Here is a 105989-nt window from a genome sequence, read left to right as displayed (position 1 = left end):
TACACTTTGCAGTGTCACCCATAGGATTTCTCAAGAGCGGTTATGAAGCTCAGCGTGGGTGGCACCGGCCGTCGCCATCTTGGCAGTGTATCTTGACTGCCATCCAATTCAAAAATGGGCCAAGAGTGGGCATGTGGGTGGAGCTGAGGCAGATGGGTGACACCTAGACAGACTATCTCGTCAAAGTGTCCACGCCCCCTAATTATGCAAAACTTTAAGCCTTGATTTAATTAACACGTCACATAGAAATTCTTCCATCGGACAGTTTTTATGAATCGAGAAATTAGCAATTGAGGCTAAAACAGTTTATGTAAAGACATTTATTTCTGATTTAAAGTTGGACATTTCAACATGGAGGTCATGGACTGACTCGCTTTAGGAGCCTGCCTCAAGTGGCCATTTAAGGAACTGCAATTTAGTTCATTTGAGCCGATGGCTGGTTGCCACCTGTTTGTAGGGCATCAGGTGTTTTCAGTGACAAGGATCGAGCGTCAGCTTTATATGTTTGGCTTGTAAACAAAATGACTTGCAGACAGTTGCTTTTTCACCAGTTGTCTGAACACACATTTAGCTTTATGCAGTCAAAAAGGTGCAAAAATAGCCATGTATGGTGGAGGTATGGTGGAGGTGGAGGTGTTTAAACCCACCGTAGTTTCTCACATCCACTCAGCTGGCCAGTTACCGCAAAAAGTAGGTGTGATCAGGTCAGATCATCATTCATTTCTCCAGGGGTACTGTACAACGGTGAGTGTATTTTCTGACTCAACATGATGTCAGTGTCCACAACATTTAATAAATATATACTAAAGACTCCTGAGACGTGATCCCCGTTTTCTCCGCCCACCCTACAGATGAGTTTGGACGTTTTGTTTGTTTTCTAAATCACCCTTTTGGCCTTGCAGAGCGCAAGCGGCTTGACACCAGCATCACCTCATGTGTCAACCAGACAGAGAGTAATCCTGGCTAAACACCGTGTGCGTGACACGGCCGATTACCCTCCCCTCTGACACTCCGAAGGCCTGCTCGGAGATAAAGGTCTCACCTCAGTGCCCAGCCTCACACTCTTGTTTGCAAACTGCACAGCTGGTCGAACTCCCAGAGGCCTCTCCAAGCAGACTGCCTATAAATCCCAGAGGGGCCGTGCCTGCACTCGCACTGCAAATTTCCCCCGACATCACCAGCATCCTCTCTGCCCCCGAACACACACACAACTTGTGTCCTGTTTTTAGCAGCACCTAAATGATCCGCTGTAAACCCAAGGGTGTGTTTTTTCAACTTGTGCGTGCCGCCGTGATGAAGGAGCAGAGACCTTATTAATCCCCTGCCTCCGCCTCACAGACACACACACAACACCCACCGTCACCATCAGCAGCTCAATACGTCTCGATCATTGATTTTCTGTATGCCCTGTACAGCCGTTTGTCTTTTAACACAAAGGAATCGCCTGTCACAGCACCATAACGCCACCGCGTGCGTCTGTGGGAGTGGATTGTCTCAGCTTATTTAAGTGGAGCACAATACAACCCATATACATAAACAACAATGTGGCCTGTCCACCTGCTTGATATTAGATGTTTAAAGTCGATTTATAATGTCTGAATTCTGTATTACTATCTTGCACACACAGTGAGATGAAGAACAGTGCACAGTTCAAGACAAGTACTTTAAAACAAAAACAAATCACCTCCCCAAATGCCATGTGACTTAGCATCATAGGCACTTTGAGCAAAATACCACATTTACTCTTAGTGGATTCAGAAATCTGACTGAATTCATGCATAAATATAGTTTGTCTTTATAGAAATACAGTCATTTTAGTTAGATATATTAAAAATTACTGGGACAGCTGGGATAGGCTCCAGCACCCCCCGCGACCCTCCACAGGAACAATCGGTTACAGAAGATGAATGAAAAATTACTGGACATGAACAAGGCATTTTGTAAAAATCATTTAAAAAAAAAAAATAGATAAGAATATTGTCACGTGACTGTTTGCTTTTGTAAGTTGCTCAGATACCAACTATTGATGAGTCAAATTGTCAAATGTAGAGCAATAGTGGAGTTGTACGGTATCTATTTGACTCCCATTGCATTGTTTGTAAGTTGTGTTTTGATGTTTTGCTCAGTTTCTTACTATAACAGATTACTGGATGTACAAAAATATGTATATTTAGTTTTTTTTTTTAACAAACAAATCTGAATAATTCCTTGTAAATAATATTAAATAGGTTTTAGTTTAACTTGTGAAGAGATTTACATAAACTAACAGCATTAAGCATCAGTTTGAGGGTTTTATTTGTTATTAAAGTACCTTGCTTACATTTGTATATTCAACTTCCAGCCATGTCACTAAGGAAACATGTAATTTCTAGTTTTCTTCCCCTATAATCACTGAACATCTAAATATCACCATGCATACAAATAAACTTCTTGTGACATTAAACCGCAATTTAAACTGAGCCTCTGACTCTAATGTATTTTAAGGGTGGGGGAAAGTGGAAGCATGTTTCCACTCGAGTGCTTTGATTTGTTGCCTAAACACCATTTTATTCACGTCTGGATGAGGCGATGGGCTTTTTAATGCCGGTATAAAGAACCTCATATTTCAGAGCGGTCACACCCCACAGATATGTTGACTTTAGTAATGAAAGGTACGGCTGGAGGGCCCTCGAGACCACTGAATAGGCAGAGATGAGGGGTGCGGTATCTCATACTGAGTGAGGGGAGACAGATGTAAAATAATTTCAGAAAAGAAAGACAAGCTTCTGTCCGCCTCTTTATCGCCTCCTCAAACCTACCAAGATAAACGGTTGTGTTTGAGAGGCTGACAGTGATTTAGTTTGAGTTTGTAAGGTGATGATGATGAATACAGGATTCAGGTTACGGCACAAGGAAAGACGTCTGCAAATATTTAGTTTCAACAGTTTTAATATAGATTTTTTTTCCCCTTCCAGTCAGGGTGAAGGAAAAAATCTTGAAAGGGATAGTTAAAGAAGTTGAAATGAATGTTTGAGAGGAAAAGGCAGAGAACAATCAAAGAGGGTCACAGTTTCTCAAGAGAGCGGCGAATGTGATTAGTTTAAATTAGTTTAAATTAATTTAAGTTTAAAGTCTACAACATGTATATTGTTGGTGGTTGTCAAGAAATCTCAGTCTGATCTAAAGTACAAACAGTATGCAATGTTTGTAGCATATTTCTAGTTTCTAGTCTAAAACACTATATTCCATCCACTACAGAAAAAAACAAACAAATTACACAGTATGTACCTCTTTCTGAAAATGAAGATGTATTTGGAGAATTTAAAAGGATCTTAAGGGAACATGTGCACATATCTTTTGTGCAAAAATGTGTGGTTTCCCTCGCACAGGATACACAGCGAGCAGAAAGAAAGGAAAGCTTGTCCAAATATAATAAAACATCATCATAAACTCCTCACAGTACTTCGGCAGTACAGTCTACTGCTCAGCTGTTGATTCAGCTGCCTACTATGTCCCCAATAACTGCCAATTTACTAAATAGTTTACTAAATATCTACTGCTGATTCTCTGCAGCAGCTCTTGTGGAAGCAGTTTTTTTGGCTTTTTTTGTGGATGTGCAAAATATATATACAGATGAAGTGGATAATGGTGAAGGACAGGGAGAGAGTATTGGATGCTTTTTAGTTTTTCAGACTAAAGAATCTTCCAGGTTTTTTGAATGTAATCACATTTGCTGATGAAGTGTACATTGAGTTTCCGTTTCAGTTATTTAAATCAGTATTAAGAGAATATTTTCTCCTCCCAGCAGGAGACGCTGTGCCGGACAGACAATGGCTCTCTCCTGGAGTCTGCTGCTGGCGTTCCTGTTCGCCACCCTGGCTCTGTCACACAGCGCTGAGCCAGGAGGCCCTCATGGCAAGAGGAGACAGGCACACACCTCAGCAGGTGGCAGCAATGCCCTGCAGTACCCAATGCAAGCTCTACAGAGCCACGGTTACAGCAGGGACCGCGGAGGGCATGGGAGCCAGGGGGCCCGTGCCGGAAAAGGTGGAGCCGGGCTGCTCTCCCACAGGCCCCTGCACCCACTGAACCGGCCCGAGGACGATGGGGCGGGTCTGGAGGGTATGAGCCCAGTGAGAGTGGAGATGGGTCCTGGCAGAGACAGAGACAGAGTTCGTGTGAATATGAAGAGTCCGTCTCATGCTCGTGAAAACCACCTTCAGGGGTCGCGCAAGGGGAGAGGGCACGGACACCATTCAGAGCACAGGAGACATGGGAGCCGACGTGACAAAGGCCGGCACAGAAAAGGTGAGGTTACCACTGATCCTCATACAGCAGATCTTTCTAACTAATTATGGTACAGTGGTTTAGAAGCTATGGCTCTTTTTTCACAGAAGAGATTTTAGATTTTTGTTTTAGCAGAACATTTACAGGTGCAAGTAATGAAATAAACGGCTGCTTCAGTTTCAGGAGTCTGATATTGTGCGTGCTGGCTCATTATCACACTGGTGTGGCTTAACATGGTTGATGTTATGACATTGCTAGTAAAAGTGTCAAAACATTTGGGATGAGAAATCAATCCCAGAGATCAATTTTAATTAAAGGTCAATTCATCCAAATCACAACAGACATGCGTGTATACTCTCACTGGTACCTGTCCAGTGAGAGATATTAAGATCATATGTGCTGAGTTCAGACACTGTATGACAGGTTAATATAAACAACCAATTTCTCATTTACAATGCTGATCTTATTTGCCTTTTGGCTTTTATTTACCCATCATGTGCAACAAAAAACAACCAGAGTACAAACTGAAATATACCTATAAAAGAGGTCAACAAAATATAACTATACTCAGTTTTACATCTATAATATCACATGTAAAACAAAACAAACTGATCTAACAACTTTTCACACGAAGAGACTTAAACACTGCCTGATCAGACCAAATGAAACACAAAGGAAGGGGCAGACAAACAAACATGAAAACTGAGTAGAAAGTAAACCTAACTAAACTTTAATTCCCTCCATACCATGTCAGAACATAGTACACCCTGACTGAGCCGTCCTCACAGGAAATCCAGGTAACTCAAAACAAAGAAATACAGATAAATGCAACAAGTCAAAACTTGCCACTAACATTTTACTGTCAGTGTGTTCACCCATATAACACTATGTGGTTAAAAAGCTAATGAAAACCAACTGTTGTGTTAGATGACTTGAAGTTAAGGGTGACTGAAGATAAACCACCTGATGGTAAATGGTTTGTCCATCACACAGACCTTTGGTGAATTCAGTTTTGTTTGAGGTTGTCGCAGATGTCTGGAGATTGTTCAGAGTAACTCAGGCCTCGTGTCTGGAAAGTTATAAGTTGTGTTTTCTTAAAATAATGTGTCATATTTGGTGCTGTTAAGGCTGCAGCTGAATCTCCAGAGACGTACGTCTGAAGATCTGGATAAAATAAAACCGAACCCAGAGTTTGAGATGATAAATAGTAAATCTTAGTATTGGAAATTTGAAAAACAGAAATGCATAAATCAATGTGATTTAACAGCCTGGAGTCAGCCAGCAGTGTATAAGGAACACCCAAGTCATGGTGCATGCTATCAGTGTACATTTTGTGGTTTCGATGTGATTTTGCATTCAGTTTAATTTCAGTAAAGAAAGCCAAACCAACTTGTACATCATTTAAATGTATGAAATCACATGCAGCAAGCTTGAAATTTATTGAACAGCAGGTAAAATGTACCAGCAGTAGTTTGCTATTTATATACACAAAGCATTCTATCAGTCAGTCTATTCTTTAAGTCACATTTAATGATGACATTTGTGACTGATTTTAGATTTAATTAACAAAGGTTTACCGGCGTGTCAATTGTTTTACTTACTAAAACAAACAAATAAAAGCAAACTGAGTCGAGAACAGAGTGCTGCGGCCATAAAAGTACTTGGACAATATTTGCTCTGTCTCCGTCCAGGTTTTCCTCCAGAGCCTGAGCTGATCTCTGCGATGAAGGACAGAGGTCTGTTCGAGGATCCTCCCTCCTCCTCCTCCTCCTATTTTGCCACCTCCCCCTCCCTCAGCATGACCCCACCCAGTGAACCTCCCTCCCCCATCTTCAGCGTCTTTGGCTCCGGCTCCTCCATGGTTACCACGGTGATGAACGAGCATCCCCCAACGCTGCCCCCGGCCTCCACCAAACCCCAGGTAACCCTGACCAAACTCGAGTGCTTATTAAAGGCTGCCTCTGTTGTGCCTCAGTGTGAATCCAGTGTGCAGGGGGGAAATAGAGTGAAAATGGGCCCCATTACTGCCGTTATGCTGCCGCAAACCTCATAGCTCATCTTAGGAATGGCACTCTCTACAGTGTGAACCTGAAAGTGCTACTCGCGAACAATGTCCTCCAGCAGGCCAGACTCGCTGGCTCTTGGACACAGTGTGTATGATAGATATGACCGTATTCTGTATAATAAAAATTACACCTCTGGGACCAAAATCACACAGTTCAGAGTCCAGCAGCGCATTTTCTGTAACTACCTTCCTGTTCCTTTATTACAAACCATGTCAGGACTAAATCTATGTGAGCGTAGAGGGTCTTTATTTTCGTGTCCGACTGTGGGCACATGTTATGAGAAATCCGCAGGGGTGCATGAGGCACCCCCCTCCACCTGTCATATCCACACAGCATGGTGCCAGAACAGCATCTATAAGAAGAAAGGAATCATACATGTTTTCTTGAGAATCTTGGAACCGTTACAAATGAGGTGTCATTATATGCTGAATGAATCCCAACGTCAGGAATTATTTTACATTTGGACATACAGCTCGTATGGATAAGTGGGAAATATCCACCACAGGATGACCAGCACCGTTTGACTGACAGTTTCTGGTGGTGTTACAACACCTACAGTGTGTAGTGTACATGTATTGTCTCGTAGTGGTTTTAAACATAGAAAAAAAAAAAAAAATTGTGGAACTGTTAAATACAAATACATAGTTTCACTGGATAGTTTCACTGAAATTATCCAAAAAACAAAGGCGAAGCAAGGGCAGCTGTCGTCTCTTGGGGCTTCTTGAAGACATCCACGCAGAGTCTTATAAGGACACCAACGTACACATTTTTAGACAGATGGAAAGAGTATTAAAGAAGCCATCTGTTTAAAACACACTCTTAACATCTATCCCCTAAAGGTTTCACCTCCATCCACACAGGACCCGATTAATGGGCCATTAGATTACAAGTCATTGGAAAAGGAAACAGGATCAAAAGGGATTCCTCCAATTACATGTTTGTGGTTGTTACCCGACCCTAGTTAAGTGAGTTTCAGGTGGACACCAACCACAGATGTTTTTAAGAAAAAATCCCTAACTCCCGTCCAGTCATTTAGAACCGAAGAAGCTACTTGGATAGGAGGTGAAACATCTTCAATAGAGCCAACAAGTTCAGTTGCCCTTATTTTCAGTTTTCTTTTTGAATGTACTATGACCCTGGATGACTGAGAACCTTCCCACCTGTCCCGTTAATGTGGTGGGTGCACACATTAAGGATACATCAACCCAGACACTCATGGATAAAATATTAACCTTTATTGTACGTGCTCTTGGCTTCACTGTTTTATTACTTTTATAACTTCTCTTTCCCTTCTTTCGTACCGGTTTGCTAAACGGAACATTTGGTGACCTCTCTCATCAATGTGCCATTGAAAAACTATTCAACAAAGCAACAAACTGCAGCAACCAACCACCACCACTACTCACACCTGGCTATTAGGAAGCCATTTGACGTCATGTAGTCCACCAACAGGCAGATGCTCTACTCTCCATGAAGTTGGAACAAGCAGTACACATTCTGTGTGCTCTTGCAGGCACAATATTAAGAGTACATGCGCAACGGTTTTGGTTCTTATCACCAAAGTAAATGGAAAAAGTGAGAAGCCGAGGGTGGGTGAATGAGCTGACAAAACTGTAACACAGTAGACACAGAAAGTGAGTCAATCCCGACGGACCTCCATGTTAAAACTGCTGATTTTACAGCAGAAATCAACAAGTTAACAGCCTGGTCTACCATTACATGTAGTCCATAGTTCCACCCTAACTAACACATTCACATGTTTGTCAGCCAGTTTCTATAACAACCCTCACGAGTGTTTTCTGCTCTTGTCCCCATAAGATTTTTCCATTTACAGAATATATTACTGGTACTTTTAAACTGGCTGCTAGTGATTTGTAAGGGAATCTGCTGCGTTGCAACATCTGTAAATAAGGTCTGATCAATTTAAGGCACCAAAAACCCATTTGATTCAGGGAAAGTAACGACTTTACACATTTATAAAAATCCAAAACATTGACATTTTGTAGGTGACTGGAGGCAAATCATTATCTGTTTCATCAAAATCTTTGTTCAGTTTACACACACAACCCTCGTGCTGTTACAAAGTTTAATGATTAATGTCTACAGACTGTCAGTGTGCTTGGCATTCAGAGGTTCAGAGACCCCAAGAGATGGTGCACATATGTATACATTGTGCAAACAGTTAACTATTATTGGACTACAGAAGAAAAAAAAACTGAAAGCCTTTCCTGAACTGTGATTTAACGGCACGGCACGGGCAAGGCTTCTTAATTAATGTTCGATCTCCTGTTGATGGTTTAATGAGCAGCCAAGCAGAAGCAGGTAGCCCCCTGCAATTAATCTAATTGATATTACCATAGGCTCATTTCCTGTGGGTGAAGGGAATCAAGTATGGATCCGTTTCCATGACGAGCTGTTTTATTTATTTATTTTTTGACAGATGAAGTATTCCTCAAGAGACATCTCAAAGTCCTGCCAACTTAATTAAACGCCATAACATTTCTATTCTGTTTCCCCTGTGTTTGGAAAGTGGCAGTAGCCGTGTTTTCATGGTTTTTATTACATAAAGTTATGGCTGAGCAATCCACCAAGGAGTTTGGTTTTATAGCAGCGCCGTCAAACACTCATCAGAATGACAAGATTTTACTGAGGTTCACTAGAATATTTTGATTCATTACATCTTCATGTTAATATGAAGTTTCTTTAAATGCATCATTGCAACACTATCTTGACACAAAGCTGTTATTTTTATAGCATCTATCACTATACTTTTTAACCTCTGATGTTATTTTAAATGCACAGAGTCCAACTTTTTATATTTCTTTATAACGCCATAAAGTCTAAAGCCATATTAGATGCTTCAGAGTGCAGTTTCCAATATCCCATATATTATGAAAGTGTTGGCGAGGGAACAGCATCTTGTGTGATTTATCCATTCTTTACAGAGTTGACTTTGGCAAAACAACAAGCTTTCAGGTCAATTCATAGAGCATATGGAACAGGACATGGTGATAGTCTGGCATCTACACAGTGAGTAAAGGTGGTGAAATTGTCACAGGTGTTGCAAAGGAAGGGAAAACCCAAGTTTAAGACACAGTCAGGAGAGGCAGGATAAGCAACTCAAAGTCAATTTAACGATGACTTACAAAAATAAAGAACTTAAATGTGCTGCAGAGGTAAACAGGTCGAATCTAAAACACAAATCCAACAAAAGGTGAAATCCAATTCAAAGCAAAAACCAAAGTACACAGTACACATCATGGAAAACAGGCAGGAACAACTGGACAAGAAGCAGGTTACTGAACAGACAACTTGACAAAGGAGGACAGGGGAAAGACAGGGCTATGTATACACACTCAAGGGCTGATGGGTTAATGAGACACGGGTGAAACTAATGAGACAAAAGACACAAGGCGAGACAGGTGAGCGCAATCACAGGGGCGGGAAAAGGCAAAGACAGGAAGTGAATGTAACTCATTCATTCATCTTCTGTAACCGCTTGTCCTCTGGAGGGTCGCGGGGGGTGCTGGAGCCTATCCCAGCTGTCATTGGGTGAGAGGCGGGGTACACCCTGGACCTAACACAGAGAGACAACCACACTCACACCTACGGGCAATTCAGAATCACCAGTTAACCTAACGAGCATGTCTTTGGATGGTGGGAAGAAGCCGAAGTACCCGGAGAGAACGCTCGCAGACACAGGGAGAACATGCAAACTCCACACAGAAAGGCCCAGTTGGCCTGGATTCAAACCCGGAACCTTGTTGCTATGAGGCATCAGTGCATGCAACTCAAATGCAACAAAATAGGAAAAAGGAAACCAAAGTGGATAACAAACAAAGTACCAAAACACAATATCATGACATAAACACTACAAATATATATCCAACAAATCTCCTTCTTCTATTAAAATTTAGTGTCTTAACTTTTAATTATCTCAACTTTACCAAACTTTGACCTCAACTTTACTCTCTTTTTTTTTTTAAAGTTTAAAAAGTTATTTTTTTTCTCACTCAGACCTCAGTCAAACCAAAATCTATAACACAGATTTCTGGCTTGCTGTGCTAAAATGAATACGTAAGGGAAAATTACTTTTACAGACATTACAAAATACTTTGAAAGGTAGGCTGTAAATTAAGAAATTATTCTAAGCACCTTTCACTTTGAAGTTTCCACAAACATAGCGGCTGATTTGCCGTTAAATCTCTAATCGCACATACAGTGCCGGATCAATAAAACACGCACTCGGCGCTGTTGATCCCCTGAAGGCAGCAGTAGGGGCCTGCTGGCCTCACTCACTGGTTGCGGTTAATGAAGTGTTAGTTTCGATCTATACGTTGGTAAACTGTGTATACATTAACAACACAAATGCTGCTTGATATATTTGTATGCCGGTCAGTGTGAGCAGCCACGCTCTCCGTTACCAATCGATTGGTTTTCTTAAAGCTCTGCTGCTATCTCTGTTTTCTCTGTGAGGGCATTTTATGAATCGATGGAGCATCACGGTTGCTGGTCGCAACACAAGTCCAGTGTGTTTCATTAAGAACACCCTGAATGTGTTAACCTATGAAACACAGCGAGCAAATAAAGCTACGCTCATCTGCCGCTGCTGGGGTTTAACTAAACTAAACTAACTCATACCATTTGATAAATAAAGTTTTAGATTTAGAGTTCTTGTATGTGAGTTAAAAGGTATTGATATCTTTTCACTTCAGTATTATTATATGATATTGGTGTAGACATAGAAAGGTGAAGCTTCAAGTGATGGTGTTTCTTTTTCAGAAGTCTGGACGGGGAAAAGGTCAAGGAGAGGTGATGCCAACGTTGGACATGGCGCTCTTCGATTGGACCGACTACGAGGACATGAAACCCGCGGACACCTGGCCCTCTTCCAGGAAGAAAGGTTAGCAGTGTGACTACTATAAAAAGATTTTGACGAGAGGTGAGCAGGTTCGGTGAGAATGACAAACAGCTAACTCAAACTGGCTGTCACAGTTTTTACAAAGAGGAGGACCCAGAAGGCAGGACACACAGGAGACCAGACGGGGGTAAATGATGAAAGTTCAGCGATTGATGCTGAAGTTCACGGTTAACGAGAACAAATGGTACTGCAGTGTGAAGGCAGGTTCAGTCCACTATCTCCAACAAAAGGGTGGGGAAAAACTGGATTAAATACAGAGTCCAACAAAAAGATGGCCCTGCAGATAAAATCAGTGATTAGATCAATCTAAAAAACTACAGAAAGAAGATGAAAACACACGGGCTGGAACAGAGGATGAGCACTGGAAAGATACATGGGAAACCAGTAAGTGAACATGACTAGAAACATGGGAGTATACATCTGAGGGAGACTGGACTCTCCAGTATTTTTGAGTCAACAAGACCTGAGCTAGTGTTTAAAGTATATTGCTATTATACATTTTGATGTAATCCCCATTGTAGTGTCTTAGATGAAAGGTCAGGGGATCCCATCTCAATCACTAAAGTCACATGGATGCATCATCTGACCACCAAGTTGCTGTAGAGATAGTTCACTGATTAAATTAAATCTCTCCCCCGCTGCAGGCGCTGTAAAGTGACTTTCTGTCATCACTTGAATTTATCTCCAACTATCTGCGGCTGATTTCAAGGCAACACAGTGCAGAAGTCGTTTAAATATTTCAGTTTGCACCAATGTGGTCAACAGATTGACTGACCCACTCATTTTGGCGTCCGTAACGGCACAGAGAAACAGTTAAAGCCCATTTGTGCTGAGTCTTTGTGCAGGAGGCTGAGTGTCATCGGCTGCTTTACTACTGCTCAACCTTATTGAATTGTGAATGAGGAATGAGTTGTGAGAAGTGTTTGACCATGGCTTTGCACAACTATAAAGGACAACAGGAAAAAAAAGCCCATTTATTTGTGTTCAGTTCAGATGCTGTGTATTGATCAGAAGGCTTTAGTATCACGGTTTAATTTCTTGCTCTTGCCGCAGACAAGAGGCGGAGTAAGAACCTCAGCAGCGGGAATGTGACTGCAGATGCTGATGCAATCGAGCCATGTGACCACCACCTGGACTGTCTCCCAGGTCAGCACAAACACGAATTATGCATGTCACTCTGGACCATAGTGCAGCTCCACGATGGCGAACAAATGAAAGATTGATTCCACATATACTGTATATATGAGCTGCTCTTCTTACCGACAGCTTCTACAAATCCATTAATTCTCCAAAGATCCTTCGCCCGTTGCCGTGCTTGTTTTCACCCTTAGGTGTAAAGTTGTATTTCTCTGCAGATAATACCACATATTATATATATGTGTGTACCAATATTACTTGTGTGTGTGTGTTTTTTTTTGTTTTTTTTTTGAAAAATGTTTCTTTTATGCAAGGTTCTTGTTGCGACCTGAGGCAACACGAGTGTAAAGCTCACAACAGAGGCCTCAACAACAAATGCTACGACGACTGCATGTGTGAGGAAGGTGAGCGAAGAGGTTACGCTCTAATAAAACTAGTGAGAGCTCAGGTTTTCGTGCGCAGGTGTGCGCTTAGGCCATTTCTGCTTATACTGTTACTGTTTATAATTAAGATTTTAAAAGTCACTGATCCCTGAGTGGCTACAATCAAGCGATGCCTGACTGGATAATTGGTAAACAGAAAAGGTCCCAGTGTTATGGAATATTGATTTTCACAAATTAGTTTGGAGGTTAGAAATGTTTATTTTCATTTGGATCAGATATGACTCCAGGGTTCATTTACATAAATACCCACAGACTTTCACAGAGTAGATTTATACCTTTTTAAGTACTGTAGCACTGTTGATTTTGCTCTTCAAATGATGTAAAGGGGAATTACCGTGTTTTATAACCTGGACCTTATTTCTGGCATAAAATACGATCGTTTACTCACCTATATAACTTTGGTGTCATTTGGAGTCGTTCGGACGATATTTAGATGGGAGTGACTGGGGCACCGAAACGCAGCCCCTAAATAACGCATTATCTGCTGCGAAACTCGTTCATTTCACCAATATCTTGTTATGATACGCTAGTGCTATTTCCTGTTGAGTCCGGAGTTACCTGTTATCTATTCGTGGACGTGCAGCGGTTTGTTGTTCTTTGGCCAGCTGTTCCTCTCTCTGCCTCCACATCCTCCTTTCAACGAGCTCCTCATCCGTATACTCTGACTCAAAACGGTAAGGACGTCCATCATAAACAAAGTCGTTGTCCACAACCTCAGAACCGGAAAAATATTCAGCCATGTTGCAAAAAACTAGCAGTAGCAAATTACAGGTAAACAAGCTGACCGACACGGGTGCGCGTGGCGCTCAGAGATGACATCATTCAGGTCAGAGGTTAGAAGGTCAATCTACAGACCCTGGATGATGATAACAGGTAACTCCGGACTCAACGGGGAATAGCACTAGCGTATCATAACAAAATATTGGTGAAATGAACAAGTTTCGCGGCAGATAATGCGTTATTTAGAGGCTGCGTTTCGGTGCCCCAGTCACTCCCATCTAAATATCGTCCGAACGACTCCAAATGACACCAAAGTGATATGGGTGAGTAAACGATCGTATTTTATGCCAGAAATAAGGTCCAGGTTGTAAAAAACGGTAATTCCCCTTTAACTAATATTAAACTACCGCTCCCGGTCATTATAAGACTCGAAGTTGATGTGATTCCTTCGCTTTTCCAGATAACATGTCATACATGATCTTTCAGGGTTTCGTTGTTATGCTAAATTCCATCGGAAGCGGCGTGTGACCAGGAGGAGGGGACGCTGCGTGGTGCCAGAGTCGGTCAGCAGTGAGCAAGGAGGCTTCATCACTATATGAGGAGGAGGATTAGGAGGAGGAGGTGAAGGACACAATGAAGCATGAACCCATGACTGATCGGACACAGAGGACAGGACAGCAACTTGACACGTCTAACGAACCGAGAACTTAAAGGTGACGACTTGCTGTTTTTTTTTTGTTTTTTTTGTTTTTTTTTAGATTATCCCCACATGCAAAAACAAGTGATCAGTTACAGCAGAATAACAAGTTACTAAACTGGAAATACTGTTTGAATGTTTCATTGTGGGATAAGCCATCAACAGCAACCCAGCAAATCGCCATCTTTAAGGAATTAATTTAACAGATAAAATCAGTTTTAATTCAGATCTGTTTATAGCATCACTACAGGAAGAAGGGCTTTCCAAAAATTCGCTCCTGCTTTTAAGAGATGTGTTTTTAGTTACTTTTAATCGGTTGAAAAGATTCACTCAGACACATCACACAGTGCAGGCTGCATACATCACAGAGATTAAGTTTTATTTTATTTTTTTACCACCACTACAGTTGCTGTTGACATGGTTGTATTTTGACACAAATACCGTTTTTGTGAATTTTGAAAAACCCTTCTTCAAATGTCCCAGAGTCTGTTCTGCGCCTGACTGTCTCCGTCCTGCTGAACCGTCAAAAGCTACTAATAATTTTTAATACTGGTTTGATGTCTTTGGAGTCCCAGATCAGTGGTTTTTACTTCTTCAAGGCCATTCAGATCCAGTTAAGTAAGTTTGCTCTCACAGAAAATATAAAAAGAAAAAGAAACAAAAAGAATATTTGGTGTGTTTCATTTAGTTTCATGGCGTCCACCCTGAGTTGGTTCTCCAAACAAGTGCTAAAAATTATTTGTAGATGCAGGTCTGCTGCCCTGTACTGTAAATATGAATGTGTTTCAGTTGCCAACGACATTTTTTTTTATTGACCCGACTCTTCAAATGTTCTTAATGGTAGTGTGATAAACAAAGATGCTTGTTCGACCTTCATTTTACATGTCCTAATATATGTTTTATTTATTCAGTACTTAAACTTGTTTGTCTATACGGTGTGTTTTTCTGCCTTTTCTGTTTTCCTGATTAAATACTTACTAAGATAAACGCTGACTTTCATCTTTCATATGTGTGTTCATCATTATGTATCACCAGACGATTTTATACACGGACAAAAGATCCTGTTGTAATACATTTACAATACTTTGGTGATGAGGAAACCTGCAGAGTTTTTACATGTAGCGGGGGGAAAAAGCCAGCTCCATGAGGGAAGATCATTGTCTTTAGTCTCTTTTGTTAGAGCTGACTGAATGAGCTCCTGCCTGTCAGAGCCTTGGATAATATAATAATCTTTTCACTAACAAGACCACACCTCGGCAGGTACAAAGAAGTATATTTTGACCAGGTTAAGAGGTGGGAAAGGCAGAGAATGGGCCGATGGGATGAGAGGGGACGGAGGGATAGGATGAAGAAAGATGTAGAGATGTAGAGACTGATGGTGGTCTTCTGATGTTCAGATGGGGGAACCCAGGGGGTGAAATTCAGGGTGGGGGCATATCTCTGGAGGCTTCGGCTCCGTGTCCCCCCGGTTCCTGCAGTTAAATCGTAAAGAAGAAGAAAGAAGAGAGACGATTGGGGGGACATAACTTCATAAAATAATACAACCAGAGCAGTGGCTGAAAAGAAATCGACAATAAAGGAAGAAATTCAATTAAAGGTCTCATTCTTTCATTCAAAATCTCAGCTAAACTGACAATATAGAGGGAGGCATTGTCAGTTAAATGTAATTAAAGTATAATTTATTTAAGTCTATTTGTAAGGACTGGTAGCACCTAACCAAAATGAACAACCTTGCTCTCTAAGAATAAAAGACTTATTTAAAAATACACCAGATCAGTGAGACCAATTTAAACCAATGTAAACTTTCACTTCCACCAAACCTAAACTGTGTTTTATTCATTCATTGCTTGTTCCTGTGAAGGGTAGGCTGGAACCTATCCTAGCTGTCATCGGCCGGGTTTTGTAAAGCATCTTGAGACGATTTGTATTGTTATTGACGCTATATAAATAAAATTGAAAATTGAAAATTGAAATTGAAATCGGGAGAGAGGAGGTGTACACCCTGGACAGGTCGCCAGTCTATCGCAGGACTAACACAGAGAGGCAGACAACCATTCACACTCACATGCACACCTACGGCCAATTTAGAATCACCAATTAACCTAAGGAGCATGTCTTTGGATGAATACCCTGATAGAAACCACGCGGACACAGGGAGAACATGCAAACTCCACATAGAAAGGCCCAGTTGGCCCATGGATTCAAACCTGGGACCTTCTCGCTGTGAGGCATCAGTGCTAACCACCTCGCCACTTTCCCGTCCAACTGTGTTTTAAAATTAGTGTAATTAACAGCCTCGTAACAATGAGTAAGTCATACTCTTGTTATTGAACCTTTACTAAAAATCCTAAATACTAAATTTGATTAAACAGAAATCAGTCACAAGCGACGCAGCATTCTAGGAGGCCTCTTCATTGAACGTGCCATCCCCTGCAACATTAGAAACTGCAGATATGTCACACTTTGATGAGGTTTCCCGCTAAGGAACGGGCACGAGAACAAGCTCGTGCCAACAGTAAATACCTTTTAACCAACATCATGCAGTCAGTGTTGAATTTATAAATCATTAAAACGGTACAATTAGCCTTTCTGCAGCAGAGGCAGCTGTCATATTGATCAGTTTATGCTGTTTCATTAGATTTTTATTGATCAAGCATCAATGGAAGCAGCGTGTTAGTGATTCAACCAACCAAAGTGTAGTTAATTGTGAATATTTTACACGCGGTTATCGGGTCTGGGCCTCTCTTCAGAAGGTCATAGTGTAAACCTGGCTGCCATGCAATTATCAATGGATTTAATATGGAGAAAGTTCTGGAATACAAATGTACTGTATAATCATTTATAGATCCCCCCCCCCCCCCCTCGCTTTTGTTATTAATCAATAGATAATTTCCCCTATTTTGGCCACTGACAGTCAGAAAACAATATAGAGTGTAGATATAAAAATATATAGATGCAAACGAGGAAATTGTGCTTTTTAATGTAAACTCTTAATATGAAAAGTAACTTTGTAATATATTTAAGCAAAATACCTTGTGGATCCATAAAATCTGTCTAAGTCTATGTCTGAAGAAAAATTGCTTTATTTTACTCTAAAATGTGGTGCACTAGAAGTAAAAAGTGGTATTTTACTGCAGCTCAACATTGAGCTACAAATAAAACGTGAATGTGATCACTTCCTATTACTGGCCCAGAGCATTAAGCTGCCTGGGAACAGCAGTGGAGAGTTTGGATGAGTCTTTAATGCCTTGCCTCCTCTCTCCTTTATTATCTTATATTAGCTGTAGGATGTCTTTGAGAAAGTTAAATGCTACTACAGAAGAATGACGCTCAGAGCACTGGTGTTTCAGATTTTGTCACGTGAACACAGTCATTTCTTGAAAATGAGGATTTTTTTAGGGCAGTAATGAGACATCATCTATCTGCCCATAATAAAGCAATCCGGCAACTGCCCTGAACTGTCTGAACCTTTTAACGCAACGCTTACGACACATTAGAGCAAGTGTGAGCAATAACGTTCGGCGCGGCTGTGATCAGAACACACGAGGCCAGTGAAAATCTATCCGTATCAATATTTGATTAGACCGAGAAAGTAACACTCATTTTTCTTTCCTACGCAGTCGAACCGCGATTGTGCCGCCCTGATTTACGGCCACAGAATAAAAGCAGCAGTGATGTATTTTTAATACTTACCTCTGACAGAGTGCTCTGGTGGAGTGCCCTGTTGAAACCTGGCCAACAGCCAACGACGTGATAGATTACCCACAACCACATCCCGGCAGGGCTGCAGCTGCAACAAAGGCACTACTTTCTACCTTTCTTAAGGCTTTCTTGAAGTAATTAATTACAAAAGTTGCTATCTTACGCCAGCTTTTCCCAATCAAGGTGTTCTCAGACGGACACAGGTACAGCAGCGAGAAGAATTTACACATGAGTAAACAAAGCTGCAGGAAGTTGTGAAGTTTGTCTGGAGCTTCAGAAACAACAAAACAGCATAAATCATTTAATGGGAAGCACTGACAACAAATAAACCTAAATGAAGTGTAGAAATGTAAATATGCATTTGCAAAGTCTATCACTGCACATCGGAATGTAAAAAGAAATATATTTTTTTTATTGTGATTGTAATTGAAAGAGTTTTACAGCCAATTCAAACCACACGTCTCGCATTTGTGACACTGTAATCTTGTTTCACATTACACATTTAGGTCAGAAAGCACACACGCTTCAATCAGGGATTGTCACAGGGGTCAGAGGTCACGCTGGAGAGAGCAGGAGCCATCTGCCATGCTTGATGGAGACAACGGAGCTTCACCTTTGAGGCAAAGCAGGACAAAAATCACCAAGAGTGCATCTTACATTAGCATTTTAAAAGTTCGGCTGCTGCTCACGTCCAGAGTGATTTACAATGAGTTTAGAGGTTAAACAAGTTCAGGGATCATTTCGGAGAAGCTACAGAGAGGAAGGCAAATGTCAACCAGTGAACGCAGAGGTGGCAAATTATTTCAGGGTTGCTGTGGTCATTTCAACAACTGAGACACCAAAGATTTATTATGGATTTATGGATCCCTTTAACTGAGAGATAATGTGCAGCTTTTATCTGCATCCCATTGTCTGCATCAGTGAACAGTTTGCTCCTTTACAACAAAGAGTAGGCCAAAGTTCCTAAAGTAATATCTGTAGTCTCACTTCCTGTTTCCCTTTCTCTGCGGCTGAATTTTTTTTATTTCTTCCTTTTTCCCACGCTTTCAAAATCACTTTGTTCTCAATTTCTACATCACCTGTCTCATTCAGTGATCAGCTGATTCGGCGTTTTTGCAGAAAAGATTCTAACTTGGTCTGCTGCTCCAACACCACCACCACGTCAGTCTTCCTTCATCGTCTGGGATTAAGCGCCACGAAACCATTGTTGAACGACGCTTATATTTCCATAGTAAATTCTGCACCCCCACTTGTGCTTAGCGAAGAGAAGATGGCTTAAAAGCCGTCTGTCTGTGGACATTCATAGTCATCCAGCTCATGGTATATCCACAAACATAGCTCAGAGGAAGGCAGCTGGGCTTATTTGAGGTTCCTATGAAATGCAAAATGTTTAACCACTCAACCAAGTAGCCTGAACAAGCCACTCAGAATTGAGGAAGCCACTTGGGTGAGCGGTGAAACGTCAGAAATCAATTGGTTTAGCTTTGTTTTTGCAATCAAATGTCATTGTTTGATCTTTGTGGCTTCATTTGTTCACATAACAGGTTGAATCTCATGGTGTTTCTAGAGAGATAAGCCAGTTTTCAGTATTATATCTTATATTTCCTTTTTGCATCTTATTAAAACTTTTTTTTCCACGCATTTGCAACTGGAGTGTGCGGCTATGTTGTGAAATCTGCACATGGCTACCTGTTGCAGAAACTGTCCACACACACATGCCAGTCCCCTAAAATCTGTACAGTGTGACATACGTTCAAATTAAAATGCTATTTTAAAATTCTGCTGCTGAAAGTGGAAAGTTACTCTGGATCCGGAGAGCAGGATGGGTGACGTCCAGTTTAAACGTCAGTCCTGGTCAGGTACAGGTAACTGACACAAGTATGATGAAAAACCTGAACCCTGATTTGCACACACAGACTGAGAGTGGCCTGTCAGAGATGTGACGGGGGAAGACGTCTTGTGTCAAATATTTGCATATTCATAGATTTTTAGATGACATTTTAAGAATTTCTGCTCAGGTAGTTGACGTTTTTTAATCAGACTCAAGTCAAGCAAAACTTATTATTCAAAGCAGAGCATTTTATCTCCAGACCTGACTGCTTCAATCGTTTTGTGAGGCTCAGTATACAGTGATACCATGTGTAGCATATGTGTGTACTCATATTGTACTTTATATACGACTACAGCTGCTGGTGATTTTTTATTCTCTGTTTCAGTATTGATGGATTTATGAGGTCGGTCCATCCAGAGTGAGATATACACTGATCAGCCACAACTGACAGGAGACATCAATATCATTGACCATCTTGTGACAATACAATGTTCTGCTGGGAAACTTTTGGACCTGGCATTCATGTGGCTGTTACTAAAGTGAAGTTTATGCTTCTGCTGGGACACCTATGCACGTGGCCAACGCCCGTGCGAGCCGTTTGTACTTGTTCGCTCGTCAGTCTGGCTCGCTCTCTAACAAACACTCGTCGGCTCTGTGTGTTTTTTGCTAGTCTGGTTAATTTTTGTTTCCACTTCCTGCTTCACTTTCAACAATGGTGACTGAAACTTTTGCCGAAATTTCGTCAAAGTCGAGCTATACAAATGTTCGTGTCTCCGAACCTCCTCAGTTGACCTTTCCTCAATATGTTCCAGTTTTGTTGATCCAAAACAATCGATTTGAAAATTGTGGAGATGGAGAGGCAGCCAGAAATACTAAAGTGGAAACACACTACTACCAAGTGAACCAATCACAGCTGTTGCAGTCTGCGTTGCCGCGAAACACATTTACATTTCTGGGGAGGCGCACATCAGGCTACAGCGTTAGGGTCTGTGCAGGGTCTGGGCTGTCGCCGTAGCTACGGTGTCAAACTGACACAGAAGCCTAAACCGCCAATTAGACATGTACCACCCACCTAGACCAGAACAGACACCCCCACCCCATAGCAATGACACTCCTTGATGGCAGCAGCCATCCCCAGCAGGATGCAGCCTGACACAGACACACACACAAAAATGGTTTAGGAACAACTAAAAAAGCATGAAGAACAGCACAAGGTGTTGACCTGGCCTCCAGATTCACTAGATCCCAAACTGATCAAGTATCTGTGGGATGATTCACAGAGGCCCCTCCCCTCAACCCATAGGACACAAAGACCCCCACTAACAACATTCTGTTACCAGACACCACAGTACACCCTCAGAAGACCCATGTCCATTCTCTGATGTGTCACAACTGTTTTGGAGGCACAAGGGAGACCTACACAATATTAGGATATATTAGATATATAACATATTAGTCATAATGTTATGGCTAATCGGTGTATAAGCTATACATATGGATTGGACTGAAATTTTCTTTCATTGGCCTAGTTTGATAATCCGCTGACTCCCCATCTTGGAACACTGTGTCATTCAGATTTATTGTGTTGAAATAAAATGGTTAAAAACTACTTGTGTGCGTTGATACCAACCATAATCTCATTCCTTACCACAAACCTTAATGAACTGTAAAAGGTTCTGCAATATTTCCATTTCTGCCAACATTTTATTTTGCACACTACTTTCATTTCTAAAATTCTTCAGCCAAATAATCAGCAGCTGTTAGCATGCTAACTGCATTATTCTAACTGCTACACAGGTGTATGGTCGCCATGGAGCTTGTGTGGAAACATATTTATGAGTCAACTTCAGAATATTAACTGATCCAGACAAATTGATTGCATAGGTTTAAAGAAACTGAATATAAACGTACTTGATCATGTGTTGCACGACATGTTCTTTTGTTGAGTACATCTATTTATCTATTAAAATAAATTGTTAAATTTCCAATCTGTCAACTGAGGACGCACACAGACAGTTTCTAAATATTCAAACACACATGCTACATTCCTGATCCTTCATAGTGAAGCCCTGAAGGGCAGTGAAGCTCAGCTGTGACCAGTGTTGATCCTCATGTGGTTCCTGTCTGTGTGTGAGCCACTGGAGGCCTCAGGTAGAGGGAGTGGGAGGGTGAGGGGAGGGGAGGGGAGGCTGGAAGTCACATGGGTGGCAGTCAGGCTGCTGTCACATGGCTTGTGTTTGCAGGTTGAGCTAAAGGGAGGAGGGGTTTCTGCAGAGAAGTTTGTGTAAGAGAAAAGCTGCCGCTTTTTCTTCATGTAGCCTTTCAACAAGTTGCAACACTGAATCAGATCAAGGAAGAGCTGCTCTGTCCACACAGACTAGAATGGAAATCCCTGCCATAAATCTAAAGGTGAGACTGCTGTTTACTTTTAATCTTTGGGCATGTGGGTTTTAGAGCAAAGACTGGTGTTAAATGAGTTGTTGATGTCAGCTTTGTTTCTCAGTTCTCGTTGGTAATTCCTCTGTGAGGCAACTACCTTCCTCTTCAAACCCAAATCACAGTGACACTCTGTGTTTTGGTTTCAAGTAAGAAAAGTTTAAAGGTTTTAGGAGATACAGCCTCTAAAGTATGTTAAAATTACATTTGAGACCAAAGACAACACAAAGTAAATTACATTATGAATGGAGAGAAATGCAAACATAGTGATAAATCTGTTCATCAAATAGGACACAAAGATAGACCTGTGCATAGACGGTCAAAGATAAAAAAAACTCATAAGCAGTGAATTTGCCCCTTCACACGGAAAATGTAGACAGGACAACTGAAATAATGTCATATCTTGTAATGTTTAGTCAAAAATTGGACGGAAAACTTTAAAGATCAGAAAATCTGAATCATGATGACGAGTTGATGATGTGAAAAGTTAAGAGCTCTCACACTGTGACTTTGTCCGGGGTGGACTGTGCAGCCAGCTCTCTGATGCAGCTGATCACATGTGTCTTTTGTAGTTTTTAACGTCTGTGAGCTCACATAGATTCATCTGATTATTTCCCATATTGCCAATTAAACAGTTTATTGATTTCTTTTCATTTACTTTGTAGAACGTCAGAAAATAATGAAATAAGTCCATGTGATCTTAGATTACAGTTATATAAAATAGGAAAAACTCCACACTTCTGCCTTTCATTAGTATATGCTTATGATAGTATATGATTTTCTTAATTGTAGGAAGTTTATTTTGTGACTAATCACTCTAAATCTAGACTAAACTGAAATGATAAATAAATGTCTAAAACTCTTGTCTCTTCTCCTGCACTCTAGGCCATAGTAGTGGTGCACTGGCTGCTTACAGTATGGTGAGTGTGCACACTTTTTGTTTTCCCCACAAACCTGAGGAATTTCTCTCCTCTTTTGGCTCCCGTACTCACGCTCGCCCTCTTGATTCAGGATTACTCTTTCACCTCCACGTCTCATAAGCTGTGCGATCAAACATAACCCCTGGAGTGTGTGTAAGAATTTTCCTTCCGTCTTTCCTTTTAGGGGATGCATGTTCCCGTTGTTGCCCGCGTCCTTTGCATGGGGGAACGTTAGTGTTTTAGCCATTGGAGTCTGGGCGATTGCACAGAGGGACTCCATAGATGCCGTGCTCATGGTGAGTCTTTGCCCACTTTTCTTCTCTTCGTGTAGTCTTATAACGTCATGTGACACTTACAGGAGTGTGGCGGCTGTACGGGCGCAGAGCTGCGTAGTCCTTCTAACCTATTTATCCGTGGAATCTAGGACAATGTGTGGCCGTCCCTTTGAGATGGATAGCCGTACAGCACAGTAGCTGTGGCTTTAAGCCAGATTTCAGCTAAACCAGGAGCCGGTTTCACTGAAATCTTTGAAAAATATCTCAGACAGAGCTTCATCTTGTGTTTCCATGAATCTAATAGTAGTCTAGCTGTTATTTTAAACCTAAAACATCATCTTACCCTAACTCTACACTCAGGTTTCCACAGACAAACATGTGACTCATAAATTGCAGTTTTCTGATGTTGCTGTGGAGCGACAGAAGGAAAAGAGGACAATAATCAGATTTAACTGTACTACAGCAAGGACATCATTAGTTGTGTTATCCCATCTTTCAAAGGTAACCATCCTCAGCTTCACTGAGACTTTAGCAGAACTATTGAGCCCTGCCCTAGAATCACAACTCTGCTGCAAGTCTGCACTGAATGCAGGTTTCAGGCTGATGGAAGATTATTGTACTGTTAAGAGGTGTACAAACAAGAAGAGACCTGCACTGCTGTGGTGACCAGAGACCATGGAATGTAAATAAAATTCGAGAAGAAACTTGAAGTCCCAAACTGAACTAATGTCAGCTTTGAAGTGACTTGATTGAGGCGACGACCCACTGGACTGACTGACACGGTTGACTGACACAAGGTGCAAACACATAGTTCCCCAAACGCTTACCACAAGGAAATGCCTTCCACGACATTGGTTCCTGCCACTAAATTCCCCATGCTGATATCGGGCTTAGAGGCATTGCTGGCTGTATTTTCCTTTCAAGCAGAGAGAGGTGACGCCAAGAAGAGTTGGCCCCATCCATACACCAGCAATATTCTTATGTTCTGCTCATTTTGCGGTAGGAAACAGTAGAGCTGGGTTTAAAAAATCGTTTTTCTGATTCAATCAATGCTCATTTGAAACATCCTGATTCAGATAATAACTGTTTTTGCATGACCAGTCTCGTGAGACAGGACAATGAGATTAGTCCATATGTGAGGGAGATCCAAAACACCAGCTGCTACGACAGAAGCTACTATTCTTTTAAAACCTGATTAGGCTTTAAACACGATGACAGAGAAGAGCTGGACGAAACCAAAGCCATATGCAAGATGAGAAACTAGAAGTAAAATATTGTCGAAATACCACAAACCAATGATTTTGTGAAAATGTCTATTTTATAACCAAGCAAAATAGTTTTGAAACTGAAATTTTTATACACAAAGGTTACCTGGGCAACCCCTTCCACATGTGATTAGCTCGTCGGCCATCACTTTGTAGTTGACAGCTGGTTGCTAGAGGACGTTCCTTTCTTAGATTTATCCTTTGGGCGTAAGAGGGTTTTGAGTGTTGAGATGCACCTCGATAGAAAACTAGCTGTCCAGGCTCCTGCTCAGTGACAGTTTTGACACTGATGGATTCACTGTCGCTTGAGTTGTGCAGCCCTTTACCTTCATGCCATTCAGTGTCACGGTCGCTCATGTCCAGCGTCTGTCAGACAGGAGGCCTGTGGACTGAAAAAGCTGAAAAAGTAATTAGTAAGCAGGATCCTTTGACATTGGCCTCTATCGTCAAAGTCAAATCCATCAGTCAGAGCTAGGGAAGAAAGACGTCCACCTCTTACACAATGTGTCCTCCTGTATCCTGTCGTGTTCATTCTTGGCGTCACTTTCACAAGCACCCGCAGTGAGTTTAGAGTTTTCAAGTGTCGACCAATCACACATTTGAGTGAGGAGGTTTAGTTTTGTATCACAGTATGGATGTTGACTGTGCTGCAAAAGGCAAAGATTCTATATGGATTGCTTATCCTGACAGCAGCTGAGGCCGGAGGCATCATGTTTTTGGGTTGTCTTTCTGTTTGTATCACGCTGCAGTCAGATTTGGCACAAACATCCACTTGGACTCAAAGTTGAACAGATTCAATTTTGGTGGCTGAAGTTCACTGATTCAGACCTCGCATACGACCCATCCTCGTGAGCGAGATATTTTAGAAATGCCGCGATGGAAACTCCTCAGATTTGGAACAAACATTCACTTGGACTCAAGGAAGAGGTGGCTAGAATTTGGTGGTCAGATGTCAAAGGTCAAATACACTTTGACCTAAAGAAAAACAAGTATTTTTTTGGCCATTACTCTACATACCATCTTATGCATAATAATTACTACCACATTTGACACAAATGTCTTGATGACAAGTGATGTTATTTCATATCAACAAAGTCAGCTTCACCGTGACATCACAATGTTCTGCAGCATCATCTTGTATTCAGTTCCTTTAAAGTCTCCACTACATATATTACATGAATCTGGACAGACATGGATGAACAGCAAACTGCAACTTCTGCGGTTGGTGGAGATATACTATAAGGTGATATTTCAGGTTTCTCTTCTTGTTTTTTCCTCCACTGTCTGCATTTTTCACCAGGATGCTGACACCACAATTTTCCATTGTGCATACTGTTAGATTTGTATCTCCTTTCCTCGACTCAAACAGCTTTCTTCTGCAATGGAATGACGAAGAAATCTTAGTTAAAATCAAAGTTATTTGCAGTGAATTTAATATAATATAATATAATATAATATAAATGTCACAGTCTCACCTCAGAGTAAATAAAGACGGTTAGCCAACAGCATGTGCATACATACTTACCCTCCTGTACATACAGTATATACAATATATTTACATCATCATTAAGTGTAAATTAGTCACAAAGGGCAAGTAAAGGAAAGGAACAAAGAGATAAAATAAAATATGGTGGGGAATCTTTCCCTGTGGCACCACGACAGGTCACTTCAGTTCATGATCTCACTTAAATTTAAAAACCTTGTCTATAACGTTTGTTCATTAAGATGCTATCTTCTCTTTTGTCCGGTCCCTGCAGTTTCTGATGGGGATGAGTCTGACAATACTGACCGACATCATCCATTTTTCGATCTTTTATCCGGCGGACGACATTTCAGTTGCAGTGGCTCGCTTCAGTGAGGGAATGGCCATCCTCAACCTGCTACTCAAGCCTGTCACCTGCTTCTTTGTCTACCAGATGTACCGCGAACGAGGAGGAGAATACAACGTCAACTTTGGTAAGCGCCAGCGGATGAGTCGGGTTCGTCAGACCTGTGTGGATGTCGTCATGTGACAGCTTTACCGTGAAAACTGATTAATGCAGTGAAAATCATACAGGAGTATCCTAATTCCATTTTGACAAGCAGATACTACTCTTTACATAACATCACACATCCAGTCAGTACGCAGTCTGGTACGATTTCAGGAGGAGTGAAAATTTAAAAAATATATATCTAAGGCTCTCTACAGAAATGATCTCCAGTCTGTGTGTGACCAAAGCTTAAGGTGCGGCGTGAAAGAGCATGTGTCCAGGAGCGTTCTCACATCCTCCCTGTGTTGTTTTATGCTCTTTGTCATGAAAGGCCTGCCAAGCGCTGCACAAACTGGGTAGACTCTCTGCTAAACCACTGGCAGATGATTCCACAGTCAAACTAATTAGTTCCAGTCACAAGACTTAAAATGAAGTGAAATATCCGAGCTGGGGAAAAAACCCTTTTCCCAATGAGTTGTTTATAACATGCGTGTGGCATCCTGGCTTCCAATTTCCATTGCACTGAGGATCATAAAAACCCGTGCCTGCTGAAAAAATGTATGATCTGTCGTGGCTGGCCAGAAGCAAAAATAGGACAGGAGTGATGAAAAGAAAGGGAGAAGGAGCCGGTAGTGACAGCCACGAAAAGAAATTTGATGTTGGTATTGACTGCTGAGTTAATAGCTTTTTCTTAGTGGACAAACAAGTGATAAGCGTACCGACTGGTCACGAGACAGTCAAAATGTTTTGATCAGCTGTGTGTGGCCATCGATTTGAAGACTTGAGCTCGAGCTGCTGAGAGCTTTTCCATTAGAAATCCCACTGAGCTATGACGCGTGCTAGACAATCAAATCCTTGTAAATGTTACCCATTTCTTCATCTGTATTGATTAACCAGTTGTCGTTGTATTGTCATGTCATTTGTCATTTAATAGTAGGAGTGAGAAAGGTTCCGTTCAGGGATGTTGAGATTTTCTTCCCTAAACCTCAATAATAAGTAGAACAATGAATATAATCCAGGAAGTAGAATAATGCTTTTATTTATCCATTTTTTTTATTATTAAATGTAATATTACCTGCTGAAATGGTCATTTATCACATTACATAGAGACGTAATGAAATGTCTCCTGCTTTGCAACCCAAAACTTCAGTTGACAAAACACATCTCCTGACTGTTTGGAGGATAATTGAATATTGATGAATCTGCTCTCTCTGTGGTTTTACTATAGTGCCTCATTCACGCAGCAGGCGCATCCATTAGACTGTGTAGTGACTGATGAAAGCAGCGAATGTTAGCTTCAGACAATGTGTGTTTTAATTGCTGTCTGATTGCGTAGCTCGCATTGAAATGGGATCCCTGCTGCACCGAGCTCTCTGGGAACCGGATAATAAGGTGCATGTGAGCGAATTGCTGTTGGAGCTATTCAGGACTCCCTCTATTCTGATTGACGGCCCTCTTACGGGGGTTTGAATTACTCAGAGTTTGTGTCTTAGGTTCTACTTTTATGTCGCTTAATACAATAAAGGCTGCATGTGCCAGCGATCACTCATTTGCTTTCAGTCTAAACCACTCAACTTCTTCTCACTGCTTAGCAACAGTAACTAGGCGCATCAGATCTGTTGAGGCAAGGCAGCTTTATTTATGGAGCACATTTCAAACACAGAGGGAAGATATATCTTTTAAATAAGCAACAAAACGGCATTGCAACAACATTCAAAAACAATAGGCAGTAATAAGCTTTGGATTTCTCCACATGTTGAACCTGGTGTGTACGGCACAGTAAGAACGATAGTTCAGTTTTAGGGCTGTGCCTTTTTAGCCTTTAGCCTTTCCAAAACGAACTCCAAAATATTAGCAAATGGATAAGGAGTAGCATACTAATAGCTAACTTGCTACTGTCAAAGTCTCGCAGCTAATGTTTACCAGTGGATTCTGCATCAAAAATATCCCCATCCCTTGTACACTGCAGAAGCAAACCTGGAAGAGCAATTAAGAGAAATTTTCATTCAAGTGAGTGGACGCCATGTTTGAGTTTTAGTATCTGGTTCCTGTAATACATCTATGGCCACTATCTAGAGCAGTCAAATGCTATTTAAGAGTTACTGTAGATTGCCTTTAGCTAATTGCATTATTTTGAGGGCTCAGACAGACAAAGCACTACTCATGAGCATGCTCTCAGCACTACTCATGAGCTGCTAAGAGTTTAGGCTAATGTTAGCAGCTGTGGTATTGGGTTTTAAAGTTTAACCCTAGCCAGGGTTATCTAAGGTAAAGTCTAATGCACTGTTTCAGATTACAAATAATAAAATACAGTACTTTTGAATGAACACTGAATTTTGAGGCTGGGTCCTCGTGACCTTTATGTTAAAATTCCAACTTTGCAGCAGGTTTGACAACTATAGGGGCTGATTCTATTTTTATACAAATCACCCATTTAAATTATGTCAGTGTTTAAGATCAAGGATAAGGCTGCTTTGAGTGACAGGTCGGTGCAGTCGCAGTTTCAAAACCACTCAGGATTTCTCCATCTTAGAGTCTGTGGTGGAGATAGACTTCTCAACAAACCTGTGTAGCTAACCAGGTAAAATCTTCCACCTGAACTGTGCCACCATGTTTAACTGGGCAAGTATAGCAACAGTAACTTAGAAGGGACGTGGCTTTGCAAAAAACCTCATGTTCCTGTGTATTTGTCAAAACCTACATTTCCCTGTTCTTTCCCTGCGTGTCATCATTTCTAACCTCTGTCTTATTGCACTTTCCTGTCATGTTTTTTGTTTGTGGACACTTGTGTTGTCTCGTGTTTTTCCTGTCATGATTTGATCATTTGTCTCTTCTCTTCTCTTCTCCACTGCTGACCTTTGACCTCTCAGACTTAGAGACCTCTGTGGACAGTCGATGCACTACGGACAGTGCTGACAGTGCCTTTACAATTGGCCGCCGTTATTGACTCCCGGCTTCTTCCCTTTTTTTTTTTTTACCATTTCTCTCCTCCAATCATCTTCTTCCGTCCCCTTCCACGCAGGAAGTAAGAACACCAAACAGGCTGCGAGAAAAACAAAAGAAATTTCCATATTTTTTTCTTGTCGTCTCTTTCTAATGTTGTGTTGTCCATTTCATTGTAATTATTTGTCTGTCTTTTCATGTGTCTGTTCTCATCTTCGTCAGTCGTGATTACCCTCCCATGCCTGCCTGCACAGCTGTGTTTTATCAGTACAATGCGTTTTTTTTTGTTTGTTTTTTACATGTTCTATTGTATTTTATGTGTTCATATGTTTCTCCAAAGTTCCACATCTACTGTATGTTTTATTCAAATCTCCGGTCTCCAGACACCTCATTTGTGTTTGTGCATTCGGTTTGCATATATTTATGCCAGAGCTGCATGATGGGGCACATTCTAAAATCAGCCCAATTAAAGTCAACATAATGTTGACTCATTATAAAACAATGAATGTGACCTGGTTGTACGAACAGGTTTGTTGAGCTTAACACGATACCGCCTTACTTCTGTCACATATACCAATATTTTTTTATTTTTGTTTTTTTAAACTCTGCAGTGAAAGTAAATGTTTGATTAGCATTTAAAGGGGAACTACTGTCTTTTTACAACCTGGACCTTATTTCTGGTATAAGAGACGATCGTTTACTCACCCATATAACTTTGGTGTAATATTTAGTCATTCGGGAGATAATTAGATCAGCATATATCCATATAGTGGGAGTGACTGGGGCACCAAAACGCAGCCTCTAAATAACGTATTATCTGCCGCGAAACTCGGAAATTTCACCAATATTTTGTTATCGTATGCTAGTGCTATTCCCCGTTGAGTCCGGAGTTACCTGTTATCATCATCCGGGGTCTGTAGATTGACCTACAGACCCGGGATGATGTTTTCTGACCTGGATGATGTCATCTCAGAGCGCCGCGCACACCCGCGATGGTCGGCTTGTTTACCTGTAATTTGCTACTGCTAGTTTTTTGCAAGATGGCTGATGTCATCTCTGAGCGCCGCGCACACCAGGGATGGTCGGCTTGTTTACCTGTAATTTGCTACTGCTAGTTTTTTGCAAGATGGCTGAATATTTTTCAGATTCTGAGGTTGTGGACGAACCATTTTATGCCAGAAATAAGGTCCAGGTTGGAAACAGCAGTACCTCTTTAAGAGGGGCGAATAATGAGGTAATGGAAGAAGGGGTACATTTTAGAAAACGTAGCACACATATATTCCTCAGTATAACGTCCTACATTCATACACCAGCTCTGTGGTAAGAGTCTTGTCAGGGTCTTGTCAGGATTTTGTCAGTGGTCTCCTGTATGGCAGCAACGTCTAACTTTCCAGAATGGGTGTCATCTTCCAGGCTTTCTAACAAGGTTGCACCATCCATTAGTGTTGCAACATGTCCACAGACTTTCATAATGTGATAAGCCCTTGAAACCGACGTCGCAGTAGACTGCACGGAGGCATATGTAGTCAACCTGCTTGCAATATTTAAACAACTTTCTGCATAATCACTCAAAATATCTGAACTGCACATACATATAATAGCTGTATAGCTCATTTCTGGCTCAGACCACAAATTTATCAGTCAGCCCTCAATCATCTGCTTGTTTGTCACAGTCACATCACTCTGGGCCACCAGAGGTAAGAGTGTGCAGGGATTCCAAACTTTCAAAAACACACCATTGGTATTCTAGCCACTTTGCAGTGAGGGCTATTTGTTTTTGAGCTTCACATGAAGTAAAATATGATTTTTCAGAGACCTTTGCCCAAGTTGAATTAATTATCAAGCATGTTTACATGAGATATACTTCACTCAGGAATGTGAATGCCCTGGAGTCTGGGTTATTTGTATGACTCCTCACAGAAGGCAGTCTCAGACCACTGATGCTGTGGTCAGATTTCCTTTAAAACAGGCACGGCTTGAGTATCTAATCAAAAAAATCTTTAGGGATCTAATGTCCGCACTGCTTAAAGAAGATTTTTGAATAAATGTGTCTCAATCCAACATTTTTCAGAGGCAGCCTGTGCTTTACCAAGACATTTTCCACCAGTACAGTCTATATTTATCTGGAGGCAGCCAGATGGTGGAGCCAAGATAATAAATTTGCCCAACATGTATTTGTGTGAAACAAAAAGTTTGAGCATGTTGCTTCTAAGAATCTCTTTCACAAACAATCAACAATAGCCCAGGCTCCGCGGTACAATTAAGACGTTTCGCATAGCAGGCGTTCAGCGTGCTGAAGACTTTTGGCTTGTCTCTGCAGGTTTCCCTTCTGTATCACGAAACAGAGACGCCTATCAATCCATTGACCATCCCGATGAGTCCTCCAACGCAGCGAATCCCTTCAACCAGGGCCACGACAGCAAACCAGGTGTCCGCACATACTGAGCGGAGCAGACATTGAACAACGGACCGTTTTCCTTCCACTTTTTTATGCAGTAGTACAGTGCTTGGGGACAAATTTGTGTTGACCCCTGTGTTTTGTAATGCTGGTTCTCTTCAGAGTCCAGAAATGAAATCTAGTTTTTATTTTGGTAAACGATTATGTGTTTGGGTTTTAAAGCAAAATGTGGTTTAATTAAGTTCATATTTTGTTCAAATTTTGTTTTGCTAGCTGGCACATAACTGCTGAATAAATACGGAGGAAAACAGTTCTTCCACTCCGATGCTGTGTTGCTGTTAATACCATGTACTATTGTTTTGTTGACAGATGTTGAATGGAACTGTTAAGTTGTTTTACTTCGGACCCAGTGAGTCACTGTCAGAAATGTGGCACTTAAAGACATTAAGAGTTGTCTGTCTTGCTTTGTGCTTTGTAAATTATTACATTCCCCTTGTATGCAGTATGTGGTGAATATAATGACTATTTTCCAATTATTTGGTACAGCAGTGCTGAAAATACTGAACTGTTTGGAACAAATGAATTTAATGTACAATGTTGTGCCTTGGAAGCTATTTTGTGCCTCTGTACTTTTTCAACTAATGTGAGTTGTGAAATGTTTCACCTGAGTTGAGGAGAGTGATGATAATGTTGGAAGCCTTTCTTCTCATAACTGAGCAAAATGCAGGGCAGCGCAAAGAAGCCACAACAGCACTTGGTCAAGTCCATATTAAAGGACCAGTGTGTAGAATTTAGTGCCATCTTGTGGTGAGGTTGCAACCAACAAAATACCTTTTCCTTGTTGGAGAATCTATTGTACTGTGGTCACCATTTCAACGTAAATCGTAAAGGGTCCTCTTAAGTCAGTAGTTATGTTTACAATGACAATATTTTGTCAGTTTTAATCATTCTGATCAGTATCACAAAGTGTTTCTGCTCATTTTGGAGACTCAGATCTGCTGGAAATATAAAGTTTTTCAAGACAAGTCCACATTTTGAATACAACTATAAACATTTATTCTGGCTTATTCAACTTTTCAAACTTTGTTTTACTACCTCCATGTTTCCGTCCCTGCTGGAAACTCGTAACATCTCCTGATGTCCTTCTGACACGGGACAAACATGCAGAACAAATGGTTTTATTCCAATCAGACCACATGTTTACATGGGTGCTAATGTTTTCCTATTAAATCGATTATGAAATGTTTACAACATGCCTCTGATTCAGGTTGAAAATTAATTCCTTCTGATCAGACCAGTCTGTTACAACTGAGATGAAAACATGAGACACTTTTATTCTGATTGGACTATTGTTACAATTATTAGTGTCCATGTAAGTGAAGGGTCTTTGGTTTGTCTGTTGTGGGCTATGTAGAAACATGCCAAGACATCAAGGACTGATCTAAGCTAACAACACAACATCACAATCATTTATCCTGTAGTTACAGGTGATTACATGCTAATGAACACATCATTTTGAAAACCATATTCTAGTTCTGTGAATGTATCCCCCTAAATCTTACACACTGGACCTTTAAGAATTATCTTATCACAAGATAAAGACTGATTTTTGTAATGATCACGTAGTTTACTCTGTATAAAAAAAACAATGTTACTTTCATAATTCTGATAGTTAATTGTCATTTATATAGACTGTCGTGAACACATTTATAAAGTAATATCTGTTTTCAGTGTAACATCGGTAGATTACAGACCTGTGCAGCCTGTGAAACCTGTTGAACTGTAAGAATAAGGACAGGTAGGTATGGCACTTTTGTCACATCGCAAATGCTAAGTGAAGAATTTTAAATCTCAAGGCATTCACGCTATCTTTAGCGCTCAGTGAAAATTGTGCAACCGTTCATTGAGCATTTCTTGAAATGTGCACTCTCAGTTTTAGTGTGCAAATGACAAAACCATGATAGCAATCAGAGCACGAGGAAAGTCAAGTTTCAGTATTTTTTTTTTTACTGTCAGTTCTCTTTTGAAAGTGTTACAAGTTCCTGTTTTCAGAATGGAGATGTGGTAACTCTGCTGGTCGCATTATGAATATGTGAGACAATCCTGGCTGTTGCAGCTTGATGCACACAGATCATAAGATGCACCTTATTAGATTACATGCTGGACATATGCGAATTTAATGTATGAACATGACTTAGCCTACCCAGGGATCCTGTAAGAACTCCATACCTAATTGCTGCAATGTGAATGCACACCTTCATACGCTGGCACAATGTCACCATCATGCTCAAAAGTTCAAAATGTGCAGCTGCAGTTTTATGCACTGTTTATGCACAATGTCTCTGTCTGCAGTGCACAGAAGTTTGTGATTCAGTAAAGACTTGCATACAGTTCATTATTGAGTTCATAATATACACTCTTTTTTTTTTTGCTTTTATTTGTACCATAAAAATACTGCGAAAAAAAATCACGTAGAGTTTAAACAGCTGTTACTTCTTTCGTTTAAAGGTTCGTTTCAGTTTTCATATGCTAAGTTTTTATCTTAAGAATAAAGAATAATGTTAAACCGCGAGTGTTGTTTTCTATTTGCATGTCACTCACATCCCATGCAGCATCTTGAGTCCTGCCCAAAGAAATGTTTTTTTTTTTCTCACATTTTTCTCTCGCACACCTCTGTTGTTTATCCCGCCAGACAACACATTTATCTTCATGCTTGTACTAAACCCCTATTCTGCACTCCGCTGTGCTTTTTTTCCGGAGCCATTTCACCTTCAATTTTAGCCTATTTTCTGGTGATATAGAACACACTACAAAATGTACTTGACTTAAAATTACACAGGGATGAAATATTAAATATAATAGCCTGAAACTGAAATATTTATTCCCTGCTGCCTCTCACATTAAAAATAAAATCAAACTAATTAGAGAGATATTCACCTGGAATGTAAAACACCTGATTTTCATATTTCACCCACAGCTTAGGTTGAAACCTAAGCACTCCTTCATGAATTACTTGAAGTTTCGCAGTATAAGCACACACATGGTGAGCCTGCAGTCAAGGTTTCTGTCCCTGAAGGCTTTTGTTATCGTGAGGTTGTATCTTTTCTTGGTTTAAATGCCCTACTGTCCTCGAATGTGTAGGCGTTGGAGCTGTAAGCCCTTTAGAGAACGCTTGAATGGAAATTCTATGACTGTCATTTTTCACACATCCACATCCACACAGACAGTGACATATTGGCTGCATATTCAACACCTCGGTACAACTGTAAGTTTAGTGACCTAAAAATCAACCATAGACAAAGCATGTTTGGAATGCCTAAAAAAACATCTGTAAGCAAAAATGTGGCTCATGAGTGAAAATCTGTCAACGGGTGATAAGCAATATTTTAAACTCAGTCATGTTTATTTAAATAAATGCTTATTAATGTAATTATTTGGAGGGAATAAACAGGCGGCGACCTCCAGGGCAGAAAATAAAGCCAACACGTAAGTGCCAAATACTGCAGTTCCTTGAATGACCACTTGAGGCTGGATTTAAGACCAAGCGGTGCAGCTTGGCAACAAGAAAGGAAGGCAACTGCTTATTAGGGCCCGTGGGCAAGTAGAGGGGCCCCCCTAGGGCTGACACTTTTAAACAGCAGTGGCAATGTGTTAAATATTCGATGACAGAAGGAGACCCCCCTCAGTATTGATGTTCTTGGAGCATGGGGCCCACTCGACTTCACAGAAGCAAAATACAATAAATAAAATGGAGTAGAATAAAGGAGAATAAAAAAGATGAAAAAGATAAAAGAGATTCATTCATCTTCTGTAACCGCTTGTCCCGTGAAGAGTCACGGGGGGGCTGGAGCCTATCCCAGCTGTCATCGGGTGAGAGGTGGGGTACACCCTGGACAGGTCTCCACTCCAGTCTATCGCGGAAAGATATTCACACTCACATGCACACCTACGGCCAGTTAAGAATCACCAATTACTCTAAAGAGCATGTCTTTGGACAGTGGGAGGAACCCGGAGTACCCAGAGAGAACCCACACAGACACAGAGAGAACATGCAAACTCCACACAGAAAGGCCCAGACGGCCCATGGATTAGAACCTGGAACCTTCTTGCTGTGAGGCATTAGTGCTAACCACCACGCCACTGTGCCGCCCAGATAAAAGAGATATGTGGCAAAATTAGATAAATAAAAACAGAATAGAGTGAGATTGTCCATGTGTGTAATGTATGTGTGTGTGTATGTGTGTATGTATGGCAGTTCAGCAGTTCAGTAGCCTGATGGCTTGTGGGTAGAAACTGTCCCTGAACCTGCTGTCCTTACATGTCATGTGCATCACTCTTTAAAGTAGTTGAGTTTGACGTACGGCCCACAGTATTTCTGTGTGTTTCTGTCTCGGTATCTGTTTCAACTGGACAACTTCAACTTCCTGGTTCCTCCCCGATCCGCCTTCCATCTTCACCCACTGGTCCGGTTCTCAACTTCCTGGTTTCGCCATAATCTCATCCATTCCACCAATCCGAAGACTGTCTCCATCAGGCAAAGTGGTTTAAAAGCAACAATATACTGACATTTGAGGCAGCTGTGTGTAGAGAGAGAGAGAGAACAGCTTGCCTCGGGGTCAGAGAAAAGTGTTGTTAGTTGTTTATTTAGATTCAGGCTTTTGAGCTATTTTTTTGTTAGAAAGATTAGGATTATCGGTTGTCCCAATTTGGAGCAGTGGATAGATTTGAGTTCTGTTCTGATTTCACATTACTGCATACACTTAGGAGAATTGTGTCTAGTAACACTATGTTTAAGGGCGATACTTCCATCTGTTTTCTGTTTTGGCTTGTTTTTGAGAGATGTGTTGTATTTAAACTTCAGCAAAGTTCTTCCTTTGTACTTGTTTTAATTTCTTTTGAGTAGCATCCATTGCCCACTTCTATTCCTCTTTGTTTATGTGTTTTGTTTTGTCTTTGAATCATTGTACATTAAACAATAACCAGCCAACGGAACCTGTTTCACACCTGGTCCATTTATGTTACATCCCTTTACCCCTACCGAGTGGGGTCGTAAGATGGATATGTTGCCAACAGAGTGTCATGGTTCAGGTTTTTTGATTCCTGTGTTCATGTTATGAGTTTCGTTCATGTTTCATGTTTTTCAGTTTCCTGTTTTATTTTGTTAAGTTCTTGGTTTCCTGTCTCGTGTCCCTTCCTGTATCTTCCCGCCTTTGTGATTGTCTTCACCGTCTTGATTGGTTTCACCTGTTTCTCGTCACCTTCCTGTCCAGTGATTTCCCACCTTTGTAATTGTCTTCCCTGCCCTGATTGTTTTCACCTGTGTCTCCTCTGCCCTTGTGTGTGTGTGTGTGTGTGTGTGTGTGTGTGTGTGTATATAGTCCTGCTTTTCCCTTTGTCCTCTGTTGTGTCATACTGTTTTCCACCGTTCCCCTGTGTTTCCTAGCTCTGGTCTTGTTATGTTACATTCTTGTCTTTTTAAAAAGTTTTTATTTTTATTTTTGGTTCTCGCTTGTGTTTCCTTTTTGTTTAATTAAATTCAGTTTATGCCTACTCCTGCCTCGTTGTATAGTGTCCAGTATTTAGGTCCTACCTCTCCCTGAAAAACCGCGACATGGAGCCCAATTCACAATGAAAATAAGTTATCCCTCTGAGTGACAAAAGAATAAGAAAGAGGACGAGGAGAACAGAAAGCAACAGCTCATGGATTAAATGTCTTGGTTTAAAGCTGAAGTTTGAGGGGAGAGTAGGATGCGTGTGATCCTCTCCCTTTAACTTTTCTTTTGTTACACAGCTGTTACCTTTTTTGATGGTGTAATACTTAAGGTGTGATCAAACTACAGGTGAAGGGCTGGTGATATAAAGCTGCAAAGTGACAGCCATTCCTTGTTGCTGTATGCTGGGGTTCATGCGCTCCAACAAACAAAAACTGTAGTTATTCATCACTCGGAGAATGGCTTCCAAAGTGAATCAATCCTCAAAGTTACCTCTAAGTTAAAATGCCAAACTTCTCTTCATAGAGACCAAAATTTGGACCAATATTTGAGTGACTTGTAGGTCAGCTGTCACTGCAGAGTTTATACGTCTGCGGGACGTCGTAACCTACGCACGCAGCCTACGCATGCAGCCTACGTCTGTGCAAGCTATTTATAGTTGTACGCTCGTCAGTCTGGGTTGCTCTGTAAAAATACCACCCAAACGCTAGTCGGCACTGTGTCTTTTTTGCCAGTCGGGTTCATTTTGCTTCTACTTCCTGCTTCGCTTTCAACAATTCGGACTGAAACTTTTGCTGAAACTTTTGCCAAAACTGTGCCGAAGACGAGTCATACGAGCGTTTGTATCTACGAACCTTCTCAGTTAACTTTCCTCGATGTGTTCCATCTTTATTGATCCAAAACAACGGAGATGGAGAGGCAGCCGGAGATACAATAAAGCGGAAATATGCTACTACCAAGCGAACCAATCACAGCTCTTGCGGTCTGCATCGCCGCGGCATGTAGTTACACTTCTGGGGAGGTGCACATCAGTTATGGCGCTAGGGTCTGTACAGGCTCTGCATATGGGTCTGCGCTGTCGCCGTAGCTTCTGCTTCAACTTAATATAGAAGTCTAAACTGCCTATCACTCTGTGAGGTGAGGTGGAGTCAGGCACTGCCAAGATGGCGACAGCCCATATTACTCACGCTGAGCTTCAAAGCTAGTCTTCTGTAGTCCAGTCTGGGGTTCATCCATCTTTTCATAGAGTCAGTAGTAAAAACAAGTTTTGGATGCACACCAGATGAGAAAAACATCCAGCATGTGATCCGCAGAGCATACAGTACACTTCAGTGCACTGTTTCCAGTAGTAAATGAGAAATCAATATTTACATGGTGTTTCATTTTCAAGGAAATTACGGTTGTCCCTGTAATTGGTAATGTAACACATAATCCCAACTTTCCAGGATATTAATCGGAAATGATTAATTTACCGGATCTTGGAAATTATTGGAGTTACCGAATCTGTTCTGCGGTAATGAGAAATGGGGCAAACAGCTTTTCCAAGTGTTGAATCATCCACTGTTTTAAAAGGGACAAAGTTGTTCTTTTTCTTCTTTGTCTACCCCGTAAATGAGTTGGCCAAGCCCCAAAGCGCAATCAGACGAAACCACAGCCAGTTTGAGCTGATGTGTTCTGATCCACAGTAACTGTAGGTCAGCCAGTGAGATGTCAGCCAACTGAAGAATCACACCGCACAGTTTATGTGGTTCATTCATTTTCTGCGTGTGGTAAACAGTTTAAGTTCAAGTGTATTTATCTTCATGATTATTTGTAGAAAATCTTTTATATAGCCTGAGTGCCGCTGTGGACTGTGGAGGACTTAATTAGTAGGTAACCAGTGTTAATGATTCCTTTGTGTTGAGCTCCTGAGCAGAGTGGGAGGCTGTGGCTGTACAAAGGATGGAGGAGGAGGATGGAGGGGAAGGTGCACAGACGGAGGTGTGGGGGAGGGAGGGCACGGCCGGCAGCTCAACAAGCTGTTGATTAATAAGTAGCTGCCGGGCGGCCTCTCCTGAGCCCTGCATGCATGCAGGTTTGACACATCCTCGGGCTCACACCTGTGATTCCTCCGAGTCAAGGACACGCTCACTCGCTGCCACTGTGGGTTCGATGCAATAAAAGGAACTCAATTTGTCAGCTCTGTTATTGCATTAGTGACAATCCCCAGAGAGGTTTTGAAAGAATGAAGGCGTGGGCTTCAGGACCGCAGACTAAGACACAATAAGAAATGTTTTATTTTCAACATTTTGACGTGACCAATATTTCTGAAATTAAATTGGCAGACTTATTTTTAAGGGAATTCTTGTTAATTCTTGAGAAAAGCTTTTGCACCTTCATCATTACACACGGACCAAGTGATTTGGCTTTTGGTGCAGATAAACAGAGGCTCACATAGCATTTCTGAAAGTGCTCTGCTCTTAAGCTCTTCAAATTTCAAATGAAAATGATTACCTTCCTCTCATGGTTTTTAGTGCATTTTTCTATTTCTCCACAACCGTAAAATCTACTTTTCCTGACTAAGCCCAGACTCCCAAAAATATCTTTGCAAATATAAACACCTTTAATGTAAATGAATAAATCCAAAGAAAAATGCGAATGGTGAGTTTTATCCCAGACATAGCTCCAGAAGTAGCGGGAGAAGATACAAGTAAAACTATGACCCTCGGAGTGGCTGGGGTCACGCTGAAGCCCTTGGCTCTGACTCCTGGGTTAATTATACAGCACGGGGGCAGTGAGAGATAAAGAATATTGACACGCTGTGGCCTACATGTCTCTAATTGAGTGTAGGTGAAGAGGAGGAAGAATATCTGATCTGGATGGGGAGATCTCTGAGATGAAAGTGACAAAGCAACACTCTATCTATCTTGAACATCTAACTTAACGCGCTCCCTGCTGTCCAGAGCCGCCAACAGAAAGAAAACCCACTGGAAACAGTCTTGCTCCTCTGAGATTAAAAAAAAAGTGTTCACATGTGAAATTGATTAGGGTATGACATTTTTATGCCTCGAGCACCTCATGTCCCCTTGGAGGGCATTCGCAACCCTTGACCTTTCCACACTGCAGACTCATGCATCTGTCACCAGCGATAACGGCACCAAAATTGATTCCAATTACCCTCCGGTCCACTGCAGCCACCAGAGAAGGGGGTCAACAAATCCCTCGCCATTAGGCAAGAAACTGATTGGTTTTATTAGTTGGAAACGCAATGAAACAAACACTGTTAAAAAAAAAAACAATAACAAAAAGAAAACAAGCAGTCCTTGTCTCTTGGGGGTATTCTTGGAATGAGGTTAAGAAAAGCTGGACTTTTGGAGTGTGAAACGGCCTGACTTCAGTTAACCTGCAAATCCATTCTGCGAAGGCAAAGCTCATCAGTCTGGATAAAACAATCAGGGAATCTGCGTGTGCACCGTTTGAATACAGATCACATCAACTTAGTTAAGAAGACATAGATTTAAAGATGAATGATCACACCGATGGAAATTAAAAAGAGCAAGTAAAGTCGCACACAAAACAAACAGGGAAATTAAAAATGCTTGGTCTTTGCACCCTTTGAGCTAAGTTAAACTTAAAGGTGAAGTTATAATCAAACCTAATTTCTTTGGCAGATACAAAACAAAACTCTACCTCGTCAAAAATGTCCACAAGGTTGTGAGCACCACAAGAGGGCGCTGTTCATTTCTTACTTTTCTCATGAACACGATAAGCATGACTCTATTTGGCGACAGCATTCATCTGTTTTTGGCAGTACACTGTTGTCTGTGTTGACATGACTGTGCTTAAGCACTTGTGGCAACGCGTTTTTTGTTTTGTCAAACAGCGACGTTGGTGTAATTCTTCTCGCTGCCAGGTGGGGGAGACAAACATCCTGCACTATAGCTTTACTAAAATGTCAAACTATTCCTTTAAATGTGTCATGTGGCCACTGGTTGTGATCATTTGTTTGGTTTGTTGCATTGACTTTTGATCAGTTTGACCCATTATCTATTATACTTCCATTTAGTTTTGGTTCAACATACCTACATCATATTCAGGTGTAATTAAAACAGAACATGAAAAATAAATTCATCTTCAACCGGCAAAATCATTAGACACAGAGGTTGAATTTGTGTGATTCTGCACGCAGCATAATTAAGACTTCAACTGTATTTTTTATCCTCATTAAATGATCATCTGTGGTTTTATATTTAATCTGCTCTATTTGCTCTAATTGTGTTCATCTTAAAGTCATTTTATTTCTCCAGTGACCCATTTTCATAGAGATCATTAAACTTTTATCCGTCTTATCTTTCTGTTCTATCTTTAATGTTTTATTATTTTTTTCTCAATTACAGGATGATTAGGATTTGAGGGTTTAAAAAATTAGGCCGTGGAGGTTTGAGTGTTTCATCTGTGGTCGTCTTTGCTGGTGTCTGCCTTAAAATGAATGAAACAACTGCGCGTCCCAGCCGTTAAAGAAACGAGAGCCATCTATTTGCAAGCACATCCAAATGTGGTGTGAACGATTCTCAAAAATAAATGTTATCGTAGGAGAGAATAACCTTCGGAGTTAACCTCCCCTCCTCGCTCACACAGTAGGTGCATGGCCACTGCAGAAACTCAGAGAGAGAGAGAGAGAGAGAGAGAGAGAGAGAGAGAGAATAATGAACGGTGAACATGAGCCGGGTAGTTCGATGAGTGCAGATGATGAATGACCGCGGGGAGGGAGTACAGGACCAGAGCACAGGCACAGCCATTTGTTACTCTGCTGTCACAAATGTATTTTTAATGAATCTGCACCTCTGACTCCTCTGCAAAGCAGGACTGTTCCTTAAGGCCGGCGTGACCCCAATATTTCCCGTGAAGCGGTGGCTCTGAACAAACCCACTTTAGAACTGGCTGTGTAATGTAAATAACCTTCCCCTTCTCTTTCCTGAAGCCATCAGTCTCGCTCCTCTTTATTATTATTATTATTCTTACCACTGCCAAAAATAGGGGCCATCCTTGTTTCTGTGCATGTAGCAGGTGGGGAGGTTTCACCTTGAATTACTCCTGTGTGCTAAGCTCTGCGTTCCTCAAAGATACTGTGTTTCTTGGAAGGATAAAACGTCCTACAAAAATTCTTTCCGCTCTGCAACACAATTTTTTTTTAATGCATTTAAAATTCAAATTCTTCCGGTGATAAATGGCAACATCTCCTGTCCCTTACTTACTTGTTATTTCCTGTCGGTATTAACATGGTAGTTGTTGAAAATACCAGTATGATTAATTGAGATCAATATATAGAAGGAGAAAGAAGGAGAAAGAAGGAGTTTCCTGCTGCATGCCTTTCCTGCAGAACCTTAAAACACCTTAAAGCACGCTGCATGACACTGATGTGTGATGAAGTCGAGAGGCAAACCAAAAGGAATATATTTCACACAGCGGTACGTATCGCCGAGGTTGGCCGGGATATTGAGGATGATCGTGGCGTCTAAAAACCTGGCAGGAGTTGGAGGTTAAGGCCCGGCCGGTAAATTCACACACCTCTGCAATCCCAGCTCCCCTTACTTTTTGCATGTAGATGTAGAAACTGTAGCTGAAAAAATTCTTGCAGGCACGATTCGGACACACACACACTGACTCATTTTAGGAGACACTGATGCATGAGATGACACAAATGACACACATCAACATGTGACCTCTGCTGACACCAATAGTGACACACACATCATAGGATTTTCCATCTGCGCTGTCACACCGGTCCAACAATCTTCAAGGGAATCGGACCCGGGCAGTAATCCATCATCAGCCTCCGTGCAGCCTCCAAAAAAATGTTTTATGCAAAGAATAGATACTGAAAACTATTTGCAGAGTGATAATTCACCCTCTAAGCATACTTATAATTTTAACAGTCAAAACACAAACAGAGCAACAACAGTCAATTCGGAGACGTCAGACATTATTCACCGTCTTCTCTCCTTAAGGCGGACCATGGTTCTTTAATAACACCAACATAATTCTGACGTGGACTCCGTGGACACCCAGCCTCTGACAGCTGTGAGTCTTTGGCCTCCATGTATACCCACTTAGTGTCAATCCACTCGCTCACCTTGGAGCTGCTGACAGCTCCCTGCTGCTGGGAAAACGTTAGCTACTGCAGGTGGACAGCCAAGGAAGTCACACGCCATCCCGGGATCCTTACGGCTGAATTAAGGCACGTTTACGAAGGCATGTCATTGCTGCTGGATGTCTCCGTGGGAACCCTCTGCCTGCCTGGACGATTGGCCTTGACGGAGCTCTCCCCCGACTCGAGCATCAGCGGGCGGCTGTTCTTGTCTCTGTCTTGGTCCGTGACACAAGTCTTGTTGTTGCTGTCAACGAAAATAAATGAGGAGATTCAGTCCAAAACACGACACGTGTAAAGCGCAGCAGCAGTAGAGGTTAATATTTTAATGCTACTAAACCAGCGTCCCATTGGTGCATGTGACATTTACGGGAATCGTTATGTGAAATGTTGATGACTGGCTGGTTTTTGTTCTTTACATAAGAATAGCCAGCCAATATAGATTTATGATTGCAGTGCTGACAAGATGTGTCCCTAAAGAACATAAAGTGCTAAACAAACTGTGGATTTAAATATTTTATGTCCTCTCCCTTCACTCTACGAATAAAAAGAGTCAACAAACACTCAGACCTTTTATTATCTTCAAGCCAGAAAAAAAAACCAGACTATTTTTTTCGAACCCAAATTGTCAAACAAATCAAATCTTTTATTCTTGTGAGTTTTTGCTTAACATGCAGAAAAACCACAGTTGAGCACCTGTCTTGATTCTCCTTTGCTATTGTGCTGTCTTCATAAATTTTCAGCATCGTCTCTGTGCGGTCGTCAAGGTGCTCCTTAGGCTCCTGAAACCTGGAAGATACATTTTGAAAGACGGTTGTCAACAAATATCAGACAAGGAAACAAGTTTTCTGTTTTTAATCAGGTGAGAAATGTACTGTACATACTTCTTGAAATGTACTGAAGATGACAGTACACTCCTACATTTTTCAATATGCCCAAAACGTCACATCTTAGAAGACTGTAAAATGCTCCCCGCCTTTCCACAATCACCAACAGGACTGAACCAAACCAGCAGTAATGACTGCATAGCAAATTATTCTCAGGGGCGACAGAGTTAGGAATGGATGTCATGAAAGATGTTTGACAAGGCAGAAAAATAAATCCTCAAGTGGGGAGACGATAATGATCTATGCGTGAAGCCAGGCTGTATTGATTCACTTACATTGTACTGGCAGGATATTTCAAAATAAAGATTGTGCGCCAGGCTGTTTGTGGACTTGTTTTGCTGCAGATTAATGCAAACTTTACCTAGTGAGTTATTAACTGCAGCAGAGCGGTGTAACCGAGTTCAGATAAACTGAGTTAAGATAGACTACGTATTCGCGGTAATGAAGACACATGCTAGAGCAATAATGGGGCTCTCTGATGTGCCACCTTTGGCTGGATGTCATCTTTAAAAGGAAAACGAGGCAGCTTTAAAAGTCGGAAAAAAAGCTGTAAAATCGATAAAAAGGCTACAATTGCACACAAGACAAATGGTGCTGTCATGTTCTTTAACCACCCCAACGCTATACACACACCAGAGGCCTTATGAAGAGGTACTTCACAGCAAAGATATTTTAGAGGCAACGAGAGCTTCTGTTTCCTTCCAGTCAGTGTCATCACTCAGCCAGTACGGCCGCAAGACGGATTAAACGCTGGTGATACATTCTCTGAATACAATACCTGGGCTCCAGTCTCTCTTTGACTTTGGCGATGGACAGGATGTAGGGGCTGATCTGTCTGGTGATGGTGGTTAAGTAAGAGTTCTCCTGCTTCAGCTGCATCAGGTCATGAAGCTGGGCTATAGAGAACAAAACATATATATATATATATATATTAATGAATTAATCAAGAAATCAACCACAAAAGTGTTTTTTTTTTTGCTGTTGAAAACAAACCTTCATAGATCTCCTGCTCGTTAGTGACCCTCTGAAAAGTCTCCTCCCAGATCTGTGAAGAAAATGTGCAAAATAAGCTGATTCTCAAGAATATTACAAGAACTGGAGTCAGTTGACTCTGGGGATATATTGACATTTCTTCTCTTTTTCCTCTGTTTGCATCCCTAGTTGTCTAAATGTATAACATTGGGGGGAGAAGTAGCTTGTTATTATGCAGCTACAGCAACCACTCAAGTACAAATGTTGGCTTTTTTTTTTTTTTTTTGCCAGAAGAGCGTGCCAGAGGTAGGTACATTCTAAAGGTCAGGTATCATCTGACGCACCTCTTCAAACATGACTCTCATAGTTTCCACAGTGGAGTACTGGGTGGCTATCTGACTGTCGATGTGCAGCGATCTGTCCAGGATCTCTCCCATTTTATCCGTGTTGATGATGGAGTGGTGCTTCGTCAGATCTCTGTGCAGCTCCTGGACCTGGTCCTTCAGGTTCTGAATCTCTGTCTGGAGAGTCTGTATACAAGGTATAAGACACATTCTTCAAGACGTGTGTTCGATGTCTTTAAAAACAGCACAGAGCTGATGGGTGTACGGATGCCAGGTGAAGTGCATCTGAGCATGAAAACCTTGCTGCTTACTAGACAAGTTGAAAGTGAGCTCCTGGAGGAATTTATGTTGCTTTAGTTTGAAGGCTCTTTGTCTGTTATTGTGGTTCTTCCCGGGAAGAAAAGTTGCCGTAGCAATTTTAACTAGTTTGCATCAAAATGTAGGTGGTTTTTAAAAACTAATTCTACTTCTATAGTTCAGTTGATCCCAACTATTCTACTGACTATGAATGCCCACTGATGGTGCTCTGAAAACAAGGAATTAAGCACTTTGACTTGTCCATTGCAATCGTAATTCATTGTTCAGATGTTGTATGAGCATGAGGTATTTCAGAAACCCAAGTGTAAATCAACAACATCACAGGTCACACACACAGACACGCTCACCCTGTAAGTGTTCTCATAGTTGAGGCAGTGCTGGGTGAAGGGCGTTTCCCTGCCCTCAGCCAGGAGGACCTTGGTGCAGATGTTGCGGTGGGATGTGGGCCTTCGCCCAAACGCGGAGCCCAGGGGCATCTCACTGAGAGACGGGGAGCGGCAAGACATGGAGAGGGGGGACTGGAGCCTGAAGGGAGGGAATAAAGATCATGACAGCACGTGCTTCTAACATTTACACATCCCATGTTGTAAGGAATATGTATTTAGATACTTAATTTATGTTATAAAATCTATTTAACTCACTATTTTGTCAAGGCCATCAGAGCCAAAGTGTGGAGATGACATTAATTACCAATCACCTAAAAAATACTTCTAGTTTACCTCTGTGCCTTAAACCAGATGAGGCTCAAATCTTTAATATTTAAATAAAATAAGCTCCATTATTTATCACACTGGTCAATAACATCACTAGTCTAATTTAGTGGAATGACAGAAATAAATGAGTAGGTTAGCACTCTCTGTGCAGAGGACACTGACGCTGAAAACAGCCTTACTGCTACACCACAAATTCTGTAAATTAGTGCACACGTTTTACTTCATACCGTCTGACTTTTACGACTTCTTAGCAGCTGTTAAATTCTCACTCGTTATAAAGCGTCTGAAGTAAATGAACAAATCAACACTAACATGTCACCCCCGTCACTTTCTGCAAGAGTGTGAAAGCCTGTAAGTACAACACATGGTCACACAGCTGGATAAATCTGCATTTATTCAGATTCGGGTGGGGCCGCCGTCCTGGCTTCACACCTAACACAGCATAACTGTCAGAAAGCTACTCTTCTGCAGCTGAAGTGTGAATGCATCCTTCTCATGTTTTCCACACAAACGTTGTCATCTGAGCATCCATGCTGTGTCCCAACCACGGCCATTTTAAGACTCTGACAGTCCTAGATCTGCAGCATCAGTCGCATTAAAGATTAAACCTGTACCACTTTGCTTATCTCTTATGAATTTATGATAAAAAGGCCCATTTGCTTGTCCCCCAGTGCCTGTCTGTTTTGAGTCCCGCATTAATGTCTGCGGAGGAGAAGCTTTTAGACCATAATTAAGCGCGATGTATCAGAGACAAAAGCACATTCAGTCGAGCTGAGGAACAGGCTACACCATGTGGCTGGTATTCTGCACTAAGGAGAAGCCTATTTCCTCTGCCATCTGTCATATGAAGTATGAAGGGGAGTTTAAAAATTGTTGAGCAGAGCAACTTGTGCAACAACTGTCATCGTACAGTATCAAAGGCTCCAGTGGAAACTGACTTAAGGGCGTAGAAAGCCTCAGTTCATCAAACAAATTCAACAACTGTAAGGTATCCAGCTGGAGAAGATGAATGTTGTCTGACATTACACTATATGAGTCAAAAAAAAAAAAAAAAAAAAAGCAAAGTAAAAATGGATTTAAATTTACCTGAGATCTGGTTGGCTGCTTTCTTTCCCAGAGCCGATGTCCCCGCAAACCTTTCTAAAACATATATCCTTCTCCCTGAGCCATACACATGCCATCCTCTGCACATCCAGCCTCTGTCCTCCCTGCAGTGACGCCAATTAAACACTAAAGCAGTGACATCAGCGGCCTGGAACAAAACAGCCCGACCGTTCCCGTGTGCCAACTTCCAGATGAATCGCAGAGAGTTCTGTGAAATTACGATAAAAATAGTGCCAGCCGGCCGGCCACCAGACCCTGCCCACTTTGCATCTTTCACTGGCAAGTTGGAAGGGAGGCTTGTCAGCATGTTGGCATTAGTGGGTGAGCTTAAGGACCTGTGAACAGTTGGGAGAGACTGATGTGGAAAAATATTGGTCAGGGGAGTCTGTGTAGGTGGAAGGGGACGTGAGGTTCAGAAAGAACAAACTCTCTTTGTTCTAAGGGGCAGTGGTGCGTGCTCAGATATGTGTTGTATTTACTGTTGATTTAACATAATAACCAATGAATGAAACAAAACTGAAAAAAAAAAAAAAAAAAAAATCTCTCCAGGAACTGTGAGCACATGAAACCACTCATCCATCCATCTCCTGAATGTTATCTGGCCACAGCAGCAGCACCAGACCTTTCTAAAACGGGACGGACGGCCTCCTTTCCAGCCCCTGTGCAACAAGGTGAATGACGTAAACGTATCAGTGTAAAGAGCTTCTAGACCAACAGGCAGGATAACTGCCATAGTGGGACTCAGCGTGGCGCCTCCTCTCCTATCACTGCAGTCCATCTGTACTTGTAAACCAGTTGGGGATTTTGAGTTTGGATGCTTCGCAAGTGTGAAATTTTCCACCCAGGCTTTTATTTATTTATTTATTTTTTGCTTTCTTGGAAGAATCCAAAACATGTCATGGAGATATTAACTAAAACCTTAGAGGGAGGGATTATTTAGCATTAGGCAGCAGGCAGGGAGAGTGATGCGAAGGTCAGTGATCTTACCTTGTTGCGACACTTGTGGAACCAGCGACAGAGGGAGGGTAGCGCTGTCCTATCTGCAGCAGAGGCTCAAGACAGCGGGCAAACTCACTTCTATACTCTGTGTTGATCTAACAGAAGGCGGAGATGAAGTCATTCAGTATTTTACAGATTAAACAATAATAGAACCAAATGTACAAAAACTAAAAAGATTACATGAAGTAATATACTTAAAAGCATCGCCCACACACACAAAGACATACTGTTAGGACAGTAGCAATTGTCTGTGGTCCCGTGAAAAAGAAAGGGTCCCTCCAGATGGCTGCCTTTGGGCGTATTCTATCTATCCTATGACAGATTTTTCTAATTTGGACTGTGGGGATGGCACACGCACGTCATTGCCTGGTGGCCGCCCCAGAACCTACAGGATCCCCACCGCCCATGCCCCCTCCACAAACACGCATCAATATGCTGTCAGATCAAGTTACATGCAAAAAGTGTAGCATTGTGTTAACACATTGTTTTATATCTTCAGACAAAACCAGTGACAGAAAAGTGCCTTTTCTCACAGAGAGCAGTCACATATACATATATTTTTGCAATAAATCACACGTTGCTGCATCTGTTTGTTTTCCTCAAAGGTTTTATACGATTGAAAATGATGTATAGTTGCAGATTTCAATCACCAGATCTAAGACAGAAATGTCTTTGGCAGAGACTTCAAGATTTGTCAAGTCTATAACACTGAGCCCTGAAACTTGTCCAAGATACGTTATGATCTTTGTTTCTTCCAGGTTCATCGCCTATCTGCATGTTTCTGACTTTCTTTACTAACTGAAATATAGCGATACATTATTATGCAGCCAGTAGGTTACTAAAAACCAGTGTTGCAGGCAGCGACAACATAGATTTGTGCTGGAAAATCACTGCAGTAATGACTTCCTCGCCGCAATAAACTTAACACAAGATTTATGTCAAAACTTCGTCTGGTGTTTGAATGAAGTGGCCTTTGAGGACCTAGACTTTTTGAAATTATTTTGTCAAACTAAAAATGAAAATATAATTATTTTTGAGACTGCTGTGTCATTTTTGAAAATGCTTCATAGCTATGGTTCAAGTTTTTCTTTGCCAGACTGTAGTTTTGTCTTATATGTTTTGTCTTGGTTGCTGTTGTAATATCTAACTATGTAATGTGTAGATTCTGTAATGGATCTCATTATATTTCATTTTATTTAAGCTCTCTCCTCTGTGCTTTGATGTGGTTTTATTCACCAGGGATTGCAGATGAAAACTAACTCGCCCTGATAAATGCACAAATAAAAAGCCCATTAGAAGTCAAGTGAAACTGCACCAGGGACACGTGAAACAACTAATCAGTACATTGCAGTGGACTGCATTCTTAATGTAACCTTTTCCAGCTCTGCACGAAAGGCCGCTCCTGCACTCACTTTGCTGCTCTGCACTGGTCTCAGTCGATGAGGGAGCTTTACAATCCTCTTCAGCCTCTCCATGAGTTGCTGTGTAAGCAAGAACATCCGGGCGTGATTCAGTGACTTGTTTCACCTCTCTGAGACATTATGGACAGCCTCAGTTTAAAAAACAATTCAGCCCAGCCAGTACTGCAACACTTCTCTTGCCAAGAAAACATTGTGAGGAATAAACTGAGCTCACAATACATAGCAGAGATGTTAAACTGTATATATCAAAATACATAATCACTTATTAAGATTAATATTTGCATGTCCGCTGTGTTTTTGTCCAGTTTACTACCTTCTTGTTGTGACTGACTTCATACAGTATTTCTCCTCCCGCACACGCTGCTTCACTGTTCATTAATATTTAATCGAATACTCACAAAATGCAGTAAAAATAATGATAGTTTATGTTTCTCCAGTTGCTGCTGTACTCACATAACCCATATCCAAAAACTCAAACTTGTTAGCCGAGCTGAGGAAGGCCGAACAGGTGACAAGGTGGACCTAAAAAAACAAAATGTAAAGTGATATTATTTAACAGCCGGACTTCTCCCTTTCCTGACTGTTTATTTGGTACATAAACTAAAATGTGCCTCAGTAGGGACCATATAAGTGCTGAGGTGTGATTTTGGATGCAAGATTTTTACTTGTAATTGAATATTTTTCCATTGCTGTATTTGCACTCATAGTTCTAGTAAGTAAAGGATGTGAGTACCTCTTCTCAAGGTATTATTGACTAGGAATGTGTCAGCAGCAGCAGTTTTGACACTAATGTGTTATTTATTATTATTATTTTTTTTTTTTTACCTGGAGGGTTGGCAGGAGGGAAGTAAGGTGTGACAGTTGCTCCTTCAGTGCTTTCTCCTTCTCCTCATGTTGACTGCAAACACACTAATATGTAAGACTACACCTTCACATTCATGTCTGCCACAATACACAGAGGATGTAGCTCAGGAGGTGCTACCGCAAACAACACACTCCATATTTCCAGAGGCTAATCTATCTGTCTTCTCTCGTAACAAACACACAGGCACAGACGCGGGACCGGACACACAAATCCCGACATAAATAGCCTTTAACACCCTTCCGGGAACCCAGCCATTGGACGGCTTCCAGGCAATGGAGAGCGAGGCAGGGAGAGATGGAGGACTCTGGCCACGAAAAAATCTCATTAAAGATCCCCACAGAGTGCAACCAGATACACCCGCTCACTCACATACACTAAATTGTTCTCATTCGATCGCGCACACGTACACATTGAGCTGAAGAGCAAAAGTGCCTGTAAAGGGTTGTCATTCGAAAAAAAAATTTCACCTAGATTGGGAATTGCACATTGGAAGTGAGAGGGTACAGTTTCTCACAGAAATTATCTTACCGTATCCTCAAATAGAGATCGATCATTAGTCTTCTGTGAATTTCTTGATGTGCAGTATTTGGAACTACGGGATCACAATAAATCTAACCTTGTTGATTCCTGTAGATATGTTTTTTGTTTTTTTAAATAATTTTAGCCCCTAGATGCTTTCTTGATGCTAAATTAATGATTTGGGAAGCTGTTCTTGCTTATTCTGTAATTGCAAAGTCATTTTTAAATATTTATGACTTTATAGTCTTTTTATTCTGCACAAGCAAGCAGCTACAAGATCAGTAAGAATGTGGCAACTGTAGCGCTACAATTGTTAGGCGTATATATGGAGATGATAAAGGCCTGATGCAACAACAGGCACAAGTTGCTCATTTTTTAGTAGACCCATAAGTTGGTCCTAAATCTGCTCCGTGCTCATGCAAAACAGAGGAAATCGACACACAGCTTCCATGTTTTATAGCAGCAGTTGCTGTTGTTGATATCATGGTCTTGAGTAAGTCTATAATTTACATATTGTTTATTTGTATACTGGTACATTTAGCTGGCTTCATTTTTGTTGATTGGATCCAGGCACAAGTTGCAAACACTGGCTTGAAAACTGTAATCCCACTGATGTGGCTTTAATTCTGCACCATGCTTTGTTAAAATGAAAATCACCAAAGAAAATGTGTTTGGCGCAGGCACAGATTATTCCAGAGCAAACAGAGCACTGCTATTCATCACCCTGAGTACAATGCAGCACGATACAATGGAAAAAGGCTGCAAGTTGACAGCAGGATAACAGCATACAATTCAGTAAATATTGCCACACAAACTTTGTGCATTATCATATAAGACCTGTAAATCTTTATATATTGTATTTTACCTCTGAGCCGCTTTCAGCAGAATCTTCTTTCTCTCTGCTAGTTTTTCCTGTCAAATGAGAGCAGAGAAAAAAAAAACAGCCTCTTTTATTCACACCACTACTGTGAAAATGGCCTTGAGCTCTTTAATGCCTAATGAATTTTCAAGACTATGGATTAAAAAATAGGTGTAAATTCCACAGTGTGGTGTCTGGTCTCATGGATTGTTCTGTATGCAAACAGAATAGACTCTTCTCTCAGAGTTAGGTTAACAGAGACATCCAGTGGCCGTGTTGTGCTAATGGAATCAGGTGGACGGCACACGACTTTAAGATAAAAACAGAGAGTTTGATCCCAGCCTGGCATAAAAAGGCCAAATAAATTACTTAAAGAAATGGAATTACATTAATCACTTACCGCACTAAGTAGGGTAACTGTGACTATTAAAAATAGAAATACATAGGCGACTGGTCTTGTTTGAAGTTGTTTCATCACTCATCAAAGTAGCTTCTTTGGTTCTAAAAGACTGGCAGTGAGGTCAGGTTTTCATTTCAAAGCATCTTCGGCTGGTGCTCACCTGAAACTCAATTTACTACAAGACACCTGATTTAAACTCCAGGAGTCTTTTTTGCTTTGTGTAATATATATCATGACCTGGATAACTTAGGACACTCAACGACAGCATATTTAAATGCACATCACATGTAGGTGAAAGGCTGCTGGACTCATGTAGCTGCTAGGAGTGACATCGGCACATTGACTGAAGCACTGATGTGTTTTAATAGACGATGTTTTGATCCAAGTTGGGTCTGTGTCAGGTAAGCAGGTTTGAAACCATGTCGAGCGTGTTAAAATGCCAAGAAGAGGAGGGGACGTGAACGCTTCCACTTTAAAGGGAGAGTTTTAACATCCTCACACTTGACTACACCTGTGATCATACAGCCTGTTGGTATGCCGGAGTGTGGCTTTTAAATATTCCAGCTGGGACTGCAATTTTGCCCATTTAAATAAATTTGCATTTGTGCAACCAGATTTTTTCACTGAACGGTTAGGGGGGGATAAACAACATTTTAGGAACATGTATTACATCAGCATTGTTATATAACCTGCAAACTGTTGAAAAGACTGCAGATTGCACTCTCCTCTTCCTCCACGTTCAGACACACTTCTCCTACCATGGCTCTCAGCAGAAGGATTGCCTCTCCAGTTGAAGTTTGCAGCTCCTTCACCACCTACAGAGGGAAGAGAAGGCTCAGTTATAATTTAAAAAAAAAAAAAAAAAAGGCTACTGTAGGCTTCTAAACATGTATTCATTTGTCACAAATGCTTTATAAGAACTTTTTTGCAGAGAAAGTTGAAATGTAATCATCTTATATACTCACTAAAGCTCATTATGATTAGAGTTATGATGCAGTGCCCAGTCCTTGCATCGACTTCAACACAGCGCCCAGAGCAGAACATTCACCCTTATTTTTGTGAATATGTGCTCATGTATTTGACAATTTATAAAAAAATTAAAAAAATAAATGATTGCAATGAGCTAAACTAGTTTTTAGCACACATTCACCTCGTCTTGTGTCATCCCCACTGCTGAGTGCTTGAATTATTTATAATGGCATGTTTGAGTGTCATAAATATGTAGATGAACAGGCAGGAGTCTCTCACCAGGACAGCCTGGTCCAACATCTCACACCCCTGTGCGTAAGCTGTTTCAATATCAATGCAGTGGGTCCGACTCTCCCTGTGGAAAAAAAAAAATAATAATAAAAATTGAAGAGAAGAGATGAGAAGAGAAGAGAAGAGAAGAGAAGAGAAGAGAAGAGAAGAGAAGAGAAGAGATGAGAAGAGAAGAGAAGAGAAGAGAAGAGCTTCTAACAATCATATATGCTGTGTAGTGGGTTGACTCACACTTGCATGTCTCTGAAGCATTTGATGCAAAGCATAGACTTATTCTCTGTTGAGAAAAGGATGTAGGGCTCCTCGTGGAGAGCTGTGAAGACACAGACGCCTTTTAACATAAACCCACAGGAGTGTCAGAGTTAGTGTTACAAAGTAAATGAATGAGAATATGATTAACTTGTGGCCGTTAATATTCACGCAGAGAACAGGAGGGACTGCAGTTATTATGAGCAACATGCTTCTACACTGGTGTGACAAGGCTCCTTGTTGGCCTGTAATTCTTCTGGGGTAAATTACAGGTGGCACTCACAGCATTTTCTGTGTTTGGCTTTGGTGCGTTTGGCCAGAGATACAATCTCATGGTGGGAAAACATTCTGGCCTTGTGTGTCAGCTCCCTGCATGCGGCACACAGTGGCTGGCTGCAAGTGTTGCAGTAGTACATCATCCCTGCGTCCTGTACAAATAAAAAGGCAACAACAAATGTCATTGGTCATTATTCAAAGAAACAAGGGGCCACAATTGAACAAAGTGCTTCAGTTTCTGTAGAATATTAAAATTCAGACTGTGGTGAAAAGAAAGGTACTGTTGCAGTGTTTGATTTGAATACTGTGATTATTTAATGTATTGCACCACTCATACCCAGATAGATTTTTTTTTCAAAGATAAGAATTTATGCCACCAGAATAACCGGAAAGATTCTTAAATCACACTTAATGTATGCATGAAAGATAAAATAATACAGAATAAATTATAAACTGTTTCTTGCACACAATAATGAAGCAATCTGGTCCACAAAAGCTCCATTGCTGTTTTACTTTTTTTGTCTGTTATGTAGTGTGTTGTATTACGTGTGCACCCTGCAGAAATGATGTTTTCTGATACATTACTTTTGTCACTTTGTACCTTTTTGTTACTTTCCTGGTCACAGTTGGCACACTGCACTGTCTCATCGGTGTCTGCATTGTTGTCGACAAGGAACTTCAGGAGGCGGTCCTCCGGTGGGAGGGCATTATTGCCTTTTACTATGGAAGGGTATCTGTGGCAAAGAGACAATCCGACAGCCTGAGTGGTTTGTTGAAGAAATTTTCAACAAATTAGTTGATGGATGCATAAACTATGAAGGAAGTTAAAATTACATAAAGAACAGTGATCATCATTACATTATTATTATATTACATTGTTGCATACTATGATGTTTTTTCTTTTGATGAGGAAGGACGACTATTTAAAAAAATGAAACGCAACACTTAGAACAAAGTAAATAAATAAATAAAGCTAGTAGGGAAATCATTTTTTATTATTTTTGTAGTAAGTAAAATTATTTTGCCTTACAGAAACTGGTTTTGGTTTTCACATGAAGAATTTAAACAAAAAGCAGAAGTCAACAACTTAAGCATTACTGTTAAATAATAAAGCGTCTACTACACGACTGTTGGATTGTATAGGACTGTTGTGGTTTTTTTTACAAAGGGTCCAAATACATTTTACTTTAAATGCTTTAGAACTATTTGAATTAAAAACTTTTAAAGAAATAAGACACAAAATAACATTGAAGAGAAAAACATAAAAATAGAATTATAAACAGTCAAACAAATATTTATTTATACTTTTTATACTAGAAGTTACATTTGTCTGCGGCAGAAAATCCTGAACATTTTGGTGCTGTACTGCAGGAAGCCTGAAGGGGGCAGCAGTGATATCCTGACCACCATCGAAGAAGAACGACGCGGAAGAGGCTTACACGAAGGAGCAAGCGTGCTGTGCGTCTCGTCGGTCTGTCATCTGGAAAGTTCTGGCATATCGTTGAACTCAAAAAACGACAGCGCATGTAAACACTTCGTCGGCGGAGGTGACACCAATAAACGTTAAAAAATGTCTGTTATTTCCGAGGAAAATGTTCGAGGTGGGAGTGTTTTCAAGGATATCAGCGCCGACGACGAAGACTGGCAGCCCACCGAGATCGAGAGCCTCTGTATGAACTGCTACCAGAACGGTACCACACGACTGCTTCTGACTAAAATACCCTTCTTTAAAGAAGTCATCGTCAGTTCTTTCAGCTGCGCTAAGTGCGGTTGGTCAAATACTGAAATCCAGTCTGCAGGTCGTATTCAAGAACAAGGAGTTTGTTACACGCTGCGAGTGAAATCTAAACAGGACTTGAACCGGGAGGTTGTCAAAGCAGACAGTGCAACCACCAGAATACCTGAGCTGGATTTCGAAATCCCTCCCTACACCCAGAAAGGCTCGCTTTCTACCGTTGAGGGCCTTTTAGACCGAGCAGTCGCAGGGCTGGAGCAAGACCAAGCTGCCCGGCGAGCAGCTGATCCAGAGGTGGCTGACAAAATAGACGAATTCATCCAGAAGCTGAGGAAGTCAAAAGAGGTTGAGGATGAATTCACGCTGGTGATTGACGATCCATCTGGGAACAGTTTTGTGGAAAATCCTGTGGCCCCTCAAAAGGATGAGGCTCTCACCGTGACCCGATTCAAGCGGACGGTCCAGCAGGATATGCAGCTGGGAATAAGGGCCGATGACGACCTGGAGGAGGAACCAGCGGGTAACGACCTGGAGACGATGAGAAATGAGGTCTTGGTCTTCAACACAAATTGCCCAGAGTGCAACGCGCCAGCCTCGACCAACATGAAGCTCGTCCAGATCCCTCACTTCAAGGAGGTCATCATCATGGCCACTAACTGTGACAGCTGTGGCCACCGGACCAACGAGGTGAAATCAGGTGGAGCCACTGAGGAACTCGGCACCAAGATCACCCTGCATGTCACCGACCCTTCAGATATGACCCGAGACGTGCTCAAGTCAGAGACGTGCTCCATCGCCATTCCAGAGCTGGAGTTCGAGGTAGGGATGGGAGCTCTGTCTGGGAAGTTCACCACTCTGGAGGGCCTGATGACCGACATCAAAGACCTGACTGTCTCCAAAAACCCCTTTATCTGCGGTGACAGCGGCATCACAGATCGGGTGCAGAAGCTTAAAGAGTTTGGAGAGAAGCTAGATAAAATTATCGCAGCAGAAATGGATGCCCACATCGTCCTGGATGACCCTGCAGGGAACAGCTACTTGCAGAATGTATACGCTCCTGATCCGGATCCTGAGATGACCGTTGAGAAGTACACCCGCTCCTTTGAGCAGAATGAAGATCTCGGCCTGAATGGCATGAAGACTGAAGGATATCAAGACGAAAACGGAACTGCCAGTAGCAGCTGAAAGGACTAAATGAGTCAATAAATGCCTTACCACAAGCCCAGTGTAATTATATTGCTCCCTGTGTTCTGCCCTTTTCATATATTTTAAGTTAAAAACTGGGTGAATGGTTGTTTCCATCCATATATTAATCAGTCAGATGAATTCTAAGTTGTTCAAATGTACAGTGAAATATACATAAAAGCATATAGGTAACTTGATTTGCATAATAACAAACAGTAGATGCAGCTGTTATTAAAGACAAATCCTTCAACTCTGTTCATTGCATTCTTGTAAGATCCCAGAAGATGGCGCTGTTATCTCTGATTAAAATTTTTTTTTTTTCTAACAGTGGACCATGCGCTGTGTGACGAATTAATCTTTTTATACAACTGTATGCATGCCATCCAAGTAGTGTTCTCTCATTTGATAGTTCGGCTCTGCTCTTTAATTTGGCAGATGTTGAAAGACAGAACCTAAAGTTTGCAGGTGTATTTAGATTTAAATGCCAGTTTTCTTCGTTAGTCTCAGTGCTAGCCACATTTTACTGTGCTATAGTTTGAATTTAGTTTTGATGGCTTAGATTATTCTAACATGTTGGCACTTTGTGTGGCTTTACAGGTTTGTCAGTGTGGTGATATCTTGGTCTAATTAAATATTTCCTTTGCCAAAGTTTGTTAATAAATTGTAAGAGTGGAAGATTCTCTGTATAAATAAAATGCATAATTTACCAGAGCCAAAGTTGGTACGTTCACATTCTTTAATCAGTCCAAAATTCAAAGATATTTAATGACTTATGGCAAGAACAACAGGAATTCAGTATTTTAATTTGTTTAAAGTAGGATTTTCTGTCAGTTAACTAATTAAATTTAAAATAATGGAAAACCAATATTTAATATCAGGTCAGTGTTTTCTTTACATTTCCCTGCCTCATTTAAATATTGCACTGTGTGCCTTGTTTTGGTTCAGCTGCACTGGCTCGACTGGTCCTCCACTCTGCTGTGCATGTTTTATCTAGTTTTCATAGCAACAGGGATCTATTGTGTTCTACTAATAGCAGAGTAGTGAATTCCTAGATTACATGGTTCTTGAGTGAGCAGCTGTTAGCAGGCTGCTGATGGAAATAGTAGCTGAAAGGCAGCAAGCTCTTGTTTCCTGAGCCTGCAGAGCAGAGCACAGTGGCTCTGTGCCCACTCAGTAATCAGAATAGAAAAGCAATGATTGTCAAGGTTTTTCCCCATTAATTCTCAGTTCTGCATGCCACAAATAAAAGAAAGCACTGTGCTGGTATTACTGCTGATAAAGGTGGATGTTGGCTCACGTTTTTCTAGGAATGTTTATTATTTTAATCAAACCAGAACACTTGGTTTGTAGAATAATGTAAGAAGAAGCTGAAACATTATTAAGATGTTGATGTAGATGAGACTTTAAATGGTTTAGGCCTTAAAGCAGTTATCAGAATAAAACTTTATCTAAGTAACCATATATGAGCAGGAGACTAAAGCAGTGACCTTCCAACTCATTAGCACCATTTTAGATTCATCTGCAAGCAAGATGAATGAAAAATCTGGGCCATCTTCAGTCTACCACAATAGAATAAGACTCACATAATCAGCTTTAAGTAAAGGACCCTTTCTATACAACCCTGCTTTGATCAGGAAAAGTTATTACTGCCACCTTGAACTGTGACTGTACATCATGAGTCATTCCTTAATAAGGGATGAAATGGATTGGTATCATGTGACGGCTTTTGATTGCCCTAAGCTGCTGGCATCGCAGTCAAATGCCAGTATGCTTTGTTTGCTGTGTGACCGGTCTTAACAGACCTCGCAGCCCCTGTGAGTGTTGAGGCCAAGGGCTAAATAAGAGACTGGGGTGACCCATCAGCTGCTCCAGCCATTCACACCCTTCTCACGCCGGGCCAGCAGTGGGTCGCGGACTTGATGCTCTCTGAAACCAATGGGATTCTTCTCAAATCTCCTGCACGCAACAAACCAGTCTGCTAATCAAGTTACATGGAACAAATCCCTTGTTGCTGTCCAAAACTGGCGGCTGTGGGGAATCCTGAGTCTTAACATTAAACGTTTGAATCTCAAGGGGGTTTCAGGGAGAAAATTCGTATTTTATAATAGGGATTCACACAGGTTTATCTTATTCAAACTGTTTGGGTTCACCTATTCACTAAAGATATCAATGAAATTCTTAACTACATAGTATCACTAGATGTAATCATGATGAAAGCAAAAGTGAGGCTGTAATTTAAACTGAGGGAGTCCATAGCCTATCGATATCAGCAGTGCTCAACCTTGGTGTCCGTGTTTTCATTTTGTGTGAACCTTCATGTCTTTGGACCAAAGGTTTGACTTAAAAGCTTCGATATCCTAGCAAGGTAGGCATTAGCATGTTGAACATTAAGTTCTACTTTAGAAATCCGATGTCCACAGCATGCATTATGCCTGATCATCTTCAAAATGCTATCTCTTACCCACAGAGGGGGCAATTGAGGCGACTGTCATTAGTCCGACCTCGCAGGCAGCGGGCACAGAAGATATGGTAGCAGTCCAATAAACACGGTGACTGGTACTGCTCATGGCACATGTGACACACCAGTGGGTGGACGTTAGCGCAGTCCACATTACACAGGTCACCCAAGTTGGTGAAGATTCCTCCTGCCATCTGAGAACAGGGAACATGAATAACAATAGTATGTTGCTGAGATGAGAGTTTTTTTAAAGGCCACACCAACACAAAAGAAAGTTGGTATGTGCTGCTATTGTATTGAATTACAGTCCATACATCTCTGTTATTTTAAGAGAGGCTAATCCGGCTAATATGAAACTCTTTTGAGTCACATATTAATCGCAGTAAACAGTAGATAGATTTTTCTCTTACCTCGTCAGACTTCTAAGAAATTCCTGGAGATACTCCGACAATGCACCATCCACAGATCATAAATATATACGCTCTAATGCACTGTCAACACCCACGTTATATCCAGCTAACAAACCCTAGTGTAAATGTAGCAGACTGGTCTGTGGAAAGCACAGAGAGCCACTGTCTTACCTTTCAGTGGTGCTATCAGCTACCCCCAGCAGGAATGAGAGCAATGCAGAAACTCTTCAATAGTAGGCCGATGGGGTCCGTCCACCAGGCAGCTGACAGCACCCACCTCATGCCAGCCCCCAAGTGTTGCCAGAGTGCAAAAGGGGCATTTAATATTGCAGCCCCATACAGATTGCAAATACAGTTGTTCTATTTCTAAAGCCACAGTGTTGCTGCTCCTTGGTGAATGAGTTGGAAAATATAGGACTGAAAACAACTGAGTCTGCTGCAACAGGGAACACAACCCTGTTATAACATTAACAACATTAGATAACTTACTATAATAATTTATATGTTGTTTAACAGGAAGTGTACTGGAAAGAACTACAGTATGATGGCTATTAATTGTAGGGGAAACCTTTTTTTCAGATGTTTAAGAGACAAAAGACATAAGACATGTTTATTAATCCCACGTATGGGAAATTACCATGTCACAGTAGCACGGAATTTGGCAAAATATATATACAAAAACAATAACAACATACAAATAGAAACATAAAGACATTCTGTATATACAGCATGGTGACAGAAAAAACTTTACTTTATAATTGCTAAAACTATAAGATGGTGAGGTAGTGGTTCGTGCAAAATAAGGCAGTGCAAAAAAGCAGATTTATTTATGCAAAAATCACAGTAAAAACCACAACGAAGCCAAGTCTAACGTGTGGGTTATTGTTGACTCAGGCTGGTGTTGTACAGCCTGATGGCAGTTGCAATGAAAGACCTGCGGCAGCGTTCCTTCTTGCAGCGTGGATGCAGCAGTCTGCTGCACAATAACCAATTAACCCAAATAATTAATTATTCCTTTATTTGAGAAACGTTACAGCTACATACTGTATGGGTTGAACTGTATGCTCAGTTTACATCATTTTTATTATTACTTGACTGATTACCTGACTTTATGATGATTAGTTACCAACTCAGGTTTTTCCAGGACTTTCAGTCACATCTCATGAACTTCATCAGCTTTATTTTTTTGGTCACTCTTATGATCAGTTTGTTTCAGATTTATACTTGGTAAAAAAACAAACAAACAAACAAAAAAAAAACACTTAGCAAGTCTGCTAATAATTGCAAGTTAGCTGTGCTAGCTCAGTGCTAGCTAGTTTTGTTTTGTTTGTTTGTTTCGGAAAAGGAAGGTTTTACTGAATATTAACTAATTACTGATATGACAGTAGTTGCCCAGTGAATACCTACGTAAAGTGTAATTGACGTTGTTTAATTAATAACAGTTATCAGATTTAACGCATACAAAACTACAGAATTAAGCTAGCGCACTAATGACAGTATTTACAGTTGATGTGGGTCAGCCTGCTTAATCGATTCCAGATAGCTCTGTGCGATCGATTTTGCAGCCGAGTTTTATACTTCCTGCGCAGCCTCTGCTCCTTCCTTTTTGCTGAACGTGTCAGCCATGGCCCCACTTGTGAGTAGTAAAACGGCCGAATAAAGTGCACATAGACTGGATATTTTAGCTTGCTTTTTACTCTCATCGACGCGTAAACAACCATTGCATAGATATATACTAGGAAATGTAGTTTTAGTCCCTCTTTTGTGGCTTTGTTTACTATTCCGGCTAAAACCACGTTTGGCTAACGTTAGTGCTAACGTTAGCTAGCTAGTTAGCGTGAGACAGCGGTAACCAAGTATTACGTTTAAGAGAATATTGCGCGAAATTTTACATAAAATAGTCTAGTACATGGTGACCAACTACGTTTGGTGGCTTAACATAATGGGTACAGTGCTTAGATGCTCGTTTTTTTCCGTTTTGAAATGACACATGCTGGCGCGGTTGTTCTTTCGAGGCTTATTAACCCCCTCGTTTTCTGCTCTAGAAGAAGCAGGTGGTCAAGAAACAGGGTGGAAAGAGGAAGAAGCAGATCCTCAAGTTTACCCTGGACTGCACTCACCCCGTAGAGGATGGTATCATGGATGCTGCCAATTTTGTGAGTATATCGGTTCAGGCATGGGTGATCATGTTGTCTGTTTAATGGCGTGTGAAAGGCCATTAAACACAGCAACCGTGTTCAGATCGGTTGTCAGGTCAGGGGGATCAATTCGGCCTCAATATGAAGGTTACAGTCCGTTGAAAAAAAATTTAATAAAAAAAAAACAAAAAACTTCATCATGGTCAATGACAGTATTTCTTCTGTAGATAGTGTATGTTGAGGGTTATGTGTATCAATAATTGCTGTTTCCTTTTCACATTTCAGGAGCAGTTCCTGCAGGAACGCATCAAGGTGAACGGCAAGGCTGGAAACCTCGGTGGCGGCGTGGTGTCTATTGAGAGGAGCAAGAGCAAAATTTCAGTGAACTCTGAAGTTCCCTTCTCCAAGAGGTATGAAAATACAATGTAAATCCGTAACCCTGTGTGTAATGAGCAACAGTTGTCACATGCTGATCTCGAACAACTGCTCAGCATAGTGCTTCCTACCACACCACAAAGACTCTACATGACAAGAACACATCAATTTTGAGAATGGCTTGTTCAGACAGTCAGAATCGCATAGGAAAAAAAACTACTAATAAACTACGTGATTGAGTGAGAAGACATAACACACATGCAGTAGTGTTTGGTACTTCAAATGTGGCTGCAGAAGCTTTATGGTTTCCCACTAAATGGAGATCCTGTGATCGGCTATTTTTCCAATCCAGATGCTTCACTTACGTAGCTTAGCTCATGAAGAAGCACATTCATGTAGTCCATGATTTAGTGTCAGGCTATTCAGTTCAATAGTACTTTAAACCACAGCCTCAAAAATGAAAATGCAGTTGAATCAACAGGTCTCTCAGTTATTCTAAACAAATGCTGACTATCAGAACCTTCCTGAAGCTAAAGAGCGTGCGCCACTGTTATATTAGAATGCATTCATTTTTACTCGTCTACCTAATGGACTGTCAAGTAAATATAGGTTTCTCTCTGCTTTTGAAAATCAAATATCCATAATGTGGACACTTGATTTGCTCCGTTGAGGGATTCGTGGCAATTTTTCAAATGAAAAAAGACAGAAATGGTTGTTTCAAGAATCTGGAAAAATATACCAAGAGAGTGTTGTTGAAACCCTAGCCAAGATTGCCGACCAATCACAGATATGGTAATTTACAGAAATGGTCTCAAACAGACTCCCCTAATCCAGTGTTGGAAAGACGCAGAGGGAAGGGGCTTCCAACGCTATTTGACCATCTGACGAGCAGTTCTGAAGAAGCATTCTGTCAGCTTAAATGTTCCTCCATAAATATGGATATGTATAAATATGTATTTATGGAGGAACAAGAGCATTTGAGTTTCAGAATTAATATTACTGAGGCTTTGTAGGTGTTAGAGCTCACACACAGTTCTTTCAGTATTGATATGAATATACTCTGCAACCTGGTACATTAATGTGGTATTCATATATTTTATTTTATATTAAGTGTTGTAGCATATGGGTTAAGTAAGATTTTAACCAGCTCAATTTTTTGGTACTTGACAGTGAACAAGGTACTTAAATTGATTCAATATAGATATAACGTTTGGCTACCAAAATCTGTTGTGAAGGTGGCTGTTAACTCGAATGAATATTCTCAAAGTGTTATGTGATAATACACATGAACATGATGTGCATAAACTGAAAGTATATGCTGCTTGAAGCTTTCTAACAATTTTCTGTGTGAATTGTGAACACCGCCAGCAGAGGGTGACTGTCGCACTTTCAGGACTAAATGGAGCGCTTGTTGTAAGCAGAAGAAAAAGTCACGGGGCGACATTAACCCTAACATATGCGAGTCCTTGACTTAGTGCATTTTAGGGCAGGTTAGAATTTGAATCTGTGTGATTTTGTTTGATATTTCTGCTTTTAATTAAAGCATAGAAGAGAATAGTGAGATGGTTCATGAAAATTAATTACAAATTGACGTACACATTTAAAGGCTCATTCTGTGTCCACCCTCCGCCTCCTCGTCTCTTTCAGGTACTTGAAGTATCTCACCAAAAAGTATCTGAAAAAGAACAACCTCAGGGACTGGTTGCGGGTTGTGGCTAACACCAAGGAGAGCTACGAGCTGCGCTACTTCCAGATCAACCAGGACGAGGAGGAGGAGGATGAAGATTAAACTTCACACCACTCTTAATAAAATGTCTCGAGACAAAAACAAACAAAACAGTTGTCGTTTGTTTTGATTTTTTTTTTTTTTTAAGATTTGCTTTAATAGTTTTTGTTTTCAGGGTGTCACAGCACATTCTTTTAAGTTTCTACCAAACAAATTTCTGTATCATTTTATGTAGAATTTTTTTCCTCGTCAGAATGAAGCATGTCTTGAAACTGGCCATTTTAGGATTTGTGGGCTCCAGTAAAAAGTCAGTCTTTATCAGGTGTGTTCTTTTTCATCTGCACACCGGTTTATCACCTGCATCCCTTTAGCTGCAGGTCTAGCACTAACTAGAAAGAGCTCAGATTCTTGACATGCAGCTCATTCTGTTAGCATGCTAAATTTGGACAGTATTTCTCCTGGCTGAAAAATAAATATTTTACGTACTCTAATGATATGTTAGTCTTAATTATTTTTCTTTTCTTTTTTTTTTTGAATTTCACCTTTTAAGGAAATTAGCTTTTGTTTTGCTGACATCTGCAGAAAGAATAGCCACCAGAGGCAGTTACATGTATTGTCATTTTACAAGTATAGCAAAATTAGGATTGCTTCATGTGTAACAGTGCAACTTAAAAAAACAAAAATAGAGTATTTATTGAAAACAACATCCATTAACATGTAGTCAAAAAATACATAAAAAAATTAGATTATTGTACATATAGAATGCTTAATTCTAATCGTTCAGTGAACGAAAATTGTCCAAAAACAAGTTGCATACAATCAATAAGCGGCAGTTCTATTAAGCGGGTGTATTTTCAAATTAATATCGGGGAAGAACTTAATAGCAGCGTGTGCAGTTGGGATGCTCCAGTTAATTTGTGTATTTTGATACATTAAGTGAAGTCAAAACTGCTCTCTGTGGGGCATCCTGAGCTGCAGCTGTGGTAACCTTGACAACCGTTAGACCACTGGCAGGCAGGACTCCTCTCTCAGCGTGCAGTCATCAGCCTGCACGGGATGTGTTTTTTTTTTTTAACCCAGGAGAAAGTGGATGTCTGCAAAAATGTCAAAATCTTTATTTTTTTCCCTTTTTTTTATTTTTATTTTTATTTTTTCATACTAATAGAAGCAATAATAATAGAAACAGAACATTTTACCTTCAAAATAAATATTTGGGTCATTCCCCCCCCTCCTCTTTTATTCAGACTTTAGATATGTAGAGGAAAGGTTGCGACTGAGAGAGTGCAGCAGAAGTTTCTGTCTCAATTCTCCGGACTTCCAAAAGGACCCGGGCAGGCGACAGGCGCGGGAGAGCATCAGCCTATTAGCGGCACATGGCGATGCCTCACGGTGTGATGATGTTTTCTTCTTCTTTTTTTTTTTTAAATTATTTTTTCTCGCACACTGCTAGTTGAAATGGTAACTAGGAGAGTATGACTAACTAGTTGTGGGTGAAATTATGGGATGCATCGTCATGGCAACAGACCAGACGTCACAATCTGGGCATGTGTGTTCCATTTTTGTCTTTCTTATTTTTCAGACTGCAAGACCTGGATAGAGATCAGTGGAATATATATATATATAAATTTATTTTTTAATATTATTATTATTTTACTCCTGGAAAGAAGGCCCCTTATTCGGTGCAAAAAAATAATTAAAAAAAAAATTAAATTCCAAAATTTGAACAGAGCGAATCGAATACAATTCTTTTTGGGTGAAGAAAGAGACTGGGCTGCGGCGTCTGGAGGGTTAACTTTCAGTATTCCCAGCCTAAAAGGGGTTTGGGAGCTATGAGATAAAGATGCCGGGGTCGCTGAGTAATGAAGACGAGGGACAAGACGACATGGATTTTGAAGACGATATGCCAGGTGAGGGGAAGGGGGGAGGCGGGGTGTCCTTCAGATTATTTTTGCGCCGCTACGCCTTGAATGCGGGGAAAAGGGCTTGTCCTGCGTTCCTGAGACCAGAGAGGAGGAGGAGGGGTGGGGTGCAATAAGCAGAGTCATGCTATTATTTTTTTTGTGTGTGCGACCTAGTGTGTTAAAGGTGGGAACGGGTTTTTTTTGGTGGATTTGCCTGCTGTTGTCCTGACATCCTGATTTCGGGGCATGATGAAACCCTTGCTGCATGCTTTCTGTGCGCTGTGTTTTTTTTTTCCTTTCACAGGCTGCATGCGTATACTAGTGAACGGCTTTACCTCAAGTCTAAAAAAAACACAAGTTTTGCTCACGGGATCTGTTCAAAACCACGACATTTTATTCGCCTGGGTGTCAGTCTGTGCCGTGGGTTTTGTCCTCCTCGGTTAATGCGTGCATGTGCTTTTAAGTAGCCCAGAAACGGGCTACAGTGACAACATCCACGTTCAGTTCGTAGCCTGGAAGATGCGCTTGCGATTGAGGAAGCTGCTCCAACTTTAATTTTTTTCCCCCTGGCCCTGCGTGGCCGCAGAGGTGTGAAAGCCACGTGTGGGCTACAGTAAACAGTGTTTATCCTGTGTGTTCTTTTACCTCTCACACGGATGACAGTGTGTCACCTGCACCCCCTTCAGCTGCAGGTCGTGCGCTAACTGAAATTAACTCTAACCCACATTCTTGACATGCAGCTCATTCTGTTTGCAAGCACAAATTGAACAATATTTTCTTGTGGCTGGAAAATTAACATGTCACCCACTCTGACAATGGACCAGCTGTATTGTCATTTTATTCTCTTGAAATTGTTCAGCTCTAATCACGGTGTTACTGTAAGCTTTCCTAATTGATCACGTGAAGCCAAACCATGGCCTTTCTTTCTTGTTTTCTGTAAATCAGTTTTGCTTGCTGGTGTCAGTCCTATAGCACCTGGTTGAGCAGGGGAATCCTCCTCATAGTGTTTGGATGGCACAGTGTGACATTTACTCTCATCACTGTCCCACATGTGCAGCAAGGAGCTGCTGTTTTGTTTTGGGTTTTATATATATATATATATATATATTGATCCAGTGTTGTAGGACCTGGGGTGATGAAGTGTCTTGTTGTTGCATCTAACTGCAAAGCATCAGTTTGCGCAGTACAGCCAAGGAGTTCAGAAATCTTTTTTTTTCTTTTGCTTCTGCAGCTTTCTCTGTGCATCAGTTGGTTTGATGTCAAGGGCATGACTTAAACGATGCTGCGTTGCCCTCTGCTTCACTTTCACATAACAATGTGGAAAAGTGGTTATAAAAACAGACTGAGTGTGAAATGAAGGTTGAGCATGTAAAGCACAAGGCCACGTTTTTCTCCAGCTTATTAAGTGCTACAGAGAATGCAACTGAAACAATTTATTACAAGTTTTCAAACAACGGCGAAAGAACTTTGGGATGAAGTAGTATCTAGAGGTTGCAATGACGCCACCGGTGTTTGCAGCCTTTGCCGAGACATTGGTTTGATGCTTCAACGCACTTAAATTCCTAAAATCCGTGAGCAATTCAAGTCTCTGATACAAGTGAGACACATTTAGAATTTGCGTTATGATGCCATTGAACCCATTTAGTGTACCACTGTAACAAAGAGGAGTAGAGCAGCTTCAGTGTAACCTATTCCACAAGCACAGATTTGGTTACCATTTCCTGAATAAACATATAATATAGAGCCGCAGTCTCCTCCTTGCATATATCTCAGTATTATGTTATGACTATCACTTGCATCTTGATTTTCCTATAGAAATAATATTGTTACGTCAATATCTGCAAGCTTGAGTGTGAAGGTATGCAGAAAAAAAAAAAAAAGACAGACAGAGAGAAGTTGAAGCATCATCTGTGACTGCCAGTCATAGCCTGAGGGAGAACGCAGTCACTCATGTGTATCCCCAATAACCCAGTAGTTGGTTAAACATGTATAAAAAAGCAAAGGTGCAATTGCTTATGGCAGGTGAGTGAAGACACTTGAGTGGTAATGCAGGCAACATTTTAATGTGTCAGTGCAAATTGCTCAAAATGGCCTTCATGTAATTTTGTATTTTTATGTTTTTTTCTAACAAAAAAAAATGAGGGACAGTGATTTCCATTTATGTCTTAAAAGAGCTTCCAGCTTATAAATGAAAGCTGTTCTTGCCATTGTTGTTTTTTTAGTTTCTTCATTTTATCGTGTCACATCACTAACCGTGATAAAATGTCGCAAGTCTGTTATTATGCAGCTGATACAGGAAGCCGTTTTCAGACACTTTATGACCTTCATCAGCCGACGTCAGAGTGACAGACAAGGGCAGGAATCCAGGTCATACTTTTCCCGTCATCGAGATGCTTCCGCGCAATTAAAATTCAACAATGTGGAAGCACGCCCCAGGGGGAGGACTTCAGACCCCTAAATGCTCTCATATCACAGCGTCTATTTGTCGTGGCACTTAGAGTGTCCTGAGTCCCCCTTTGTTTCACTCCGGGTGCTTACAGTGTCTCAGATTGTTCCGCTGTGTTTTCTGTTTTAATTGCTTTGTTCTTCCCTAAAATTGAAAGATTATCATGGGCTTTTGTGTGCCTACAATTGTTATCCCCAGTTGGAAAGGGGTCTATTTTTGGATCGCTCACTGTGAAAGTTGACACAGTTTTTTTTTTTTTTTGTTTCCGGGTGCGCGTGCATGTAGCCAAAGCATAAAACATGCATGCTTTTTTAAAAAAAAACGTGTATTTGCAGATGAGCATCACAGCATCTGTGGTCTATATTATACACTGAATGGATTGTGAACTTATAATAGATATGATATTCATGAGGCTGTTTAGGTTGTATCCCTCCATCTCTTGATGATTACATTTCTAATAATAGTCCATAGATGTCTTTGTCGAAAGGCATCAGAAGCCTGAGCTATAAGAACCTAATCAATGAAGAAAGGAAACCCTTTGGCCCTGCTTTGTGGGAAGCAATGCTGGGCAACATTAAGTGGGCATTTCCACGCAGGGGCCAACAGAGAAAGGACTAATGTGCTTTCCCGTAAACTCTAGCTTCCTCACTTGGGAGTCGCTCATGAATCTCCCTTCTAATGGGTCAGTCCGGTGGCCAAGCCCTTGCAGGAAGGTCAGAACTGCGTCTGTGCCATCCGTCCAAATTTTACAGCAGGTTTGTTTGCCAATCGGAGCTTTGGTCGCCTTTCTCACTGAATCTGGTGCCAGACCTCCATGTGTCACATGACTGAGCAACCTCGCCTCCTTCCAACACCTGGCACTGCCTGCTTCTCCCACCAAGCAGAAAGAATATCCTTCCCCTGACGACTTTCCCTGCAGGGACTTCACAGGCCATTTACTGTAGGCAGGGTTCAGATTGGAAGGCATTAAGGGAAGCCTTTTCATAGGATTTTTTTTTTTTTTTTGAACAAGACTACAGCTAGTGGCTGTGAGACTTTGGCATGATGAATGGATCACACTGACTGTGCTAACATGCCTGTATTTAACATGATATTTATCATACTCACCATCTCAGATTAGTGTGTAATTTATTAATGAGCACTATTACATCCGCACACGCATGTTCTGTTATGAACCCAGTTTTTGTGCAAATTCAAAATGTAACCTTGTTATGGTGGAGAAGGAAGGTTAAAAAAATTTGTGACAATCTAGCCAATATCTGCTGAGATATTTCACTCCAAATGCCAACCTAAGAGAAAAAGTCAGAAGATGATCAATAGGTTTCAACCTTAATCCTTACCATCCATACCATGAATGTCTGTTCAAAATTTCATGCCAATCCATATAGTGGCTTTTGTGACCGAAGTGCTTAAACGACCAACAGGTGACATCGCCGTCCCTTGAGCCTCAGCCCCAGCGTGGCTTAAAGTCTGCTCAAAGTGAATTAGGTACTTATGATCAAATTATTTAAACCTAACGTCAGTGACACTGCATCACATCTGTCAGCTTTGATTGATTTAATATACAGGAAGCAGAGCAAGGGACACATGCCCCGGGATCATCTGGTGTATCTAATCAGGGATGTGTGGTCAGCCTGTCATTCATTGTTCCCCCATAGAAGAAAAAAGGAGCGCACAGCGTGACGGACGGTGCGCTTTGTGTAATCCAAAGCCGTCTGTATCTGAGCCATGTCATCATCCGTGCGTCTGAGAGAGATGTAAGGCTGTGCTGCGTCGCCGCCATGACTTGCCTGGCAGGCGGCTAACATACAGACATGAAAGAGCTCCCTGTTTGAGAGACTGAATGCATAAACTCCAGGCTTTATTTAGAATGGAAGAAAAAGTGGAGAGAAACACGTGAGTCTGTGTGAGAGAAGAAAAAAAAAACACAGAATGAGCGGGCAGATCATTAAAGATACCGGATGAAAACGAAAGTAATTAACACCAGTTTTAGATGTTGTCAGTCAGCATCTTTATTGTAAAAATACTGCTGCCAAAAAGTACAAGTGACCCCCAGTTAGAGCTAAAGCAGGGGCGACACATTTCATCTGGTAGCCAGGGGTAACACAATGAGCCTGACGCTGGCTCTGATTAAAGCTTTGAAATCACTACGCTGTGCTGTGTGTGTGTGTGTGTGTGTGGAGTACCTCCTGCTAGCTTTGCTAAATAGAGGATAAGTGGTTGGTGAGATTTGTGCGTCTACTACACAGGAATCCCTCCTCCCCAATCTCTCACTCCAGCAACCCAGGGGAGTGGTAGACTGCAGGGCTAGTGTTGGCTGATTGACTCTGATACATGTGCTGCATATTTCATGCCCTCCAGTCTGTCTGCGTGAGACACCGAGAGAAGGGAGACACGCTGTAAGATAGGCCGGAAGAGACAGTAAGACAGTCAGGGACGCAGAGTGAGAATGAGATCGGATCGACCTTTGCGGGGTGGCTGCATCCTGTGTGTCTTTCTCCGTGCGTCTCTTTATAGTGATGTATTGTTTGAGGTTGTCTCTCTCCCTTACTTACTCCTCTGTGACCCACTATGGCATCAGTGAAGTCTGCTGCGCTCAGCAGTCAGCACGTTTGTACACAGCAGCTTTGAGACAGTGCAGCTGACAACCAGCAGCAGGTCGCTTTAGTCCCAGCAAGCATTAGAGGCAGAAGATATGCTCAGTATACCTCAGTGGTCCTCCAGGGAGTTCCCATTTAGCGGCAGGGCAGGCGCTCCGTTTGTTTGTGCTTTGATGGGTGAAGTTGATTCACAGTCAGTGATGTGTGGTTATGACGTTTATTTCGCCAAGTGGAGCTGTTGGTCTGACATTGATTCGCCCGTATTTAGGCCGACTTTGTTTTCGTCGTTGATTAATTAATTAATAATTTGGTCTAGAGCCCAAGGTCATGTCTTCATCACTTGTTCTTTGTGATCAAACTTTAAAACCTGAAGCCGTGTAATTCCAAATGATACAAAATTGAGGAAAGAGGCAAATCCTCACATTTATAATATTAAAAGCAGTAAAAAAAACATTTCTTTCAGCAGGACCATGTGTTTAATCAATGCTTGTAGTTTTTCACTGTTACATTTTTTCACAAAATTGCAAACTCAAAGGCATCCGTGTGCCGTTCTCTTTGGGAGTCTCTATGGTGACAAGTGGTGGTTTCAGGAGTGTCTTTGAACCTAGAGATCCAAGCAGCGCTCCACGTCTGACGTCATCAGACAGTTTAAACATTAGCTTCACCTACTGCCTACTCTGGCAGAAAGATAACTCTTAAGTGATGGATCAAGCATCACTGAGTGTGCGCGTCTTGTGGCTTTGCATGGGAATGTCTCCACAGACACAGTTCAGAATGCTGCAGGTGTAAGGACTCCTGTACAATGTCATCAGTGGGCCATAGACGCAATCACCATTATGCTATCTCATCTGGCTACAGATACTCACTTAAGGGAGCTTTCACTAACAGAGACCTCAATTGATGCAACTGGGGTCAAAGCAAAGGGATGAGTGAGGTTGAATGGTGATGGAAAATGGTCTTCAGTTGAGGAGGAACAGATGGAGTGAGACTCCCCCCTGGTTCTTGTCGTGAAAGAGGGAAGAGGAAGCAAAGAAAAGAGAGGGAAGGGGAGGGTGGAGGTTGAAAACTGAAATGAACAGATAGGGAAAGGCTGGACACACCTTAAGGTAAGCACGGAAGATAGACTGAAACAAGGCGTGTTCTTGTTTCTGAACTTAAGTTATAATAATTTGCTTTACTGAGATGGAAATCTTCGAGGTTGCCCCTGTGTAAAGTGCAATACATTGTGTTTCTAAGCAAATGTGTTTCTTTCTGTGTGTCCAGACGAAGATGACGAAGGCGAGCGTAACACCGTTCCCCTCACCCCTCTGGACAGCTTCTTCTCTGACGACGACTCCCTCAAACAACAAAAGAAGAAGAAGCCCAAAAAGATGAAAGAGGGGAAAATGCCCAAAGTAAAGAAGAGGAAAAAAGAGGTAAGGTGTAATTTGCACTCAGCACCATCTGTCATGACCTCGGACACAACAGCTGCGAAGGCGTTTTGGCTCAAGCTGGACCCCGTGGTCTCGATTTCTCAAACCATTGCTCGGTTGATGTCTGTGCAGTCGGATCAAAGGTGTGTTTTGGCTGCTGGACGGCCTCTGTAATCTAAATGAGAGGCAGTGGACCGTCTCAGGCTTAGGGGACGTTGGCAGCAGTGTCACTGTCACTGCCAGTGTAAGCTGTGGGCACCAAGTGCCAGTTTAGAGTGTAGATTTGTGCCTGTGGCGCTGGTGCTGATGGCAGGGACTGTAGGTCAGAAACGCAGCGCTTGTGCCAAGCTAGCAGTGGGAGTCACAGCTATGACAGAGCGGTTTTGACAGCCGTGCTTCTCTGGCCTTTAGTCTCCAACGTTGAGACAACAGGTCTGAGGTTTGATTTCTCATAATTGACATAATTGTTTATGTTGACATCATTCCAGCATTTAAAGTTAACAAATGCTGTTTTGTTTTTTTTGTTGAAAAGTTCAAATGTGGAAACTACTTTCCAGAATAATGGCAAACCTCTGCTACTGAGCAAGACACTAAGAGCAGTGGCACTGGTGCTGATAATGTGCAATAAATGAATTACATTTTAACCATTGTAATTATTATATTATTATCACATAACGCGCTTTTTAAAATTACATTTCACAGTGTATGTTGAAACTTTGCTTGTCCCTCTTTCAAAACAAAATGCAAAATGATCCCTTCCCCTCTCAGTGAAATCAAGCTGCCTGTGAATGATCTGGGCAATGTGGAGCCATATTTAGATGAGCAGTACGCCATGAAACCCAGCTTTATGCTGACTGGACTATGTTTACAGGGACATGGGGAGTCTACAACACAGATAGCACAGTGGTACAAAAAAAAACTTCTCCACCCTTTGGCAGGTTGACACCCAATCACTCAAATGGAGCAACCATCCATGTTGGGTAGTGTGTGATTTTGTACTAGGTAGTTTTGTTTGAACTGGAATGGAAAGTTGTGCTCTCACCCAAAATGACAATAGCAACATAGACCTACTGAGCTGATGTTTACGGTAATCATTACAGACTTAGAGTAGTCGCATATGGACACCTATATGGTTCAGTTTTAAGACTGCAACAGCTGTGGCTTCCTCAGCCGTTCTGTTCTGAAGTTTGACAACTGGGTTGTGGTGCCTCCCTGATGGCAGCCACTGATGTGCAGCGTTTCACGCTCAACATTTCAACTGCTGTGAGCACAACATCCAGGCGCTGATGGAGCACCGCATGTTGCCAAAGTTATCACTGCCAATGCACTCAAAAATAGTAAGTTTATCACAGCTTCCTAAATATTTATAGGGATATATATCTATACATTAGTAGGAATTAATAAGGAAAGGCTTGTTTTTTTTTTTTATTGTAGTTTCTAATAATCCATTGGAAATGTTTGTCAGTTAACTGCAATAATAAATTGTTAGACATAATGAGACTATTCTGATAATAGTCCATTAATTTGTCATTTGTGAATGTTTCTAAATGAGTTTTGAGCAAGTTGTTCCTGATGGAGTAAAGAACTAAAAAGATGAAGCATACGTGTTTCTTCCAAGTTTTTCTTATTAATGGATGAAATGGTCGATGGCATGTCAATAAATAACTGCTCAAACACACTTTGAAACAAATTACCCGATCACACGAAACCATGGCTTGCAAGTAGTAATGCGTCATGTCGCTGCTCTTATATCAGACAGATGGCTGTGACAGTAAATATTTCCCAGGAATATATAGAAATGAACTGTTTATTAAAATGATTAAATTGGTGCAGAAATGATAGCACAGGAAAATCAAAATAAGGAAGTATTTAGCTTGAATCCTAATTATCACTGGGTTTGTAGGTCTACGAGTGACACTTCTTTTAAACACACTGTTTATTGATCAGGGTGGCTCTCTTAAGCGTTTCCCAAACCCAGAGGCTAAAAGCGCATTTTTTAAATTCAGTAATTATAGGAATTCTCTGTATTCCCACTCGCTTTCTCTGCCCGTGTTGGCAGCGGCTTTAGCGGTGTCAGTGACATGGCCAGGATGTTCCCCTCTGATGGCTGGAGATGCCAGCAGTGCTGTGAGGAGCTTGGCTGGCCAGGCTGCCACCCGGCCCTTTGGCTGCTTGTAGTAAACACTGAGCTCTGGGTCTCACTGAGCTAATTAGGGGGGGACTCCCTCTGACTCTCTCCGCTCCCTCACGCACAGACTCTGCTTTGTAGCCTCCCCTTTTCTTCCCTCTCCTCTTGTCTCTCACATGCATCACCTCACTTTACCTTGACCGTGATGCCACTGTCTTTCTTTCTTTCTTCTATCATTTCTTTCTCCCTGTCCCTTCCACCGCCGAGGAGCTGCCTCTGTAATTCACGCCCAATCACTCCCCTAAGGTTGGTGTCAGACAGGGGCCAAAATTCAATTGGGGTCAGAGACAGCCAGTGTCACAGCTACTTGCGGGAGGAATGGTAGCCATGGAGAGACAAACTGCATTTCCCTCTCTCATCTGCATTTAAACAAAGAAACTACGTAGGTACGACAGGGTATCCTTTGTCCCTTTTAACTCAATATGAAATTGAGTGAATCTGACTTTATAGAAAGCAGTTTATTTTATTTGCAAAGGGATGGATTCCATTATGGCCCCAATAAAAGCTTCACAAATCTATGAAAGAGCTGCTTGTAGCTTAAACATTTTGCTGAAATACAGCCGGTTCGAGATGAGCCTCTGTCTTGTTTTTATAACTTCAATATCCTCCCCGGGATTGTGAGTCAACAAAGAGCTGTTGCTTATTTCAGGAGAAAAAGAAGGAGCCATTGTTTTGGAACCATAAAGAGTATTACAGCAGTATTTTTTCTCGTTGAACTAGATTTTATTGAATAACCACTTCTTTGCTCATTTGATATTTTCTGTGGCATCCGCTGTAATCTCCCTAAGGCAGAGCCATTATGGGGAAGCATCTAATTTGATTACGTTATCGGCACTTATCTGATTTTCTTCCCTCTGAAAGTAGAGACACCCTCTTTGTTGCCGTGCTGCTGTGTCCTCGTTGCTTCTGTGATGTGTGTTTAACATTGAACTCTGGGCCACCAAGAGGTTGTTGCACAGTTCCACCTCGCCTTTGCAGTCGCTCTCAATAGTGGTTCTGCTTCTTTGCTTTTTCCCTCCTCCATCTCCATCTCCACCCCCATCCCCCATCCACAATCTCCAATTTACTTCTACTTCTCTCTCTCTCTCTCTCTCTCTCTCTCTCTCTCTCTCTCTCTCTCTCTCTCTCTCTCTCTCTCTCTCCCTCTCTCCCTTCTTCTTATGCATAAATGAGATTTGTCTAGACGGGTGCTGGAGCACCGGCTCTGCAACCACAGGCCTCTGCATAACAAGCTCGTTATGCAAACGTGTCTGATTGGATGGCGCTGTTCCATTGGCTGCTACTGTGATAGAGTGTGTACATGGATGTGTGCATGTGTACATGTGTATATGTGTACGTTTGGTGGTGGGGGGAGACTGGCAGGATAGAAAGAAAGAGAGAGAGAGAAAAAAGAAAGGGGGAAGTTAAGAGATAGAGAGAGAGAGAGAGAGAGAGAAAATAATGGGGTGGAGGGGTGAGGGAGGGGAGGTATGAGATGTGAAGGAGAGAAAGTGAGGGGGGGCTATAAGAAGAAGAAGAAGAGAGAAAACTAGGAGGAGAGAGAGAGAGAGAGAGAGCCAGACACTGCTCAAATTTGGTCTCCATGGCAACACAGCCAGGCTGCTGGTAGGGTTGGCGGGCGCTGCGGCAACGTGAGCCTTTCCACTGCGCTACAGAGCAAAACGCCTGCAAGTCTCTCCATGGAGGCACACAGGCCTGCCGAGCAACAGGCAGCGAGCGGAGCACAAAGCTGCTGTGCACTAATTTCACTCCTGTGCACGTGAACACACATGCGCGGCCCCAAACGCACACACGTACATGTCTGACACATGTGCAGAAACTTGCACAAACAGAGAGAACATTTGAGAAGAATATCAGCACGAAACAAAAACACATGATGGTTTAGATTAAGGCATTCAGAAGCACAATAAAAACACACACGCTTGTGAACACCTACTACACCACACAAAAGCACGAGTAATTAGATGAGAGGTGCACATACAACGACGGAAACAGCACACTTTTCCCTCTCTCTTACTCACACGCACGCTATCATGAGTAACCACCAGTGAATTTGTTCATTTTTAACCCACAAACAACACCTGTTAACTGTTAAATCCATACAGCCCTTCCAGATGTCTCATATTAAACCAGACAGGATGCAGCTCTGTCTACAGATCGGCTCTGAGCTGTGATTGGCTGCACAGCCCGAGGTGTTTAGGTTATCGTTTATTATCAAAGCCCGTTTAAAAGTTGAACACGCGTGCAACTTGACTCCTCATCAACTCGCATATTTCCTCGGAGGCTGGAGAATTATCATATTAGTAAAGCAGTGACAATTTGAAATGATGCAATTTAATTTATGCTAATGCCATCAAGTAGGAGCTTTTATCCAAAGTGCTTTACAGTACACTGACGGCATATGTTTTTTTTTGTGTGGGTGGCTTCCGTGGGAGCTCTAATCTCCAACCCTGGCAAAAATTAATGCCATGCTTATTTGCTCTATCAAGTTTCATATTTTAATTACTCCCCCCCTCCTTTTCGTCACTAGATTTGAAATTGGGCCTCAGAGAATAGCTCCTTACCTCAGAACGATTTCTTATTATTAATATTGGGATTGAGCAGGGATCGAGGAATCTGGCTTTGATGCTGGCTTTAGTCAGTCACAGTCGTGCCCCGAGGTGGAGAGCTGAAGCCAGATTCTACTTGCTTCCATTTATAAAAATAACGTTTTGGCGCAAGAGTGACATTTTGTCAAAGAAACGTTTTCAGCTGAGTTTTCATTCAGTAAAAACACATTTGCGAAGTCTGTGAAGTTTTATGCACTTTTATCCAGTTGAGAACGAGATGACTGAATGCCATTTTAACCCAAGGCCAATTCACAGAGAGTAAGTGCACATGATGTTTTCTTGTGGTCCAGGGAGGAATCCAGGCTCGAGTTGACAGCGACCTGGAGGAGACCTCAGAGGTGGAAGAGGAGCGGGAACGTCCTGCAATCGGCTCAGAGAGTGAGAGCAGCACGTATGGTCCCACCAAAAAGAAGAAGAAGAAACCCAAGGAGAAGAAAGAGAAAAAGCCCAGGAAGAAGAAGAGAGATGACGAGGATGATGACGATGATGATGATGATGGCAACATGAAAGTAAGTCTGGGTTCATGATGCTGACATACAGTGCATCCAAATGTGTAGTCTCCTTGATTGTGTATTTTAATTATGTTTAAATGAACCCTTGCTTATACTGAGGACTTACAGAGATTAGCCCTAGCATTATGACCACCTTCCTAATATTGTGTAGGCCTCCCTTGTGCCTCCAAAACAGCTGTGACTCATCAGAGAATGGACATGGGCCTCTGAGGGTGTCCTGTGATGTCTGGCAACAGAATGTTGTTAGTGGGGGCCTTTGGGTCCTATGGGTTGAGGGGAGGGGGATCTGTGGATCATCCCACAGATACTTGATCAGTTTGGGATCTAGTGAATTTGGAGGCCAGGTCAACACCTTGTGCTGTTCGTTTTTTTTTGTGTGTGCCTGTGTCAGGCTGAATCCTGCTGGGGATGGCTGCTGCCATCAAGGAGTGTCATTGCTATGGGGTGGGGGGTGCCTGGTCTGGTCCAGGTGGGTGGTACATGTCTAAGTAACAGCCACACAAATGCCAGGTCCAACAGTTTCCCAGCAGAACATTGTATTGTCACAAGATGGTCAATGTTATTTACTTCTGCTGTCAGTGGTTTTAATGTTGTGGTTGACTGGTGTATACCTAAGTGTGCTGGGCATTTTTTTTCTCTCGATGCTTAATATTTTCATATGATAAGCTGATAATAATAATAAGAAGAAGAATACATTTGATTTTCCACACACCATTAGGACATTTTAAAGGTAACAGCAGGCAAAAAAGAAACTCAATGACTACAAGGGTCTAGACTCATTGGACTGCATGACAGATTGAGTAAGAGAGTCCACCAGGTTTATTTGTCATCAAACGTATTGATTGTTTTAATCAATTTTACAATTGATTGTCCTGCTCATTAAAGACAGAACTTTTACAAATTCTCAGTACTCTGAATTAGATAACATTAATCATGTACTTGTGTGTGTATCATTAGACCCTTGCGACAATGCAAAAAAAAACTATGCTGACCTCTTTCTTCTGTATAGCACTTTGATTCATTTTGGATTGGATTGGATACTTACTAAGAAAGTAGTCTAACAGTGCAATAAACTCTTGAAAAGTTTATATCCATACTAATTGCAGAGGTCTGACATGCTTCATCTGCCCCATTATTTAGGTGGACTGTCCCTTAAAGGTGTAAGATAAGGTGATAAAGGGTTGAAAAGGTTTTAATGTCCGTTAGTCAATGCACATCATTTAATATGTGTGTCAATCTCTAACTTGTTCGTCCCTAGGAACCCAAATCATCCAGCCAGTTGATGCATGAATGGGGCCTCGAAGACGTTCAGTACGGCTTCACCGAGGACGACTACAAAACCATCACCAACTACAAAGCTTTCAGCCAGTTCCTCAGGCAAGCATCTAATTGTATCTGGATTGTATGTTAAACTGCTTTCTTCTGTTTCCATTTCTCTGGATTGTCAGAGTACCTCACTGAGACTCTTCCAACAGAGCTCCACAGTGAGACTGCGAGAGTGTGGTGTGACGAGCAAACACTGCTCTTTTTGTTTGAGCTAGAAAGCTCGGCTGTGGGTAAAAGAGTCTGTCTCACCTGGGGCTGTCTGGCTCGGCTAAGCCTCTGCTCTGACAAAGTGGAGCATGAGCTCCTGCAGTGCCCCCAGTGTGTAGTCAGCTGCTTACTGGATGCCTGTGACAGCCGGGAGGCTCTGGGACTCGGTGCTCTGACCCACTATCTTTCACAGGCCAATGTGCCAAACCTCAAGCTGTTGCCTGACAAATCACAAACATGACATACACACAGCAAAGCAGGGAGAACAAAACTTAAGGGGCAGTGGACTGTCAGCAAATCAGGACCCTGTTCCCTCCAGTGCTGAGGGAAGTGGAAATTATAGCAACAGGAATGAAGTGTGACATAATAACGCAACCGTTGTTGTCTCCTCTGTCCCTGGTTTTTCTCAGGCCTCTCATTGCCAAGAAGAACCCGAAGATTCCCATGTCAAAGATGATGACAGTGTTAGGGGCCAAGTGGCGGGAGTTCAGTGCCAACAACCCGTTCAAAGGCGCATCTGCCACCGCCGTGGCCGCCGCTGTGGCTGCCGCCGTGGAAACCGTCACCGTGGCACAGCCAACGTCTGTCAGCATCGGCCAGCTGAGCTCTCAGCTGGGGCCAATCAAAAAAGCCAAAACCAAAGAGGGAAAGGGTAAGGCATAGTAAACTGTGTCAGAGCACATATTTTTTATGAAATAAGAGCGCCAGTTGGTTAACTCATCTGATGTCTGGATCTGTGTGTCTCAGGACCAGGAGTTAGAAAGAGGAGCAAGTCTGTGAAAGAAGTGAAGAAGAAACCCAAGCCCAAGAAGACCAAATCAAAGTCGGGCCAAAGTGGGAAGAAGAAGAAAACATCATCGGTATGTCTTGTTACTTTGCAGAACTGTTGTCCTCCAGCTCATTCATATCATCTTCTCCACTCCATATTTTCAATGACCAGAGTGACCAGAGTGTTTACAGCCCTTAAAGTTGGTTTAGTTTGGTTCTTGGTGTTGCTCCAAGCTCTTCAGTTTGTGCATTTGCTTCTCCAGAGTGAGGAGGACTTCCTGGAGGAGTCAGACTTTGACGACATCAGCATCCACAGTGCCTCTGTGCTTTCTGATACCTCGGGGGCCGCCACCAAGAAAAAGGCCCGACGTGGGCGGAAAAAAAGGAAAAGTATGTTTACTGTCTACTCTTGCCACACTCTGTGGTGTGTTTTTTTTCCCTCCAAAATCCCACTGAAATCCCTCAGAGCCAGACTGTTTGATTATGGGTAACGAGGAAATTAAAATGTATTTTTTTAAGCTTTATTTACTTTGGGAATGCTTTCTGAAGGCAGATGGTCTTCCGCTTCAGCTATTGTCCTCACACTCGCTGTGCTTCATTCACATATAGAGGCTGCTCGTGAAAATGTGTAAACTGAGCAGAAAGCGTTGACGAGGTGGCCACTGTCCGTGTTCAATTATTCCTTCACCTTCTTCAGAGGAGGACGGTGACGGCTATGAGACAGACCACCAGGACTACTGTGAGGTCTGCCAGCAGGGCGGAGAGATCATCCTGTGTGACACCTGTCCCAGGGCCTACCACCTGGTCTGTCTGGACCCCGAGCTGGAGAAGGCCCCCGAGGGAAAGTGGAGCTGTCCACACTGTGTAAGTAGAAACGTCGTCTTTTTTGGCTGCCTCTTTTGGTGACATCTTAGATGACTGGTAGTGCAGTGTTATTTTCTGTGGCAGTGCAGCCTGGACAGTCCCCACAAAAGTCAAACTTAAAGTTTACGTATTTGAGGGAGATGATGAAGACTCATCCTGCACTCTAGGGTGTGTCCTAATTTTTCATCGAATTAAATGCTTTCTTGAATTTTCATGGCCCTCCCAGTCCTTGAGCCCCCCCCCCCCCCCCCCCCTTCAGAGCAGACTGGGTCTTTCAGCAAGGGGTCACCAGTTTTGATACTCAATCATCTGAGACAGCACAGCGGTGTTTTTATGTGTCTATTGTTTGTAATTAATGGCTGTGTACTACTGATGTAAGACGTCTATCGCAACATGACCTCAGCATGGTGTTGAGTGACCAAATAATCAGTATGTACAACCAGAGCTGATTTAGAGAGGTTCTCTCAATTTTTAATAATTTTAAAGTCCTGAAGCGGTAAACTTTTATAAAAAAGGACTGAAAAATGAAGGCAGCGCACGCTTGTTACCACATGGGTCAATCTTGTGACCCTTTGCTGTGTTCCACTCCCTAGATTTCGAGGCAGCTCTAGTTGATGCTTCACTGAAATTGCTTTTATGCTGTGAATAGCTGTCTTATTTGTGCTAATAAGTGTGTCACTTATGATTTTCACAGATCTACAGTGTATGACTGGTAAATACTGTAAGACACCAGACAATAAAACTTTGATACATACTGGTTGATTCGGCCTTTTGACGTCATGAACCCAGAATGTCATGTGACAGTATGGCTTTCTTTATATAAAAAGAAAAAACTATTTAAAATCAATGCGTAAACATCACATGTCCCAATGTGTCATGTACATTGAAGTAACAAGGTTTTACTTACTTACATGTTTATGACGTCTGTGTCCCTCAGGAGAAGGAGGGGATCCAGTGGGAGGCCAAAGATGAGGAGGAGGATGAGGAGGAACCCGTGGGCGAGGAAGAGGATGACCACATGGAGTTTTGCAGAGTGTGCAAAGACGGAGGAGAGCTCCTGTGTTGCGACACCTGCCCGTCGTCCTACCACATCCACTGCCTCAACCCGCCTCTTCCCGAGATACCAAACGGGGAGTGGTTGTGTCCTCGCTGCATGGTGAGCTCATCTCGGTCCCACTATTTGATGAGAAGTTCTCCTTGACAACAGTAGATAGAAATGAGAACATGTGCAACAATTCTTAGGGATTTAAAATACATAAAACGTAAATAAACTATATAAAGTTCAACTTACTAATTTTTAATCTTGTCCTAAGTAATATCTTTCTAACATTTAGTTCTATCTTCATCTGTCATCACCTGATTCTACAGAAACAACATCCTATTAAGACCATAGCCTGTATAAATATGGACAATATGTCCCCACTTCTTTGCATTGGCCAAACTGACGCTATTTTCCCAGGGATACGGGCGGCGCCATCTTATGAGTTTGGAGCCAGAGTCTGTGCAGTAGGTCAAAGAGTGGAGCCAATACTAATACTATGCTCTGCTCTACCTTTGCCAGTTACAAAGAAATGTTGGATTATACACCGTACACTTAGAGTCCCATGGGGCCGCTTTGGGTCGTGTAGTGGAGGGGGTGGAGCTTATGACCTATTCTTCAGCCAGTCACCAGGGGGAGCTCTACTTACTTTGGCTTCACTTTTAAGAAACAGTTCTGCCGTCCATCTTTATACCTCCTACGATTGAGACACTTACATGGTGCACCACCTACTTTAATATTTTGACTGATCTACTTGCAAAAAAATCAACAGGAACTTATTGTACTGGAAATGTTTTCTTATTTTCTTTACTTTAGCAGAGCAGTTATGACCGCAATTTAGCTCCCATGTACCACCCCAAAGAAGTGTGCTACAGTTTTTCTCAAAGAACTCAAATACCAAATTCTAACAAGAGTTAATTCTAGCAAGGCAAAAGTTACGGAGCAGTTTATTTCTTGATGACATACTGTATAAAAGTAACTGGTTACATTATATCTGCTGTTTGTTTTATGTGAAGCCATCCATGAACTACAAATGAAAACATATTTTTTGGTTAAATCTGACACATTTGAATCATATATAATGTTATTTATAGTGTGTGTGTGTGTCTGATAAATAAATGGATGTGAGCAGGTTTGTGAAGTCAGACAGTTTGACTAGAGAAATCTTTTTTGTACTATTGGGTTTGTGAAGCAAAGTCATTCCAAGCCATATTGAATTTCTGAAGATTGGTCTCCAGCTCTCTAAAACTCCCATTATTTATATCTAAGATATGTTATGCAGAGCTGCTTTGCCACAAGGTAAGAGTAACTGCCTCTCATTTTCTCTCAGTGCCCTCCACTTAAAGGTAAAGTACAAAAGATTCTGCACTGGTTGTGGGGAGATCCCCCGCTGCCGGCTGAGCTGCCTCCAGGTCCCGACGGCAAGCCAGGTGATCCTCTGACCAAGCCCCCACTCAAGGGCCACCCGGAGAGGGAGTTCTTTGTAAAGTGGGCCGGCCTTTCGTACTGGCACTGCTCCTGGGTCAGCGAACTGCAGGTGAGATGCCAGAAGGTGGTCCGGTCTCGAATTAACCTTCCTGCTCTGTTTGGTCACGGGAATGATGTGTCTTCTTTGTAAAATGTGCAACGCGCAGAATGAGCCGAGAGCCTGTTACACTGGCCCGTCTTTATTCCGTTCAGTATGTGCTCCTTTGGATTTGTTTTGCTTTCAGTCTGTTCAAGTTTATGCTTCAAGTTGTTCCACAATTAGAAAACAATTCAGCTCACTCAGTCCTAACTGACATCTAATTTAACGATGAAAGAACAATTGTTTTTTTTTTTCAGATTTGTCCGCTGAGAAGTCGCTTTTCTTGAGAGACACCACTGCTTTCTCAATTTATCTGAGCTTAATTTGATTTGTATCCCCCTTCTCTTCATTAAATTTACTCTGGAACTTTGTGTAGTTAATTAAATTAGTCTGAAGGCTGTGGATGGATAACACATTGCATTCTTGTCAGAAAACAATCCTTTACCCAGGGTGGTTTTTGAAAGAAACTAAACAGAATCGTCTTGTGTATGTTTGTGTAGCTGGAGCTGTACCACACGGTTATGTACCGGAACTACCAGCGTAAGAACGACATGGACGAGCCTCCGCCCTACGACTACGGCTCCGGGGAGGAGGAGCTCAACAGCGAGAAGAGGAAGAGCAAAGACCCTCAGTATGCTGTGATGGAGGAGCGCTTCTACCGCTACGGCATTAAACCAGAGTGGATGGTTATCCACCGGATAGTCAACCACAGGTGGCAGCTCACAGTCACACACACTCTCACGTCAGGGTTGCTGCTCCAGTATCTTTAAAATCACAGATATTTTACAGACCTGAAATCCTCATGGTGAAGCTGCTCCTCTGAGTTAAGGCCGGTCCATGCCTGCTGTCGCCTTTTACACTTACATATCAAACAGCAGAGCACATTCAGTAAAATGTGAAACATACACAGATTGTATGTTTCTTATTTCCAAATAATCTGCTTGACAAATCTTATTATTTTTATTACTTAAATATGCAAATTTCTTACCATATCTGTGGTACCGTGCTCTTAAACTAGTTTTTTTAGTTGTAACTTAAATATTGCATGCGCACTGTGATGAAACACTTCAAAACTGCATTGTCAAATGTATAAAACTCAGCATTTCGTGGGTTCAAAATACCATCACTGAACTTGCGAGGCCAGTGCTGACCCAGAGTCAGTTTGGGACTTCTTTATGTCGTTAAATTTATTCCGTACTCCAATCAGAGGTGCGCAGCCCTCTCTACAACTTGCTTTGCACCTCAGAAAAACTCACAGGGCTCACCCACATGACTGCGCACGCCTCTAAATATAAAATCAGGATTTTAGCAGCACCTCGGAAATGGCTCAGAAGTCACTGCTGGTTGATAAAGTAGTCTTAACAGGCTGCATTTCAGTTTCCACTTTAAAATTGTTTCACAGTCTGCCAGCAAACACAACACATACTAATGAAAACTGCTCCCACCAGCAAATGATTAGAAAAACTAGAAAACATTTTCATGTGATTTTGCATGTGTTGGCGTCACATCCCATTAAGAAATGCAAAGAACAGGCTTTAATTATTTATGAGTGTTGGATTATTGATCAGCTGACATACCTCTAAAAATCTTGCTTGTTGTTTTTGGTTCATTTAGTTTTGATAAGGACGGCGATGTGCACTACCTGATCAAGTGGCGAGACCTGCCCTACGACCAGTGCACCTGGGAGGTGGATGATTTTGACGTTCCAGAGTACGACAGCCATAAAGCCAATTACTGGGACCACAGGTTGGTTAATGGCATTTTGTACCCGTCTTCTCCTGAAGCTTTTTGTAATTTAGTGAAGACGGCAGTGAGAACGCACAGCATAACTCAGCTGCAAACGCAAATAGACAAAGGCTACATGTGCTGCTGTTTTCTATCTGCGACGGCCCTGTTTGAGTTGTTTGTCATCATATTGTACTGTTGCTGCAATGTTTGTTTGTCAGAGAGCAAATTTTAGGGGAGGATCAACGCCCCCTTGTGGTGAGGAAAGGAAAGAAACTCAAAGACGACCATCCAAAGAGGGAGGTCCCTCCTGATGCTCCCATCATAGATGTAAGTTTGGACATTTTGTTGTATATATGCACATAAATTACAAAAGTCCGTAAGTCTTGACTATAATTAATGCTTTCTGCAGCAACAAGGAAAAGTTGTCAGCAGTAAATGTGCTTTCCTTTTATTCTTATACTGCACATTTAATCAATATTTACACTGGGCTAAAAGATCCCCAGCTAGCTTCCTCTAAACATATGTTATTGCACTATTGACTGTTGACTGTATTTTGTTCTTTATGCATCCTCTGGCACAGGAATTTCCTTTGGGATTAATAAAGTTCTTATCTCTTATCTTCTTATCCTATCTCATGTATTCACATTACCAGCCCACCATCAAGTTCGAGCACCAGCCGTGGTACATCAATGCCACCGGAGGAACGCTGCACCCGTACCAGCTGGAAGGCCTGAACTGGTTGAGGTTCTCCTGGGCTCAGGGAACTGATACCATCCTGGCTGATGAAATGGGTCTGGGGAAGACTGTGCAGACAATAGTGTTCCTCTACTCGCTGTATAAAGAGGTAAGACTGGAAGGGCGTCCCTTTTTTCTCGTGCATATATTACACGACATACAATATATTACGTTTTGAGTGGACACACACTAGTAAAACCTGTCCTTATAATGTAAATGGTAATGTGGGTTAGATTCAATCCTGCTGGACAATGAGAAAAAGGTAAAACCAGGAGTATCTCCTCTGTCTGTGATGCACTGCAAAAGTGGCTCAGTCATGTCTTTCCCTACTCTGTCAGGGTCATTCTAAGGGGCCTTTCTTGGTGAGTGCACCCCTCTCCACGATCATCAACTGGGAGAGAGAATTCGAGATGTGGGCGCCAGATTTCTACGTGGTGACGTACACAGGAGACAAAGACAGCAGGGCAATCATCAGGGAGAATGAGTTCACCTTTGAAGACAGTGCAGTGAAAACTGGGCGCAAGGTGTTCCGCATGAAGGTGCAGTAGCTCTGTATGCTGACACCGGTTTGATTGAACCTAGCATGATTTCTTAGCTAAGCTGGTTGATGCTCTGTCCCTTTGCAGAAAGACACTCCAATCAAATTCCATGTGCTGCTGACATCGTATGAGCTAATCACTATAGATCAAGCCATTCTGGGCTCCATCACCTGGGCCTGTCTGGTGGTAGATGAAGCCCACAGACTAAAGAACAACCAATCAAAGGTAAAAATGCACTTTTGCTGGCAATGACATGGTTTTGTTTGTTCCAGAAGCAGAAACAGCAGTACAATAGAGACAAGGTCTGAGTAGAAAATGTCTGTCAGCCAGCTTCTTTCATCCAAGAAATAAAGATTTGGAATGTAGAAAAGGTTTCTGGGGGAGTTTTGATGGAGGAGTTTTACAGTGCACCGTGCATGTCTTTGCCATGCCATAACCTTTCATAATCTTGCACAATGTGTTCCGTCTAGTTTTTCAGAATTCTCAACGGGTATAAGATCTACTACAAGCTGCTGCTGACTGGGACTCCTCTTCAGAACAACCTGGAGGAGTTGTTCCACCTGCTTAACTTCCTCACCCCAGAGCGCTTCAAGTAAGCCCTCAGCCTTTTCTACCGTTCCCCAACTTTTTTGTCTTTCTGCATTTTCCTGGAAGCTTACATAGAGATACGGCTTGTGTGAGAACGAAATACACTTTCAGTCAAGAGCTCGCCCTCCTTCAGTGTAACTCCATCATTTAATTCCTCCTCGCGTGTACTCTGTGCAGCAACCTGGAAGGCTTCCTGGAGGAGTTTGCCGACATCTCTAAAGAGGACCAGATCAAGAAACTACACGACCTGCTGGGGCCCCACATGCTCAGGAGGCTGAAAGCTGACGTCTTCAAGAACATGCCTGCAAAGACAGAGCTGATTGTCAGAGTGGAGCTCAGCCCCATGCAAAAGTAAGACTGGGAATAATAATAGTTAGAGGAGGAACTTGCTGCTGCATGTCCCTGCTGTCTATTTGACCTAAACTTCACAAACAAAAGGTTGATATTCCTTCATATACAGTTGGCCTAAAGGCGGCAGATGTTTTGCAATTTTTGCTTCATTGTTTACCTTTGCCTGTAACACTAACTCTGTTAAGATATTATGCTTTCTGATATAATTTACACTACATTAAAAAAGAATAGGAGTAATTGATTGCAAGTTTCATTGTCGTCTCTTCTCCTTGCTCTATCTGACATCTGACCTACAGGAAATATTACAAGTTTATCTTGACCCGAAATTTTGAGGCTCTGAACTCCAAAGGTGGAGGGAACCAAGTGTCCCTGCTCAACATTATGATGGACCTGAAGAAGTGCTGCAACCACCCCTACCTGTTCCCCGTGGCTGCTGTGGTAAGGCAGCATATCTGATCTCGGCTATTTGTTTCCATACAGGGTACAGAAAAGTATGTCTGCCCTTGTTTTCCAGCTGGATCATTTAAAATGATTGGTGAAGTTATTATTTCTCCTTTTAATGCCTGGAATTTTTATTTTTTTATTTTTTTTGTCTTGCAGGAGGCTCCTGTTTTACCCAACGGTTCTTATGATGGCAACCTACTGGTGAAGTCCTCAGGAAAACTGACACTGCTTCAGAAAATGCTGAAGAAACTCAAAGATGAAGGACACAGAGTTCTCATTTTCTCTCAGGTATTAATCAAATGAATATGGTTGGAAAGTATAGCTTTTAATCATTGGCGACCACGATACACAGAAAAAACTGTCCATTTAGCCTTTCAAATTCTAATCTCAGTTGTGCGATCTTATTATTGAGTCAAAGTCTGGGTATTTCATCGTACGAGTACAAACCTATAATACCATCTTGTTTACAGATGACAAAGATGTTGGACCTGCTTGAGGATTTTCTTGAGTTTGAGGGCTATAAATATGAACGTATTGATGGAGGGATTACTGGAGGCCTAAGACAGGAGGCTATTGACCGCTTCAATGGTGAGTTATTCTCTGGATCTATTTCAGTGAGTTTACATGGTTGCATGTTTTTTTCTTAAGCCGGCCTTCACTTGCTTGCACACTCTGCCTTGTTTTGTGTCACAGCACCGGGCGCACAGCAGTTCTGCTTCTTGCTTTCAACACGAGCTGGAGGTCTCGGCATCAACCTGGCTAGTGCAGACACCGTCATCATCTACGACTCTGACTGGAATCCCCACAATGACATCCAAGTACTGATTTCTCACAGGATATATGACGGCTTCTAGCATGCTCTTGTCGCAAGCTTTGCTGTCACTTCAACTTCAGCCGTTCACCCCCCCGTCGGCCTTCATAACCTATTTATTTTCCCCTGTTTTCCCATTCTCCCAGGCTTTTAGCAGAGCCCACCGTATAGGCCAAAACAGGAAGGTGATGATCTATCGTTTTGTGACTCGGGGCTCAGTGGAGGAGCGAATCACCCAAGTGGCAAAGAGGAAAATGATGCTGACTCATCTGGTGGTGCGACCGGGCCTGGGCTCAAAAACTGGCTCCATGTCCAAACAAGAGCTGGATGACATCCTCAAGTTTGGTACCGAGGAGCTTTTTAAAGATGAAATGGAGGCGGCACGCACCATGGGTACATCTGTGCACCTAATATTTGATTTTATGTTTCGTTACTCAATCCAGATTGTGAAGATACAGCCCGACATCCATTCAAACTGTAGACAAAACCATAGTTTGACGCTGATGGAAAACTCAGAGTTTAAACTTGTCTTGTCGGTCAAAACATCCCTTTTTATGTTCAAAACCTGTTAACTTAAACCAAAGCTTGCGCCATCTTTCAATGCATTTCTCTTCAACAGGTGATAACAAAGATGGCGAGGAGGGCAACGTCATTCACTACGACGACGACGCCATCTCGAAGCTGCTGGACCGCAGCCAGGATGCCACCGAGGACACAGAGATTCAGAACATGAACGAGTACTTGAGCTCCTTCAAGGTGGCTCAATATGTGGTGAAAGAGGAGGACGGAGAGGTGAGACTATAACCATATTCTCCAGCCAGAGAGGTGCGATCACACAAATGAAACAGAGATCTCCTGCAGGCTGAAGATCCCATTTATGACACAGTCTGGTTTTAAAGATACCTTGAGGTGCTTTTGCTTGTAAGTCGAGCTGTAAGTCAGTGTTTTATGGGGTGCTTCTGGTATTGTTTTTGTTGGATATGAAGCCTTGAAGCCTTTGACGTAGTGAAATATGTCACTGCAACAATAAAAAAATAAATAAACATTATGCAAAAAAAAAAGGTTTTCCAAACACTGGATGACGTGGGATTGGCTTTCAGCATGTGTAGAACAAACAAAACCTGAATGGAAAAACTGACGGTGTACTTTTAATTGGAAACGTATCCACAAGGATCCTGAGCCTTGTTACCCAAGGCCGTGTCGCTGGCTTTTAAGACATACCGTAAGTATTCAGTGAAACATTTACAGACCCTTTTCACTTTTAACTTGTCATTGATTATGGCCACATGCCACCTAGAGGAGATCTTGCAGTCGGTTCTTGTGGTTCATTTTCAAGCTTTATCGAGATAATCGGTGTAACTCAGCCTCAAGATTTAAGGTTGGATTTGTCACTTGCATAATGTTCAGGTGCAACAGCAGTGAAACGCGACTGCCGTAACCCCCGAGAGTGCAAAAGTTAAATAAGCTGAACGCTTCTATTATCACTAAAACACGTTTCCCTGCTGAGACAAGTCAAAAGTTTAAAAGTGTCTACCATGAAACAAGATGATTAGATGCAGAAGAAGATGTAACACAGGGAAATACAGAAAAATGCAAAATCGAAAGCAATGGAGCCTTTCATTGCTGCTTCTAGTTTGATGTACTTTCAGGTTGTATCTGTGTAAAACTAACCTGGAAGCCATTAGCATTAAGACAAAATGTTCACAAATCAGTTTCAGACTGAATTAAAGTGACACAATGTCTGTATATTTGCATGCTTCGCTTTGCAAAACTTATGTTGGTTTACTTAGTGTCTTCCCTCAATGTACCTCAGTATTCCTCCTCAGCTTTCACTTATGGGTGTTCCCGTGTTCAGGAGGAGGTGGAGCGTGAGATCATCAAGCAGGAGGAGAACGTGGACCCAGACTACTGGGAGAAACTCCTCCGCCACCACTATGAGCAGCAGCAGGAGGACCTGGCCCGAAACCTGGGCAAGGGCAAACGCATCCGAAAGCAGGTCAACTACAACGACACGACCCAGGAGGACCAAGGTAGGCCCTGTCTGTCTGGGTTTAATGTTCTGCTGTATGCCAGGCTGATTCCTGAAGTGATCATCATCACAAAGTCGTCACGGAGAACATTTCTTCCTTGGCGGCATTTTGTAAAACACCAGCCATGTTCTGTTACTGAATCTCCAGTTTTAAATGTCGGCGCCAGGATTTGGCATTCCTGCGTATATTTACGTGTGAGCCGGAATACAGAATAGATGAGCTCTCTAGCTTGTTGGCCACCGGCTAACCGGCTGGCTTGTGGACAGGTGGCAGGCAGGTTGAATGTGTATTTTTGAGAAAGAAGAAGCCGTGTTTTCTGAATCATCTCCTCTGTGTGCTCATGCTTGGGGTTGATTGTATGAATCTGCTTCTTGTCTTGTTCAAATATTTTTCCAGCAGTGTAGCAGGCCAAACTGCCTCCTGGGAGACACACTTTAATTTGACTAATCTGCATCCTTAATATAAAACCATTACTACGAAGACACATTTCCTGTGTCTATGCAGTGCATTCAAAGGCCCAGAATATTGCCGTAATCAGAAACTGCTGATACATTAGAAATGCTCCTGTGTTTGTTTTAGTAGCGTTGTGCATTCCCTGCTGTTTTTAGTGCGCAACTCTTTGTATTTGGCTTATTCAAGTAACAGAACAAGGCTGTTGAAGCTGCTGCACACGCAAGCTGCACCTGGGTGTATCCCCTTACGTCGTAACTGTTAACAAGAGCTGTTGGCCTCTTTCAAAATTGCCTCTGAATGTGTTATGAAGGCCTACAGCTCACTTGTATCTCGTTTATTTAATCTCCTCCGTGGAGTCTAAAGCACTTCTTTTTAATAACTCCCCGTCTATTGCAGTTGAACTTTCTAAGAGCGCGTAAAGATTGCGAAGCTCGCCGCAGCTCAGAGTGCACTCTAAGTTAAAGTGATTGTCTGCCAGAGTTGTCAACTCTTCACCTCACTTCCAGAAGTGGTACAGCAGTGTGCATGCCCGTCTGTAGTGGTCTGTAGTAATCTGCAGTGCCATGGCGCCCCCAGGTGGCCACCAATAGAAGCGATCGCAATGTACTGTTTCTCTTTGATGTGTGGCTCAGAGTGGCAGGATGATCTTTCAGACAATCAGTCGGAGTACTCTGTGGGGTCCGAGGACGAGGACGAAGATTTTGAGGAGAGGCCGGAAGGTAGGCATCAGAAAAAGCACATCCTTATCCTCATTGAGCTTTCTCACTCTTTAGGCGCGACACACTCAGTAGGGATGCTTGTACATGTGCACATCTTTCTAAAAACGCCCTTCTTTGTAGGTGGACGCAGACAGTCTCGTCGGCAACTCAAGAGTGAGAAAGACAAACCTCTGCCGCCCTTACTGGCACGTGTTGGGGGTAGCATTGAGGTAAAAATCTCCTTTACAGGACGTCCGCATGCATCTCCTGTGGTATATGTGCATGTAATGCTCTAAAATCCCTCCCACCATTGGGCCAAATGTCTGCAGCTGATCTTGTATTCTGCCTCGCTCCTTTGTGGAACAGGGGGAAGCGAGGGCACAGTTCGGATCAATAAACTGTCATACTCTTATTGAGTATTAACACATTTAGTGTATTATATGAGATGAATCCATTCTTTTCTGTCACACCTCCCTCTTTTTCGTGACTCTTTTTTTCCCCGGGCCGACCACAAGCTGAAGGGTCCCCCCCATATGATCTTGGTTGTGCTCAGTGTTCCTTCCTGTTAAAAGAGAGTTTTTCATTGCCACCATCGCCTTAGTGCTTGCTCTCGGGGTTTAAGACCCTAGGTTCTGTAAAGTGCCATAAATACAATTTAATTATCTCATCCCGTCTTCCACCTTTATACCCTGCTTCGTTCCTGTCAAATATATTCACACTATTTCCTGACAATCGTCATTCCTAGGTCCTGGGGTTCAACGCTCGCCAGAGGAAAGCCTTCCTCAACGCCATCATGCGCTGGGGCATGCCTCCCCAGGATGCTTTCAACTCTCACTGGCTGGTCAGGGACCTGAGAGGGAAGAGTGAGCGAGAGTTCAGGTGATGCCCTAATATTCTTCTTGCGCTTGCAGCTGTGACTCTGTCTTATTAGGTTGAGCTATAACTCTGTTTTCAAATTGGTGCTATTTTTAGTCAAGGGGGGGGGGGGGGGGGGGGGGTTACATGAAACGGCAGCCAGGGGCCGTTTCATCATCTATTCAACCTCTGTACGAAAGCCGGCGTCAGGTTCACAGAGGTTGGCCTCGCTTATTTCAGGGCTCCCTCTTGGTTGCATGAAGCAGATGTGGGCATGGAATAAATAAATATTCAGAATGCAAGTAGCCTTACGTTGTGCTTGTTATTTCTGAAGTAAAGCATTTATGCTCAGTTACTGCTTTGTCTACACTTATTGCAGATGCTGCTCTTATGATTACTGTTAAAGCTAATATTGCAAGTACTTTTACTATAACTGCTTCTAACTATATCATCAATACTATACAGCTATTATTGCTACTATTACTGTTATTGTTCTTACTATTATTTCTACGACTGTTAGAAGTATCATAAACAGGATGTAACAAATCGTTTTTCTTCTCCTCCGTTCTCACATCTTTAAGAACAGGATACTGAATCTTATATAAATGCGATATTTATTAATTCCCCTCCAGTTAATCAAATTCAAATCTCCTGACCACTACTAGCATTCCTCCTAATGTTGGGTTATACCTGCTAATAATATAATGCCACTTCATCTTCTACTATTCCACATAATAATACTGTTGGCTCTGCTTTTGTCGGTTTTACTACTTCCTTATTTGTTAGCAGCAGTTTGAGAATATGGCATGATAACCTTCTCCCGTTGAATCTCTTTTTGCATCAGGGCCTACGTGTCTCTGTTCATGAGACATTTATGCGAGCCGGGGGCGGATGGGGCAGAGACCTTCGCGGACGGAGTACCCCGCGAGGGACTGTCGCGCCAGCACGTTCTCACCAGGATCGGGGTCATGTCCCTCGTCAGGAAAAAGGTACTAGACGAAGACGTCTCCAACACAGAACACTTAAAAGGAGACAGAAGCAAATGCAAGGAGTGAAGAGTACTCTTTCTGGTCAAACTGTGCGAACCACAAGTTCAGTTGCTCATTGTGAAACTTGTTCGCCATGAAAAGAAGAGTCTTCCCTGAGTTCTTAGTAACTGCTAGGTGTTTTCAGACTAATAATGCAAACTAAATCAAGTTGCACCATTAAACCTTAGAAAATCGGCAGTAGCTTCCAATTGAAAGTATTAACTTATGAAAGTAGGAAGGCAGTGCAGCTATTTACATGGTTAGATACTTTTGGTTTGGAAACGTGAAGCTATCAAACGTATTGAAACAGTTCAATAAAGACAGACTATTCAGAAGTTTATTGCAAGACCAAAACAGACAGAGGTAGCAGACTATGCTGGTAGTCGTGGTGGATCAGATAGGCTGATGGAGACTTCGGTCTAGACGCCCTGGACAATGAGGATGGAGATGAGGAGGAGGAGGGCTGCATGGTAGATGACCTGAAACACAGAGTGACATTATTGCAATGAATTGAAAGAACAGGTACAGATTGGCTGGGAGACCTGCACAGAGATAATTGGAGCGGAGTAGTGGCGATGACTTTGACAGAGTGGGAAACAGGAAGTGACCAAGAGAAGTTTGCTGTAGGAATAGCTTCATTATTCATTCATTCATTCATTCATTCATCTTCTGTAACCGCTTGTTCCTGTGAAGGGTTGCGGTGGGCTGGAGCCTGTCCCAGCTGTCATCGGGCGAGAGGCAGGGTACACCCTGGACAGGTCGCTAGTCTATCACAGGGCTAACACAGAGAGACAGACAGCCATTCACACTCACATTTTCACCAAGGCCAATTTAGAATCACCAATTAACCTAAAGAGCATGTCTTTGGACGGTGGGAGGAAGCCGGAGTACCCAGAGAGAACCCACGCAGACACAGGGAGAACATGCAAACTCCACACAGAAAGGCCCAGTGAAATGTAATTTAATATCATCTCATTAAACCACATTTTGGTCTAATATCAGGTCAGATACAGCATGTTGACCTTTGATATTAGCTAAACTAGTTCATGTAGTGATTGTACACATGGTCAACACTTGGTTCAGAATTTATTATGCTTCTACCGTGTATCAATGAAAACAAATTGAAAATTGTAATAGCGCTTGTGTCTACCTGCTCAGAGATGTTCGGGTGTAAAGTAGCTCCATCTTTTCTCTCGTGAGCTTTGTGTTTTGCGAGGAGACTGATGTTTTTTTTAATGAATGTTTTCTGAACACGGCCTCTTGCAAATAAATGCAATACATTAAACTTCAGTTGTTTCTAGTTTAAGAGTTTACAAAGTGTTGCATCTGCTGCGGACGAAATTAAAATGTAACTGCTGATCCGGTGTGCCACGTGTACTTTACAATAGAGCTCTTCCCAAGTAGGCCATCCGATCTAAGTGCGGGATTCACACCTTACTCCAGCTGAAGCAGCCTCTCTTGCTGCAGGTGCAGGAGTTTGAGCACGTAAATGGGAAGCTGAGTTCCCCAGATCTGATCCCCATCGGAATGGAGCTGAAGAAACTGACCGAGAGTGTGTCCTCTGATCCCAACACCCCTGTGCCAGCCAGCCCGGTCGCTACACAGCCTGGCACCCCCGTCTCGCTAGGTCAGAACAAAATGTCTGATGGTGCTTTTGTTTTCTCTGCATGTGAAGTTCATGCTCTGAAAGAAAAAGTTTTTGAGTGCAAAAAGAAAGCTGAGTTGTTGTTTTCTGGACTGTAGAGAAGACAGAGTTGTTCTTGGGTGCCGCTGAGGACAAGGAGACCATAGAGCAAGATAGCAAGAAGCTGTCAGAGCAGGAAGTGAGTATTTTTTTCCTCCCTCTACCACCACTCCTTTGTTTTCTGGTGGGTCATCACACTGTAACTCGTCTTATCATCCTGGGGGACTGCTTCTGTCAAACTTGTACCTTCTTTCTCTGCCCTCGACAAACTTTCCTCTTTCTCCCCCGTTGCCTCGTGCGTGTCTTCCTCTGCGCAGGCTTCCATTGCAGAGCCAGCATCTGCACCTGAGAAGACAGCTGACAATGAGGAGAGCAAGGCCAGCTCAGAGGAGAAAACAGAGGATGAGAGGAGCAGAACCGAGTCACCCTCCACAAAGAGCGAGCCATCTGCAAACTCAAAAGAGTCGACGTTCAAACAGGCAGAGCTGCCATCCAGTCACACCTCACCTAAGAGTGAGTGGGGCACGGTCCTGTGCTGCATATTTTACTCTTCTGCAAGTTTGTTCTCTGTTTATTTAATCTTTTTATTCCTCCCTGTTATCCTCAGCGGATTCATGCAAAGACACGGAGAAGTCCTCAGAAAAAGGTGATACTGATTCTCCTCAGTCAAAAGTCGAAGACAAAGACATTAAATCAGGTACGCGCGCTGTGGATCCTAGAATAAAACACGTACAAATGGCACAATAACGTAGCTACCACTGAAGAGAAAAACTATTTTTAGAAGTAGTCCATACACCAATCAGGCATAACATTATGACCACTGACAGGAGTAAGCAGAAGTAAACAACATTGACCATCTTGTGACAATATAATGTTCTGCTGGAAAACTTTTGTACCTTGCATTCAGTCATGTGGATGCTACTTAGACATGTAGCACCCACCTAGACCAGACCAGGCACCCCCACCCCATAGCAATGACACTCCTTGATGGCAGCAGCCATCCCCAGCAGGATGCAGCCTGACACAAACGGTTTAGGAACAACTCAAAAAACATGAAGAACAGCACAAGGTGTTGACCTGGCCTCCAAATTCACTAGATCCTAAACTGATCAAGTATCTGTGGGATGCACCGGAACAAGCCTGATGCACAGAGGCTGCAACCCTCAAGGGAGACCTACACAATATTAGACAGGTGTTCATAATGTTATGCCCGATCGGTGTATATATATCACAATCTCAATATGTACATACTAAAAATTTACATAATGTAACTGTTGCAGATGACCTGAAGAGTGAAGATGCATTAGACGGTCGATTAAATGGAGACAAAGACACTTTGGATGAGATGGATGAGAGCAGGAGAGAGGACAAAAACGGATTCAAGGCCAAGTTCATGTTTAATATCGCTGACGGAGGTTTTACAGGTAAAAGCAAATCTGACTTTTGATCTTAAATGAACACTGAATGCTGAACAAAGAGGGGTCACTTGCAGCAATTCTGTCTCGTGCTGCACGTGTCTGGCTGTTTTATTTTCAATCTGCTTCATTTGAAAGGTACAGGACGAATTTGAATCTAGTTCTATATTGTTTGTAAATAGTCCAAAAAGAAAAACAAAGACATACATAGACGTAGAATGGATTTATGTTATTTCTGTCTATGTGCATCCTTATTTCCATGATAGTGGAAAGTAGTATTGTAAGGCATAATTTTATCTGACAACTGAAATTTGAAAATTGGTTTGAAAGTAAACGGTGAATAGATAGTGAATAATGACACTGGCTGGAGAAAAACAATATGGCACTTTTTCACAGATTTTTCAGATTTTATTTTGGGTCTCACAGCTGGGAGTATTCCATTTAAATAAAACTCTATGAATGTCACGAGTTCATGGAGTCACTGCCTAATATAATATGTGTGGAAAAACCTGTCACATTTGAGGGTCTGACTTTCAGCCAAGGGCGACAGCTGTTTCTGCTTTTAGACGTTGGAGTGGTGTTTGCATCCTGTGACTGAGGAATCCTCCCCAATTCCTTTAATTTACACCCTCCTTGTGCTCGCATGTCTTGCTACAAGTTCTTCATTTCACGTTGAAGCGGCTCTGTTTTGTCATTAATCTTGTTAATATGCCCTCGCGTCTCTTCAAATGATGGAAACGTCTTGAATATTACTTTGTGTTTTCTTGAAAACCGTCAGAGTTGCACACCCTCTGGCAAACTGAGGAGCGAGCGGCGCTGTCTTCAGGAAAGATGCATGACATCTGGCACCGTCGCCATGACTACTGGCTGCTGGCTGGCATCGTAACGTATCCTTTTACCAGATGCAGGAGCTCAGCATCAGGCAGTGCAATCACATATGACAGGAGGGAGCTGGTCGCACAAACCCATCTTCCCCTTTTTTATTGAAAAATGTTATGAGACTCCGCGCTTCCATTTGTTGTCTTTGACCAGGAATCCATCACAGACATGGCTACGCTCGCTGGCAGGACATTCAGAATGACCCACGCTATGCGATTCTGAACGAGCCCTTCAAAACCGAGATGCATAAAGGCAACTATTTAGAGATGAAGAACAAGTTCCTGGCTCGCCGCTTTAAGGCAATTCTGGAGTCTTTTTAACTAACCACTGCACAGTGAAATAATTTAAGGTTTAAATGCATTTTATGTAATTATTTTTCTTCCTGTAGTTGTTAGAGCAGGCTCTGGTGATTGAGGAGCAGCTGCGGCGGGCAGCTTACCTGAACATGACCCAGGACCCCAGTCACCCGGCCATGGCTCTCAACACTCGCTTCGCCGAGGTGGAATGCCTGGCGGAGTCCCACCAGCACCTGTCCAAAGAGTCTCTGGCCGGGAACAAGCCCGCCAATGCCGTGCTGCACAAAGGTTGGCGGTCCAGTCTCAAAAATAGCGACGGTGGTAACTGTCAGATGTTGGCTGGTAAAGGAGGAAAGTAATCTTGCGTGAATGATTTTTTTACAGGTTTAAAAAAATGACTGATTGAAGAGGTCACTGTGTACAAGGGGTAGAGCAGTTACTGAGTTTACAGTAAACACAACTGAAGTGATCAAAATACAAATATTATGTACTTAATTTTTCCATTAGTACCATTTACAGCATGATGTTAATTGGAATAAGACTTTTAAACAGTCGATGCTGTTGTGTAATTTCTTAGAACAAGGTGTTTATGATCCATCCAGACAGTAAACATGGTGCCATGGGAAGTGCAACGCAGATGTTTTCACATCACTGTTCGCTGTGAAGAGCTCCAAGCCATCAGCCAGTAAAAGATTCTGTTTGACACAGCGGCTTCATTAATTAATAATTCTCAGTCACCATCAAAACTTGGATACAGTGATTAGCAGGATGAGAGTTTGGGAAGAAGCCAAAGGCTGCCTGAAACGGAGGCGTTAAAATGTTATCATTTCAGAACGATGTTCGCTGTGACCCTTACTGATTTATGTGCCTGTGGAAAATGTTATGGCATTTAGTTCTTGGCAGTTGTTCGTTTTGGGTCCTGGATCAAGAGATTAATTAGCTTTTCCTAATTACAAGGTTCACACTCATCTTCAAAACGATTCCGCGAAACATTTTCATGCATCTTTATCTCACTTATGTTTTTCTCTGGATTCGTGCAGGAATTGGAAGAACGCTAGCATCAGACCTGAAAAGAAAGAAGGACAGAAAAAAAAACACTGAGTGTGTGTTCTTGTCCTGTTACAGTGCTGAACCAGCTGGAGGAACTTCTGAGTGACATGAAAGCAGATGTGACACGACTGCCTAACATGTTGTCCAGGATCCCGCCGGTGTCGGCCCGCCTGCAGATGTCTGAGAGGAGCATCCTGAGCCGCCTCACCAGCCGAGGCAGCGAGCCTCCACCGCAGCAGGTGAGATGTGGCAGAGAGCGTCAGAAGATAACTGAGTCTGTTTGTTGTAAAACAACCCATTTTAGGACTGAAAGACTGAATAGTTTCATGTCCTCTCTCATCTCGCATATGGTAGACATATTTTCTTAAATGGTTGGACTAGTATTACAATGCAGTGGTGGCCGGTGACTCATAGGGTTGAGGAAAAACAGCTCACTAGAATGTACAACAAGGCTCAGCAAACTTAAGGAATAAAAGGATTTGGCCTCAAACCTTTGAGGTTCTCAGCAGTCACGACTCAGCAGCCACATTATTCCTTAGAAAATCCACAGGGACTGAAACTCACTACTCCTCAAAGGGAGAGTTTCTTCAGGTGCAATGTGAGAAAAAAATAAAAATCAACCTTAAGTTGTTTGCTTTCACCACTGAGCTGCACATTTCTCTCCCTAAGGATTTTACAGAGCCTGCCTCGTCTCATTACTTTCTCCTCTCCTGTACATACTCTCCAGAGCTGAATGTGTTTGTTTTATTATCTGTTATACGAGAGGTCATTTCGGCCAAGAGGTCCGACAGGCTGCTCGCTCTGACGGTGCTTTTTTTGGTTGTCATGCGTTTGTGGAAAAGACAACTTGGCTTGCTTTCTCCTTTTTGCTACATGCTTACTTTCCTGCAGAATTACTGACTGAGCAACACAAACCTGTGTTTTGTAGCAACATTAATACTCACTGGATTGTTACTGCATCGCTATAATCACAGAGATAATGACCCTTGTGTTATTTTTCTGTAAATCAATGATGTAACCTTCTAGCATTCAGCTGGTAATTAATCTCTTTGGTGTTTATTTCCAGCCTTTCAGCCAGGGCGGGTTTGGCTGCTCCCAGATGTACGGCAGCAGTTTCGGTGGGGGATTCAGAGGGCCGGGCGGACAGCCCATGGTCAACTACAGTCAGATGCCTCTTGGACCTTACGTCAGCGGTAACGCTCAACATTTGTTGTAGATCATAGGTGACACAAGGCAAGCGGGAAAAGGAGGTTGTTCATACCACTCCAGTTTGGGTAACTGCTGTGAAAGACTGAAAGAAGTCATTTACAGTGAATTATGTGTTTTTATTATTATTAATTATTAAGCAGCTCATTAACTTACCACTAAGTAATTCTAAGACTTTTATTCATTCAACAGTTTCTCATGTAATGACATATTTTAACATCATGCATTAAATCTATGACCAAAGAAACCATTTCAAGCTTTAACTCTACTTTTATGATGCCATTCAGTCTCGACCTAATTAGGAAAAGTGTTGTTTACTATATTATGTCATTAATTAGCATATTTAGTGCTGAGTATGATTTAACTGCAGTGACTTGTGTTGATATTGCTGGAAATGGAGCTGTATTATTTATCTACTTGAGGTTGCGAGTTAATGGAAATCTGTATCACTTAGTTTGATAAGTCCATAGGTGCAAAAACAAAATGCTTACAACTAGCAAATGGACTGAAAAGCAGCGAACACCACCCAACAACCAGACAAATCTCACAAGTTCCCAGATGTTCTCCGTTTAGGTGCTTGTTCGTAAGCGGAGCTATGGAGTAGTGGTTAGAGATGCAGCTTGGGACTGGTGGGTCTCAGGTTCGCCTCCCTCCGTGCTTGAGCAAGCAACTTGCTCCCCGAGCGCTACGCAAGTGGCTGCCCTCTGCTCCGAGTGGCCGCCCTCTGCTGATTAACGGTTGTGCTTTCTGACATTTTATTAGGTCTCTCTTTAAAGAATTCCCACACTTCTGATAACCGGGATCAGTCTCATTTTGCACGCCTTGCAGCTGCACGCCTTGCAGCTGGGCCATAATAACTGGATATGAACATAAGCGCTGCAATGCAATATGTCGACATATTCCAAACTGATGCATTCAACTGGTAATAAGATGAATAACATTGTGTTGTTGCAGCCTTAATTTCAAGACAGTAGTCAAATAAGACAAGAAACTCCCACAGGTTTTGAACAACCTGCCAGTTTAACCCGCCAGTGACATAAACAAAGGAATGAAATTATAACCTACAATGTATGTTTTTGACACTTATCACCTTTTAAAAACCTGCTGCATGTGTTTTGACAATCACATTTATACTGTTACAGTATGCAATTAAATTTTAGATCTCTTCCCTCTTCAGTGTCCTCCAATGGCCCCCCTACAAGCCACCTGGACAAGAAGTCACTGGACTCCTTGAGAGACGTGGCTACGCCTGACCTCAAGTCAGGCAAACCTAGTGATGTCATCTGTATCGAGGATTAGAGCAGCTCTTGACACACTGACCGCGGGTCAGAAACTCCCAGGGATGGAATCTGTATGGATGACTGCTGCCCATCTCTTACGCCACAACCTCCTCCTCCTCTTCCTCCTCCTCCTCCTCCTCCTAATCTTGCTCCTTCTTGACTCAAAATCTACCAATTCAAGCTGTCTGTGGATGAGGCACTTAACTTTTTTGATTAATGCAAATGTATCTATCTTAACAATTGCACTTTTATCTTTCAAGGATCCTACAGAAGTATTTCAGTATATTTTTGTTTTACCTGCGATGGGAAGCTGCAGATAAGGAGGGAAAATGAAGCAGCTTTTCTTAAAGAGGATTTTTTTTCTTTTTTCAGTCCTGCACTATGAGGACCCAACTAAAATGAGGAACTCAGTTTAGTTGGGTTTCTGATGCTCTTGATTGGGCCTCATTTTAATCTCAGAATGTGTGTTCTGGGTGTGCCCGGCCTCGACTTTTTCATTCAGCGTGCGCCCTGTTGCTTTTGTCCATTTGCCTCCTCGCTGTACACTGTGACTGTGGCCCTCTGGAGCTTGTTCCCTGAGCAGAGGAGAGAAACTGAGGACGTCTTCAGTCATAGTTGGATAGGAGGTTGCTTTTTTTCTGAGGGTCAGTATTGTCACTTTGAATGAATATGTGTTTTTGTCATCCATGTTGTAACCGGTGGATAAAATACCGATTTGAAATGATTAAAAACATTTCACATGTATGCAGTAGCCGGACGCAGTCTGCCTGAATTCTCTAAAGACTGCCACCTGCTGGTCATTTGGAGAAAATCATTTCTGCGCAACCTGCAGATACACTTGACTGCAGATACCTGTGATGGCTGGCCACTTGTACTGTACATACTCAGAGACTGCTGTTTATTTTACCTCACATAGGTCTAATGATAGTGAACATACTTATACATACATGGTAAAAAACCCGCAAGAGTGGAGTAGAGGACTCTTTGGGAGTGGACGAAAGGATTTTTGATTCATTTTAGAGAAGTATTTCTGTGTATGGTACAATATTTGTGATTTTTTTTCTATATTTGAATGTTAGTAGTGGCTGTAGAGCTTAACCCTGGGGCCATAACCAATGGGACCTCATTATAAACAGGAACTGAACTGGTCCACATCCACATACAGGGCTTCAGTGAGTCCTGAATGGAGGGTGGCATTTTTTTCCCCCCTCTTACATCCCAGGGACGTTCCCAGTTCCCTTTTAATTGTTAGTACTAAATAAGAACATATATACGTATGGTGCAGCGCCACCTTAAGTTTAGTATTTGACGCAAACCGAGCTTTTGATCGCTTCTCTCAGTGCTAAGGTAAAACCAGATGTATTTGATCACTAGGTGCTGTTAAAGGAGGCGATCCAGAATGATGCAGTCTATTTCCTCCCCAGAGGTGAAGACTGCGGTTGGTGCAGTCGCAGTCTAAACACACATCTGAAGGAATATTCTCTGTATATCAGCTTTTAAGGACCAATGCTGCACAGCATTACTCGTGGGTGATGTCTTCACTTCCGGCTCCGTCAGTCCTGCTTAGGTTGTATGCTGTCATCTTTTGCTTTACCTGAAGTGAAGGCACGTTGGTACGGTGTAGCTACATATCTAGTCCGTCAACTATAAATACGTGGTTTAGTGAATGTCCACTAAGTAAAACAATCTTTTATAAATTCAACCTTGCTATATTTCATTTTCTACGAGAGCTGAAATGTTTGGGGCGCAAACTGCAAATCTTTTTCTTTTCTTTTCTTTTCCAAAGACCAGTGGCATTAACAGTTTGTATTATTATTGTCGCCATTGCCACACCACTTAATCGATATAGTTGGGATGACGATTGTGATTGATTTATCTGAGGCGGAGAGGTAGTGTTGTATAAAGTTGGTGAGTGTATTTTCTTACTCTCTTTTTGCCAATTCAAATGATTGTCCTGAGGTGCTCTCTTCTGACCCTCCCTGAGTAGACTGTGTCACGACAACCTCCTCGCCCCGTTGTTTCTCAACCGACTCTGAACATCACCACTCAGAGAGAACCACGAGGCCAACCTTGAAATGCTCCTCTTTGTTAGTGTTAATCAGTGCTGTTTTGTTTGGTGCGTTTCTGTTCATGCCATCAACTACTTGACCGCGACATGTATTAGGTTGACAGATAGAACCTCAGAAACATGTAAATACTTGAAAGATTTTTCAGAGATAAGTCCATGTCATATAGATTTTTGTATGAAATCTGAAAAAAAAAAAGATGAATGTCTACTGGATGGGATTGCCATAGAACTGGTATGTGCACAGTACGTGCTCATCAATCGAAATCATGTCCTCTGGAGCGATGACCACGAGAAGACGTCGAAAACAATACTGAAATGCAATCAAACTGAAGCCAGTATGAATGTAATGTCTGTTTAAAAAGAGGCTTCAGTCTAATATTATAAATATGTTAACAATGTATGTACATGCTTATCAATGTGGCTTCAAAAGCTACCAAAAGACCCTGAGAAAAGGCACCTTCGTTTCAGTGAATGCACAGCATGTGAAGCGTTTTGATAGGACGGTTCACTTTTGGGAGGCAGTAGTGTATCTAGCATTTACAGACAATGAGCTCCAAGCAGTGTTATGGTTCTGATATTTGTGCTGTATAGCAATTGAATGAAAAAAAAAAAGTGAATTGTCATCCTTTTATTTGTATTCTGTGTATTTGTTCAATGTGTTTTAATAAATCTTCTGGACAACAGTGAGACTTTGTGGTTGTTTTCTTTCTTTTTTTTAATTTTTTTTACCTGTAGTCAACCCTGCAGACAAATGAAAAAAAGCATGCACGTGAATAACAGAGTTGAGGATTTCAAATTTAATCAAAGCAAGTGACATTCTTGTCCTGACCTCGTGCAGTACCTTGTCACAACCTTAATGAGCGTGGAGTGCTTTAAATGTGATTAGAGGCAGAAGTAGAACACTTATGTGGTTAGTAAAGGGCAAAAATAAAGAGAAGAAGCACTTCACAAAGTCACAGAACAGTCCAGAGAACATACATTTTAAAATATCCATGGGCGCATATACTTGCGGAATTATAAATGCAAAACATTACCATCTATCTATTTTATAATATAAGGCAAAAATGCACCAGTAATAATAATCCATTGTAACACTGATAAGGCTAATCCGCTACATGTGAATTACATATAGTTCTGATAATGTGCATTTATTTAACGGATTATAATGTGAAGTTAAATTATGACTGGAGAACTTTACACCAGCACAATAGCATTTCTTTCAGATTAGGTAATGTAATTAGGTATAGGTTATGGTATTTTGGCTTATTACACATGTCATAGCTAGTTTATTGAAAAAAAGTTACAAATTGCTAATTGAGTTACCCAAATTTAAACTGTAGCAAAATGGACAAGCCCTCATTTTTGTTTCGTTTTTATGGATAATTTGTGAATGATTATTCCTGCTTCTATCTGCCTGCAATTTAAGAAAAAAATCAGATTATTATTTTTATGCATTAATATATAAGATATAAAATAGAGTACTTAAAATAAAATAATCTCTTATTCAAAGTTACTTCAAAATATACTGAAGATGACGGTACAATGAACGGTTTCTCCTCATTCTTTTGTATTGATATTTCCTGAACAAGA

The 105989-nt window shown here is 41.9% G+C and overlaps 6 protein-coding genes across 6 annotated transcripts; 5 read left to right on the top strand and 1 right to left on the bottom strand.

The window, feature by feature from the left end:
- Window positions 1-3809: 3809 nt before the first annotated feature.
- draxina (dorsal inhibitory axon guidance protein a) lies at window positions 3810-15211 on the top strand (the record flags this gene model as incomplete). The annotated part of the gene is made up of 6 exons (XM_084542120.1): window positions 3810-4287; window positions 5958-6187; window positions 11115-11235; window positions 12307-12399; window positions 12705-12794; window positions 14040-15211. The coding sequence occupies 6 exons, from the start codon at window positions 3810-3812 to the stop codon at window positions 14150-14152; spliced, it is 1125 nt and encodes a 374-aa protein (XP_084398246.1). The 3' UTR covers window positions 14153-15211.
- Window positions 15212-22074: 6863 nt separating this feature from the next.
- On the top strand, window positions 22075-34719 carry agtrap (angiotensin II receptor-associated protein). Its single transcript, XM_084542580.1, has 5 exons — window positions 22075-22192; window positions 23105-23139; window positions 23324-23435; window positions 26437-26635; window positions 31913-34719. The coding sequence occupies exons 1-5, from the start codon at window positions 22166-22168 to the stop codon at window positions 32035-32037; spliced, it is 498 nt and encodes a 165-aa protein (XP_084398706.1). The 5' UTR covers window positions 22075-22165; the 3' UTR covers window positions 32038-34719.
- An 8414-nt stretch (window positions 34720-43133) lies between these two features.
- rnf207a (ring finger protein 207a) lies at window positions 43134-60809 on the bottom strand. The gene is made up of 17 exons (XM_084542742.1): window positions 60177-60809; window positions 55397-55529; window positions 54803-54947; window positions 54502-54583; window positions 54259-54334; window positions 53700-53825; window positions 52617-52663; window positions 51193-51265; window positions 50821-50889; window positions 50359-50427; window positions 48935-49041; window positions 46478-46655; window positions 45813-45998; window positions 45490-45541; window positions 45275-45392; window positions 44306-44398; window positions 43134-43856 (listed from the first exon to the last, which is right to left on the bottom strand). Exons 1-17 carry the CDS (start codon window positions 60365-60367, stop codon window positions 43706-43708), a joined length of 1896 nt encoding a protein of 631 aa, XP_084398868.1. The 5' UTR covers window positions 60368-60809; the 3' UTR covers window positions 43134-43705.
- zpr1 (ZPR1 zinc finger) lies at window positions 56226-58419 on the top strand. Its single transcript, XM_084542744.1, has one exon. The coding sequence runs from the start codon at window positions 56366-56368 to the stop codon at window positions 57713-57715; it is 1350 nt and encodes a 449-aa protein (XP_084398870.1). The 5' UTR covers window positions 56226-56365; the 3' UTR covers window positions 57716-58419.
- A 1362-nt stretch (window positions 60810-62171) lies between the features above and the next one.
- rpl22 (ribosomal protein L22) lies at window positions 62172-65313 on the top strand. Its single transcript, XM_084542745.1, has 4 exons — window positions 62172-62219; window positions 62629-62739; window positions 63007-63131; window positions 64744-65313. Exons 1-4 carry the CDS (start codon window positions 62208-62210, stop codon window positions 64883-64885), a joined length of 390 nt encoding a protein of 129 aa, XP_084398871.1. The 5' UTR covers window positions 62172-62207; the 3' UTR covers window positions 64886-65313.
- A 1007-nt stretch (window positions 65314-66320) lies between these two features.
- On the top strand, window positions 66321-102350 carry chd5 (chromodomain helicase DNA binding protein 5; the record flags this gene model as incomplete). Its single annotated transcript, XM_084542290.1, has 41 exons — window positions 66321-66368; window positions 66639-66729; window positions 73033-73184; window positions 78269-78487; window positions 79749-79867; window positions 80434-80675; window positions 80771-80883; window positions 81055-81181; window positions 81489-81655; window positions 82593-82811; window positions 84025-84231; window positions 84762-84973; window positions 85876-86007; window positions 86208-86316; window positions 86642-86833; window positions 87063-87263; window positions 87351-87488; window positions 87734-87855; window positions 88029-88202; window positions 88499-88640; window positions 88803-88934; window positions 89117-89234; window positions 89340-89464; window positions 89604-89850; window positions 90077-90249; window positions 91313-91487; window positions 92573-92659; window positions 92780-92868; window positions 93384-93517; window positions 94338-94482; window positions 95989-96148; window positions 96265-96344; window positions 96523-96718; window positions 96813-96902; window positions 97486-97629; window positions 98399-98507; window positions 98666-98798; window positions 98888-99083; window positions 99921-100084; window positions 100912-101038; window positions 102229-102350. The coding sequence occupies 41 exons, from the start codon at window positions 66321-66323 to the stop codon at window positions 102348-102350; spliced, it is 6072 nt and encodes a 2023-aa protein (XP_084398416.1).
- Between the last annotated feature and the right edge of the window lie 3639 nt (window positions 102351-105989).

Source organism: Chelon labrosus (genome assembly GCF_963514085.1).
Source record: "Chelon labrosus genome assembly, chromosome: 4".
Lineage (NCBI taxonomy): Eukaryota > Metazoa > Chordata > Actinopteri > Mugiliformes > Mugilidae > Chelon > Chelon labrosus.
This window is presented reverse-complemented; position numbering and strand designations above follow the sequence as displayed.

Coding starts and splice junctions, on each gene's coding strand:
- rpl22 (XM_084542745.1), top strand. Junction 62,740..63,006: donor TCATGGATGCTGCCAATTTT/GTGAGTATATCG, acceptor TTCACATTTCAG/GAGCAGTTCCTGCAGGAACG. Junction 63,132..64,743: donor GAAGTTCCCTTCTCCAAGAG/GTATGAAAATAC, acceptor CGTCTCTTTCAG/GTACTTGAAGTATCTCACCA.
- rnf207a (XM_084542742.1), bottom strand. CDS start 60,367: ATGGCAGGAGGAATCTTCACCAACTTGGGTGACCTGTGTAATGTGGAC. Junction 54,948..55,396: donor ACCAGGAAAGTAACAAAAAG/GTACAAAGTGAC, acceptor TTATTTGTACAG/GACGCAGGGATGATGTACTA. Junction 43,857..44,305: donor GCAAAGGAGAATCAAGACAG/GTGCTCAACTGT, acceptor TTTCGTTGACAG/CAACAACAAGACTTGTGTCA.
- zpr1 (XM_084542744.1), top strand. CDS start 56,366: ATGTCTGTTATTTCCGAGGAAAATGTTCGAGGTGGGAGTGTTTTCAAG.
- agtrap (XM_084542580.1), top strand. CDS start 22,166: ATGGAAATCCCTGCCATAAATCTAAAG. Junction 23,436..26,436: donor CCATAGATGCCGTGCTCATG/GTGAGTCTTTGC, acceptor CGGTCCCTGCAG/TTTCTGATGGGGATGAGTCT. Junction 26,636..31,912: donor AGAATACAACGTCAACTTTG/GTAAGCGCCAGC, acceptor TTGTCTCTGCAG/GTTTCCCTTCTGTATCACGA.